General features: G+C 41.8%; 1 protein-coding gene, 1 non-coding gene and 3 pseudogenes across 2 annotated transcripts; 2 read left to right on the forward strand and 3 right to left on the reverse strand.

Moving 5' to 3' along the window:
• Nucleotides 1-1,025: 1,025 nt before the first annotated feature.
• On the forward strand, nt 1,026-71,564 carry LOC143715762 (complement C2). Its single transcript, XM_077207502.1, has 19 exons — nt 1,026-1,122; nt 5,070-5,297; nt 6,943-7,179; nt 8,578-8,763; nt 10,753-10,926; nt 11,623-11,721; nt 11,826-11,959; nt 30,009-30,147; nt 30,268-30,399; nt 32,788-32,892; nt 55,796-55,933; nt 56,098-56,201; nt 56,314-56,443; nt 56,885-57,032; nt 58,772-58,848; nt 58,999-59,090; nt 62,806-62,938; nt 63,093-63,142; nt 71,236-71,564. The coding sequence occupies exons 1-19, from the start codon at nt 1,056-1,058 to the stop codon at nt 71,392-71,394; spliced, it is 2,532 nt and encodes an 843-aa protein (XP_077063617.1). The 5' UTR covers nt 1,026-1,055; the 3' UTR covers nt 71,395-71,564.
• A 15,555-nt stretch (nt 71,565-87,119) lies between these two features.
• On the reverse strand, nt 87,120-87,238 carry LOC143716739 (5S ribosomal RNA). Its single transcript, XR_013196201.1, has one exon. It is a non-coding gene; the product is annotated as a 5S ribosomal RNA (ribosomal RNA).
• Nucleotides 87,239-87,298: 60 nt separating this feature from the next.
• LOC143716781 (5S ribosomal RNA) lies at nt 87,299-87,417 on the reverse strand (annotated as a pseudogene).
• A 61-nt stretch (nt 87,418-87,478) lies between these two features.
• Nucleotides 87,479-87,596, reverse strand: LOC143716782 (5S ribosomal RNA; annotated as a pseudogene).
• A 40,642-nt stretch (nt 87,597-128,238) lies between these two features.
• LOC143716467 (general transcription factor II-I repeat domain-containing protein 2 pseudogene) lies at nt 128,239-130,059 on the forward strand (annotated as a pseudogene).
• Nucleotides 130,060-144,179: the final 14,120 nt, after the last annotated feature.

The following is a 144,179-nucleotide window of genomic DNA, read 5'->3' on the forward strand; positions in this document are numbered from 1 at the left end:
GTACATATTATTATAGTATTGTTGTTTGTCTCTATTTAAATGAGAGAACATGGTGTTTAGCCTGTTTTGTCTTTTATGTATGTTGTTTCTTGTTTTTCTGTGTGGTGCAAGGGTGGCTCTGTGGGAGCACCCTAAATTTCGTTGTACCTCCACAGTGCAATGACAATAAAGGCTATTCTATTCTTCTATTCTATTCTAAACCTCTGTTAAATCTCAATAAGAACTTTAGGATGAAAGAAGTAAAGTATAGATTGCAATATTCTTGAGAGATATGTTAGTGTTTAATGTTCTGTTGGGATTTAAATGATTTCAGTATCGTCTGCTTTTTGCAAAATAATATAGCTGTAAAAAAATATTAATAAACATTTCTGTAAATGTTTTTTTTTTGCAATTTATTTAAATTAGGACACTTTAATTTTACAGTGTTTGTTTGGCAGCTGTAGTAGCCATTGACAGGTTTTGTAAGATATATATATATATTTTTTTTTTTTTTTTTTTTACAGGGTAGATAAGGCTCAGGTGTGGCTCAGTTTTGGGGTTTCTGGTTTACTTAAGGCTGATAATTGGTACCAACACTAAATCCTATTCAGGCCCAGTGCAGGGCCATTAAAGCGTTAATAATTGGCTGAGACTCCGGCCACTTATGGCCCATGCGTGGCCCATCCAGATCTGGGGGCTGTGCGGACCAGAACTGGGCCAGAAAAACATTGCTATGGGGAATCTGCTCAAATAGGGTTGTACTCTTTGTCCTGCTTCCCTCATTGTCTTTCTATGAACAAGAACATGGTCTATAAAAGTTGGCCAAATTTGATCTTTCACCATGAAATTGCTGTTTTGGAAAACCAGTTTGGAAACCATTTTTATTTCAGAAATTCTGTTCTTTAGGACAGAAATGACACCCTTCACCTTTAAGACTCACCGAAATTGATTACTTTATATAATTTACCAGAATTGGATTAAAATGTTAATGTTTAATCACTCCTCAAATACACGTTACAAAGGTTCATATTGGTATTTCACCCAAAGTGGACAGTTAAAAGAAGCCAGCACTGATCATGTCAGCTATGCACTACACTACTGCATATATCCTCACTTTTTTCTTGTACATCTCTGTATCTGAAGGTAAGTCCCCAATGATACCAATTTTCTCACAAAGTTTGAGAATGATAATGGGTTCATCCATGTTAGAAATATGAAGACGGTCTGTTTTTTTTATCATTATGTGGCTGTTATTATGCATTGCAGTTTTTCTCAGTCGCTTTGGTACATATTTATAAATCACCCTTAAGATTTGCAAACCAGTAAGTGCATTTCTCAAAACAATTGACCCTTTTTGTTTCCTTGTTCTTTCATTGTCAGAATTTGTAACCCTGTGTTGCGCTCTGTCTATATACGCTTGCCAAATTAAGCTTCATGAGAAGCAATTTTAGAGAACTGGTTTATCTAGCACTTTATATTTTCCTTCATTAGTTACATTAACCTCTGCAGTTCATCAATTCAGGACACATTTACAAAATAATTATAATATAAATGTATAGAACATACGCTTGACAGTTTGACAACTAGTTAAACCATTTTCCATTTAATGACTTATGCAAGGAACTAATTCCTAAATGTTTGGAGGTTTAAGCAGGGAACCATATACAGAGGTGGGTAGAGTATCCGAATACTGTAATCAAGTAAAAGTACAAGTACTTATAGAAATATTTATATAATTATTAATAGTTACTTGAGTAAGTGTAAAAAAAAAAGTATCCAATGAAAAAACTACTCAAGTAGCTAGTTACTATTAAAACAGAACCTACACTATAGACTGAACACGTAATACGCATGTGCATGACATTATCGTCTTTGGTGTTAACAGGGAGACCGTTTTCAAAAACTTGCACTTTGAAACCCGTTTTCAAAACTTTGTGTTTTCAGGCACCCAAAACGCTGTGTAAACAGCCCCTGAGACAGCATTTTTATTAATGAAAACAAACCTTTTTGAAAACGCTCTCCAAAGTGGATACATTTGAGAATGCTGTTTTCGCGTTGTAGTGTGGACTGTCAAAACGGAGGTATTTAAAAACAATGACGTATGTTCAGTCATGTGACGCATATTGTACCAATAGATATTCGTGTTTATACTGGTATTGTGCCTGTTATGTGCTATTCACTTTCACACCGTTGCTAAAACATGTTACTTTGCACACTCTTTCATATCACAGTCCTGCAAAGATGACAGAAAATGTACTCATATTGACTAAAACATGAGAGTAGTTGCGTTTTAGACCAAACATATGGTGACTGAGTGCGACCTGGGCATCAGTGAATGGTGAGATATTTAGTTAAATAAAATTATTTGGTTAATCAATTGTTTAAATAAACTTTATTTAATAATCAACAATCAAATAAAAGTTAGGCTGCACAAACATTTAAAATGTAAAACTACAGTTCTCTTACGAGAGTATCTCTCGTACTGCGTAATATCTTACGCTATGGGGAAAACATCTTTTCCACGAGATATTGAAGCCAAAAATTATCCTTAATTTTGAATTAATGTAAAACGCTGTGCAGCAGCATGCAGACATAGGCAAGACGGCTTGCGCGCCTATTGGCTGCCCTGCAGCAACAGCAGCAGCCTATCGAGAGTGGCCCTGCGTGACATATCCAATGGGGGCATTTCGCGCCCACTTCGTCACGTCCCGCCAGAAAGGGCGTGGTCTCGCCCTATAAATATAGCTCGATTAGGCTGGTACAACTGATTTTCATCTCTTCAGCGAAGCATCACGCATCGCTGGATCCGGAGTGAGAAGCCACGCCGTCTGAGGAAAAGCACACAGCGGGACGAGCCTTGAGTCTGAAGTCGCTGGCATCGCCGCCTTTAGCCGCCGTACCTGCTACGCTTTCCGGCGTTATATCTTTTTCAAGTGTGTGTGTGTGTGTTCGCCGCTGCAACACACATTTTTTCACTGTCTCTCTCTCTCTCCTAAAAGAGCTGCGTCTTTTTCAAGATGCATAGATCCTGCGGCTCGTGCCGAGCCACACTCAGTGAAGAGGATCGCCATGTCATCTGCGTTTCCTGCCTGGGTGAGGATCATGCGGCTCTCGCTCCTGTAGACGGCGGATGCCCTCACTGTGAGCTACTGCCGATGGTGACTCTGAGGACTCGCCTGGCATCATTCTCAGAGCCTGCACTTCAGCCCGCTGTAGCGCCGCGCCATAAGAAGCGCCGTGCCCAGCGCGGCCCCGAGCCTTCTCCTGCCCGCCAAAGCTCGCCGGTTCGCACGCCAGCTTCGCCGGCATCGCTCGAGTCCCTCCCCGACGGACAGCGGCCGCCGTCCGCCGCCGCTTCCGCCATTGAGGTCGAAGAAACAGCCGAGGCCTGTTCTATCCTGGCGTCAGCTAGTGAGGATTGGGCGAGCTCTGTGGACCTCCCCTCTGCTATCCGCGAGCCTTCTGGGAAACGAGCCGGCATTAAATCGGAGCTGATGCGTCTGCTCTCTCAAGCCGTCGACAACCTCGGCCTCAACTGGGAGGCGCCCACGCAGCCTGCGCGCAACCGACTGGACGCATGCTTCCTCAAGAAGGACCACGCGCCGTCACAATCCAGGCCCGCACCTTTTCTTCCTGAGCTTCACGAAGAAGTCGCGAGGTCCTGGGGCGCCCCCCTCTCGGCCAGGGTGCGTACCTCTGTATCCGCTGCATTCTCCACTGTGGACGGTGCGAAAGACATTTCTCTTCCCCCAGTGGAAGCAGCGGTAGCTTCCCATCTCTGCCCGCCGTCTGCTGGACGGCGAGCGCAGACAGCGCTACCATCTAAAGCCTGCCGAGTGACGTCAGCCATGCATGGGGCAATGCCGGGCAAGCCGCGTCAGCACTACACACGATGGCCATCTTGCAGATCTTCCAGGCCGACCTTCTCCGAAAAATGGACGAGGAAGGCGATGGGTCGATCAGCATTGCGGATTTGCGGAGCGCTACAGACCTGGCTCTACGCGCTACAAAATCAGCTGCACAGGCCATTGGGCGGAACATGGCCTCTCTCACCATGGCTGAGAGACATCTGTGGTTGACGCTGTCTGAAATGACTGAAGCAGAGTGCTCTGTATTCCTCAACGCGCCCATTTCGTCAGCTGGCCTCTTCGGATCTGCCGTCAAAGATTTCGCAACAGATTCCAAGAGGTTCAAAAGACATCGCAGGCGATGAAGCACTTCCTTCCGAAGCGCTCTAGTTCCGTAGCAGGTCGCTCTAAACAGCCGTCTGCCCGGAGCTCCCAGCCGCAACCTGCACCACCCGCCGCCACCGCTTCTCAACGCCACCAGGCCCGAGAACGGAGACCGCGCTCTCGCTCTGCTGGACGCCGCCCCCCTCAGCGCGGGCCCCGGCCAAGGATCGAAATCAAGCCCGAGGTCTCAAAGCCTTCCTAGCCTCTCTAGGAAAGCGACGGTGTTCAAATCCCGCTGCGGCCGAATTTTCACCGAAACGTTTCGCTCGTCCAGTTCCATGCAATGTGACTGTTCCAGCGTATTTAGCAGTCAACAAGCTGGTCCATTTGCCCGCTTGCCTGCACTCAAAAGCCGTTTTTATGGCTACCCAGATAAATCCAATAAAGAGTGTATTTCTCTGATCATAATACAGTTAATCTGTTATATGTGTATAAGTTATTGCTATGTAGAGAGAATGTTCAGGAAAGAAGTGTGCAATTTTAGATAAAAAATAAAAAGCTTTTCAGATCTGAGAATCTGTTAGAGAGAGAGCGAGTTAGAGAGATCAGTAAATGGTGAGAGCAGTAATAAAGAAGAATGGGTTAAAATAAAGATTTTTTAAAGATAAGGTGGAAGATTTGCCTGGATGGAAAAAAAATGAAGAGCAGCATGGCAGGGAATTAAATCTGTGGCAGGTATTGAGAGGAAAGATATCAAGAGGATTAAATTAGACGGTTTTAACTCAGATATGGATTTTGCTGATATATTTAATCATGAGTACAGGTATAATCATGATTTTAGTCAAAAAATGCCCTAATTTTCAGATCTAAAAGGATAAAATCTAAAGGTTAAAAATATTCAATATTTCTCTGTTTCAGTGCAATCAGGATATGACTATGATTATGACTTAGGGGAGAATGAGCCCAGAAACTGCACCAAATCTGAATCCATCATTGGAGGCACGGTGGAGTACTCAAATGGCGGTGTTGTGGGTAGTCGGCTAATTTATCACTGCAGCGATGGATTTGAACCTTATCCAATCAGCCAAAAAGTCTGCAGCTCTGATGGAGAATGGGAGCCAAAAGTATCCAGGGTCAAATGTGAAGGTAAACTTTAAAGAGTGATCATATTTATTTAGGATATCCCATACAAGTAAAGTATTGGATACCACCACAGACAGGAAAACTTTGAAAAAAATATATATTCTTCATTGTGGTGGAAATAATGCAACAACTATGGGTCTTTTATCATTAATAATCAGTGTTGGGAACGTTACTTTAAAAAAGTAATTAGTTATAGTTACTCACTACTTGGTCCAAAAAGTAACTGAGTTAGTAACTGAATTACTCTGTAATAAAAGTAACTCGTTACCAGGGAAAGTAACTATTTGCGTTACTGTTAAAAAAAAAGTTGCTATATGTCAAAGTTTTTTTTTTTTTTTGCAGTTTTCACAAGTCAGTTGAAATGAGTAGAACAGACAGGTGTTTGTACATAACTTTCGATATTTATTGCACGTCGACAGACAGCAAGAGGTTTATCCTGATCTTCAAGTATTATCTTTGTAAGATAAGTAAACACCATATAATGTGCATTTAACTATAGCAAATTAAATCAAACTCTCTCAACCTGAGACAACTGGTCAAATAAACAACCTGTAGGCTACTTCCAAGTGTTTTGTAAGTTCACAACAAAGTAAACTTTTAAACAACAAAAAAGTGTGTTTAGCTCTGTAGTCTTATTCTTTATTAAATAAATAAAACTCCCAATGTCAGACAACTGGTCTGGAATACATTCTGTACTTCAAGTATTTTCTTCAAAAGTAAAGAGTTAAATAATATTAAAGTGTGTTTGCAGTAACTGTAGCAACTTAAATCAAACTCTAACAATGCCATGCGTTGCCATTTAATTCGCTATTAAATAAGAGATCTAGCGCTAAAATGTGTTGTTTTTTAACTCAAGTCTTCACTCGGACGCGCGCTTCAATCCTATCGCCGTTGTGGAGACTCTCTATTCATTCCGGTGAAATCACAAAATAAAATGCACACAAACCTGTCCCTGTTTGATATATAGACTGTAACCACTGATGAACATATTGAGTTTTGATGAGAGAAAAAAAAAACTATACGAGTGGGGATTAGAAGCCGTAACCTCTGACACTCTTGGCAAAAGTTCTACCACTAGACCATTTAAGAACTCAAACAAAATTGGCGGATCGATGGATTTATTTACGGGTTGAGCAAAGAGGCTGCACAGTTTCACAAGTTTGTACCCAGCACTTCTCAAAATGCACTTCCGAATGCGTCTCCCCAGCACATTTCAAACCAAACTGACGCCTGTGGTAACGCACCGCATTTAACGTCCAGTAACGTTAACGCCGTTGTAACAACGGGAAAAGTAATTAGTTAGATTAGCCCGTTACTGAAAAAATAACTTTGTTACCTACCGCCATACTTTTAAACACCGTTATTCCAAACACTGTTAATAATCACTTAAATTCCTCAATTGCTGTGGCCAGAGTACAAGGAAAATTATCCTCATTTGTATGGTAAACCTGAAAGTAAAAATGAAACATGCTATCTACAGCATAATCAAGATGACATTGACAATGGTAAAGGGAACGATGCCATGACTATATTTTAGTTAATATAGTCATTAGACTTAGTCTACACTGTAAAAAGTTACTAAGTATACCTTAAAAGAAAAATTTAATTAAAAAAAATCCATTTGTCATTTTTGTCATGTGTATTTTAGAAACCAGTGATTATGGAGATTATGAGGAACCACAGAAGAACTGCTCTTTGAAAGTGTCCATAAAGGGAGGTAGTGTGGCCTACTCCAATGAGGGATTGGAGGGGAGCGTGCTGACCTATCACTGCAAGGCAGGACACTACCCTTTTCCAGCAACGCAAAGAGTCTGTGACAGAGATGGCCAATGGTCAGCCATGAGACTCCCAAATGGAAAGAGAACACTCAGTGCTGTGTGCAAAGGTACCTCCTTTCTATCTCCACAATGCCTTTTTACTCCATTGGTTATCATCCCTTTTAACATACTCTGCTGTTTAACCCTGAGTTAAAACAAATTTTCAGACTTTTATTATGTCATAACTATTTTCAAAACATTTAAACATTTTATTGGTTTACCGCTGATCTCTTGTGAACCCATGATATTAACTTTATTAATTTTTAAAATTTTATAAATTTGTAGATATTTTTAATGACACATTTGTATAATAAAAAATAAGAGTTTAATTAAATGCTAAGTTATTATAAACCAAGTTATTCATTAAACAAGTCTTATAATTGAACAAAATAACAAATTAAACAAGACACTTTATTTAATGGTATTAGATGATTTGTTAATTGCATTTAATAGATAATGATTTGATACAGTTGCATTTGGTTTACACTGTTTTGACCTGCAAGCATCATCAGTGTGTTTCGAAACAATGACATTTTGCGAGTTTCAAAAAACGTAATTGCTCCCATCACTACTTGAAGAATTGGGCAGACACTGCTTCTGAAGGATATAACATTTCAACAGATTTGTGCTTAGACATCAGCACTTGTCATACAAAACCTAACATTGTTTGAAGTCAAACTTTGTCAAATCAAAAGACCCATGCCACAATGCATGCTGGACGACATTGTTGAGTTTGGTACTATGCTGGTACCCAGCATGCACTGCTGCATGAATCTTTTGTTGACTGTCACCATGGCCAAGTTTTGATGTGTACGTGTGACAGTTAAAATTTCCCCATACAAAATCATTTTCAGAGACAATATTTGCTTATATTACTACAACACTATTGATTAACAAATTATTAATTTGATAGAATTAATAAAATTATTAATCAGATTAATACTCTTAATACTCTTCTTCTTTGCCACAGTGCAAACAAATGTGTTTGTTTAAACACTGTTGCAATGACTGGTATAATAATACTGTTCGCTACTGAATGACACACTGATCATCATATTTTAAATGTTTCAAACTAACTGTAACTGGAGTTAAACTTCTAATTCTAAACAACTTGTACATCCAAACTTGCTTTTAGTAAGTGTCATCTCATCACTAATGGCGAATCATCACTTGTAAAGTAAACATAAATGATTTGTTAACTGTCTGGATAATTCAACATTTAACACTACAAAGATCCTACACTGCTTTTAACACCTGTGGGTGTGACTCGTATTTATACCATTGGTGTACATTTAACACATCTGATTTTACTGTGCATAAATCCTGAAAACCTGATATTAATTCACACAAGGTAAAGTTTGAACAGTGTGAAACACCCAAAGATTAACAATTTTAAGTGTGAAAAGCCCTACAGTCTACTTGTTTGGCTTTCACTTTAACCACCCATGTTTCTGTCTCACTACTAGAGATTCTTTGCCCTGCTCAACTTCAGCTTGACAACGGGCAGTTCTGGCCAAGGAAACAGTGGTTCAAGTTTGGAGAAAAACAGACCTTTTCTTGCCATGAAGGATTTGATTTGATTGGATCTGCTGATCGGAACTGCACTCAGTGGGGTGGATGGACTGGTGCAACACCAGTGTGTGATGACCAGTGTAAGCATTTATATTCCTTTGTTTCCAAACAAATGCAGAACATACAAACAAAGTTATGATTTGTTTTCTCTTACTATCTTTTATAATATGCTACTCCCTCAATACTCTTAATTGAAACGTTATATTTACATGGTTCATCATTTTGCAAGATGGTCTACTAGAATAGTTTTAATTTAGTTAATGTAAAAAAAAAAAACGTTCTTAATTTTTTAAACTCCTCCTTGTCTTATAACTACGTTTGTTTGAGGAAGGACCAAAGTAGCTGCACGTTTAAATTATGCAAATGTGCTACATGGTGATGGAGATTCAGGGGTCGTTTATACAACAACGTTTCAACTAAAAACTGAAAACTTTTTATGCGTTTTGGCTGTTTATTTATACGACAATGGTGTTTTGGTAGCTTGAAAACCTACCGCGGGACACAACCCAACAGAGTGTGAAATAGAAAAATATATATATATATACATATAGTGAAATGAGTAATGCACACTCACATTTAGTCTAGAACTAGAATAACCATCATGTTTACACAAACACACAACGCCTCTGCACTTTGTCTCTACAAGAGAGCTGTCAGTCAAAACATGGGAAAACAAAGTAACTCAGATATTTTGTTATACATTTTAAAGGTAATGCGGTAACACTTTACGGTAAGGGTACATGAATTATCATGAATTCATGTATAAATTCATGCATTAATTCTGCATTCATTCATGCATTAATATCTCATGAATCATCAGGAACTAACACGAGTTCAACGTTTTTCATTCATGACTTCATGGATGAACAACGCCTTAATTAAAACATTAACTAAGATGAGCACATCATCATGAATTATGATTTATTACGCATGATCATTATGTTTTCTTTGTTCTTTGTCTAGGTCAGTGACCTAGTCACCACTTTAGTTGAGGGGCCACACACATGATGAAGTCATTGGTAGATAATGCTTAGTTAATGATGACTACTGTATTGGACAGACCCCAAAATAGACCAATCGCAACTCATAGCACAAATTCTGTTGACATTCAAATACAGTAGTCATCATTAACTAAGCATTATCTATCAATGACTTCATCATGTGTGTGGCCCCTCAACTAAAGTGGTGAATAGTCCTTTGAAACACTGATGAACAATGTGCTATTAATGGTGGCATAACTGTGAACAAAGAAAACATCATGATCATGTGTAATAAATCATAACTCATGATGATGTGCTCATCTTAGTTAATGTTTTAATTAAGGTGTTGTTCGTCCATGAAGTCATGAATGAAAAATGTTGAACTTGTGTTAGTTCCTGATGATTCATGAGATATTAATGCATGAATGAATGCAGAATTCATGCATGAATTTATGATAATTCATGTACCCTTACCTTAAAGTGTTACCGGTAATGCGTTACTTTACTAGTTATTTGAAAAAGTAATCTGATTACGTAACTCAACTTACTTGTAATGAGTTACCCCCCAACACTGTTAATAACAAAAAGTTTATCGGGAGCATTTATGTTGATGTGTAGGTTGTGGCTAGGTGACACGTAGGATAACTTGAAAGTATTTCATGGACGTACAGAAATAAAATCTGTTTATACTCTTATGCTGGCTTTTGCGGGTGGGAGGGGGACAAAACATGAGTATTGTGGGTGAAGGTCACATATATTTTTTGCGGGAGTTGGCGGAAGCGGGACAGAATCCTTCAGGAGCGGGATTGAAAATTTTGTTTCGTGCAGGTTTTTATTTCAAAGTGCATGTTTTTAATGAATTTCTGAAAACGTGACGTCATGCTCATGCGTGTTACGCGTTCAGTCTATAGGCGTGTAGCGTTTCTTTACAAAGTGACATCGCCAACTACTGGACTGGCATGCATAATAAATAAATTTAAATAGGTTTAATTTGTGATTTTTTTCATCATTATTGAACAATGCATCATTTACCAAAAAATGCATAGTATATAAATGATAAATATATGTATCATGTTTTTCTTATTCCAGCTGAGGACTGCAAAGACCCAGGGGCTCCTCCAGGGGCCTTACGTTCTGGGGAACGCTTCCGTATTGGAGACCGAGTGCAGTATCTGTGTCAGTTAGGTCTGGATTTGCTCGGCCCCTCTGAAAGGCAATGTTTGGATTCAAGGGAATGGAGTGGGGCAGAACCACGCTGCTATGGTCAGTCAAGGAAACAGAGGTTTATTTACACAGTGTAGTGGGACTGCGGTGTATTCCAGAAAGCAGGTTATATGACATACCCGGCGTAAGGGTAAGTAAGCAGATAACTCCAACTTTCGGTTCCAAAAACCCAAGTAACTTTCAGGGTATGAAAGTTGCCATAGCAACCTACTCTCTGAACATAACTTGCTCCGGAGCAGCTCATGATCAAGGGTTAGTTTACTTCAGAGGTGTTCAGGGTTAGTTTACTTCAGAGGTGTAGTTTACTTCAAATATATATATATATATAGCTATATAATTCTCATCTCAGACATCGTTGATCTGCATTAGGACTTTTTTATTTTTGCAACAGGATGTGATTAAAGTACATTAAACGAAAAGATTGAAAAATGATTGCACAACCCTCAAATAGGTGGCAATATGCACTAAGTATGTAAATCAGCATTTAACAAAAGAAGTAGTATGGTGTGCTTTTTCTTAGCATCCGTCTCCGCGGAGATTTGTCGATTCGGCGCTCTGTTGAGAATGTCTGGTGTGAAAGCGTTTTTAGAACCAGCATACCTCAAGTAAGCAAGGTTCGGTTTAATCAACCGAGAGTTCAGGGTATGTTTGACAGTAAGATAACCTTGCTTTCTGGAATACACCCCTGATTCAAAGTAAACATTCAATTCAATTCAATTCATTTTTTTTTTTTAGCCCAGTACTCATTTGATCAACCAGCTATCGTTGCTCAGGCCTTTGGAGGATCTCTGACTGCAGTTATGGATGTGTCACACCCTAACTTTAAAAAGAAAGGTGAAAAGAGAACATTTTGAAAACATAATTTTCTTGTACACAAGTAAGGCACATTATCCTTTACTATATGGCTGTTTACATTTTCTTTATTGCACAATCACTAGGGCAATATTTGGGTAGGACTGTCAGGGTTGAAGAAGGTCGGCTGAATGTCTTCATCCTTTTGGACACATCAGGAAGCATTTCAGAGGAGAATTTTCAGACAGCAAAAACTGCCATTGTTGAACTTGTCCGTAAGGTTTGTATTTTTATAACTTGGAAAAATTAAAAGGCAAAGCAAATTACAAAAATGTATTAAATATTTTTTTACAATTACAAAAAGCTGTCAATTAAACATGTTAATATACTTATTTAAAATAAAACGTTAAATTAGTGCATATTTACATTTATGAATAATCATCTAAACCATATTGTATGTTCCATACATAGCAAAAAAATAGCATGTACTGACTGAAATTCCAGCAAGCTGATTATCTAGATGTTGCAGTGATTGTTGGTTGGCACAGTGAATATAGTTCCCTTTCAGTCGATAACGTCGGACGTAGTCGACGTCGACTGAATTGGGATCACGCTAGGGAGCCTATCATCTTCGATTACTATTGAACGAGCCAATGGAATTTGGCGTGCGTGATTTGCATCACACACTCCGCCCCCGCGGCGCGGGTATAAATACGGAAGTGGATGCACGCACTAGTTGCCTTTCGCTTCGGAGCCGATCGTTTGATGTCTCTGAGAGTGCTGTTGTCTACAACGAGCGAGTGTGTCGGTGTTCTTCAGGAAGACTCTCCCAGTGCTGGTGTTCTACAGCGCGAGTGCAGCGGTGATCGCGAGCTTTGAGCTCTCAACTGCTGTTTTAACAGCAACAAATTTCTAAATGTTTGTGTGTGTTGATGGCTGGTTAGAGGGCGGAAAAGTGAGTGCTTCACTGTTTCAGTTCTCTGTTCAGTGTTGCCGCGGTCTTTCCCCTGTGTGCTCCGGCAGTGGTGACGGTCCTATTTTCTGAAAGAGCAACACGGGTACGTTTGCGTCTTTTTCAAGATGTCATTCCGCCTGTGCGTTTCTGGGTGCGGTCGTTCCCTGTCTCTCTCTGATGGTCACAACTGTTGTGTCACGTGTTTGGGCTTACAGCACGCTGAGACAGCTTTTGTGGACAGCTCTGGGAACTGTGGGAACATGACTGTCGCAGTGTTGAGGGCGAGACTCGCCTTCGTTCGCGGAGAGCGAGTCCCCATTACCATGCCCCACCCTCGGGTGCTGTGTGGGATGGGTGACCGGAGGATAGTGTTGGATGTCCCGCCCGGTAACCATTCCCTGTGGGCTCCTCACTCCTCCCTTCCACTGCAACCACTGGAGCCTCCTGTGTTGTCTGCTGGTCCATCTGTAATGGGTGGGCCAGCGGTTTCACTCGGGGCTCCCCTGGAGGACAGGACGCCGATTGCAGCATCGGAGGGTGAGCTGACTTCTAGAGATGATGACTCGGCTTCATTGTCTCCCTCCGGGAGTTCAATGTTGCCCGAGCCGGATCCAGAATTATCAGCTATGCTGAAACGGGCCGCCGAGGCTGCCGGGCTCGAGTGGAACCTCCACCGTGTCCCGTTCAGTCTCGGTTGGAATCTGGAGTTTGGTATCTTGGGGCGGGCCGCGCTGGTTCTCAGCTCGCCGCCCCAGTGCCTTTCTTTCCCGAAATGCATGGAGAGCTTATCAGGTGGTGAACAGCATCTTTCTCTGCCAGAAACTGCCTGAATAGCTTTTCCCCCTCATTACCCTTGATGGAGGCGGTGAAGGGTTGCGAGGTGTCCCTCCATTGGAGCGGTCTGTCGACACAGGTGCACCTGTGTCCGGCGGCCGCTGCCTTTTGGGGGGATCCTCGTCTCCCCCCTAAGGCCTGTGAGTTTTCGTCTGTTCCGACGGGCAGAGCTTACAAAGCCTGTGGGCAAGCCCCTTCCTCTTGCGTGCCATGGCGTTGCTGCAGGCTAGGACACCCATGGCATGCACGAGGGTAATCCAGACCGTGCGCTCATAGGTGAGCACCGCACTGCATCCGACCTCACCCTCCGGGGTACGGGTGTCGTAGCGTGCGTGATCGGTCTGGCGATGTCCACCTTGGTGGTCCAGTAGCGCCTTCGTTGGCTCAGCCTGGTTGGTATGGCGGATGCGGACAAGGTTCGGTTCCTGGTCTCCCCAATTTCCCAGGTTGGGCTGGTCGGCGACGCGGTGGAGAACTGCATCCAACAGTTCTCTGCCGCTCAAGCGCAGATGGAGGTCATCCGGCACATCCTGCCCCGGTGGCCAGCTGCTCCCGCCGCCGGTGGCAGCTCCTCCGCCTGCTCGTCGCCGTGGGCGTTCCCCGGCCGCCGCTCCTGCTGGCCCTCCGCAGCAGCCTCTACCCAGGCCTCAGCATGGAGCCGGCCGCAGTAGAGACGCCCAGCCCGCTCCAGGCGCTGCCAAGCCAGGTGGCAAGCGACAGCGAAAGCATTCCGGAGCGGGCCGCCCAGGAATGGATGAGATGCTTTGTGTGTGTGTTTGTGTGTGTGTCTGTTCCGCCGCTGGCTCCCTAAAAAAAAAAAAAAAAAAAGAAAAAGCGGAGCAAGCGATACCCACACTTCAAAGAGAGAGCAATTTCATCTGTTCCTGGGTCCCAAGAGGGCCAGTCTGGCGGGTGTGACCCTGTATAGCTTTACACCCCCCAGCTCCCCCTTGGTCGCCAGCAGGCAGCTTGGTGCGTTCGAGGACCTGGTCATCCGCCTTCTCACGCGCCCCCTGCCGCTTGTGGAGACAGGTAAGTGTTGCACAGCACACTAACACCACTCTCTCTACTTTGCTGCCCCACCTCAGGCTCGGCTACCCCGCTCAAGTCAGTGATAGTCATCACATTAGGTGTTGAGCAGACGTGCTCCTGAAAATTCAGTGATATTCATCACACCGAGTGTTGAGCAGTGCTCCTGACTTGTGCGTGCTTATCTTATCCTGCTGGCGAAGGATTTGATATAGCCGCTCCTCTAGCCGGTACGAAGGCCAGTTGTAAACTCGTTCTTCGTGCTACTAGGTGGTGGGTCGTGACCATCTTGGCCCAAGATTGGTCTGCAGCTCCGACCTGAAAGACATGTGCTTAAGAACAGATCTCTACCTTCCGCACCGCAGGCCATCCTGTGGGTTGCGTGTAAGGGTGGAGTATCAGTACAGTGTCCTTCCCTTCGAGTGCTCCAGAGCCCGTTGGGTCTTCAGGTCAACTGGAAGAGAGTAATCTCGCCCACGGGCTTAGTATCTCTTTTTCAGTTTTGGAGATGGACTCGGTCTAACACGTTTCTCCAATGAGAATGTGTTCAGCTGGTGTTTGAAGTGAGAAAGGGTCCCACTGGAAGAACTTTCAGAGGCTCCTGGGGTATATGGTAGTTGCAGCCATTGGCTTCCTCCATATGTGACCGCTTCAGCGCTAGCTTCATGATCGAGTCCCTAGGTGACCGTGGCAGAGCAGCTCACCCTGTGTGACTATAGTTCATCCCGGTCTGCTGCCAAACCCTCTTCAACAGAGGGGCCATGTACAAGGGCGTGTTCTAACAGGGGCCTGGGCGACCCCCGACTACACGGGCATTCGTGCCTCGAGTTGTTAGACATTGCGACCGCTGCTGTCACAACTCACCCGTCACCTCCTCCTTGGAGTCAGAAGCTTCTGAGGACGCTTTGTTCCACTCTTCCCGCTTTACTCAATCGTGCCGCCATCGAGCCTCACGACAGTTATAGCCAGGGCAAGTGGAGACTCCATACCCTGGGTCCAGCTGGGTCATGACCATTCCGGGGCCGCTCAGTTGCCCCCCCGGTTTCATCTTTCCGCCAGTGTTTGTGTAAACCGAGCGGACTACCCTTGGACAAACACTGGGTCTCAGCTGCCCCAGGGGCCCGCAGAAATGCGTTTAACCCCAGTGAGCCTTCTAAAAGTGACTGCGACTCATGGTCGCCTTGCGCCTGCTCAAGTCAGTGAAATCATCACACTTCATGTTGAGCAGAATTGCTCCTGAAACTCAGTGAAGTTCATCGCACTCAGGTGTTGAGCAGCAATGCTCCTGTAGCTCAGTGAGTTCATCACACTCAGGTGTTGAGCAGAAATGCTCCTGTAGCTCAGTGAATTCGTCACACGCAGTGCTGAGCAGGAATGCTCCTGGTGCTCAGTGAAGTTCTTCGCACTCAAGTGTTGAGCAGAAATGCTCCTGAAGCTCAGTGAGTTTATCACACTCAGGTGTTGAGCAGGAATGCTCCTGAAGCTCAGTGAACTTGTCACACTCAAGTGCTGAGCAGAAATGCTCCTGTCGCTCAGTGAAGTTCTTCGCACTCAAGTGTTGAGCAGAAATGCTCCTGAAGCTCGGTGAGTTTATCACACTCAGGTGTTGAGCAGGAATGCTCCTGAAGCTCAGTGAACTTGTCACACCCAAGTGCTGAGCAGAAAATGCTCCTGAAGCCCAGTGATCTTCACATGTTGTGTTGAGCAATGCTCCTGTCTTTTGCGCCCGTCGCTTGCACCTACGTGCCAAGTCAGGAGAGGAACAGGTCTTCATAGTTGCCCCTTATTGGCCCAACTAGACCTGGTTCCCATCAACAGCCTTCCTGACTTCCCCTGAAAACTCTTTCGGGGACGGGGCACGATGGCACACGCGTTCTTCCCCCGGAGATTCCGGGCGGTCTTACATCTGAACGCGGAGGTTCAGGTGGCTATCACAAGAACATGTGATAGTTACCATCACTTCTGCGAGCACCCCCTAGAATTGGGTAGCGTGCTTACGCCTTTAGAAGTGGAACCTAGTCGTTGAGTGCGTCTTCTCTCCAGAGGAGATCCTGAAAGCTTTCGATCACTTCAGTGCTCTCTTTCCTGCAAAATGGGTTGCAGTAGGCTGTTTTCCTTCACCCTCAAAATGATGTTGCCTCGGTGTCTAAACGACGCTCATCGTGTTGCAGAAGTATGCAGAAGCACGTTCTGATCGTCAGGTTCCTGAGGAGCAAGGTCTTGTAAATCCTTGTGTCCCTCTTTATCCTCTTGGGCCTTGTCCCTGGTGCGACTGCACTGCAGAGACCGCCCCTGAGCCACTGCAGGCAGTGAGTTAAAAAATCTGTTATATCAGTTCTCCTGCTCGCGTGGTCTCTACTAGAGGGTAGGGACTTGCTCGCTTTCGGTCAACGTATTGTGCCTGGAGTCTGGGCCGGCTAACTCTCACAAGCTGAGACCCCGGCTCGGATTGTGCCCAAGGTTCCTACCTCTCCCGTAATAGGAGCAGGTGGTGAGCCTGCAAGCGCTGCCCTGGAGGAGGCAGATCCAGCCCTGGCTTCTCTGTCTGTTCGCTTGGACGTGTACAGAATGCAAGTCATAGACCTCAGACCAGCTCTACAAATATCTGTTGGAATTCAGCAGAGAGGGAAGGCCGTTTCCATGCAAAGTTGCACTTAGTGCTTGCCTTCATTTCGGTGAAAATCCGAGATGCAACATGTCCACTTAGGTGTTGAGCTCCTCTATGATGAGTGTAAAGTGCTCCGCCTGGGCGTTGACGATATGCTTTGTAAGGGGTGTACAGTTAAAGACCCAGAACCAGATATGAAGAATGAAGACCCAGAGTCAGAATTATAAAAAATTAAAGAAAATATTTACTGAAGATAGTTTGCAGTTTCATCAGCAGAAGTCAGCTTCAATACTCGCATAGGAGTTCGTAGGCCGCCCCGCTTACAGTTACAAAGATCACAGCAGTTATACGATTTCCAAGGTCTAAGCTACGTCATTGCTTACAGGATGAATGATTCTCATTGGCTATGAAATAGATAAACACAGTAATTTTCCACACATATACAGATAGACTGAAGCATATCTCCATCGATTATGCAGCTGAAGTTAGGCACGTCATGACCTTCCAGGTCGCAGATTTGGGTTGCTGGGCGCCAGCATGTCCAGAACAACAACTCAGTCAATGTCCAATAATGCCAGTGGTTCCTTAACCTGTAACCAAGAAGACTAACACACACACCGACACACAGCTTTTCCAAGGTTGGATTTGGCCAGGCTCTCACTATAAACAGGAGAGTCCTCTCAAAACATCAAGATAATGCGTTCTTTCTCTCAAAGATAGCTAAACTTTAGTCTAACTGGAAAGAAAGGCTTTAACAAAGAAATGGTCCCTTAAACTATTGGCTTCAACGACCCCTATATGTTTAAACACATTGAAGACCTTTCTCAAACACAAAACAAGTCCCTATTTCATTTCTGGAAGCTGGGTTAAACAAGCAAGCACTGCATTCAGATATCAAATACAGACATTAAAGAATACATGAAAAGAACATTTCAGTAATCACAATGGTAACTTATATAAATAAAGTAAAATCTCCAGAGAAGTCATTCAACTCATTTGATATTTAGAAGGAAAAATATTGATTAATACCTTAATTATAATCAATCATTACATATACATTGAAGCAGCAGTGGATTCCAATCCACCCCCTTCAGTCCCCCGTTTTAGACCAATGTGGAGTCCTAAACACCACATCTGGTCTATCCATAAAGAGGCTGCTTCAAAATGTTAGGTTTCTGACCCATGCTCCTCTGTCAGGTTAATTTTTATAAAACAAACAATATCTTTTTCCTTCAACGACTTAATATCAACAACATATCCCACATACTACAATATTGATCTCCAGAACCTTTGGACATAGCTGTCTTTCCATGTCTTACACAGCTATTATTCATCTTGGCTAATTTGGTTTCATCATCAAATTAACTGATACAATACAAGTACATATTTAATCATAAATACCAGGATATATGCACTAGTTTTTATAATTTCCAATTCCTTTTATTATAAACAAAGTTGGATGGTTAATCCATTATTTTCACTACCCCTTTTATAGACCCTTTAGGTTCAAAACACAATGGTTGTCTAACTAAAAATAAACAACAAACAAATAAAATATTAATAATTAAGGCCCATAATAATCGATGTAAGCACTTTAAGTCTTTACTGAAATCATCCTTCAGTTTACAGTCACATAGCATGTACCATTTTAATTGTATAACATCTTATACCCTTTTTTGTTTGTTTCAAAAATAGAAATAAAATAAAACAAATTCACATCATCATTTCAGTCATTATTTTACCACTAAAATATAGGATCGTTCCCCATTCTGCTTAATAAAGCTTTTGTTCATTCCTTATCCATATATCACTTAATCCCTGTCAATCATACAATGTCTTATTGTTTTTATTTTGAAACTCACTTTTCCATACCATTTAAACTTAATTTGACTTCCATAAATTCTATCAGAAATTGTATTTTCATAACATACATTTTTTTTCTACTATATTTCTTCCATCTTGCCCTACATGCCAGTTCCTTCTGCATCCGAGTCTCTCACCACTGTCAGCCTAGTGACACTTAAAGTTCCCTCGTTAGGGAAATCATGGTATTTTATTAATTCTTCAATACTCTTGTTTTCTTATCATTAACTTCAACTTTATTTTCATTATAACTACTTCTCACAGTATTTGTCTCAGTTCCACTTATCTGTACAGTTTTACAGAAACCAAAATATTATGTTACTCAGATCCCAGCCCACAGCCATATAGCTGCTTTCTCTTTTTACCTTTATTAAATTGTAGTTTTCTTAGACATCTAATTTCATACATACATTTAATGGATTGGGAAATAAAACCTTTTCTTTTTAGAAGTTATATTCACTCCTCCTTTGTTCGCCCTCCGGCCTTTCAATAAAAATGAGGGAGCTCACTCTGGATTATTTGGATAGTGACAGAGCTGGAGAACCACTCCAATTAAAGCTCGTCCCATGTTCTGCATTGTCTTTTCATCAGATTGACTCAAAACTATTAGCTTCCTTAAAACTTGTCATTTGCCTTAACCCATCTGTAATGATAAAACCCTCATTCCAGAGGTTAATGACACAATATACACACTATTCAGACGCAGTATTCGTACCCCAAACTAACACATACAAGACATAGAGTGCAGTCACCATCACACACACACATATTAGACACATATTTTAACTGTTCATCTTCAATGTTCGCTTTTCATTATATCATCTCTAAAAAGATTTAAATTTTAAGTAAGATTTTAAACTTCACATTTTACTGTAGCTTTTACCTAATTTTACATGGTTTCTTAACTAGTTTCAAAGCATGCCTGTTCATTATTCATTAGAATTTAACAAGGTCAGCTGGGTTGTTTTGTTTCATTTTCATTATTTTGCTTCAGCTTGCTCTAGCAGGCCGATGACAGAAAGACAGACACAGTTACCATCCCTTCCTCCACTCAAGCAGTCTCTCTCACTATAAATAAATTTCTAAGACTGTAACTTATATAAAATGTAATATTAAATTCGTTACAATAATCTTTGACCATTCACCTTTGTTATCCAGACTTTTCTTAAATCAAAAGCTGTCTTCATCTTTAGCCACCACCATGTCTAACGACCTTCAAGAGTTAAAACTATGTTATAGACATATTAGTTCAAAATCAACTCTTCTATACATTTTACTTGCCCATATGGCAACCAACATCATGTCCCTCATATAATTAAGTTTTGTTACTGTCTCCGCAGCAAATAATGGCAATCACCTCATGGAATCAGCTGGCTTTTGAAAGTCCACTCCCGTTAATCATTTATCTTTAATTTTCTTCTCTTCAGGGTGTCGTCCCCTGGCATAGTTGCAGACACTTGTCACAATGAAAAACAAGCCATACAATCAATGCGGTTTCTGGTGAGTGGTATAGAGGAACTCACATTTCTGGGTCAGACTGCCGTAACTTCTCACAGCCCATCTCACCTCTCAATGCTCTGCTGACCCCGGTGGCCTCCAGTAATCAGCGCTCAACTCTCATACCTTTCTCACAAATAACACCTGCATCCGGAGGTGCCCAATGTTCGTGACCCCCTGCGTTAGGCTGTCCCCTGGCCAGGAAGATCATCCCGTCATTGAGTAGCCACTCGTACACACGTACACACTGGTGACCGCTCTTTCCCAATACAATCAGTTTTCTTCAACAGAACTCAGCTGTTTTCTGGAGCTTAGGAAAGGCACGTTCAAGAGTCACCAGAGCCATTCCGATTGCCTAATAGTGTTCACAGGGAGACAGGTTAAAAACAACAGTATTTAATCACTTAAATCCATTAACTATCTTAAAAGCAGCAACTTGGCTACTTAGACTATACTCAGTGAATTTAGATCACAACCGTACATTCAGTGTACTTCATCTGTAGCCGGAGCCATCGGTCCTGAATGGTGGAGACTAAAATGAGACAAAGTTGTTACTGGTCCTAAAATACGCTAATCAAAATGTCACCTCTATCGTTTAAGGTCTGTATTATTATTTTAAAGACTTCTTTAAAGTCATTCAGTTTTACATTTAAAACATTTTTAACATTTAAATACAAATTGCCCTCTGAATGGCAATGATTTCTTTTAACATCTCTGTGTCTATGGTTTTCAACTGAAACACTGTGCTTTACTATCAATAACTTATTTTCACTTATGACACAGGCTCAGATAACAGCTTTTAGCTGACATTGAATGAGAGAGAGACTCTGAGGCATTCAGGACTGGTACACTGCATTGTCATAAAACTTTTAACATCAGACTTTATCTACCATATTTTAACTCTAGCCCAGCTTAAGGCATCTTTGCCAGAAATTACATGTGTTTTCAAATAAACATAGTTTTACAGTTGTCTTTTGCCCACGTCAGGGAATCTAGACATTACAAATTTCCACTCAGATTGAGTCTCTGTCGCACTGGCTGTTTCAGCCACAGCACACATCAGATTTAGATAAGCGAACTGTTTCATTACAGCCAATAGCCGACTTATCTTTTGAAAGCAAAACATCAGCTTCTAGCTCTTTCATGGTCAACTTTTCAAGCTGTTTGTTTAATCAAATGCCTTTCAACACATTTTACATTTAGCAACTGTTAATTCAGTAGCCTACTACTTCTGCTTATTTGTTCTTACATAAAAATAATTATTCTAGTTCTCAATAACGTTTCATATTTCTCAATCTCAATTTTAATTGTCAAGTTCTCAACCATAGTTTAATATTTTACTTTAGTTTTCTCTTGGAGTTTATCAATCTCCAATTAGGATTCACACTATAAGTTTGACGAGGCAAGCACTCTCTGCTTGTGATACTTTTGCAGTTATTGTAAATCATCTGTGAGATTAGTCTCTCTATATCATCTAAAACCTTTTTAAAATGTTTAATTACAACACAATCATCCTTTTAGTTACTTTGATATATTTTGCAACTCACATCTGTTGGAGTCATTCATTTTACATCAACCTGTATTCATCAATTCACTTATAAAAATTACTATTATAGAAATTACTATTATAGATATTTTCTTCAAAAGGATTCACTTTAAGACTTCAATCTTTTGACCTTTTTATCTCTTATTTCTCAGACGAAAAATGTCACTGTCGTCATTTAAACACTGATCTACTTTCAAACCAATATTATTACCAAAAATGTGTTGTCATTTTATCACATTTTAAACACCTTCTCGGTGGGCATTTACAGTTACGTATTAAATGGTCCTGATGACCACCATTAAAACACTCTCGGCTCCAACTTACTGCACACCCTTGAAGCAGTGTGTGTCCCAAACAGGAATGCAAACCGAGTTGATAAGCAGTTCTCTGTATTCTTTTACAGTCCACCAGTGGCTGATTTAATCATAATAGCCCAATCATAAACTTCATCATTATTATTGGCAGAACATTAATTTTCATAAGCTGCAAAATATTCTAAGTTGTTTTCACAAAGTGTCTGTTTAACTTTAGTCACTCTTGTCCAAGGAAATGATCTTCGACCCATAATTTAATATACTTGCTTTTTGTAATCATCGTAAGCAATACAAGGCTAAACATTTTAATTTTTCAGTTTCTTTGTTTGTTTGTAGCCAGTCAAGTTGTTGTTTAAATTTCCAAACAGAAGCAAAACTTATCAAGACAACCATTTACTTAATAATTTCTGCAAATTTCTCTGAAGTGAGGGCTTCAGAGCACAGCTGCTTACAGCGTTCGCTCTTTTCTGTCTCACTATTAGTTTCAGGACTGTTCAGGTTACTGATCAAGTTACTCAGTTTGTCTGCCATATCTTAATAACAGTTCAAACTCACCTGAAGTCATTGCAGAAATGGAGGCGGCGATCTTTGAACAACACAGCTTGGCTTCTCCGTGATGAAACTGCAGAGTATACTCCAAAATCACAGTTACATATACTGGTCCATGCCAATTTGGGTCACAACTGTTTTTTTTTTTTTTTTTTTTTTTCTCTCGGGATCGTTCCTGATGCATCCCTGGCAAACAACCCTATTTTTGTTAGTATCACTAACTGCCTGATTCACTAAATTCGGGGATCCCCTATCTGAGATGGAAGAGATTGAGCAGGTTTACGGTGCCACTGGACCTCCCGTCCAGGGACGTACTCTGCTGGGGTGGTGCTACACCATTAATGCCCAGCGGGGCACCCACAGAGCACGCTTCGCTTGCGCTGTCTGCTGCCGTTACCCTTAACGACGCTCTCAGCGACTTCTTATCCTCTCAGCAGTACAACTTACTCCTTCACTCGCCTCATCGGAGTGAAGGCTACTTACTCCTTCACTCGCCTCATCGGAGTGAAGGCTCTCCCGCTCTCCTTCAAAATCTCTTCCAGTCAGACAGCCCTAACAATTAATAAAAGCTTACTACCTTGTGTGTTGATTTGCCAGAGATGTCACCACGGAATGATTGCCCGCCGCATCCTCCACCAAACTGTAAGGGGTGTACAGTTAAAGACCCAGAACCAGATATGAAGAATGAAGACCCAGAGTCAGAATTATAAAAAATTAAAGAAAATATTTACTGAAGATAGTTTGCAGTTTCATCAGCAGAAGTCAGCTTCAATACTCGCACAGGAGTTCGTAGGCCGCCCCGCTTACAGTTACAAAGATCACAGCAGTTATACGATTTCCAAGGTCTAAGCTACGTCATTGCTTACAGGATGAATGATTCTCATTGGCTATGAAATAGATAAACACAGTAATTTTCCACACATATACAGATAGACTGAAGCATATCTCCATCGATTATGCAGCTGAAGTTAGGCACGTCATGACCTTCCAGGTCGCAGATTTGGGTTGCTGGGCGCCAGCATGTCCAGAACAACAACTCAGTCAATGTCCAATAATGCCAGTGGTTCCTTAACCTGTAACCAAGAAGACTAACACACACACCGACACACAGCTTTTCCAAGGTTGGATTTGGCCAGGCTCTCACTATAAACAGGAGAGTCCTCTCAAAACATCAAGATAATGCGTTCTTTCTCTCAAAGATAGCTAAACTTTAGTCTAACTGGAAAGAAAGGCTTTAACAAAGAAATGGTCCCTTAAACAATTGGCTTCAATGACCCCTATATGTTTAAACACATTGAAGACCTTTCTCAAACACAAAACAAGTCCCTATTTCATTTCTGGAAGCTGGGTTAAATAAGCAAGCACTGCATTCAGATATCAAATACAGACATTAAAGAATACATGAAAAGAACATTTCAGTAATCACAATGGTAACTTATATAAATAAAGTAAAATCTCCAGAGAAGTCATTCAACTCATTTGATATTTAGAAGGAAAAATATTGATTAATACCTTAATTATAAACAATCATTACATATACATTGAAGCAGCAGTGGATTCCAATCCACCCCTTCACTTTGCTAAACAGATTCTAGAGTTGGGGGCTGGACGACACCTAGTTGAACCGCTGCTTCCCATGGGCTCCCTTCTCATGAAGCCAGTTTCACCGTGAGCCCGGTTCAAGTGTCGGCTTGCTGCGCCATTCCCCTCCTATGGACTGGATACGTGCGCCTTTCTACTCCAGTTGAGTTCCCTTAAAATTGAACCCTGTTGAGTTCCTCAGCACCCCTCCGACGTCGGACTTGCGGAACGTCTGGTGTTAGGCCTACCACTCGTAAGCAGTGTGGAACCTGTGTTAGGCTGGGTCCATATGTTGCGGTCCCTTCGGCGACCCCATATGTGTATTCTTCCACGATACGGCTCCCTGCGGTGAGCCCGTGTCTTCCCTCGGCAGAGACTCTCTGCCGTCACTGTCCGGTGTGTCTCCCCCCGTCTTAGGCTGGAGCCACCCCAGTGTCATTCCATATGTTAGACTGCCCGGTTTCCGCCCAGTTCATATGTGTATTTTCCACGTTACCTCCCTCTGGGTTGGACGTGGCTTCCGCAGCGTCCCTTCCTACCCAATGTACGGGGAACGCTTTCCCAGTGGTCCTGTAGGAACAGCAGTGACTTCCCTGGCCTAACCCCTGTCCTTCCCCGCCTTAAATTTGCGGGGGCATCAGGAGGCTTTGGTTTAGGCACTGGAAGGTGGCAGCGTTAGCGGCGTGTTCAAAGGGTGATCCCAATTCAGTCGACGTCGACTACGTCCGACGTTATCGACTGAAAGGGAACGTCCTGGTTGCGTATGCAACCCACCGTTCCCTGAAGGAGGGAACGGAGGACGTAGTCCCCTTGCCACTACCGCTGGACCACCGCTGACCCCGGGTTACTCTCGGCTCCTCAGCCATTCCATTGGCTCGTTCAATAGTAATCGAAGATGATAGGCTCCCTAGCGTGATCCCAATTCAGTCGACGTCGACTACGTCCTCCGTTCCCTCCTTCAGGGAACGGTGGGTTGCATGCGCAACCAGGACGTTATCAATGAATGGGATGTATTTTATTAAAACGTAAATTTATAAGATTACCCCAATAAATAGACAAGAATACATCAGGTGTCCTCCATGATTCCTATTCTTTCAGACAACAAAGCATATGAATGCAACGGGAAAAACCCATTTATTGTCACCACTCAACAGACTGGTTTGTATGGTACGGAAGCCCTGAAACGCAAGGTGAGAAAAAAAAAGGAAAACTTATCTCGTTATTTCGACTTAAGTCGTTATTTCAACAGCATATCTCGTTATTACGACATAATATCTCAATATTTCTACATAATAAGTCGTTATTACGACATAATATCTCGTTATTTCAACATAAATATCTCGTTATTTCGACATAAATATCTCGTTATTTCGACATAATAAGGGTACATTCTAATATTAATTTAACTATTATTGTTGTTGTTGCACTGCATTCGTTGAATTCTGAATTTTACACACATAATTGAAAGCAATTTGTTTGTGGATAGTAGTCTAAAACATATCTGCAACATTTATCAAGTTCACGGATAATTGTGCGTGCATTTATTAATCAATACTGACAACAAAACTAGCACAAAACTATGTGTAATTGCTAAATAAGTTAATTTCCATTAATATGCAACGTTTTAGAAAAGTATAAATTAGTAGAATATCCAGAGTTATGAAAACATTAGGTCAACATAACTACAATGCGTTCTTTAATTCCCGGTCTTATTCTGCCCTCTAGTGCCATTTCAAAATGAATACAAACCTTAACATAACGGACAGTGTTCAGACCAAACACAGTAAATAATCATACTAATAAAGTATATGTACAACAAAATCTGATGAGCTCAGAATATAAACTCAACGCGTTTAATTACACATTAAGCAAATTGCCGAATACACTCAAATGAGATCGACTCAGACGTCAATAAATGGACGCGCAAATTATTATCACTAATACAAAATAAAACAAATGTATTTTATACATAAAAATGTCTCTATTTGTACAAATTGCTGCACATTCGTTGAATTCTGAATTTTGCACACATAATTGAAAGCAATTTGTTCGTGGATAGTAGCCTAAAACATATCTGCAACATTTATCAAGGTCACGGATAATTGTGCTTGCATTTATTAATCAAAATGATACTAAAATCATAATAAAGTATACTACAAAAATCAGATAAGTCCAGAATATGAAAGCAAAGCGTTTAATTTGACGTTAAGCATTTTCCTCCCATAGAAACGCTAAATGTAAGAATGTACCCTTATTATGTCGAAATAACGAGATATTTATGTCGAAATAACGAGATATTTATGTTGAAATAACGAGATATTATGTCGTAATAACGACTTATTATGTCGAAATAACGAGATATTTATGTCGAAATAACCAGATATTTATGTTGAAATAACGAGATATGTCGTAATAACGACTTATTATGTCGAAATAACGAGATATTATGTCATAATAACGACTTATTATGTCGAAATAACAAGATATTATGTCGAAATAACGAGATACTATGTCGAAATAACGAGATATGTCGTAGTAACGACTTAAGTCGAAATAACAAAATATTATGCCGTAATAACAAGATATTATGTCGAAATAACGACTTATTAAGTCGAAATAACGAGATAAGTTTTCCTTTTTTTTCTCACCTTGCGGTTCAGGGCTTCCGTAGTATGGTTGTAGTTGTGGTTTTCTATAAAATAAACAGTAACATGAATATACATTATAATAATGATAAATTTCAACAATTAAACAAATGAGCAATAATTCAGCACAATTAAATAAGATTAATGATTAAACATGAACATTATTAGAAAAAACAGAGCAAATGTAAGGTAGGCTGTAACTTCTATATTATATGCAACGCACAGCTGTAATCTGACACCTTGTTGCGAAGCTTGTATGGCGCTGCTCTGTATGGGTTATGAGAGCGAATGCTCTCATGCAAATTGTTTAAACCAATTCTCCCATTAAATATAGAAAAAATAGCGATCACGTGGTCAAGGTTTCTGGATGCTGATTGGCTCAAAATACAGAGGGAGAGATTTTAGGTTAGAGTGACAGCAAACTATATCCTTTTTTACATAATTGGTAAAATTTTGGTTTGAGATCTCTTACACAGAACAACCTGCCTTTAGCCGTGGTGAGAACAGCTAAATGCCTACATGCATATGCACACAGACCACGAGATCAAAAATAGTGCAGATGGGATGCAGTGGTGTGTCCTTTGTGAATGGCCCAAAAGTCTAGATGGCAAAAAAGTGAAAGATGACTCAATAGCAAGATTGCTTGCTAGGCTTGTGATTAGGCTCAGGTGTTCAATAAATGTGAATTCAATAATATGCTGTTAAAATATATTGTATATAGTTCTTTAAGATGTGTTTTGTCAGTCTTTTTGTGCATCTCCTGTATAGAGGCTGAATGCACAGACGGTCCTCGCTAAACTGACTGATGCCTGGATTATAACTTAATTCTCATCAAGTATTAGAGAGGAGATTGAGGTTTATGTAATTTCTTGGAAAGCTAAGATAAGTCTGCCTATTGGTATCGTCAAATTGAGATTTCCCGTCTACTGTGTTCTCTCAGCTTGGCCGTCCATAATAACCAATCACATTTCGATGATGCAGAAGATACAAGCCTATGGGCTCATCACCACCACTGTAATAGATTCAGAAGTATCAAGAAACTATGAAAAAGTGTATATATAAATATAACAAAATAAATACAACATGGAGGACCATAGACTAAAGGTTGTAAAACAATTAACCTCAATCAGAAGTTAACACAAAACAGCTGAGAAAATTGCATTAACTATAGAACCTGGTTCATTTTACCCGAGTTTCGATTTTGCAGTCTGAAGATGTGATGATATAAAAACAACAGTGTAGCTAATACTGAGTTGTCCTCACAGGCTGTCCGCAAAACATCTCTGGTTGCTTACATAACCTCACTTCCCTGAAATTAGGAAATGAATGAGACAGTGCATCAGTAGCTGATGCTGTGGGAAACACCTTTTATATTACTGAAGGTTCATTGTACTTAGCTCTTTCACAGCCGTTGATGGATTTTTCAGTCATTTATGACACAACACTTCCCCGCCATTGATAGAATTTTCCAGCAATCCATGTTTTTGCTATTATATTTTGGGGGGCGCTATCACAAATCTTCTGAATGATTACAGAATGTCATGATCAAATCACAGGAGAAGTAGCAGAAACGTGATAGAAGATTGTTTACGCTCATGTAACATAACTCGATCATTAAACATCCAACAGCATACAAATAAACTGCCTAATTTTACAGAATGAAAAGTAAGCCTTTGACAAAAAAAAAATTGTCCAAAATGTTGCTTTTTTATGAAACATACCCAACATTTATGTTGATTTAAAAAAAAGAATCCATGAAGCTAGATTATTATTAATATTATTTTTATTTTATTATTTTTTAAGCAGAGGCTCTGTTCTTTCCTTGGATATATTGTATGTTCAGATATTCATACAACAAAATATTCTGGAGGCCATGAAAGATTTGTAAAAAATATAAAAAATGCTGGAACTGGCTGGCAACAAAAAAACAAACAAAAAAAACTAAATATTATTAAATAACTCAATAACGGATCTTTTTAATCTGAACTTGAACTAAATGAGTGCAGCAGTGTTCTAGTTTCCAGCATGCCTAGTGTCAAACTGTATAAGGAAAATACATTTTAAAATGAAGTGTTATTGTATGTGTTTTTGCACAAAATGAAAATAGGGAGAAATGTGTTAACGTTTAATCTTCTATTATGTTGAGATTTAAATGGGTTTCTGTTGTTGCAGTTTTGAAGGTTACCATTGTGGCGAACAGTAGAGCCTGTGGTTAGGTTATGATGGACTGCGAAATTTGATTAATATGTAAGTCTATGATATACATCATGTTGTTTACGTGCACATATGTAGTGATAGTCTCTTTGCTAGCTGTTTCAGTAATTTGCCTGATAATTTCCTCCCAATTGAGTTTTCTTCTATGAAGAAAAAGTTAGGTGTTTGGGTTTCTTTTACATCTAGATTTCTCTCTTTCATATACAGTATTGTTTATTATCAACTAAATAACAAGGAGAGCAGTCAGCAACACATAACTTGGCAAGAACAACAAAAGAGCTCTTGTCATAGAACTGCTCATGAAATCAATTTTACATAAAAAAAAACAACTGTTACAATATTATGATACTTTTTTGAAGGAAATGTTTACTAACTAGAGTGACAAAATGCACTGATTTTAATAAAACTGCATAACTGACAGTTGACACTCACATTTTTCATAGTGTGGGACGAGTGTTTGTAAATAATAGTGCATTCGTACAGATTGCAATTCACACTATAGGGATAATAGTCTAAGAGAAATAACTGCCGATTTGTAACTTGCACATTTGTTCTGCACGCTGCTAATTGAATAGGCCAGCTCTACATCACTGCTCCTCATACTTACGTATGTATATAAATAATTATTTAATTCCCCACCTCTAAATGTGTTTGAATCAAAATAAATTCTTGTGCAATTTTGTTCATCTTCCAGCTGGATAGCTATGAAGTCCACATGAAGTTTGAGATAATCTCATATGCCAGTGAGCCCAAAGAAATAGTGTCCATTACAAGCATCGAGAGTCAAGATGTGCATTATATCTTGAGGAAATTAGAGGAGTTTAGCGACAAAAGTATGTTCATTGTACAAATGTTTGTTTTTAAAATTTTGAGCCATGTTTTTACTACATCTTTATTGTAGCTTTCTAACTCCAGTTTCCAGTTTTTTGTAATTAATTTAAATTTCATTTCAGGCCATGGAAGTAAGAGAGGCACCAATCTGTATAGAGCCCTAGAAAGGGTGTACAGTCAGCTTGCTTTCCTCAGGGAGACCAAAAGAAATCAGTTCAATGAGACTCAGAACGTCATAATCATTGCAACTGATGGTAAGACTGAACAATATGAGAAGAAAAAGGCTAAAGGGTGGCTTTACTTTTGTGTCTGACCTACATTCACACACACACACACACACACACACACACACACACACACACACACACACACACACACACACACACACACACACACACACACACACACACACACACACACACACACACACACACACACGCGCACGCGGACACACACACACACACACATTCCTCATTTCAGAAAAATTACCATTTCATTCAAATGTAAGAAAGAAATTAAAGACATGTACGCCTCACAGGGAATAACAATCAATTTTATAATGGTCATTTTTCTAAAATGTGACATCCTCGATGTATGTGGCTGAAAAATTTGACCTCCAGAGGGCGCATCCTTTAAAATGAGACACAGCTGTAGGATATGCTGTAACCGCCATATGCAGAGCCAACAGCATCTGATGCAGAGGTGTATATCTGCCTTAAAAGGGGTGGTAAAACACAATTTCACTTTTCTAACTTTAGCTAGTGTGTAATGTTGCTGTTTGAGCATAAACAACATCTGCAAAGTTACAGCGCTCGAAGTTCAAAGCAAAGGGAGATATTTGCTTTTAAAGAAATCAATTTCTATGGACTACAGCAAACGGCCGGTAGGGACTACACAACATTCCTCCAGGGTTGCTGACATCACTAACCCCTAAACCCCTCCTCCGAGAATACGAAATAAGGGGGGCGAGGCCATTTTATATTGCGTTGGAGAAGAGTTGTGGTATACTAGGGTGTTGTTGCCGCAATGCCGTCGGAACGCTGTTATTTTCATCAGGATTGCAGGTCCACTTTGTTCAGCCTTCCTAGGGTCGCGGGAGTTAGGGATCAATGTTTAATTATTACCCAAATCTCGCTCTCTGTGCTGCACATTTTACGGAGGAAAGCTTCCACAATCTTGGCGAGTTCAATGCAGGATTCGCACAACGGCTTGTCCTGAAAGATGGAGCACATCCAACTTTAAGAACAGAAGCTGTTATTTACGGGCCACAACCTGTAAGCATGATTTATTTTTCGTTGATGTGTTTTCCTGTAATAGTTCGTATTGTTAATTGTACGTTGTAGCAAGGAAGTAAACAAATGACAACGCTCTTTGGCTCTGCAACGTTTGTTAAATGCTCATTCATACTTAACGTTATCCGACAAACACCTAACGTTACAAACTTTTTTTAAATCCTAACAGCGAACTTGGAATTAGTGTAAATTATTCTTTGATTAGAGCTTTTATGTATTGTTTATCTATATGCTTGTTTATCTACAGGCATGCTAAACATGGTTTGGGTTAACGTTAATAGTTCTGGCGTCAGATATTTGGCTACAATCGTTCTAAAAATACAAAAGTAATGGTGGCATAGTCAGAAACGATCACTATAGATCCGCAGTCTTTACTCAAAAAAATCCCTTTGAGGACTGTAGTATAATTTGTTAGACCGATTATATGAAATTCTTGTTAATGAAGCTTATTTTTTGAAATACTATAATTATTAGTACAATTAAATAACAGCGTATCTAAAAAGTAATGAGACAACAAAAAACAGACCTTTCTGAAACGTCGTTTAACAGCCGTTCTTGAACAGGTTCTGCTCGATCATCTTCACTGACGTTCTCTGGGTCCAATTCGGGATCAAATTGGTATGGTTTTATTGACGCCATGATTTATAATACACCAAAGCACAAACTACCGACAAAGGTAAGGGGTGTGACGTTTGTGGAAAACGTGCACTAGGCGGTTAGCGAATCACAACACACTGGGCCAGCTAACCAATCTGAGCCCATTGCGTATTTTTGACAGACTGGCTTCATAGAACCCGGAAACCATCAGACCGTTTTTACAAGCAGGGGAAGATTTGTGCAGAATAAAGGTAAAATATATGAAAAATAATTCAATTTTTTAAAAACGTAGCATGAACACATGTTACAGTGCACTCCACAAACACAATCAAGCCTTCGAAAAATGTGTTTTACCACCCCTTTAAAGCTGCACTGTGTCATTGTTGGCGGCATCTAGTGGTGAGGGAACATAAAAAAGGGGGATTTCCAAACATCTTTTGACTCCACTGACTTTTAATATATAAATACATTTTTCAAAATATCTCCTTATTTTGTTCCACAAATTATTCATAAAATATCATATTTTGTGTTGTGAGTAAATGACAACAGAATTTTCATTTTAAATAAACTATATGGCGTTACATATTTAACAACTGTACAAGCGCTCAATGTTACTAATTATAAGCTCATCATTATTGCAGATACTGTATGTTAAAAAAGTAATAGCCAGCATTTTAAGCTTAAAAATTGTGAATAATTTTAAAGGTAATTTAATGATGTACTAATTTTGCTTTTGTTTTTGTGTATATCCAGGCCACTCAAATATGGGACCCAACCCACAAACCATGTTAGCTAAGATCCGGAACTTATTGGGCTACAACCCCAGCAGTGTAGACCACACACAAGAGGAGCTTCTGGGTTCGTCTCATTAAAGTTTACAAGTCTTACCCTATCAGACTAATTTTGATATTAACCCTGTTTTTCCTCTCTCTCGTCATAATTGCATAATTTCAAATCATTATAACTGGACACATATCTTGTTGTCTGAGGAGGTGTGTATTTTTTAGTCCCACTCCCACAAAATTCTGTCCTGCTCCCATCCACTTCTCCTAAAGTATGTTAGAATTTGTACGCTCACACCTGCAAATTTCACATTTTTCCTGATCCCACTGTGATGCTTTGACCCGGATAACTCTTGTTAAATCTACGGAAGGAAAGAGCTTGAAGGTGAAAAGTCTGTATTCCACATGTTTAATGGCAGATACACAGGCAACGCGCTCCTCTCATACATGAGGGATTAACTCTTTCTTTGTGTTACAAATAAAAGTAAGAACACAATTATAGCAAGAAGGCAGAGCAAACTTATCATCTACAGTGTTTCTCATCACACAGTGACAGTCCATCTACATCATCAGCACAACATCGCACGTTATGAGTGAAGTGATCAGTCTCTTGAAGGGCCCACCGCACAATAATGTGATGCATGCAAATACATAGTTTTGGCCGTTACACCACCCAGAAAAAAAAAACATGTACAGGACACGGATATTCATTTTTGCTCCCGTAGGATTCTGTCTTACTCCAGTGCCATATGCTATTCTTTTTCAAAAACTCTGAGTTCATGAAAGAGACACTCATCCTGTGACATTGACACATTGGATATTTTAAACCCAAAATATAAAAATAGCACATAAAAGCTCAAAATTAACACGTTTTAACCTACAATTAAAATGTACTGATGCAAACATTGGTTTCTATGATCAAGGGCGTAGGTTTAGGGGGGGACGCTAGGTACTTGTCCCAATCAATATTTTGAGATGACAAATTTGTCCCCACCAATACTTAGCAAGCTCCTTTGAACTGCTATTTTGATATTTGCGCTGCATTTGGATCTTTGCGCTGCTATTTGGATCGATTCCAACGGCCAGGACGACGACAGTACAAGATACGCTGTAATTTGATTGTCGGCGGGGTATCTGACAATCAGGCTACTTTTTGTGCTTGTACTCACTGGCAGCGAGCGGGTCGGGTGGTGTGTGCCTGTGTGTGTGTGTGTGTGTGTGTGTGTGTGCGCGTGACGACGCCGACGGTAAGTTACCAGGGCTGTCTCTCTGCCTGCCATATTCAAAGGCCAGCGTAAAACATTTTAATATTCCGTTTTTTTGCACCTTTTTGTACTTTGTAGATCAGCTATGTCACCCAAGAAGAAGAAAGGGGACATACAAAGCTTTTTTCATAAAGCAGAGTGTAAGTAGGCAAAAATAACTAGTCACACAAATAACTAGCAGTTAGTAGTAGTGACTGACCAGGCTTTCAAATGCAGATTCTACTGTGGAAAAACTGGTGATCCTGATTACCCAGGATATTGTTACAGTTAAACCTAGCTTCTGCAATCTTTCAAGGTTAGGAGCATTAATTAGGGGTGTGCAGCACGGATAGCCTCATAGAAGTCGCGCTATCATGATAGAATGATAACTTATTTGCTGTATTTGTGAGTGTAGCCTACTTGCTAGACACATGTGCTGGAAAAATATGTTGGCAATGTTAAAAAGGCAAAAGTTGACACTGTTGGTTATTCAAATATAATGAATCATTATTTGATTGATAATATCCAAATAACAATATCTGGTAGGAGGGTTAAACTTGCTAGCCATAGGATATACCATTTTGTATGCAGGTAAAGACAGCATCAAACCACAACAGATTTACATTTATTCATTTAGCAGACACTTTTTATCCAAAGCGACTTACAATTGAGAACAATAGAAGCTGTAAACCTAGGATAACAATATGCAAGTTTTATGACCCTTCCCAGTTTAATCTAATGCACTTTTTTTTAAGAATAGAATGGGGGGAGGGGGGGATGATAATCCCCCCACAGCTATAATGTCACAGTTAGTATAATTGTCGTTTTTGACTTGCCTGAAAGGAAAACTGAAAGCTGTCAGAAGAGGGTTTTTTTTTTTAGCAAATAAACATTTCAGTCTCCTCCACTGACCAATTTGTAAGATGTAAATAAACATATGCCTGTTTGTAAGACATAAAACGTATTTAAACAGAGATATTATTATAAAAGTGCTCTGGTAAACATGCTGTGCATGTGTGGAAGCTATTTTTGAATCCGATTGAGCAGATAGTCATATTTGCATGCTAAGTTTTTGTTCTACTGATCTGATTATTTAAGGATTACACCAGCGAAAATTGAAATTTCATTCAGATCGATCTTAATCATATCAGTTGAGGTCTTTACATGAAGGCTTTTCAATCAGGCTGAGCAATCAATCTGGGGTGCATTTCCCATACAACAACATTACTCGCTGCTTTACCACTATAGTACGATGCATCGTTGAAGAAATCAACTAGCTACTAGGGTGGGGATCACATTATGAAATAAGTGTATTTCTGCAAAACACGTTGGATACAATTATTGGCACTCCTAGAATGTTTTTAATGAGTAAATATCTCTGAAATATATTCTCATTGATATTTAAATTTTTACAATACCAGGGTGGGTAGGAGCATGACATTGTCTAGCTATGACTTCTTGTTTCACATGAGTATAAATATGAGGAAACACAAAGGCCAAATTCCCTTAATCATCCATCACAATGAGTAAAACCAAAGTATATAGTTCTGATGTGCAGCAAATATTGTTGAGCTTCATGCAATATAAAGTGGCTGTTCAGTGGCTGATATAGAAAATTCCCATTTCCACCATCAGGGCATTTATTAAGAAGTTGTTACAAATCTATCAGGAACTGTGTGTCTATATCGTCCTCATGCGCGGTGAGGAGAAAAGTTTCCAAAGAGTGCCCAAAGACTCTCCAAAGATTACAGATGTGGAATTCCAGAGATTAGTTAAGTCTTGGGGTCAGAAATCCTAAAAAACTGATCAAACAACCCCTACATCACCACATGTTGTTTGGCAGGGTTTCAAGAAAAATCCTTCTCATCCAAAAATAAACTCCAGCATATTCAGTTTTCAGACACTACTGGAACTTCAAAAGTGACTAGATTCTATGGTCAGATGAAACTACACCGTAAATTTTTTTCGTAATTTTAACGGTAAAAAAGCAATAGAGAAGACATGTTAATTGCTTAACAGTATGTACCCTTACTATATACAGTGAAGAACTGTAATAGCTCTCACAGGACATTTCATGTCATTTTCACAGTAAAATACTGTTAAATGTACGGATTTTGGAACTACACTGGAAAAAAACCTTTCCGTTGCATTAACCGTACCTTACCGTAAAAAATACGGTAGCAATTTTTATGTTTTACATCAATGAACTAAAATCTGGCAGCAGTGGTTGCCAGTACTTTACTGTAAAATAATATGGTAGAAATATTTATGTTTTACGGGATGAACATCAGAAAGAAAATGTGATTAGGTGTTGTAGGCTATTTATTGATGATGACATAATCATCATGTAGTGGCCTGATTCACTAATCTCATAAAAAATATATTATCTTTCATTGTATGATAGTAATATATTTCATGTTTTTGAGTATAAGAGTTCTGTGACCCTACTGCCTTCTAGCCAGCAGTGACTAACAGATAATCTGAAGAACTTTAAAAACACATGTTGTATAAAAAGGTTTTGAACTACTGTACAATTTAGACCAACACAGACCTCAAGAATCAGCGTATGAATCTCAACAACGGTGACAATCAACAAAATAATCAGTTAAAACTCTGTACATCACAGATAATAACAAAAGAAAATACCAAAGCAATTCAGCATAATTTATTCATGCTGCAATGCATGCTGGGAGATATTGATGAGTTTTGATTGATGGCTCCCATCATGCACTGCACTTTTATCATCACCGTTCTTGAGATTCATATGCGGATTCCTGATGTTTGTGTGTGTCTGCAAAATACAGTAGTTCAAACTTTTTTTTTGCGCACAATGTCTTTAAAATTCTTCAGGTTATCACAACACTGATTGATCACATGCTGCAGAATCATAGGTCTATTACAATCGACAATGTAAAATCACCATATAAATTAAATAATGACTCATATAATCAAACATAAGTGTTACGGTCTGTTTCAAGTCTAGGGGCAGAAAAGGAAGGTAACAAAATTTGCAGGGAGAGAATGAAAGAACTCCCATCTGCAGGTCTCAGGACAAGCACAAATGTCAATGACACGAGTTTATAAAGTAAAAAGTTTTATTTTACATAATCAGTGGGGTATAAAAAAGGTAGATCTTCAGGAGAGGAAAAGGCCAAAACAACAAACAAAATGTGTTCTTTCTAAATGTTTTTAGAAATAACTTACCTAGCTTCAAAAATTAAATAAACCAAAAGACAAACACTTCTCTTACTCACTATATAACACAGGAGAAAACTGAATCTCAAATAAAATGGCATCCACCACCCTATAAATTATCTCAATAAAATAAATCAAACAGCATTTTAACTTAGAAGAAAACTTCAGTTAGATGTTAACGTCTCGGTTACGTATGTAACCCTCGTTCCCTGAGTACAGGGAACGGAGACGTGTCGTCGGGGGAGTTCCCTGACGAATTGGGATCACGCTAGGGAGACCAATTGCCTTCGAGTGAATTAAAACGAGCCAATGAAAATTGGCATGCAAGATTTGCATTCCGCAAGATTAAACATTGCGCAATGCTTTTCGCTGAGGAGCCGAACGGTGTCCAGTCCTCCGCGAAGGTACAGCAACATGGCGAAGGGACGACACGTCTCCGTTCCCTGTACTCAGGGAACGAGGGTTACATACGTAAGCGAGACGTTCCCTTTCGTCCTGGGAACTCCGACGTGTCGTTGGGGGAGTTCCCTGACGAATTGGGATCCCTAATAAAACGCCATGGTGCTGGCCCCTTCCAGCGCCTGGCAAAGCTACCCTGCAGCAGTTTCTTGAAACAAGTTGCGGGAGCTAGCACGGGAAACACACTGCTGTTCCGCAAGACCCGCACAGTGGATATTGGATAACACTGGGAAAGCGTTCCCTCAAGAGAGGAGGGAACGCTGCGGAAGCCCCAGCCTGACTGAGGAAGGCCAGGAATACACATATGTACTAGCCCGAAGGAATAGTGAAACATATGGTAGTCCCTGATAGTCCCAATCCAAGGGAAGTGGGAGCGTACTCAACAGGGACGACGAACGAGTCCGTCAAGGGGAAGACACGGCTGAACTGCACGTGGCATCATGGGTCACAATAGAAACCACTGGAGCACCCAGTCTACTAGCAGCTCCTTACTAGAGGAAGCAGACCTGGTGCCGGGCGGTCCGCCACGCCCAGCACCGGAGGGGTGAAGGAGGAACTCACGAGGCTCACCAACGTAGGGCGCCATATGGAGCAAAGAACGCACGTATCCGCTGTTTGAGGCGGAGTGGCGCAGCAAGCCGACACAACCTATTCCCTCGACCCACTGGCCGTAGCCAGAACTCGGGAGGAAACAGGTTCCACACGAAGGCTATAGAACCTAGCGAACGTGTTAGGTGTTGCCCAGCCCGCAGCTCTACAGATGTCTGTCAGCGAGGCGCCTTGAGCCAAAACTCAGGAAGCGGCAACACCTCTAGTGGAGTGAGCACGCAACCTGGGAGGACAAGGCTCACCCAGAGACTCATATGCTCGGGTGATAGCATCCACTAACCAGTGGGCTAATCTCTGCTTGGAGACGGCCTTCCCCTTCTGCTGGCCTCCATAACAGACAAAGAGCTGATCTGAGGTTCTGAAGCTTTGCGTTCTGTCAATATAAACCCGCAGGGCACGGACAGGACAGAGAAAAGCCAGGGCTGGGTCTGCCTCCTCCTGGGGCAGCGCTTGCAGGTTCACTACCTGGTCCACGAAGGGAGGGGTAGGAACCTTGGGCACATATCCGAGCCGGGGTCTCAACACAACGTGAGAAAGGCCCGGCCCAAACTCTAGGCACGATTCGTCGACCGAAAAAGCCTGCAGATCCCCGACCCTCTTGAAAGAGGCCAATGCCAACAGGAGCGCTGTCTTAATGGACAGGATATTATCTCTACCGTCAGCAAAGGCTCAAAGGGAGGACTTTGAAGAGCTCTAAGTACCAGAGCAAGGTCCCAAGAGGGTACAGAGTGCGAAACACGAGGTGGATTTAACCTCCTGGCACCCTTAAGGAATCTGTTGACCAGGTCGTGATTCCCTAGGAACTTACCTTCCACTGCATCATGATGCGCGGCTATTGCTGCGACATACACTTTGAGGGTGGAGGGGGACAACCTCCGCTCCAACCCATCCTGCAGGAAGGAAAGCACGACAGCGATCGGGCAAGTCCGGGGGTCCTCCTGACGGGAGGAACACCAATCGACGAACAGGTTCAACTTCAACGCATAGAGGCGCCACGTAGAGGGGGCTCTAGCGGAAGTGATGGTGTCTACCACTACCTGTGGTAGACCACCTAGAACCTCCGCGTCCCGTCCAGGGACCAGACATGGAGTTTCCAGAGGTCTGGACGCGGGTGCCATAGAGTGCCCCGTCTCTGAGAAAGAAGGTCCTTCCTCAAAGGAATCGGCCAGGGAGGGGCTGTCGCGAGGAGCATGAGTTCGGTGAACCAAGTTCTGGTGGGCCAATACGGCGCCACAAGAAGGACCTGCTCCTCGTCCTCCCAGACCTTGCACAGAGTCTGTGCAAGAAGGCTCACTGGGGGAACCCGGGGCCAGCTGTGAGCCAGGGCGTCCGTGCCGAGGGTCCCCTCGGACAGGGAGTAAAACCACTGGCAATGGGTCGTGTCTGGAGAGGCAAACAGGTCTACCTGTGCGACTCCGAAGACACTCCAAATCAGCTGGACCCACTGGGGAAACTGCATGCCCGTTGTACGTGGCCCCCCACCCGGTGGCAGAGGCATCTGTGATAACCACAGCATGCCTGGAAACCTGGACTAAGGGCACTCCGGCCCGTAGAAACACAGGATCCGACCACGGGGAGAAGGTTTGGCGGCAGTGGGGGGTCACTTTGACCCGGCACGTGCCGCTGTGCCACGCCCACCTCGGGACTCGATCGTGAAGCCAGCGCTGAAGCGGTCTCATATGTAACAGGCCAAGCGGCGTTACTGCGGCTGCCATATGCCCCAGGAGCCTCTGAAATTGTTTCAGTTGAACCGCTGTCCTGCCTCGAAAAGACCTGAGGCAGGTGAGCACTGACTGGACGCGTTCCTCTGTGAGGTGCGCAGTCCGGGCGACCGAGTCCAGCTCCATACCGAGATAAGAGATCCTCTGCACGGGGCAAAGTTTGCTCTTGTCCCAGTTGACCTGAAGCCCCAACCGGCTGAGGTGCCGAAGCACCATGTCCCTGTGATCGCACAATACATCTCGCGAGTGAGCTAAAATGAGCCAGTCGTCGAGGTAGTTGAGGATGCGAACGCCTTGTTCTCTCATGGGAACAATGGCCGCCTCCGCGACTTTCGTGAAGACGCGGGGTGACAGGGCCAGCCCGAAGGGTAGGACCTTGTACTGATACGCTCGACCGTCGAAAGCAAACCGAAGAAAAGGTCTGTGTCGAGGGAGAATCGAGACTTGAAAGTACGCGTTCTTCAGGTTGATCACTGCAAACCAATCCTGGGGACGGATGCACTCGAAAATGCGCTTCTGCGTAAGCATTTTGAACGGGAGTTTGTGCAGGGCCCGATTCAAAATACGCAGGTCCAGGATTGGCCGTAACCCACCGCCTTTCTTAGGTACAATGAAGTAGGGGCTGTAAAACCCAGACCTCATCTCGGCAGGAGGGACCGGCTCGATCGCGTCCTTTGCCAGCATTACATCAATTTCTTTCCTCAAGACCGGGGCGTCCACCGACCGCACACGGATGAAGTGGACGCCCCTGAACCTGGGAGGCCGGCGTGCAAACTGAATTGCATAGCCGAACCGGACGGTGCGGATGAGCCATCGGGACGGACCCGGAAGCGCAAGCCAGGCTTCCAGATAGCATCTCAATGAACCCACCCGAACCACCGGCGTACCCGCGGAGGGGCAGCGTGGTGGAAGACAGGGACCCGGCTCTGGTGGCGTTGTAGCGACCGAGAGTGGGGGTCTGGGTGCGCCTGACACCAACCTGCTTCCACGAGGGGCAGACGGCAGAGAAGGCTCGTGGGTGTTCTGCTGCGGACTGCCCGGTGGCGAGGGGAGGGGGAGAGACGAGGAACGAGGCCCTGACTCCTCGTATGCTGGTCTCTGCGCCTCCGGGCCGTCACTGCTATCTGCAAGCTGGGGAGAGGGGAACGGGAGTGGTGCAGCTCGGGGGCGGCACGCACTGCCATTCTGACCCTCTCGGACGGAGGAAACTGGTCTTATTATACTGCCAGTATCGACCGTGAGGGGAACGAGGGACGAGGCCCGGGGGCATCGAGTCCTGGTTTCCCCTCACCCAGCGAGAGACGAGAGTGACAAGGCCGTAGCCCTCACTGCCATCTGAGCGCTGGGGCCCGTGAACGACTCAAAGGAAGTGGACTGCTCAAACTTTGGGTACCGCTGATACAGCGGCGGAACAGAAAAGAAAAATTCTCCACCCGGCCCTCCCCCGGGGGAAGGAGTGGTGATGACACGCACTCCAAGAGAGCAGATCGTCACACACTCTGGGTTGCTCCTCTCAGGGTTGCTTCCCTTCGCTGGGGGAAACAAACTCTGAGCGGGCTGGTTTTGAGGCGCTTCTGGACCACCAGTGTGGACATCGTCTAACCGAGGGGTAGCGCTGCGACAAATCACGGTCAGTCACTAAGCACAGCTCAACCCCGAGTTAGAACTACGCACGTGCAGTGGTAGTGAGAGAGGGAAAACTTCTGCAGATTTAGGCATGTTTGGCTTGCCATATTGGCACCAAAATGCTTGCATACTACCAAACTTCTTCACACACATCCAGGCACTTTAGAACAGCCCAGGAAAGTGTGGCTGTTAAGTCTGAATCTTCAGCATGAGAACACACCATTATAGTAGGAACTCAGCATCATTTCAGAGTATAACAGCCCTCTCTCCGATGTAGCGATCGACATCTGTCCTCCCTGGGGCCCCGAATGAAATGCTAGGTCCCTCATGAGAAGGACCAGAATCCCATCCGAAAGCCTCGACGGCACACGGCACGCTGAGCGGCTCAAACCTTTACGAGAAAGGGGAGACAAACAACGTGCCGACGTGGTCATGCACTCCTGAGAGAACATGAACCACCCACGAACGCAGTCTCAACACACTGATTAGGCATGTGAAACAGTGATCGTGGCCGTCAACCAGGTATGCAAGATAGTGAACGTGGCCATCGCTTCGATGACACACGGCACGCTGGGCGCTCAAGCCTTCAGGCAGGGCGAACAACGTGCCGACGTGGTCATGCTCTCATAAGAAAGCATAAACCACCCACGAACACAGTCTCAGCATGTTTACGATGCGCTAGAGGAGTGAGTGGTTCGTGCTCACTGAAACCCTCAGATCACCAATGTTATTCGCCAAAGTAGCCCTCTTCTGGTGCACCAGAAGAGAAACTAGATCGGGAAATAAGCAAAGGGACTCACCTCATAGAGGCACGCGAGTCTTGATCTTGACCGCGCATCTTGAGCGCCGAATGACGCGCGCTGGGTTGCCGTAACAACCCGCGCGGTCAGCCGGCGCTCGACAGCACACGGCACGCTGAGCGGCTCAAGCCTTTACGAGAAAGGGGAGACGAACAACGTGCCGACGTGGTCATGCACTCCTGAGAGAACATGAACCACCCACGAACGTAGTCCCACACACTGATTAGGCATGTGAAACAATGAACGTGGCCGTCACATAAGGACAGGAAACGATCGCATCCAGAAACACACGAGTGAAACCTCATCCTGAAAAGGACGCGATCTTCACTCGTGTTGCTCTTTCAGGAAGAAAGTACTCTCTCTATCGTGCTGAAGCACACAGGGACCCAACGCGGCAACACAGCGGGTAAACTGCAAGCCCGCTGTGCGCACTCAACCGTTTACCAGCTGTGAAAACAGCTTTTGAATCAACAGCATATAGATGCAGCCGGCAGACAGGAAACCGCGCGGTCGCTGAAACGCCATCTCACCAACACAGAGAGATCCCCTCCCGAAACAGCAGACTCGTAGCCGTAAGAAAAATACAATCTTAAAGGATTGTATCCGCTGGTAGGCGGGTCGAGGAATGCAAATCTTGCATGCCAATTTTCATTGGCTCGTTTTAATTCACTCGAAGGCAATTGGTCTCCCTAGCGTGATCCCAATTCGTCAGGGAACTCCCCCGACGACACGTCGGAGTTCCCAGGACGAAAGGGAACTGCAAACACATAGTTACCACCAAGTCACATAGAAGTTAACACACAGCATACCTTCTTTTCATTCACTTAACACTATAACTGACACCACAAACACAATTAAATAAAGTGCTGGGACCATAAGTGTCACGATCCACACACAAATGAAACAGGTAGATCCAATAGCGGTATATTTATTGGGCAACTCCGTAATCATACATCCAGTCCAGGCAATAGGTCGTAATCCATAAGGCAATCCAAATACAAGAACACACAGGCAACATCGGGTATCAGAAGTGGCATGATAAACAACAAGGACTTCGTGACACATACTGAAACAGACAGGGTTATATACACAGGGAATCGACAATGATAATGGGGAATTGGCTGGGTGCAATGATCAGTGATAAGGAACAGCTGAGTGCAATGATGAGACAAAGGATTGTGGTAAATGTAGTTAATAAGTGAAGGACACCTGTGGGAAAGGAGGACATCTAGTGGACATCAGGGGAACACAAACCCAACACTGTGACATAACCCCCCCTCTACGGAGCGGCTACCAGACGCTCCACGAAAACAACAAAAAACACAACACAATACAAGAGGTTCAGGAGGGAGGTGGAACGGTGGAGGATCAGGGGGAGGGAAGGTGGGCCAGGTCCATGAAGGGAGACAGGAACAAGGGGTGAGGGTTTAACCGGGGACCAGGGCAAAACAAAAAAATCTATCGAGCATCCAGGGGGAAACACAAAGTCCATCGGGAGGCCAGGGCGAGACGCACAGTTCATCGGGAGACCAGGGCGGAGCAGACAGACCATCGGGCGGCCAGGGCGGAGAAGACAGTCCATCGGGCGGCCAGGGCGGAGAAGACAGTCCATCGGGCGGCCAGGGCGGAGAAGACAGTCCATCGGGCTGCCAGGGCGGAGAAGACAGTCCATCGGGCTGCCAGGGCAGAGAAGACAGTCCATCAGGCGGCCAGGGCGAAGCAGATGACCCCTCGGGCGGCCAGGGTGGTGAAGACCCCTCGGGCGGCCAGGGCGGTGAAGACCCCTCGGGCTCTGGAACAGCAGACACTAGCTCCGGCTCTGGAACAGCAGACATGGGCATGTCCAGGATCCGAACCAGACGCTCCAGATAGTCCAGATCCAAGAAGGCAGGCGGCACTGGCTCTGCCTCCGGCTCTGGAACAGGCATTGGCTCTGCCTCCGGCTCTGAAACTGGCAATGGCTCTGCCTCCGGCTCTGGAACTGGCAATGGTTCTGCCTCCGGCTCTGGAACCGGCAATGGTTCTGCCTCCGGCTCTGGAACGGCCATTGGCTCTGCCTCCGGCTCTGGAACGGCCATTGGCTCTGCCTCCGGCTCTGGAACAGCAGACACTGGTTCCGGCTCTGGAACAGCAGACACGGGCATGTCCAGGATCCGAGCCAGACGCTCCAGATAATCCAGGTCCAGGAAGGCGGACGGAACGTGAACAGTCCCTCGCTGGGCAGACGCGACGTGAACAGTCTCTCGCTGGGCAGACGCGACGTGAACAGTCTCTCGCTGGGCAGACGCGACGTGAACAGTCTCTAGCTGGGCAGACGCGACGTAAACAGTCTCTGACTTGACAGACGTGACGTGAACAATCTCTGACTGGGCAGACGGAACGTGAACAGTCTCTGACTGGGCAGACGGGACGTGAACAGTCTCTGACTGGGCAGACGGGACGTGAACAGTCTCTGACTGGGCAGACGGGACGTGAACATTATCTGACTGGGCAGACGGAACATGAACAGTCTCTGACTGGGCAGACGGGACGTGAACAGTCTCTGACTGGGCAGACGGAACGTGAACAGTCTCTGACTGGGCAAACGGGACGTGATACATCTCTCTATCACCTCCTCTACAGCGACCTCCACGGGTCCCGCGGAACTTTACCAACCGGGTCCCCTTAAACAACTCCCTTCTCTCCCGCTCGGTGGATGGGGAAGAGATGTATAAAATATATAATATTACAAATATAATCTGTAATTTAACAGTAACAAAACGGTAAAATGGTAAAATGATAAAATGGTCAAATGACTGTCAGCTCCCCAAAAAACTGTAAAACATCCTAAATTAAATAAACTGAAAAACACTGTTATTTTACAGGTATTCCTGAATAATCACGATCATATTCCTTCATTGTAAAAAAATCGTAAAAAAAGGGTCAAATGACTGGCAGCTGCGGCTGCCAAACAAAAACCATAAATTAAAGTAAAATATGCTAATTTAAATAAACCGAAAAAACACTGTTATTTCACAGGTATTTCCTGCATTATTATGATCAAATACCTTCATTGTAAAAAAAATCGTAAAAAAAAAAGGGTCAAATGACTGGCAGCTGCGGCTGCCATACAAAAACCATAAAATTAAAGTAAAATATGCTAATTTAAACAAAGTGTAAAAAACTTTAAAATAAATTTGATGTCACCATGATTGGGATCAGTGTCTGCTTTAGTTGGGCTCATGACCCTTGAGATTTAACTTTTGCTTTTCTCTGGCTGTTTTGACTGTGTAATTGACAGGGCCGGCGCTTAGCACACGCACATCACGCACTGCGCGTAGGGCACCAAGTGCTTGGGGGGGGGCACCAAAAAATCTGGGTCGTGAAAAATCATCACAATAGGCTACTAGTATAAATATCAAATAAAATGTCTAAAGCATGTTAATTTACAAAAGCAATACAAAAGTAATATAGGCCTAGACCAAATTAGTCGAGAAAAAGGTGAATCTCCTGTGCCAGTCTCCCTCTGGTGCCCCCCCTTCCCCACCTCCCAGTGGTCGTTAATGCCTCAATCAATGTCAAATTTGGCAGACACCGACCTCAGACATGGCCTCGAAAAGGCACCAAGAGTCGGGGGCGGAAAAAGGAAAAAGAAGAGACAGCGGGATGATACCTGTGCGTCGCTTGCAGGTAAGACAATGTTTTAAATAAAAATGTTAGTTTTGTAGCGCGGGCGTCCTTGCGTCGAGTATGCATGTCCAGGGGGGCGTCGCTAGTAGTGCAAATGATCCGTGGCAGGATTTTTTATCCCTTCATGTTGAATCTTTTATTTTAACGGGGGTCCGGGGGTTTCTCCCCCGGGAAATTTTGAAACTTGGGCTGTTTAAGATGCAGTTAGTTTGTTTGAGAAGAAAAGGAAGACCGCTTAGATACGTTTTTTCGTTGTTGTTCTATGCGAATAATGCGGTCATTTTCAAGAGGTTCATAGGCCAAGGCCAAAGGGCGACATCTGTTGGTGAAACTGCAATTAGGAAAAAAAAAAAACATGTCTACATGATATATGTGTGTGTACTGTGTATAATTATTTTGTATATATAAATACACACACATAGGCACGTATATATTTAAGAAATATTTGCATGTCTAAACGCGTTATATTAGCATATATATATATATATATATGTTAATATATATATATATATATATATATATATATATATATATATATATATGCTAATATAACGCGTTGAGACTAAAGAAATATGTGAATAAAAAAGAGCACAGCAAACTACAGTATAAATTGTTTTTTGCTGTAGTGCAGTACAAATAATAGGCGTACAAATGATTAACTTTAAAACATAAGTATATAAGAACCTGTAACAAACATGTGTCAAACAAACAAACAAATAGCAATGGAGCACCTCGTTTTGTTCGGCAAATTATGTGGGCTATTAAGTTAAACTCTGTGACACTTTAATAAAGTGCAACGTTAAAGTTATAACAGGGTTAAACCCTAAAACTAACAAAATACCTGAATTGAGGGCATGGTTGCTTCGCGTGGATATGTAACCTACTCTGGTTCATATAGAAGTCCTGAATCAGCAAAAGTGCAGTTTTACTACAGAGTGAAGCAAGTAACTAAACAAACGTAGAAGGAAACTCAGGTTGGTGGAAACATTTCGGTGCCCTCCACAAAAGCCCTTCCTCCTACAAGTATGCCCGCTTGTTGTCCCGCCGTGATTTATCCACGAGAGGCCATAGTTTGTTCCTCTTTTCTCTATCTGTCGGGGACAGATCCTCAGACAACTTTAAGTTGTTATTCCTGAGAAAAGGAGAGTCCTTCGCAGCCCGCCAAATGGCATCACGGTAGAGGCGCGCGCGGTAAACTGAAAGATGATCCCTCAAGGTTTGTCGTTGCTCCCTTGTTTACACCCAAGTCGATGTACAGAATTGACAGTGTATTGAAGTTTGTCCTTTGCTTCTGGTAAAAGCTGCTGACAGACCTGGATAACCCTCTCCCGAACATCCTCCCTCTCCTTTTTTAGGGATCCCATAGATTCTCAGATTCCAACGACGTGTGTATCCTTTGAGATGAGATAAACGTTGTTCATGCTCAGATGATTTCACCTCAATCTTCTTCACTTGTTTCTGTATAACACCGAGCTGGATTTTAACATCATTAACTTCGGCACATACAAACTCAACAGCTGTCTTCATGTCGGCTATCTTTTTGGGGTTTTCGTTAACGGTCTCTTTCATACTCGCGATCGCTCGTGCATTCTCCGCCACCATTCTTTCCAGGGCATCAGATCGACTATTAATTGGGAACGAGAGTTCTCTTTAGAGAGGTTCTCTCGTATTGCGTAAGTTAGCTTACGCTACGGGAAAGAATAATCTTTTCGAGATATTGAAGCCAAAAAATTATCCTTAATTTTTGAATCCATTGTCAACGCAGGGCAGCAGCTAGCAGACCTAGAGCAGGCAGTCAGTCAATTTCCTTTCTAGGAATAGAACTGGACTCTGTGGCCATGACGGCTCGTTTATTGACACAGCGCACGCGCCGTGTTCGACACCTAGCCGCGTCTTTCCAGAAGGGCAGCATCATCCCTCTGAAGACATTCCAGAGGATCCTGGGCTGTATGGCCTCAGCTGCAGCAGTGCTTCAGCTGGGCTTACTGCGCATGCGTCCGCTCCAACGCTGGCTCAATGCTCGTGTGTCTCGCCGAGCTTGGGCTGCTGGCTGCGAACAAATCAGAGTGACTCAGACCTGTCTTACGGCTCTGCAGCCCTGGTTAACAGCCGACTGGTATCAGCGGGGTGTGATAATGGGAGCGGTTTCGTACCGAAAGGTCATCTCGACAGATGCGTCCAACTCAGGTTGGGGTGCGATCCTCGAGGGCAGACCGGTCTTTGGCCCAAGTCTGGGCCAGCCGCCCTCTGTATGCCTTCCCTCCGATCTCTCTGCTACCGCAGGTAATCAAGAGAATCAGGGAAACGCGCCACTCGGTGCTCCTCATAGCCCCGCGCTGGGAGAATCAGATTTGGTTCCCGGAGCTGACACGGCTGTCACTAACAGCCCCCTGGCCGATTCTGGTGAGAACGGATCTCCTCTCGCCAGCTCGCGGCTCGATCTGGCATCCCCATCCAGAGCGCTGGTCTCTGCAAGCATAGGTGATCAACGGGTACCCACTGCCCTGCCAGAAGGAGTGATGAACGCGATCACGCAGTCTAGAGATCCCTCTACTAGAAAGCTTTACGCGTCTAAATGGTCTGTGGTCTCCAAATGGTGCACCGACAAAAACCTGGACCCACGGACGTGTGGGGTCTCGTGGCTGCTCAGTTTCCTACAAGAGCTGTTGGATAAGGGGAGGTCCCCATCCACAATCAAAGTCTATGTGGCGGCCGTTGCAGCGTACGCTGAGTCGACACGCGGACGGTCACTAGGAAAAAAACGAGCTTGTCATCCGCTTCCTTAGAGGAGCCAGAAGGATGAACCCTCCGCACCCCCCGTCGGTTCCTATGTGGGATCTTTCGTTGGTCCTCGAGGCCCTGAAAGCTTTCCCCTTTGAACCACTAGACTCCGTGGAGTTAAAGTACCTATCACTCAAAACCGTTTTTCTGACAGCCCTGTCATCAGTGAAAAGTGTGGGGGACTCATCCTCAAACCTAGACACGGCTATGTTCCTAAAGTGATTGGCACTCCCTTCAGTGCGCAGGTCATTTCTCTATCGGCTCTGCCTTCATCCGATAACGAGAGCGACATTCAGTCCAGTCAGGGCGCTGAGGGTTTACACTGCGCGTTCCGCCCCTTTCAGGCTCTCGGAGCAGCTTTTCGTTTCGTTTGGTGGGCGCACCAAGGGTCTCGCCGCCTTGAAACAAAGCCTATCCAGATGGATTGTGGACACTATAGCAGTCGCTTACGCTTCGACAGGTCTGCAATGCCCCCTGGGCATCAGGGCTCATTCCACCAGAGGCATGGCCTCATCGTGGGCATGGTCAAGCAGAATTTCTATTCACAACATATGTGTCGCGGAGGGCTGGGCCTCCCCGTCCACCTTTGTCAGGTTTTATAACCTAGAAGTTCCCGCTCTGCAGGCAAAACTTATGTCAGTTTAAGTGAGTGGTACGTTCTGTCCAGATATGTTTGTGTGCAGGCTACTCTCACGTATACTAGCTCTTCTGGTTGAGCTGCACTATTGGGTATATGCTATATGCTTATACAGTGCGGCGACGCCACTCTGTATTCCCTATGAGTGCTTATGTACAAGTGCTGACCCGCGTTGCTGGCCGCCTTATTTCCCACTTATCTGGGTTCCCCGGAAAACCCTGGGACACATTGTGGATGCTTGGCGCGCACGGCGTTGACAAAGGGTTCCCGTAGCGTAAGCTAACTTATGCAATACGAGAGTACCTCTCGTAAGAGAACGTACCGGTTACCTAACGTAACCCTCGGTTCTCTCTAGAAGAGGGAATGAGTATTGCGTAGCATGCCGTGCTCGCGCCACGAGCGTTTTCGCTTCAGTCGATGGAAACCAGAGAATCAGCCTACGAGCCCTGCTTATATACGCTAAGCCATGCCCATACTGGCGGGCTTTGAACCTGTGAAGGCGCGGGCACCCTTCACTGGAAGTGACGTCACGTCGGGCTCAGTGGTAGGCTGCTGCAGTTCCCACAGGGCAGCCTATGAGCACGCTAGACAGCCTGCTCTAGGTCTGCTAGCTGCTGCACTGCGTTGACAATGGATACAAAAATTAAGGATAATTTTTTGGCTTCAATATCTCGAAAAGATGAATCTTTCCCGTAGCGTAAGCTAACTTACACAATACTCGTTCCCTCTTCTAGAGAGAACCGAGGTTACGTTAGGTAACCGATACGTTCTTTGAGTTGTGAGAGGACATTAGCTGCATCAATGTTCTAAATCTTCCACTGTTTTATAACAGGAGACTTACATGACGTTTCGGGGAGAGGAGGGAAATCTACTTCAGCAGGCATAATATGGGCACAATCCATCTCTGACTCGAAGTAATCATGCAAATTGTCACTCAAAAGTTTGTTTGAAACTTGCTGTTTTGTCGGTGTAGCTTTAGCAGAATTAACTTTGGCTTGGCTCATGTTCTTGTTCTTTCTTTTTTCAGATTTTCCCATTTTCAATCATTATATTCGTAGAAACAATATCCTATGCACCAAAAGAAAGATAGACGGTCTTTCTTACCGCACAACAAATCGAATTATTAGTTTGAATTTGCGAAGCTCCTCAAAGCACGTATAGTAAGAGCGCCATCTTGGCAGCCTCCCGTGGTGTTTTCTATCATGCACCGTGCACGTTTGCAATGACGTAAGGTGACGCAATCGCACCAGAGTTCGATAGAATCAAGTTGAGTGTGAAACCAGACCAACATTGCGGGGGGCGCCGGGAACAATCGCGCTCGGCTTCGGACCGCAGCAAACGAGCCCAGTGTAAAAGCCCCCTAGTCTCTCTCTTGGGTTGAAATAAAATAAATCATCAACATCTAAACCTCTGTTAATTCTCAAACAGAACTATAGATGTATGACGGAAATAAAGTCAGTCTGGTTAGTAATAAGTGAAGCTGGTAATACTGTTTGTGGAGTTGTTTAATCCTCCTCTGCTGAGATCTTCAGAGATTTAATGTTTGTTATCTTCAGTTGATCTAAGGCTGTTGCTGAAGTCAGTTGTAGTTATTGTGTTTCTGCTCGTCGCTTCTCTTTTTTCTGTTCTTGTTGTTTCTCTAAATTGACATTGCCTAAATTCCCTTGCGTGACACTTCACATTTGATGTTATTGGTTTTAATGAATCATGTTCCTTCTTAGGTTTTGTTATTAGTTATGTACATTTGGGGTTTGTATTACATTATATATTGTTTAATGGATATTAATGGCATTTTTTTGGAGTCATGTGTGTATCAACATGATGGTGTTTTGTATTTGTGTGTCACACTCTGCACCTTCTTTATATTAACATGTGCCTCAGCTTGTGTCAAATGGTGATGAACTTTGAATCATCATGTGTTTTTTTTTTACAGCCTGCATTATTATGATGGTTATCAGTATAATATTAAGATATAAAGCAGATTTTAATACTCTAGTGAATGTGAATTATGACGTTTATCATTTAATGAAATATAAGGGTTGTCCTGTGGAAACTAAAGAGTTACTACTATATTCTTTTTGGTAAAGTACTGGGAACCACAGATGATGTTTTTTTTTCAGTTCAGTTCAGTTCATCTTTATTCATTTCCCGAAGGCAATTTGGTTGAAGCAAAACAGGCATACACATAAAAACACTGTCATACACATTCACAAATAAATACATTTACATAGAGTTTAAAAACTTTACAACTGATGGAACAAATGAATTTTTAAAACGATTCGTTTTACTAAGCGGCATTCTATACCTACTACCAGACTGAAGAAGATTGAACTCATGATACAGGGGGTGAGAAACTTCTGACAGAATGTTCTGTGCTTTACCCAAAGCCTGTCTCTGATATAACTGAGCCATGGTCATCTGCTTCATCCCCATTATTTTATTTCCTTGATTTACTATCCTCTCAATTTGATTTTTATTTTTCACACTCAGAGAATTGAACCAGCACAACAATGAATAGGATATACACGACTCAATATAGGATCTATAAAACATACACATCAGTGTTTTATCCACATTAAATGACCTTAATTTTCGCAAACAATGCAACCTTTGCTGTCCCTTCTTACACAAGGCATCAGTATTTGCGGAAAAAGTCAGTTTACTATCTAATACAGTACCCAAGTACTTGTACTGTTCAACACTCTGGATACCCTCTCCATTTATACTTATTTGCTTATCATCAATCAGTTTCCCTCTCAATCTAAAATCAATACTCATCTCTTTAGTCTTCGAGACATTGAGTTTTAAAAAAGCATTCTGACACCAAGCAGCAAAGTCATCGACCACGGGACCATGCATAGAATCCTCCTCACTCAATAAGCTAACAATTACAGAGTCATCAGCAAATTTTAAGATGTGCCTATTACTAAAACCACTCTTACAGTCATTAGTGTACAGAATAAATAATAAGGGAGAGAGGACGCATCCTTGAGGTGACCCAGTGGATGACACCAACCATTCAGAATAACAGTCGTTAACTTTGACTCTCTGTCTTCTCTGTACAAGAAAATCTAAAATCCAGCCTACCAAATAATAATCCAACTCAAATTCCTTAATGAGTTTATCAATTAAAATATGTGGCTGAATATTGTTAAAAGCCGATGAAAAATCAATAAAGAGTAATTTAACAAAAGTTTTCGGCTTCTCTAAATGTTGAAATACTAAATGTAAGAGAGTAGCAATAGCATCTTCTACACCTCTTTTATTTCTGTACGCAAATTGAAGAGGGTCTAGAAAACTCTCAGTCTTTTTCATTATTTCTCCCTTAACTAATTTTTCTAGGCTTTTCATCACTAAGGATGTAAGCGCCACAGGTCTAAAATCATCTACTAACTGTGCATTCTGCTTTTTTTGCAATGGGATGACAGTAGACTGCTTCCACCGTGCAGGTACTTTTTGTATTTGTAGGGACCAGACAAAAATTTTATAAAATATAGGTCCTAGCTGCTCAGCACATTTCTTAAGTAAACATCCTCCTATATTATCAGGCCCCATGGCCCTCCTAATTTTACATTGTTTAAAAACTGTTATTACGTCCCCTACATCAAAAGGGACACAACCAAACTCTCTATTTATCCAACACTTATTTCTTAAATCCTCAATTTCTGATTTAAAATCATACGTATCAAATCTCGTATAAAATGTATTAAATTCCTGTGATAAAGCTGCATCTGAACTGAATCCGTTTAAACTAATTGTATTATTTATTTTCCTCTTGTTCTGACCTGTGATTAAATGCATCCCCTCCCAGACAGAACCTAAATTCCCCTCTTTCAATTTTAACTCAAGATCTTCCTTATATACTGTTTTAGCCCTCTTTATTTCACACTTAATTTCTCTTTTTAGCATATAATGCTCAACGATATTTCCCTCTTTAAAAGCCCTATTTCTTTTTGACAGAAGAATCTTAATTGATTTTGTAACCCACGGTTTACTGTTTGGGAATTTCTTAAATGATTTCACAGGTATTAACATGTCCTCACAAAACGTCACGTACCTACAAATTTCATCTGTTACTTGATCAATGTCCGAGCCAGAGTCCATAAAAACAGTCCAATCTGTACAATCCAGACACCCTTTTAAACGTGAAGTCGCCTCTGCAGACCAGTCTTTCGTCTTAATAACCTGTGCCTTTTCCCGTTTCAGCACGGTTTTATATATAGGGACAAGTAAAATCATATTATGATCTGATGTTCCCAAAGGTGGTTTACCGAATGACTTGTAAGCTCCTTTAATTGACCCATAACACAAGTCCAGGATTGAATCCTTACGTGTTGGACAAGTTACATACTGATTAAAATGGCCCAGTGATTTCTTCAAAGAACACTTATTAAAATCTCCCAGAATGAAACAGGGTGCATCGGGAGATGCAGTTTGCAGTTCATAAACCACACGTTCAATCTCCCTTACCGCATTATCCTCATTTGCTCGGGGGTGGATGTAAACAACCGTGACGAACAACTGAAGAAACTCACGGGGCAAGTACACAGGTCTTAGTGCCACAGTCAATAACTCAATGTCTTTCGTGCACACTTTCCCCTTCACGTGCACCGATTTACACCATCTGTCTCTAATATACAGACATACCCCACCTCCTTGCGCTTTACCGGTTACCGTCTCATCCCGATCCATACGAACGGGCACTCCGAAATCGTCCAGTCGTAGGCTCGAATCCGAATCCCTCTCGGAGAGCCAAGTCTCCGTGAAACGCCATCACGCCAACATTCCTAAAGTCATGCTGGAATTTCACCATAGCTTGAAGCTCATCCGTCTTCTTCCGTAAAGACTGCACATTAGTTAACAAAATTGTAGGGAGAGGAATCTTAGAAAGAGTTTGGTTTTTCATTCTCTGACGAACACCTCCTTTCCGTCCTCTCTTCCGAATCTTAAATGTACAATCCTTTTGTCGAGAGCGATCTTGTTTATTTCCGACAGCAACATGTGAGAAACTTCCCAAATCAGGATAACCAAAACCCGCGGGTTGCTTCACACTGTTGGGCTTGTACCATTGTAATAGAAAGTCCCGGGAATATTGGATTCTTGCCAAATCCTGAGGTGATTTGAAAACACACAAGCTCAGGTCAGTAAATGTCAGTAAAACAATAATCCCCATTTTCTCCATTTAGCCTCCTCCTTTAGGCTACCAGTTCCGTAGGGTCTAGACAAAAATCCCGCATCCAACAGTGTTGGGGAAAAGAAAAAAAGTTATTGTTAAGACGCACAAAATCACGCGAAACAATTGACAAACACAACGAGCACACCGACACCTGTAGCTTCGAGTCGCCGCGTGCGCATGCCCCTCTTCATGTGTTTTTACCACACATTTAAGTCCTGCTGATGTTTTTTTGTTTTGTTTTTTGTCCAAAGTAAGGATTCTACCATATTTTTTTACGGTAAAATGCTGGCAACCAACCCTGACGTTTTTCTACGATAAATTTCACAGTTTTTTTTACATTGTATTTTTTTTTGCCCGTAAATTTAAGCCCCATAAAACATAAAAGGTTGCCACCATATTTTTTACGGTAAAATACTGGCAACCACAGCTGCCAGTTTTTTACAGTGTAAAAAAAGAGCTTTTTGGCAGCAAAGCCACCAGATGGGTTTGGTGAAAACGGGAATAAACAGTACCCCATGTCCACGGTTAAATATACTGCTGGATCTTTAATCTTGAGGGCCTATTTTTTGCTAGAGGTCCTAGACATTGGTCAATTATAGGTCGAAGAGATTCTTTATGGAGGAACAGTCTTTGATCTTTTGTCAGTTGTTCTCCGAGCTATAGGAGGAAACTCAGAGCTGTTATCTTGGCACAAGGATTTTATATAAAATAAAAAGGTTTATTGGCAACAATTAAAAATTGCCAAAAATGGAGAAAATCATTTACTTCATAGTGTGATTTCAATTATTTTCCTGCAATGAACGGTTAGATTTTTAAATGAAAGATTAAAAGGATAAACAATGCAGATTTAAATTTACAGCAATATTTGATCATATTCACCAGGGGTGCCAATAATTCTGACCACAACTGTAGGTAGTGTAAGCAAGCCAGTTCATCATACATTATTTACCTGTGGGTGTGTTTTGTGTAGCAGTGTGGTTGTGCAGGCCTTGATCCAAGGTTTCAAAAAAATACAGCCTTTTTTTCTTAGTTTTACCAGTTGTGTGCATTTATGTTTCATAGACGTGTATGTGTTTGCTGTCAGAGGAGAAGTTAACAAGAAAGATCTCACAAGCATTGCCTCTTCCAAGAGAGATGAGCTGCATTTTTTTGTTTTGAAGGACTATAAACATCTGGGATCTGTGTTCAACCGAATGATCAGTAAGTAATCAGATATCAGAGAACCTCTAGGATCCCCCAGTTGAAATCGTTGTCCATAGACTCTGTACAATGAATATGTTTATTTTCAGTTTTAATCTGAATATCAAAGCAGCTTAACTGATAATAGTGTCTTACTAATAATAGTGCCTTACTGTACAAATCAGGTGATTCTGCTGTGACTAAGTGTGGATTGGCACAAGAGCAAGATGACCAAGACGAGCAAGAGAAGACCACTTACACCAGACCCTGGCATGTCAATGTTCGCTGGGTTAGTAAATTTATATCAAGAGTTTAATGATTTAATAAAACTTGAGATAAAGACTTCTATAAAAGCACTGCTTTCAGATGGTAGATCATATTTTACTTTTTTTGTCATCCAGAGAGCTGAAAAATGCAAAGGGAGTCTAGTGACTAAGAGCATGGTATTGACAGCTGCACACTGCTTTATAAAGGTGAATACAGATGAATCTGTATCATTTGCCAGTGCTGATGACATAACAGTTCACCATGGTAAGAATTGTTGCTTTAGTCAACAATGTTATGGAATAATTCAAGGTGACTCATGCTACTCAGAGAGTATCTCTTATAACAGGGATCTCCAACCCTGCTCCTGGAGCTACTGTCCTGCAGACTTCAGTTCCAACCCTGTTCCAACACACATGCATGTAATTATCAAGTAACCCTGAACCACTTGATTAGCTGGTCCAGGTGTGTTTGATTGGGGTTGGAGCTAAAATCTGCAGGACAGTAGCTCTCCAGGAGCAGGGTTGGTGACCCCTGTCTTATAAAGTCCGCTAAAAATCAAAGCCAAATCGAAGAAAGTTAAAATAAAAAAATATATATATATAATTGGGAATTTATGTTGATTTTATCCTGTCATGCACAGACGCTAAACTACATTGATTATACTTTTTTATACAAACTATACTTTGCTTCAATTCTCTTACAAAGGTATTGGTGAAGTTAAAGCTATGGAGTTGATTCTTCATCCACTGTTTAATTTGAAAGGCCTTAAGGACAAAAATGTAAAGGAGTTTTATGATTACGACATTGCTCTGGTTAGGATGAGAGAAAACATTACGATATCTTTGAAGGCAAGGTAAGATTCAACTACCCATTCCTTGGATATATATTTAGATGCTTGCAAACCTATTCTGCAGTCAAAAAATGATGTATTGGCTTTACTAAACTTTTTTATGTAAAAAGGTTCCACCGGTTCCACATAACTGGGTTTCGTTAAACAAACATAATTTGTTCATGTAACTGCAACATCATGGAAGTCATTTTAAGCGGCCAAATTAAACTCTGAGCTGGGTGTTAAATGAACACTGGAGCAGTGTTACAGTTAATGAGATAATTAAGTGAATAATTGATTGATGATTGAGCATTATTGAAGACACCTGATGTTAACAAGCATAATCACTGAAGGAGAAAACCGGAATTTCAGGTCACCATTATGGTGATCAGTGTTTGTTTTAGTTGGGCTCTTGACCCCCACATTATTAACTTTATATTTTGTCTGGCTGCTGTATCTGAGTTACAATAGCCAGATAATCAAATAGAAAATGTGATCTGTAGATGTTGGTTGTGTTTTAACATAGTCATTATATCACAATCATTTGACCTGAATCACTGAACTCATACAGAAGCCAAATTCTGAGTTAAGTGTACCTTATGGATTATTGCAGCACTGCCATTGTAGAGCATACCTTTTTTTTCAGCTTTTTCAAAGAAATCTAAATGATAAATACAAAAACTTCTTCAAAAAATCTTTCAAAAAGACATTTGTATTCAGGCACACACAGACATCAATATTTAGCGTATGAATCTCAGCAATGGTGACAAACAGATCACCTCTGTACATAAGCTCATTATTTAATCATGCAGCAATGCATGATGGGAGCCATGAATGAGTTTTGATTGGTGGCATCCAGAATGCACTGCAACATGCTTTATAATTGTCACCATTGTTGAGATTCACAGGCTGATTATGTGATGTCTGTGTGTGCCTACATAAACTAAATATTTTTTAAGTTTCTTTTTTATTGATTTGATCATTTGGATTCCATTGGAAAGGCTAAAAATGGTATGCTCTACAACAGCAGTGCTGCTATAATCCTTAAGGTAAACTTAACTCAGAAATTGGTTTCTAAATGAGTTCAGTGATTCAGGTCAAATGATTGTGATATAATGCTTATGTTAAAACACAACCAATATCATCAGATCACCTTTTCTATTTGATCATCTGGCTGTTATAACTCATGTACAGCAGCCAAACATAATCTAAAGTTAATGATGTGAGGGTCAAGAGCCCAACTAAAACAAACACTCATCTCCATAATGGTGACATTAAATTCCGGTTTTCTCCTTCAGTGATTCTGCTTGTTAACATCAGGTATCTTCAATAATGCTCAATCATCACTCAATTATTCACTTAATTATCTCATTAACTTTAACACTGCTTCAGTATTCATTTAACACTCAGCTCAGAGTTTAATTGGGTCGCTTAAAATGACTTTCATGATGTTGAAGTTATTCGTTAAACAAAGTATGTTTGTTTAACGAAACCCAGTTATGTGGAACCGGTGGAACCTTTTTACATAAAAAAGTTTAGTAAAGCCAACACATCATTTTTTTGAGTGTTTTGTTTTTATCTTAAATGTTTGCTATAAGTAAATAAATAAGGCTTATAAACAGCTGTTGAGATGGTATTCTCAGTGAAACGGAGTAAAGACTTGGACCAAAAACAGTATTCCATATGTCATGGCTTAACAAGTAGACTGCCTTGGAGTTCTGTATGGCCAATTAATGCTTTACATCTTATAACTTTCTACACAGGCCCATTTGTTTACCTTGTACCAAATCATCAAACCGGGCTCTCAGAATGGATCTAGACTCTACGTGTGACGAGCACAGTGAGTATTTATAAAATTCAATTAATATATTTCTATGAAGATTTATAGTGAATAACATCAAAGTTCAAAACATACTCAAACTCATAATCCTTAGCTAAAAGATAAAAAAAAATATTATATGATGAAATGATTATTTGTGTGCATGACCAGAGAGATCTCTGCTCCACCTGGAAGAGACTCCGGCTCACTTCATCAGACAGGGAACTCGTCGATCAGACACCCACATTCATAGTGGTGCAAAAGTGAGTGCTGTCCTTACAAAATTACAACACTTTAATATGTGTTGTGCCTTTATTAGATAATAAATTGTATATGAGTCAGAAAACAACAGGGAGTTGTTCTCACTGGCCATTCAATAAGTATCGAAGCATTCAAATTGAGATCTGGTGACTTTGGGGGCCATTCGAGTTTAGTGAACTCATTTTCGTGTTCAAGAAACCAGTTTCCCTCACAACACAGCCTGAACCATTGATACAAGGCAGGATGAATCTATGCTTTCAAGTTGTTGCAGGAGACCCATCTAAATGTTGCAGGAGAAATTGAGACTAGCAGACCAGGCAACGTTTTTCCAATCTTCTATTCTTAGGTTTTATTGAGCTGATGTGAATTACAGCCTCAGTTTCCTGTTCTTGGTGTTAAGGGAAAATGTAACAAAGAGATGAGAGAGACCATGGGGAACTTCTCATGTCCAGCCCCAGCTCAAGAAAGAATATTGCCAACCAAAGGTAAAACTGAAGCGTAATTCATTAAAACAGGAAAAAAAGGGAATAAAAGCTTCAGGAGGGAGCAAGACCAAAATAATAAACAAAACTATCCTAACTAAATTTTAATCTTCTTAATTACCTATAACAAAAATAAAGTGAAAAGAAAAACAGCAAAACTTCAGGTGTCTACAATCAGCACCTGAAGAGAAAATAAAGCGGGAAAACACAAAAGCAACAATACACAAAAATACATAGCAATTAACCTTAACATATGCACAAGAGAAAAACAATATGTCCTTGGACGTAACATATGGGATGAAGATCCAGAGAGTTGCAAGGATCTCTGAGCGACTTCTTTGTCACTTTTGCGTTGTGACATGTTGCTCCATCATGCTGGAAAATGCACGGATCATCACCAAATTGCTCCTGAGTCATTGGGAGAAGTTTCTCTTGCCGGACCTTTTGATACCATTCTTTATTAAGCAGCATTTTTGGGCAGAATTGTGAGAGCGCCCACTCCCAGAGATGTGAGAGGACAGAACATGAATGGCCTCAGGATGTTTCGCTGTTGGAACGACACGGGACTCATGGTAGCGTTCACCTTTTCTTCTCCAGACAATCTATTTTCCTGATGTCCCAAATAGTGGGAAGTGAGCTTCATCTGAGAAAATAACTTTCTTGATGTTTGTCATGGAGAGAAGTGGCTTCTTTGCTGCTCTTCTTGACACCAGTCCATTATCCAGAAGACTTGGCCTCAATATGCTTAAAAATGCATCACAGCCACCTGCTGACAATACTGAACAAGCTCTGCACTGGTGGTGACACGATTCTGTAGCCATTTACTCATTCTGGACAGTCTGGGACATCCTGAAACATTCTTCACTACAGTCGAACCTCTCTCCTTGAAGTTCTCGATGATGCGGTAAATGGTTCTTTTAAGCGCAATGTCCTTTGCAGCAATTTTCTTGCATGTGAGGCAATGTTGATACAAAGTGATGATGGCTGCAAGTCTTTTTTTGGAGGCAACCATTGCTAACACAAGAACACAATGATTGGAAGCACTTCTTTCCTTCCTTTAATGCAATAAGTTTGCTCTGTTAATTCAATCGGAATGATAGAGTGATTCATTCACACTTTCTCATGAGCTATTGATATGATTAGTGAAATGATTTTAGATGCCAGGGCCAAAAAAACAACAACATATTTTGGGGTTTTTGTGATAAAGTGAAGCTTTTTGCTGTTATATAAAATGTATCTGATCCCTCTGCACAATGATCTAGAAGCAATGTGCATCCAGGCAGCAAACTTCATTTTGCAGGGATTTCTTTGCACAGAATTTGTCACTGCCTAATCTTCTGGCCACAGCTGTACATAGAGCAACAATTAAAACAGGAAGAACACATCTGTAATGTTCGGAATCCACTGAAGACGAAGATGAAGATATCAAAGTTTATTTAACAAGAACTTACAAAAGCCAACAATACAAAACAGCATGCAAGGCACAAAAATGTGCATTAACCACAAACAATAACCAACACTGCACATTGACATGAGCGGAACTTAAATACACAGAGGAATAAAGAGGACAACAGCTGAAGACGGTGAGTGGTGATTATGATTGCTGGCAGGTGCGAGTAATGGTGAAGGAGGTGCAGGTGTGGGCCAAGGAGGATGCTGGGAACTGTAGTGCAGACAGGGACTAACACACGACAGTGACGATGACAGTGACAGAGACATTAGGTGTGTTCGACATCTGATGTAACTGATCGGCGAGAGTTGCCGCGTGCAGGCGGAGAGGAGCTGCAAACGGAGACGTGAAGTCGGACACTTTCTGGTGCATACTTTACCACAGCTGAAGTGAATAAATGCAATATTTGCAAAATACACAGATGTTTCAGAGACATTTTCATTCAATACTTTATGTACTGCTTCATACAGCGTCTGTTTGAACAAGTATAAAGTTCAACATAAGCCTACAGCTACTATCAATGAAGTGGAATTAACGTTTTTTAATCAGTTTTATTTTGATAAACATGACACAATATAACATTGCGACTACATGAAAAGAGTGTTTACTGTTATAAAACACTGATTTGTGAGCTTTAGTGGAACTAAAGGTGTGAGAATAAACATGAAAAAAACGTGATCGTTGTCATGCGGTGAATCCGGCCAATCGTGGAACAGCTGTGTCGTCATCAGAGCTCGTGCAGCCGCTCTTGAGAAGCTGCGCTGGCTGAGTTCTCCGGCTTCTCTCGAATTGCTCTCGCGGTACTTTGATGGCATACGTCACAGTCACGTAGCGTCGGCGCTGTATCAAGTCAGACAAAATTTCTAACCGGCATGCACTGTTTCAAGTCAGCCACCGATCGATCTGCGCAGAGCTGCATGAAGTCGAACAAGCCTGATGACAGTGACGATGACCATTAGGTGGTGACTGTGACAACATCCTTTGTGAATAAACATGTAGGACTGAAGGACAGTAGGCGTGTTTCCGTTACAGATTTGCACAAAACTTTTGCGATTTTTTTCTAAATGTCTACAAAAAACTATTGCGAAATGACACCGTTTCCATTAAGCGATGTTATGCAACTAAAACGTATTTTTTTCCTCTCAAGATAAGTCATTCCAAAAATCATGCCGTCTGATATTGGTAGATTTACTATATCCCAGCCATTGCACTGGCCATTATTATTAATCGTATGTGTGTTATCCATGCTTTAATGGTAAGGAAAGACCCTTATACTAAGTGCGGCTGGTGTTTCTGGGTGTTTCTCCCTCATATCTGCTTCGAGGTCTTGATTGTGGCATTTCTTTGAGGTTTAGACTCCAGTATTCATGTAATTCTATTGTCTTTTATGAATTTAATAAAGAACTCTGTCTTTTATTCTATCCAAACATACCGCGTCATCTACGTCAGGTGACCTGTAAATGTGCAAAACTGTTTTCATTGCAGTTTTGCAAAATATTTATTTTTCAAATTGCCTGAAAAACCACCTCATGTGAGCGTAAAAACTTTTTTTCGATAAATGGGAGTTTTTGTGAAATTGATGTGTTTCGCAATGTGTTTCAATTTGCCCAATTTGAAGGGTAATGGAAACGCAGCTAGTGATAGACTTGTGTTCAATAAAATGGAAATAAAACAAACAATAATTCACTTGTAATGTGATTACTTGTGAACCATTTGATTAATTAATCAGCGCATCCTATAATTTAGTCGATTATGTATATCATAATATAAAACTTTCTTCCACAGAGAGGTGAATGCTTAAAGAAAGCAAGATCCACCTTCCCTGCAAACAGCAGCGCATCACTGTCAGAAGTGATCACAGACAGGTTCATGTGCACTGGAGGAACAGAGACCATCAGACATGAAATGACTTGCAAAGGTTTGATTTAAGAAATAAAATAAAATAAATTATATATATATATATATATATATATATATATATATATATATATATATATATATATATATATTCGTATATTCATATTCATATCTACACACTGAGATCTACACATAATGAGTGCAATTCTTTGCAGGGGATTCTGGAGGAGCTCTCTTTCTACGTAAGAGGATGCGATATTTTCAAGTGAGTGCTTTGTAGTTTATTTTCAAATTTCTTTCATCTTGATAAAGAGAGAGCCCCCGAGGTGGAAGTTAAAGTGCACAGCAAAAAACTAAAATAATTATTTATTTATTTTTGTCCTAATAATACTTTTACTTGAGTCAAAACAATGTAAGATAATATTACGTGTTTTTAAAGAATATGTCTTGATATCACTGGCAAATAATAAGACATTTCTAGGATGACTTTCCACTTCATATTCCAATACTTCCAATATGCATATTGCAATATACACAATATTTATCACCAGGATAAGTGAATTGGTTCCCAACCCTGCTCCTGGAGGACCCCCAACATGGCACGTTTCTTTGGCTCTCTAATCAAACACACCTGATTCAACTCATCAGCTCATTATCACATTGGTTAATGAGCTGATGAGTTGAATCAGGTGTGTTTGATTAGGGAGACAAAGAAAACGTGCAGTGTTGGGGGTACTCCAGGAGCAGGGTTGGGAACCACTGAATTAGAGAGATCCGTGTCCATAAGTGTGAATATGTACAGTAGTGGCAAAAAGTGATGTCTGGAGCAGATATTTGTTTTTAATGACCCTAAAAGTTTGTTTAAACCATCAAAATATGAGGAAAATATAATTTTTTTTAAAATATGATGGAGCAAAAAAATGCATAGCAAAAACAAAAAAGCTCATGGGGAAAAGCTTACACTGACTACAACATAGAAATTATAAACGCATGCAAAAACATATTAATAATTGATTTTGTATGACAGCCTCATTTTGAATAAGTACTTACTGTGTACTAGTACTAAAGTACTAAAAAAGTATGTTCTATATAGTATGAATGTGTATAGTATGAATGTAATCCAAATGACTACATCCGCTATGTTGTCATTACAATGTGTTGCGTCGTTTTACTGCCACTCATAAATCTCCTGTGGCCTCAATCTAACTGAAAGTAGTCATCATCTTCAGGAGGGTCAATCGGGACTGACGACCCTTCGGGTGGCCATGGCGGAGAGGACCCTTCGGGTGGCCATGGCAGAGAAGACCCTTCGGGTGGCCATGGCAGAGAAGACCCTTCGGGTGGCCATGACAGAGAAGACCCTTCGGGTGGCCATGGCAGAGAAGACCCTTTGGGTGGCCTTGGCGGAGAAGACCCTTCGGGTGGCCATGGCGGAGAAGACCCTTCGGGTGGCCATGGCAGAGAAGACGCTTCGGGTGGCCATGACAAGGAAGACCCTTCGGGTGGCCATGGCGGAGAAGACCCTTCGGGTGGCCATGGCGGAGAAGACCCTTCGGCGGAGAAGACCCTTCGGGTGGCCTTGGCGGATCGGCCTTCGTGGCCTTTCCATGGGAGCCCGGTCTGGTCACTAAGGCCGAGGACGTATAGCCCCTTCCCAAAATTTTCTTGGGCGGAGCTATAGGTTTAGGCTCAGGGAATGGTTCAGGGATAGGCTCAGGGACAGGCTTTGAGGCAGGCACAACGTCAACGGTCTCTGGCCAGCAGGCGCGACGTGAACCGTCTCTGGCTGCTGTTCCTGATCCTGATCGATTGCTCCTGTCTGCCTAGCTGTCTGCTGTGTTTTGTTTGCTTCGAGGCTGTAAGCTCCGTCTAAGCCTCGTATTAGCATTGTATTTCTTTCTGTTTTGAACCATCATTTACTACCATTTCTAGTTGTTTATACTACTAAATACAGCTTAGACAACATCTCAGATTAACCTGACATCGCTAGCTTCCGTTATTGTTAGCACAACACGCTAGTAACTCGCTAGACTGTTAACGCGCCACCCGTGCGCTCAGTTATTTATTTGTTTTTCTCTCGCGCGCCCACGCCTCTGAGTTCATAAAAAGCCCAGGTGAGTAAGAGTCAGTCAACAAACACGGTGAGTAATGTCTTGTCCTGTTATTGTCACCTGCACTTCATGTTACATGTTTAGTATAGCCTTCCCCGTCGGCAATATAGGGTTTATATGTGATAAATGCAAGGAAACAGTCAGGCTGACAGAGAAGATTTCAGAATTAGAAACACGCATCCAAACTTTAATTGAGGATAGTAAGTGTGCTAGAGCTTTAGATTCTATTTTGGATGCGCCTAGCATAGTGAACTCTTTACATGATTCGGTTCCGGCTGAATTATTGCCTGTGCAGCCAGACAGATGGGTGACAGTGAGGGATCGCTCTAGTCGCGGATCAAAAAAACACTCTTCTGTTCCGATTACCACAAATCGATTTGCCCCACTCAGTTAAACACCCACTGAGAATTCTGTTGATTGTGCCCTGGTAATTGGCGATTCTATTACACGGAACGTGAAAATAGGGACACCAGCCAACATAGTCACATGTTTGCCGGGAGCCAGAGCGCCTGACATCAAAGCAAATTTAAAAGTGCTTGCTAATGCTAATCGTAAATTCTCTAAGATTGTTATTCACGTCGGTACTAATGATGTTCGACTCCACCAGTCAGAGATCACCAAAATTAATATTAAAGAGGTGTTTGAACTCGCAAGTAGGATGTCAGGCAATGTGATTGGCTCTGGCCCCCTTCCTGTTCGAAGGAGTGATGAGATAGTTAGCAGATTGTCATCACTCAATGGCTGGCTGTCTAAGTGGTGTCCGCAAAATAATATAGAATTCATAGACAATTGGAAAAGTTTTTGGGGCAAACCTGACCTGTTGAAAAGAGATGGTATTCATCTCTCCTGGGATGGTGCTGCTCTTCTCTCTAGTAATTTGGCTCATAGTCTTAGAGACAAAACATGACAATCTGGGGCTCAGGTCAGGAAGGAGACAAACTGGCTAAACCGACCGTCTGCTAGCGGCCTCGCTTCACCAAGGTCAGATAAATCCCATCACATAGAGCCTCTTTCAACTAGATATCATCATATAGAGACTGTGTCTGTTCCCCGAATTTGGAAATCCAAAAAACGTCCAAACCGATCTAAGGTTAAAAATGTAATTGATATTCAACAAATAAAAAATAGATATAATACAGATGAGCAAACGATAAAGCTTGGGTTGCTGAATATTCGATCCCTTACTTCAAAAGCGCTCATAGTTAATGATATGATTTCAGATTATAACCTAGATGTGCTGTGTATGACAGAAACCTGGCTAAAACCAGACGATTACATTACTTTAAATGAGTCCACCCCCCATGATTACTGTTATAAACATGAACCTCGCCTGAAAGGCAAAGGGGGAGGTGTTGCTGTAATTTATAGTAATATTTTCAAAACCACTAAAAAATCTAGTTTTAAATATACTTATTTTGAAGTGTTGGTGTTTCATGTAAAAATATATAATGTAAACGATAAATCAAGTTTGAGAATTCTGCTGGCAACTGTCTACAGGCCACCAGGGCACCATAAAGATTTTATCAAAGAATTTGCTGACTTTCTATCAGAATTAGTATTGACTGCAGATAAAGTCCTAATTGTTGGTGATTTTAACATTCATGTAGATAATGGAAAAGATGCAATGGGATTGGCATTTAAAGACATTCTTAACTCTATTGGAGTTAGACAACACGTGTCAGGACATACTCATTGTTGTAATCATACTCTAGATCTAATATTATCACATGGAATCAATGTTGATGCTGTTGAAATTCTGCAGCAGAGCAACGACATCTAAGATCATTATCTAATCTCATGTAAATTACATTTAGCCAAGGCTGCAAAGCCAACTCCGTGTTACAAGTATGTTAGAACTATCACTTCTGCCACTAAAGATTGCTTTATCAATAATCTTCCTAATCAGTTTCATCGTCTCAGCATCCTAGATAGCTTAGAAGAACTTGATATTGCAACAGAAACTTTTAACTCTCTCCTTTCCAGCACTTTAGACACAGTTGCTCCGTTGCGCTTAAAGAAGATTAAAGAAAATAGTCCAACGCCGTGGTACAACGAGCACACCCGGGCCCTTAAGAGAGCAGCCAGAAAAATGGAGCGCAACTGGAAGAAAACAAAACTAGAGGTATTTCAGGTTTCATGGAAGGAGAGCTCGATTGCTTACAGAGAGGCTTTAAAAGCTGCTAGATCTTCTTATTTTGCAACCCTATTAAAAGAAAATAAACATAATCCAAGGTATTTATTTGAAAAAGTGGCTACACTAATGAAAAAGAAAGCTTCAAGCCCAGAAGTTTCCAAGAAACACAGCAGTAATGACTTTATGAACTTCTTCACTTATAAGATTGATAATATTAGGGATAAAATTATAACTATGCAACCGTCTACTACAGCATCACATCAGGGAGTGCATTATAGTCTCCCAGAGGTAAAATTTGATTCATTTCTTGCCATAGGAGAGGAAGAATTTTGCAAACTCGTTAATTCATCTAAATCGACAACATGTATGTTAGAGCCTATACCGACTAAACTACTGAAAGAGATGCTTCCAGAAGTCATAGATCCTCTTCTTAACATCATTAATTCGTCTTTGTCTCTGGGATACGTACCAAAAACCTTTAAGCTGGCTATGATTAAACCGCTTGTTAAAAAAACGCAACTTGATCCTACAGAATTAGTCAATTACAGGCCGATCTCAAATCTACCTTTTCTGTCAAAGATACTAGAAAAGGCAGTATCCTCACAACTGTGTTCCTTTCTTGAAAGAAATGGTATCTGCGAGGATTTCCAGTCAGGATTTAGACCGCACCATAGCACTGAGACAGCTCTCATTAGAGTCACAAATGATTTGCTCTTATCATCTGATCGTGGTTGTATCTCTCTATTAGTGTTACTTGATCTTAGTGCTGCATTTGACACCATTGACCACAACATTCTCTTAAATAGACTAGAAAACTATGTTGGCATTAGTGGAATTGCATTAGCATGGTTTAAATCATATTTATCTGACCGCTATCAGTTTGTAGCAGTAAATGAAGAGATGTCTTATCAATCACAAGTTCAGTGTGGCGTACCACAAGGCTCAGTACTAGGACTGCTGCTGTTCACTCTGTACATGCTACCTTTAGGAGATTTCATTAGGAAACATGGAATTAGCTTTCACTGTTATGCTGATGATACTCAGCTCTATATTTCTTCCAAACCTAACGAAACTCACCAATTCATAAAATTATCGGAATGCATAGTTGATATCAAAAATTGGATGACTAGTAATTTCCTACTACTAAATTCTGAAAAAACAGAGATTCTAATTATTGGACAAAAAACTTCCACACGTAATAACCTAGAATACTGTTGAACACTTGATGGCTGCTCTGTTAAGTCTTCGTCGTCAGTTAGGAACCTGGGTGTGCTCTTTGATACCAATCTTTCATTTGAAAGTCATGTGTCTAGTGTCTGTAAAACCGCATTTTTCCATCTTAAAAATATATCTAAATTACGTCATATGCTCTCATTGACAAATGCGGAACAACTTGTTCATGCGTTCATGACATCAAGGCTAGATTATTGTAATGCTCTACTGGGTGGTTGCCCTGCACGCTTAATAAACAAACTACAGCTAGTTCAAAACGCAGCCGCTAGAGTTCTTACCAGAACCAGGAAGTACGACCATATTTGCCCGGTTCTGTCAACACTGCATTGGCTCCCTATTAAACATTGTATACATTTAAAATATTGCTGATTACTTACAAAGCACTAAATGGTTTAGCTCCCCAGTACTTGAGCGAGCTCTTAACGCATTATAGTCCTTCACGTCTATTGCGATCTCAAAACTCCGGCCTAATACCTAGAATATCTAAATCGACTGCTGGCGGTAGATCCTTTTCCTATTTAGCACCAAAACTTTGGAACAATCTTCCTAACATTGTCCGGGAAGCAGACACAGTCTGTCAGTTCAAAGCTAGACTAAAAACACATCTCTTTGACCTAGCATTCACATAACACTCTATAGACTTCTATAATTCAATATTAGGCTGCGTAGATTAGGTCAGCCGGAACTGGGAACACTTCCCTTAAATCCTGATGTACTCGTTACATCATAAGAAGAATGGCATCTACGCTAATTTTAGTGTCTTTGTTTATCCCGAGGTTTTCCCGCAGCCTGCCGGATCCAGGCCATTTCCAGATCTGACGAAGGACTTTCGCCTGGACCTGATGACAATGCAGTGCTGAAGTGCCAACTAGCCTCTCCCTATGGAGGATCCCTATACCACTCTAAAGATAAAGCGTTGCGGAATTTTTCGGTTCGCGTACCTATCCAAAGTGATAAGATAAAATAAAATTCTCCATCAAAATTTATAGACAAGACAAGTAGTTTGTTTAGGCATGGTTTGTAAGGAATTACAAACCTGCGCACATATATTCAAACGCAGATAACTATAGAATCAATTCTTAATGCGCATGTGAACGCCATCAGCGTCTATCACAGGTTCACGTTTAAAGTCTGTTTAGAGAGAACGGTGTGGTCTTAGCGGCCCCTAATTTAATAACAAATGATCATTTAGACGGAAGTGAATCAATCAAAACTAACTTTAGCTGGAAAAAACATTTTTCAAGAACCACTATAAAACCAAACCAATCTCTGTTACCTTAAATTATATGTTTATCTCTGTAAAGCTGCTTTGAAACAATCTACATTGTTAAAAGCGCTATATAAATGAGGATGACTTGACTTGACTTGGCGCGGCAGACGCGACGTGAACGGTCTCTGGTGCGGCAGGCGTGAAGCGAAGCTCAGGCTCGGCAGACATGAAGTGAAGGAACTCAGGATGGAATGAGACTCTGAACATGCGGTCTCGGCGGGACGAAACCCAGGACGAAGACAGGAGGTGTGGTGAGGAAGGCTGGTGATGGTGGTTGAGTGGAGATGTCATCTTCAGCCTCACCCACAGTGATGGCTGATCCACTCAACAACAGCACACGATCCAGGTATTGAGTGAAAGTACCCGGGATCACTGATGCTTGCTGGTGCAGCTGATCGTCCAGTCCGTACCAGAAGACAGTTTTTAAGACATCATCTGCCCAGCTTACCCCATGAGAAAGCTCCAGGAACTCGGCAACATATTCGTCGATCTGGCGGCCCTCCTGGAAGCAGGTCACCAGTCGAGTGACGGTATCTGAAGAGGAGAGGAGAACGACTATATTACGTTTTAGGTTGGTTGTTCTGTAACGGTTGCTCTGTCGATGAAGGCACGAAGAGGAAGATGAAATGTTTCCAAGATACTTTAATAATCCACAAGGTAATACAGACCTCTAGTGCAGACACAACTAAACATATACAATAACTGACACTAAACTGAAGACAGGCAGGAACTAAATACACAGGTGATGACGAGACAGTGACAGACAGCTAAGAAAGAACATTAGTATCCAAGCTGATTGATGACGATGGTCGCTGGCAGGTGCAGGTAATGGTTGAGTGAATTGATTATATATTATTTCACGAGTTCACCCTTACATCAATTAAACAGAGTAAAGATTATGCATATTTGGCGTGCTGTCCGGGGGGAGTGCTCAGAGAGAATTTTTGCCCGAACCCAGAGTACTCCCCCCGTTGTAAGTGTATTAAGGACTAGAAGTGAGGAGATGGGGTGGTGAAGGGATGTTGTTAAACTGTCAATGAACGGAGGTAAGTATGCTGTGTATATATACACCTCTTGACCTGTTGATTGAGTTGATTAGCAGAGTGTGCTCCACTCGTGTCTAATTAAGTTTGATTATCTGAGTGTGCTCCACGTGTGTTTAATTAGGTTTAATTATCTGAACATGCTCCTCCCGAACTTTGTTAATAAAACATAATTTAGAATAAATACAAATGTAATTTTCATCTTTTAGTTTGTCGAGATTTAAAGTGTAGTTTTTGAAGAGTCAGCATGTACGTGCTCTATTACGTAAGAACAAGTCTATGATTGAATCTGGAAATAAAGCAAAACAACTAAGAAAAAGTCCTCAGATGGAGTATTCATAATTTATAGCAAAATATCTAGAATTAATTTGATCTCAAAGGTATTCATTAAAATAAGTTATTACTGAACAACAAATTTGCGACAATACGGTTGCGGGACTAGCTAGTTGATTTCTTCAATGATGTATCGATAAGTGAAGCAGCGAGTTACATTATTGTTTAGGAAAAACACCCCAGAGCAAAACTCATGACTTCTCAAATCATTTGACTTTTGTTAATCTCCCACAGGTGGCAGTCATTAGCTGGGGTACTAAGAAGACATGTGACTCAAAGACAGCTGTCAGAGATAACCGGCCTCTAGACGCCCGGGACTTCCACATCAGTGTGTTCTCAGTGATGCCCTGGCTCAAGCAGCACCTTTACAAGGAGCTGGAATTTCGTCCTTAGCATAGCGGGGCCGACTGAAACACAGGAATGCATAAGAAACTATGCAGATTTGACAGATTCCTGAATGTTTTCAGAGTGCATGGTCGATGAGTGAGCTGGGATTACAGACATGCTTTTGTCAACTGATTTTATCGGTTCAAGATAATAAACAAAAACAGATTATTATCTCATTTATGATGACATTTTTTTATAATTCAATTGGAAGATTGTTTGTATTAGGTAATTGGTTGACAGGAGACAATACTAATCTAATGTTCTGTCAGGACCATTATCAAAGATTGACATTTAGCATAGAGTTTAGGTTGGTCATATAGATCGGTTCTAGGCAAGAACCCCCTGTCCATTAATGCAGTGCAGAATGGATAAGAGCAGGGATAAAAAAAAAAAAAACCTGTTAAACAGAACCCAAACAACAAAATGTATTACAGATATCATTAGTGCTATTGATGACAATAATGTAATGGTATTAAGATATGTCATAGGACAGGTACTGACTGTGGACAAGAGGAAGAGCTGGGGAATGGTGGAGGGTAATAGCTCCTGAGCAACACAATGAAGGCGCTGAAGAATAACTGAAAAACTTAAATGGAAACGCTGTGATAGGCGTTGTGTTCCTACAAATGTATTAAACTGACTTTAGGCCAAGTTCAGTACAGCATAGAACCACATTACTCTTATTTTTTCTTTAGTGTACAGTATGCATACAAGTGTGTATGTACTGTAAGTGCAAAATTCAACAGAATGCACTGTACTGCAGGCTTGTGCACAATTCAGAATTGAATTGAGAATGACTCCTGAATTCCAATTCAATTCTTGAATTTGAATTGAATTTGAATTGATGTCAAAAACAGGATCTAGAATTACAATTCGAATTTGAATTAAAGGAAAAATAAAGAAAACAAATTCTAAGAAATTCATATAGATATTTTAAGTGAAGTGTTTAACAATGAAGCTTTACAGTATATGTCAGATATGATTGCATTACATATTCTATAAATGATATTAGTTTGAAGTACTTGTACAGATTACATTAACAGGAAATATTTTAACCCAGCAATGAATGTTAAAAGCTCTAATCACAGAACAAATTGTTAAATTTGATTTATTGTAATTTTAATTTTGTGGAACATGAAAGATGTTCTCCTGGGCGGAGGAATATTGTCTTCTGCGTGTAATGTTTTGCTAGAACAGGCGGCAACTTATTGGTCATACTACGCTTGCTTTCCAATGCTAAAGCCAAACATTGCAATACTTGGTCATGGCGCCAAGTAAACCGACCTTGACCTTACATCCTGTCAAAATGTGCCTTAATGTGGCAGGTGATGAACACAAAGGACAAGAGGGGTCCTCTCCTACCCAGAGGTTTAGGTTCTGCGGTGATGGGAGAACATTATATGTTGACCTAATAAGTAACTTATAACAGTAAGCAATTACATTTCCAAAGTAACCTTCGCCTTCGCTTCGCTTTCGGGGGCAAAGCGTACCAATATCGGTTCTTCCGTTCGGCCTAGCTCTCTCCCCACGCACATTTACCAAATGTATGGATGCAGCTCTAGCACCGCTGAGGCTCCAGGGCATCAGGGTGCTCAATTATATCGACGACTGGCTGATTCTGGCCCAGTCACAAGAACTGGCGGTTCGGCATTGAGATGCCGTCCTCGCCCACATTCAAAGCCTGGGGTTGAGACTCAACACGAAAAAGAGCGTGTTGACACCAGCCCAGAGAACCACGTTCCTGGGAGTCGTGTGGGACTCGGTCACGATGCGGGCACGATTGTCTCCTGCACGAATCGAGTCTATTCTGGCCACAGTGTCCAGGATAAAGCTAGGCCAAGCCATTACTGTGAAACATTTTCAAAGAGTGTTGGGGCTCATGGCAGCAGCGTCCAACATTATTCCATTTGGCCTGCTGCACATGAGGGCCCTCCAGTGGTGGTTGAAAACCAAGGGGTTCTCCCCGAGGGGGGACCCGTTCCGCCTGATCAGGATTACGCGCAGATGCCTTCATTCCCTACACTCTCAGAAAAAAAGGTACGAAAGCTGTCACTGGGGCTGTACCTTTTCAAAAGGTACACTTTAGTACCTAAAGGGTGCATATTGGTACCTTAATGGTACATATTAGCACCTGAAATCAGAGGTGGGTAATCCAGGGGTCAGAAAGTAAAAGTCCTGCCATAGTTTATTCCACCCATGAACTCAGTCAGCTGATTTCACTAATTAGTTATATCTCCTGTCTGAATTAGCAAATCCAGGTCAAGTGATTGGAACAAAATACTAAGGAGGACTTTTACTTTCTGAACCTGGACTTTACACCTCTGCATAGCAATGCCACATGTCAGCCAAGAGCAAAGAAATAAACCAGAACTGGACCTTATCGTAGCCAATAATAAACAACTCCACAAACAGCATTACCAGCTTCACTTATTACTAACCAGACTGACTTTATTTCTGTCAGACGTCTACACAAGTTTTTATTGAGAATTAACAGAGGTTTAACTCTGTTTTTCATTTGAAGTCACCATATCAGTGATTCGTGTTTCCATTAGTTGGGCTCTTAACTCTTATTGTATATTTTGTTTTTTTTTGGCTGCTGTGACAGTGTGTTTGTCAAACACATTTGGAGCAGCAAAGAAAGCAAAAGTGAAATGAGATCAGGTGATGATGGTTACCTGTTGATGGTTTTATAATCTTCATGAAACAGACTGATTCAGTGAGATATTTTAATCTAACAATGATATTTTTCACATAAAATACCTTGTGTTACTGCAGCATGAGATCTAGCAATAATATAACAATAAGTTAGAAGACCTTAACGAACATGAGCACAAAAAAGTCAGTTTATAATGACACACACAGACATAAACAATCAGTGTATAAATCTCAACAATGGTGACAATCAAAAGTACTATGCTGCAATGCGTGCTGGATACCACCATAGTACAAAACTCCCAGCATGCATTGCAACATGAATAAATTATGCTGAATTGTCCTATAATTTAGTTTGATTCTAAATATTTGCTATTATTTTTTTCTGTTGTTTTTGTTGTGAATTAGTAGCTTTTCAGTGATGTTCTGAATTAATCTGTTTATCTAAATATTTGTGACTGTCACCATTGTTGAGATTCATGTGCTGATTGTTGATATCTGTGTGTTTCAGCGTAAGCCAAATTTTTTTGAATTCATTTTTGGTAAAATGTCTAAACTGACTGTTACATTGCTGGACCTCTTGCTGCAGTAATACAGGGTTTATGATGTGATTATATTAGTGGAACAAGATAATTGTTAGATTATAAAAATCTCAGTAAATCAGTCTACTTCATGATGATTATTAAACCATCACTAGGTAACCATCATCACCTGATCTTATTTCACTTTAGCGTCCTTTGCTGTTGCAGATGTGTTTAACAAACACACTGTCACAGCAGCCAAAAAAGACAAAATATATAATAAGAGTTAAGAGCCCAACTAATGGAAACACTAATCACTGTTATGGTGACTTCAAATGAAACAGAGTTAAACCTCTGTTAATTCTCAATAAAACTTCTGTAGAAGTCTGACAGAAATAAAGTCAATCCGGTTAGTAATAAGGGAAGCTGGTAATGCTGTTTGTGTAGTTGTTTAATCCTCCTCTGCTGAGACCTTCACAGATTTAATGTCTTCTTTTCTCTTCCATTTGATTTCATCTAAGGCTGTAGCTGAAATTACTCCATATTTAATATACACATATGTTTTGGCTACGATAAGGTCCAGTTCTGGTTTATTTCTTTGCTCTTGGCTGACATGTGGCATTGCTATGCAGAGGTGTAAAGTGTTGAAGAAAGTAAAGTAGTATTAGTATTTTATTCCAATCACCTGGATTTGCTAATTCATTCAGGAGATGGAACTAATTAGTGAAATCAGCTGATAGGTGGAATAAACATATGGCAGGACTTTTACTTTCTGACCCCTGGATTACCCACCTCTGATTTCAGGTGCTAATATGTACCATTAAGGTACCAATACGCACCCTTTAGGTACTAAAATGTACCTTTTGAAAAGGTACAGCCCCAGTGACAGCTTCCGTACCTTTTTTTCTGAGAGTGTATCTATGTGGAAAAAAGCTTGGTTTCTGTCCCAAGGTCCAGTGTTGGGAGCGTCATGTCGCCGGAAAACCGTTTCGACAGACGCCTCCCTCACGGGCTGGGGCGCGGTCATGGACGGCCTCTTTACGACAGGCATATGGCAGGACCATCATTCCTCCTGGCACATAAACTGCCTGGAGATGTTGGCGGTACTCCGAGCTCTGAGGAGCTTCCTGCTGGGCCTCAAAGGTCATCATGTCCTTGTGAGGTCAGACAATATGTCGGTTGTGGCCTTTATAAACCATCAGGGGGTCTGAGGTCTCGCCCTCTATGCAGACTGGCGCATCAGATCCTCCTGTGGTCCCAGGGGAAGCTCTTATCTCTAAGAGCAACATACATCCCAGGGAGTCAAAATGAGGGAGCAGACATCCTGTCGAGACAGGGGCTGAGGCCAGGGGAATGGAGACTCCACCCTGAGGTGGTGGAGTCAATATCTCAGAGGTTCGGCCCAGTGGAAGTGGACCTATTCGCGTCTCGAGAGACGACCCACTGTCCACTGTGGTTTTCCCTCACTCATCCAGCCCCGCTGGGGTTGGATGCCATGGTGCAGACGTGGCCGAGGCTGCATCTGTATGCATTTCCCCCGAACGCTCTGCTCCCGGGAGTTCTAGAGAGGGTCCGTCGCGACGGGATCAGTCTACTGCTGGTAGCCCCGTTGTGGCCGGCCCGAGTATGGTTCTCAGACATTGTATCGCTCCTAGACGGCCCTCCGTGGGAGATTCCTCTCAGGAGGGACCTGCTGTCACAAGCAGAGGGCTCAATGTTTCACCCTCGGCCCGAGTTATGGAAACTGTGGGTCTGGCCCCTGAGGGGGCACAGTACCTAGAGGCCGGCCTATCAGCTGGAGTAGTGGAGACCATACTCAGCTCCAGAGCTCCCTCCACGAGGAAATTGTACGGCTTAAAGTGGAATGTCTTTACCAACTGGTGTAGAGAGCGTGAGGTGGATCCAGTTAACTGCCCAGTGGCTTCAGTTCTGGAGTTCCTCCAAGATCGTTTTTCAGCTGGTCTTACCCCGTCCACACTCAAGGTGTACGTGGCTGCCATTGTGGCTTTCCACGCTGCACTGGGTGATGGACCTCTTGGGAGACAGCAGTTGGTCGTACGTTTCCTCCGTGGGGCCTGGAGGATGAGACCTGCGGCTCGTTCCAGGGTTCCCACATGGGACCTGGCAGTGGTTCTCGAAGGGCTGGCCGCGGCCCCCTTCGAACCATTGGAGTCGGCTGAGGCCAAGAACCTTTCCCTGAAGGTGGTTTTTCTGTTGGCCATTACTTCTCTGAGGAGGGTAGGAGATCTCCAGGCGCTCTCTATATCTAACGGGTGCCTGGAGTTTGCTCCAGGCGACATTAAAGCCATCCTACATCCCAGGCCGGGCTATTTGCCTAAGGTGGCATCCAATTCGGCACGGCCTACGGTTCTGCAGGCCTTTCATCCTCCACCTCACGTGACGGCACACGTCGCCTGTACGACTGTAACCCTTGTTCCCTGAGAAAGGGAACGAGGACTGCGTCCCTTCGCCACGCCTTCCCCTGCCTGGGAGCGCTTGCTTCATCACAGAAGCTGACATCTCATGTGAGCCGGCGTCCTTTATAGCTTCCGCTTGTATGCCGTCACACATTACGTCATGACGCAACACCAATCAGAGATTGGCTTAGTTTCATTCATACTTCAGAGGCGCTACGCTGAGGGGCGTTCCCCCAAAGTGTCAATCGACGCAGTCCTCGTTCCCTTTCTCAGGGAACAAGGGTTACAGTCGTAACCCGAGGACGATTTTTACACAAAATGAATTAAAAGAAAATGTTTAATTCTGAGATGAACAACACTTGTTGAATTCTACATGCAACGTAACAAGGTCCTGTGACTGTAGCATAACTAACACAGACAAATCACATAACAAATCACAGTGTCATCCAACACAATGAATTGAAAATGTATATGCTATCAGAACATACAGTAGAACAACAAGAAGGCTATACGGTCTTTTAAACCAGAAGGAATAACAGGATTGGTGAGATTGAAGGTGAAGTCAGCGGGACAATGGGGATTGGTGCCAGCCTCCGTCAACAGGAATCTAGACGATGTGGTGGCAAACTAAATCTATCACTGAATAAGAGACAAACATTTCCGATTGTCTTTGATGTTTATTTTCTTGCAAGAAAAGGCCAGCAGTCATATAGTCACACAGAGTGGCTGCAGAGTGTGACAGTGAAGGGAGGGCATCCTTCCTCTTTTATAGTCTTGACTCCCAGAATGTTATCTAGGCCAGGGGTTTTCAAATTGGGTGAATGTGAGCCTCCCCTTACAGTGGGTTAGGACAGCCAAGCCACAAGTCAACAAAACATGCATAACATGTGTAATGCAACGAGTAGCAATGTTTCGCCGATGTTATGTGGTTTGCCTGCCTTCGCTATACGTGACACGAAAAGATGCTTATGTCGCCTTCATGTTAATAGTGCCAAACAACTGTATTATGCCTTTTTGTGACTGCAAATCATCACGCTTACTCTCAAAATAGAGAGAGTAGTGGCTTGTTCACTAAATTTGTGTGCTTAGTTTCAAAGTGACGCCAAAGTTTGCTTGGTCTCATGCTATCATTTGCTAGCACCTCCTTGCAGAACACACACACACAAACACACACACACTGCGGCAGAGGTGCAGCCTCGGACCCCGACTACTCAGGATCATATTTCCTACGTTTTTTGATGGGATCGTGTCTCATCCCTTAATGCTGACTTTTGTTGAAAATTTAAACATTTATTAGGCTTCAAAAAATATAACAACTTTTAATTTGTTGTGGTGGTGATGGCGCAGTGGATAAGACACATGCCTTTGGTGTGAGAGACCTGGGTTCGAATCCACTGTGAGACACCAATGTGTCTCTGAGCAAGACACTTAACCCCTAGTTGCTCCAGAGGCGTGCGACCTCTGACATATATAGCAATTGTAAGTCGCTTTGGATAAAAGCGTCAGCTAAATGAATAAGTGTAAATGTAATTTAAGTTAACTTAAAACAATCCTCACTTAAACCCATAATAAATGTCATATTTACCTGTACCTTTCCTGTCCAACAGGTATGAAATATACAGAAATTGAATAAAGTTTTAAAATAGTTCGCACTGCATAAATTATAAATGAAATATAGATTAATCCTTATTAGAGCTACAAGCGTTCTTTAGTCAAGAGCAGGGAGTAATTTTCTCTGTTCCCTTTGTTCTTTGGTTAACTTTACGGACAGAGGGAATGAGTGCCGCTGTCACTTTAAGATCTGCCGCATCTCATTCTCTCACTAAAGGCCTCATTCAAACTTTTATGCGGTTTGGCCGTTCATTTAAATGACAAAAGTGGTTTGGTGGCCTGATAATGCAAACTTTGAAACAGATTTCAAAGTGCAAGTTTTTGAAAACGACAAAATACTGTTATCGTAGCTTGCATCTATATGTGTGACAAAACAACTCATATAAAATAAAGGAAATGCAGAATAAATCATATTACCTATATCACAACAATATAATAAAAATTTACACGTCATCTATTTAAAGAGGTGATAACATGCTGGCCTTCACTTGAACATGGACGATTCAGCACCTGACCCATTAACACTCACTCATGTACGATATAAACTTAAAGAAGAATAAAACGGTGTTATGAGATAATAATATTACAGCCAAATCATCTTAACAGCATAATAACACCAACAATCGAAACAGTGACAATGAACTGAGGGACCCAAGGAACTTAAATAATGGTACAAAAAAGGTTAATAAGGAGACACAGCTGAACTAAGAGGACTAATCATATCAGTAACCACGAAAACTCATAAATGGCAGGAATCTAGACAAAGCAAACACATGTGACTGAATAAAAACAAAACAAACTGAACGTGACTGTTACAGTACCTTTGCTGTGAATATAACACCAAACATAGAACATTTATTCACAAGACCAACGCGCTAATAATCCCCAAGAAACTGATAAAGGTAAACTGTAACACAATTGTGAACTTATATCACGCAATTCTGAGAAAAATTACCTTGTTATCCAGTGTGTAAACAACCCAGCCAGCACAGCCATGTGGGGCCCAAATGGGTTTGACCTGGGCTATCTAACTGGGACCCAGACAGTTTTGTCCTCAGTTTCCATGTAGGCCTCACATGGGTGTGCCCAGATGAAATAAACACTGCTCAGTGTGCACACTACAGGCTGTTATATGTAACACTGAATCAGTGTTGGAGTTAATGAGATAATTAAGTGATTGAATAATGATTGAGGATTATTTATGAACACCCGCTGTTAACAAGCAGAATCATTGAAGGAAAGAAAAACACAAGAATTACTTCCAGCCACATCTAGATGAAATCAACTGAAGATAAAATACATTAAATCTCTCAAGATCTGATTAAACAACTCCACAAACAGCATCACCAGCTTCATTTATAACTAACCAGACTGACTTTATTTTATTTCCGTTTTAATTAAATCAATAGTTGTATTTTAAAGTCACCATGATGGTGGTTAGTGTTTTCTTTAGTTGGACTCTTGACCCTTGACTATGTAAAATAAAATTGTCTCTGGCTGCTCTAATTGTTCGTAAAAATATATTATTAAAACCACATAATATATTAATCATAACCATCATAATCCTATATCCTTTACATCAAAGCGGACACGGAATAAGATCAGGAATTCATGTAATTACATGATGACATCATCATCACCAATAAACAGCCAACATCACCTGATCTCATTTTCTCATGCTTTTTTTAGCTACAATAACTGTGCTTTATAAACACACAATTATAGCAGCCAATGAAAATTTTATATTAAGGAGTCAAGGTCAAGACCACCATCATGGTGACTTTAAAATACAACTATTGATTTCATTAAATGGGAAATTAAATAAAGTAAATCTGGTTAGTTTTAAGTGAAAATGGTAATAAGTGTACAGCCATGCATTTCCCCTTGTTTGGTTTATTCCAACCAAAATTCAACGACTGCCCGGTGTTGGAGTTTGACGTCAAACAAACATTGGATTTAGACATCAACCCGACTTACATTTTCAACCAAAATACAACGTCTGACCGACGTTGTAGTCTATATCCTGTGCCTGCTGGGATATCACCCGTATAAAACTCACACATAACATCAGTGAGTTAAGCCACGACATGATGATTATATGCAATCAGCTTACAGCATCTGATTGCATTTTCTCTTGCTGTTCTTGCCATAACAAACATCATTATTCAATGTCTTAATTATCTCATTAACTCCAACACTGATTCAGTGTTACATTTAACAGCCTGTAGTGTGCACACTGAGCAGTGTTCATTTCATCTGGGCAAACCCATGTGAGGCCTACATGGAAACTGAGGACAAAACTGTCTGGGTCCCAGTTAGATAGCCCAGGTCAAACCCATTTGGGCCCCACATGGCTGTGCTGGCTTGGAAACGTGTCATGTGGCTTCATCTGAGGAGAGACCTGGAAATAGGAAGCTGCATTCCTTCTCTGGGTACATTCCCACTCCTGTTGAACCAAATGAGCTCAGTGCATGCAAATGTAATCGTGTCCGGGGTGCCCCCTGCAAAGAATAAGTCATCTGGTAACATTCATTCTGGCCAATTCAGAAGAAGAAATGCTGAAGAAAGAGATTAGGGGGTCGAAGAACGAGGTGTCTTGCTTGTCAGCTGTGGTGAAAGAACCAGTGACTCATGATCGTCCCATTACGCACAGTTCAGCTGCGACTGCAGAGAGCAAAATCCCAAACAGACCACTGAACAAGGCTAACATTTTCTGTTACAGATGAGCATCTGAAATGTGACTGTACAAAGGAAGGAGCCAACTGGCTGCTTGCGCTGCTTGTTCTGAAACTGCTGGCATTTGATTTCTGTTGGTTAATTATTATAACAAGCTGATTGCTTGTCTCTTTGTCTGTTAACTGTTTGTATTATTTTGTGAAGCGACCATGGTTTCTTTAAAGGCGCTATAAAAAATAAACATATTATTATTATTATTATTAACCCGGGACCTCACGATCCCAAAGCAAAAATCATACCCCTAGACCAATGCCATAAATTCAGTGAGGCTCACCTCAAAGACAGAACCCGATCTGGCGTTGAGATACTAAAGTGTAGTTGTTTGAGCATCAGAAACCACTTGAAGTCATATTACAGATCAAAGGCAAAGCTTGCCAGACAATCGCCAGTGGCCTAATGAATAAGGCATCAGCCTCCGGAGCTGAAGATTGTTGACTCAAGTCCCACCTGGGTCGTCTTTGATGGACTACATTTAAGTTGGCCGACGTCGAGTACTATGTGGGTATGGCCGTAAGCGAAAACTGCTGCCAAAATTGGGCTATTTAAAAGGTTAGACCATTAGTGAAGAAAACTTCACTAATTTTTACCTTCTCACAAATCTGTATTTTAAGTAGACGCGTTGCTACTTTTTATAAGAGCCGCGTCTGGATATTATTGGAGTTTAAATTGCATAAGCACTTAAGTGAGTCACTGGCCAACAGCTAGTTTCGATCTCTGACATTTGCGGATTATTCGAGGGTGCTGTGTTAATTGCTGGTCCGAGACAGCTGTCCTCACTCAGTAATTTGAGCACATTATATCTACAGGTCCTTCTCAAAAAATTAGCATATTGTGATAAAGTTAATTATTTTCCATAATGTAATGATAAAAATTAAACTTTCATATATTTTAGATTCATTGCACACCAACTGAAATATTTCAGGTCTTTTATTGTTTTAATACTGATGATTTTGGCATACAGCTCATGAAAACCCAAAATTCCTGTCTCAAAAAATTAGCATATCATGAAAAGGGTCTCTAAACAAGCTATTAACCTAATCATCTGAATCAACTAATTAATTATAAACACCTGCAAAAGATTCCTGAGGCTTTTAAAAACTCCCAGCCTGTTTCATTACTCAAAACCGCAATCATGGGTAAGACTGCCGACCTGACTGCTGTCCAGAAGGCCATCATTGACACCCTCAAGCAAGAGGGTATGACAGAAAGAAATTTCTGAACAAATAGGCTGTTCCCAGAGTGCTGTATCAAGGCACCTCAGTGGGAAGTCTGTGGGAAGGAAAAAGTGTGGCAAAAAACGCTGCACAACGAGAAGAGGTGACCGGACCCTGAGGAAGATTGTGGAGAAGGACCGATTCCAGACCTTGGGGGACCTGCGGAAGCAGTGGACTGAGTCTGGAGTAGAAACATCCAGAGCCACCGTGCACAGGCGTGTGCAGGAAATGGGCTACAGGTGCCGCATTCCCCAGGTCAAGCCACTTTTGAACCAGAAACAGCGGCAGAAGCGCCTGACCTGGGCTACAGAGAAGCAGCACTGGACTGTTGCTCAGTTTTGCATGTCATTCGGAAATCAAGGTGCCAGAGTCTGGAGGAAGACTGGGGAGAAGGAAATGCCAAAATGCCTGAAGTCCAGTGTCAAGTACCCACAGTCAGTGATGGTCTGGGGTGCCATGTCAGCCGCTGGTGTTAGTGCACTGTGTTTTATCAAGGGCAGGGCCAATGCAGCTAGCTATCAGGAGATTTTGGAGCACTTCATGCTTCCATCTCCTGAAAAGCTTTATGGAGATGAAGATTTCATTTTTCAGCACGACCTGGCACCTGCTCACAGTGCCAAAACCACTGGTAAATGGTTTACTGACCATGGTATTACTGTGCTCAATTGGCCTGCCAACTCTCCTGACCTGAACCCCATAGAGAATCTGTGGGATATTGTGAAGAGAAAGTTGAGAGACGCAAGACCCAACACTCTGGATGAGCTTAAGGCCGCTATCGAAGCATCCTGGGCCTCCATAACACCTCAGCAGTGCCACAGGCTGATTGCCTCCATGCCACGCCGCATTGAAGCAGTCATTTCTGCAAAAGGATTCCCGACCAAGTATTGACTATTGTGTGCATAACTGAACATAATTATTTGAAGGTTGACTTTTTTTTTTTGTATTAAAAACACTTCTTTTATTGGTCGGATGAAATATGCTAATTTTTTGAGACAGGAATTTTGGGTTTTCATGAGCTGTATGCCAAAATCATCAGTATTAAAACAATAAAACACCTGAAATATTTCAGTTGGTGTGCAATGAATCTAAAATATATGAAAGTTTAATTTTTATCATTACATTATGGAAAATAATGAACTTTATCACAATATGCTAATTTTTTGAGAAGGACCTGTATGTAGTGTGCGCAATGTCGCGGAAGCGGCAGCGGAAGCGTTTCAGCCTTCTCTTGTGAAGACCGACTCGGGTAAAGACCATCGACTCTACCTGTGCGACGAAACCAGCTAAGCACTTAAGTATCTTCTTCTCCCTTTCCTTTCCTACTTGTACTCTATTTCCCTTAATCAACATGTGCTTTCAATACATTCCAGTTGTCTCTCGACAACGCACTCTCATCACGCACAGAAGGCAGCGCAATACTGCTAATCTGCGTCCCGTTCTCTCATCCACACACACACATCTCTCTCTTTCTATGGGTCTATGGAATTGTCAGTCAGCAGTCAATAAAGCTGACTTCATTCCTGCCTTTGCATCTCTTTCAACTATTAATATCTTGGGCTTGACTGAGACCTGGATCCGTCCAGAAGACTCCGCAACCCCTGCTGCTCTCTCTAACAACTTCTCTTTCTCCCACACCCCTCGCCAGTCTGGTAGGGGTGGGGGGACTGGTATTCTCATTTCTAACAATTGGAAATACTCAACTCTCTCTTCTCTATGCAATAACAACTCATTTGAATATCATGCTATTACACTTACAACTCCCTTTAAGATCCAGATTGTAATCATTTATCGCCCCCCAGGTCAACTGGGAAGCTTTGTTGAGGAGCTGGATGTGCTGCTGCTTTCCCTGAGGACGGCACTCCACTTGTAGTCTTTGGCGATTTCAACATCCATCTAGAGAAGCCGTATGCTACATATTTCATCTCTCTCCTAGCCTCATTCGATCTCAAACGGCTCATCACCACAGGTACTCACAAGTCAGGCAACCAACTGGACCTGGTCTACACACGCAACTGCATCACTGACAACATTTTGGTGAAACTTCTCCATGTTTCAGATCATTTCCTCATTACTTTCAATCTACAACTCACTATCCACACTCCACCAACTCCCCTACCAGTTACCTTCAGACGAAACCTGCGCTCACTTTCTCCCTCCCGTCTTTCCTCTGCTGTGTCATCTTCTCTTCCCTCACCCTCACAATTCTCATCTCTAGATGTGAATACCGCAACGGATACTTTATGCTCCACTTTAACTTCTTCTTTAGACACTATCTGCCCTCTCTCCTCCAGGCCAGCACGCGCTACTCCCTCTAACCCCTGGTTATCCGAGGTTCTTCGTGAACACCGGACTAAACTCAGGGCAATGGAGAGAAAATGGCGCAAATCAAAAGATACATCTGACCTGAGTATGTACCAATCTCTGCTCTCTTCCTTTTCTGCTGATGTTCACACCGCAAAATCTTCATATTTCCACAACAAGATCAACACCGCCTCTAACACACGAACACTTTTCAAGACATTCAACTCTGTCCACCTCCACCACCACCCTCCTCCTCGCTAACTGCTGATGATTTTGCTAACTTCTTCACTAACAAAACAACAACCATTAGCAGTCAGTTCTCTCCTCCACACACACAGGAACCTAGGCCAACCTCTCCCACAGCCAATAACCTTCTCTCCTCCTTCTCTACACTAACCGAGGAAGAAGTATCTAAACTTCTCCTCTTCAGTCATCCTACCACCTGCCCTCTAGACCCCATCCCCTCACACCTTCTACAAGCCATCTCTCCCACACTTCTAACAGCACTCACACACATCATCAACTCATCCCTCCATACTGGCATTTTTCCTAAAGCATTTAAGCAGGCTCGGGTAACCCCACTACTTAAAAAACCAACATTAAACACATCACTTCTAGAGAATTACAGACCTGTCTCTCTCCTACCATTCATTGCAAAAACACTTGAACGAGTTGCTTTCAACCAAGTATCATCTTTCCTGTCTCTGAACAACCAGCTGGATGTTAACCAATCTGGCTTCAAGAAAGGGCATTCGACCGAGACCGCATTACTTTCAGTCACAGAAGCCCTGCGGATCGCTAAAGCTGCTTCCAAATCATCAGTTCTCATTCTCCTAGACCTGACTGCTGCCTTCGACACTGTGAATCATCAGATCCTTCTGTCCACCCTCTCATCACTGGGCATCACTGGAACTTCCCTCCACTGGTTTGAGTCCTATCTCACAGGTAGGTCATTACGGGTCGCATGGAGAGGCGAGATATCCAAAGCACATCGACTGACCACAGGGGTTCCCCTGGGGTCAGTCCTTGGACCGCTCCTCTTCTCCATTTACGCCACATCACTGGGACCCATCATACAGGCACATGGTTTCTCTTACCACTGCTATGCTGATGACACCCAGCTCTACCTCTCATTTCAACCAGACGATCCCACAGTAGCTGCACGTATCTCTAGCTGTCTGGCGGACATCTCGGCATGGATGAAGGAACATCACCTGCAGCTCAATCTGGCAAAGACTGAGCTTCTCGTCCTCCCTGCCAATCCGTCTCTACAGCACGACTTCACTATCCAGCTAGACTCATCCTCAATCACCCCATCAAGGTCAGTCAGAAATCTTGGAGTAATCTTTGATGACCAGCTAACCTTCACAGACCACATTTCAAAGACAGCTCGATCATGCAGGTTTGCGATGCACAACATCAGGAAGATCAGGCCTTTCCTAACTGAGCATGCAACACAACTTCTTGTCCAGGCCCTGGTTATTTCTAGGCATGATTACTGCAATGGTCTTCTAGCTGGTCTTCCATCATGTGCAACTAAACCCTTACAAATGATCCAGAATGCAGCTGCTCGTCTTGTCTTCAAAGAGCCCAAAAGAGCCCACGTCACTCCGCTGTTCATCTCCCTGCATTGGCTACCACTCGCTGCTCGAATCAAGTTCAAGGCGCTGACACTTGCTTACAGATTGTCCACCGGCTCAGCTCCCTCCTACTTTCACTCGCTCCTACGGGTCTATATCCCTACCAGAAGCCTCCGATCGGCCAAGGAGCGACGGCTCGTGGTGCCATCACAGCGAGGCACAAAATCACTGTCCAGAACATTCTCATTCACGGTTCCATGCTGGTGGAATGACCTACCCACCCTCGTCCGGAATGCAGAGTCCCTGATAGCATTCAAAAGACAACTGAAAACTCATCTCTTCCGTGAGCACTTAACATAGGAAAAAAAAAAAAAAAAATCTTCGCTTGTCTGGTTTATGCTACTCTGAGCAATGTTTGAACTTGGTATTCTGAGCACTTCTTGCGTTTTTTTTGCCTCTCCATGAAGACTCGCTTGGTTTAATCCTCAAATGTAAGTCGCTTTGGATAAAAGTGTCTGCTAAATGACTAAATGTAAATGTAAACTAAGAAGAACTTTTGAAAAACCTCAAACTCTTTCAGGTTTTCTGAAAAATCTCAGAGACTTTTTCAGGCTTTTTGAAGAAACTCAGGGACTCAAAAAAACTGCTGCCAAAATTGGGCTATTTAAAAGGTTAGACCATTAGTGAAGAAAACAAAAAAGCTTACAGCACCTGGTATTCCCAGGCAGTCTCCCATCCAAGTACTAACCAGGCCCGACCCTGCTTAGCTTCCGAGATCAGACGAGATCGGGCGTGACCAAGGTGGTATGGCCGTAAGTGAAAACTGCTGCCAAATTGGGCTATTTAAAAGGTTAGACCATTAGTGTAGAAAAGAAAAAAGCTTACAGCACCTGGTATTCCCAGGCGGTCTCCCATGCAAGTACTAACCAGGCCCGACCCTGTTTAGTTTCCGAGATTAGACGAGATCAGGCGTGACCAAAGTGGTATGGTCGTAAGCGAAAACTGCTGCCAAAATTGGGCTATTTAAAAGGTTAGACCATTAATGAAGAAAACAAAAAAGCTTACAGCACCTGGTATTCCCGGGCGGTCTCCCATCCAAGTGCTATCCAGGCCCGACCCTGGTTAGCTTATGAGATCAGACGAGATCGGCGTGACCAAGGTGGTATGGCCGTAAGCGAAAACTGCTGCCAAAATTGGGCTATTTAAAAGGTTAGACCATTAGTGAAGAAAACAAAAAAGCTTACAGCACCTGGTATTCCCAGGCGGTCTCCCATCCAAGCACTAACCAGGCCCGACCCTGCTTAGCTTCCGAGATCAGACGAGATCCGGCGTGCCTTTTATTTTATTTTATTTTTTTATTATGAAATTTCAATCAATAAAATACAATAAAAAAAAATACAATAAAAAATACATATTTTCTTCTACATACATCTCTACATCACATATCTTTCATTTACATACACATTTTTTTTTAAACTCCTCCACTTCAGGGCAGCTTCCACATTAAATCTTTTAAAATACAACAAACTTTTGGGGTAAAAACATCATAAAAAGCATGAACAATATTTTCACCTTTAAAATACAAATATAGTCTTTCCATATATAATTCAGTTTACCTTTTAAACACAGTCCAAACATCCAACACAATTTTTTCCTTTTGAGCCACAGTTCTTCTCTCCCATATTGCACTTTTCATTAACATTACACACAGATTTATAAAACTTTTGTTTTCACACTTCTTTTCCCAACCAAACATCACAACTCTATTCCATTCCATTCCATTTTCACCCCACTCCTCAGTCAACTCTTTAATTAAACATTTACATTTCTTTAAAAATTCCTCCAGTTCTTTACAATATAAAAACATATGTAAAATCCACTCTTCCTTTTCTTGGCATACTTTACACAAGGCGTTTTGTTCCATTCCTATTTTATTTAAAACAGCCTCAGTAAAAAACACTTTATGCCTTATAAAATATTCCAAACATCCCAATTTTGTTTCCACACATCTCCCCCCCATGTTTCTCCATATACACTCTTTTTTTAGATCTTTAAATTTCTGCACCCAGTATCCATTAACAATTGGTTCTTTAAAAACACCATCTCTAAAAAAACCATAAAGCATCTTCACCGTACATGTTTTAAAACCATAAAATTTTTCTCTCAACTTCACATACACTTCCTTTCCATTTGTCCCCTCTTCCATACTTTCAATCCTTTTTATCCAGTCTTTAGGTATTGCCTTTATGATTATTTTATATTTATTAATTGTAGTAAAGGTTCAGTGTTGGTGTGATGGAAGAAGACAGGGGTCGGCGTGACTGGGACTCGTACACTTTTATTTAGTTAAGAAACAGAAGAAATGCGCTGTGCGCACTCTAACATAAATCACGTTCACGTTCAAAATATCACTCTTTCCACTATATCAAATATCACTCTTTCCAATATCAAATATCACTCTTCAGCGTCCAGCTCACGTCTCGTGCAAGAGTACCCAGTCCTTCTCTCTCGCGCTCTCTTGCAGCAGCCAGCTTTTATGCGATCTCCCCACGCCAATTACTGCAATCAGAGACAGGTGTTCGTCATTTTGCACTTGACCTACTTACTCACCGCTCGGCTCCGTCGTTGCTCTCGCACTACAGACTTCGCTGAACCACGCCCCCCTCGCCACATACCCCCACCGCCCGACTCAGGCCGGGGAGCCGTCCGGCTGGCAGCCTCCCCCCTCTCCCCCCTCCTCCTGGAGAGGAAGTCAGCCACAACCATCTGTGCACCCGGCCTGTGGATCACCTTGAACTTAAAAGGCTGTAAGGCCAGATACCAACGGATGATCCGCGCGTTGGTATCCTTCATGCGGTGGAGCCACTGCAGGGGAGCGTGGTCCGAACAGAGGGTGAACTCTCGACCCAGGAGGTAGTAGCGGAGGGTGAGAACGGCCCACTTGATGGCTAAAGCTTCCTTTTCAATGGTGCTGTACATAGTCTCTCTCTTCGAGAGCTTCCGACTAATGTACAGCACCGGCCGTTCTTCACCCTCTATCTCCTGGGACAAAACTGCGCCCAGCCCCCTGTCCGACGCGTCAGTCTGTAGGGAAAAAGGGAGAGAAAAGTTAGGAGCCTGTAGGAGCGGTCCGCCACATAGAGCAGCCTTTATCTGGGTAAAGGCCTGCTGACACCGCTCCGTCCACTGGACAGTATCTGGTGCTTCCTTTTTAGTCAGATCAGTCAGCGGGCTAGCCAGGTCCGAATAATTAGGCACAAACCTCCTGTAATATCCAGCTAGCCCCAGGAACTGTCTAACCTCCTTTTTGGTCTTAGATCTTGGACAGGTCGCAACTGCTGCGGTTTTATCAATTTGGGGACGCACCTGTCCATGACCCAAGTGGAAGCCCAGATACCTAACTTCCACGCGCCCAATTGCACACTTCTTTGGGTTGGCGGTGAGCCCCGCCCCTCGCAGCGTCCTGAGGACAGCTCGCAAATGCTGCATATGCCGCTGCCAGTCGTTACTATAGATGATAATGTCATCCAAGTAAGCAGCAGCATATGCAGTATGCGGCTGGAGAATTCTGTCCATCAGGCGCTGGAAGGTCGCGGGAGCCCCGAACAAGCCGAAAGGAAGAGTAACAAATTGGTGTAATCCAAACGGCGTCGTGAAAGCAGTTTTTTCTTTAGATATTGGAGATAAGGGGATCTGCCAATACCCTTTTGTCAAATCCAGTGTCGAATAAAAACGAGCGGTACCGAGCCGATCAAGCAATTCGTCAACCCGCGGCATTGGATACGCATCGAATTTCGACACAGCATTCACCTTGCGATAATCCACACAGAACCGGACGGAGCCGTCGGTTTTAGGTACTAAAACTATCGGGCTTGCCCAGTCACTGTTGGATTCTTCTATTACCCCCATGTCCAGCATAGCTTCTAATTCATCCTGAACTACTTTCTTTTTATGTTCAGGTAAACGATACGGCCGGCTGCGTACTATTACGCCCGGTTCGGTCTCAACGTGGTGCTGAATGAGATTTGTCCGACCAGGTAGGGGCGAAAACACATCAGCAAACTCTGCTTGTAAATTACGTATGTCAGTGATCTGGGACGGTGAGAGGTGGTCTCCACCAAATGCCAGAGCGAGAGATTGGGATTTTGAGCTCGCTTCTGGACCGAGATCCTCCTCCCCACTTACCACTGTCGCCAGCATCACTGACTCCGCCTCATTCCATTTTTTAAGGAGGTTAAGGTGGTAAATTTGATGTGCCCCGTCCCTATCTGATCGGACAACCTCATAGTCGAGGTCCCCGACTCGCCGTGTGACCACAAACGGCCCTTGCCACTTCGCGAGTAATTTAGAGCTGGATGTGGGAAGCAATACAAGGACTTTATCTCCCGGTACAAATTTGCGTAGTCTAGTCCCCCTGTTGTACAGCCGACTTTGCTTGTCCTGAGCCTGTAACAAATTCTCCATAGAGAGCCGCCCCAAAGTGTGGAGTTTTGTTCTCAGGTCCAAGACATACTGAATTTCGTTTTTGCTATTCGAAGGTCCGTCCTCCCAAGCTTCTCTAAGCACGTCCAGCACCCCGCGGGGCTGACGCCCATAGAGAAGCTCGAAGGGGGAAAACCCCGTGGAGGCTTGGGGGACCTCGCGTACAGCGAACAAGAGGGGTTCTAGCCACTTATCCCAATTTTTAGCGTCTTCCCGTACGAACTTACGAATCATGGATTTTAACGTGCGGTTAAAACGTTCCACCAAGCCGTCTGTTTGTGGGTGATAGACGCTGGTGCGAATCGATTTAATGCCCAATAATTCGTACAGTTCGCGAATAGTGCGTGACATAAACGCCGTGCCTTGATCGGTGAGAATCTCTTTCGGGATTCCTACCCGGGAGATTAATTGAAACAGTGCGCTCGCCACGCTTTTAGCGGAAATATTGCGAAGCGGCACTGCTTCTGGGTATCGCGTTGCATAATCCACCAGGACTAATGCAAAGCGATGCCCCCGTGCAGATCGTTCTAATGGCCCGATGAGGTCCATTCCAATTCTTTCGAAGGGGACCTCCATTAAGGGAAGAGGGCACAAAGGTGCTTTTGGGTTGGCCGTTGGATTCACCAACTGACATTCACGACAAGACGCGCGCCACTTGCGCACGTTCTCGTGAATGCCCGGCCAGAAAAATCGGGTCATTAAACGATTTAGTGTAGCTGCCTGCCCTAAATGACCAGCCATCGGATTACAGTGAGCCGCCTGGAAAAGCATTTCCCGACGGCTCTTTGGAACTAATAACTGAGTTGTATCTTGCTTTGACTGGGTGTCTTGGGTCACCCGATACAACTTATCTTTTATGATAGCAAAATAAGGATATGAGGGCGGTCGGTCGGGGTGGAGGGGCTGCCCGTCGATCGTACGGACCTGGTCAAACGCATTTTTAAGCGTCTCATCTCGGGACTGTTCCAGAGGAAAGTCATCACGCTCTGAAAGAATCCTTCTTTCAACCGCGTTCCGAACCTCTGGGACAGATACCGAGGGCCCCGGCACAGCCTCTCCAACCTGAGCGACCGCTCCCCTCTCCTGCTTCCTTTTTGTCCCAGAAGCACCCGCACACAAATAACCCAATAGTGTTTTAAACCCCGGCCAATTGGTCCCCAAAATTAACGGGTGCCGGAGGTGTTGGCTAACGGCCACCTCCACACTATGCTTTTGGCCCCGAAATTGGATAATGACTGGCATTAAAGGGTAATCCATCACCTCCCCGTGCACACACCGAACCCTAACCGTGCGGCTCTTATCAATGCCTCTGGTTGTATCAGATTTTGATGGATGGAGGTTTGGTTACAGCCTGAATCCACCAAAGCCTGATAGGTACCCCCCTTAATACTCACTGGTATTTGGTACAACCCAGCTTGATCGGGGGCAGCCTGCGGTGTGTCAGGGACCCTGACCAGTGTCCCCACCTCCATTACGGGGCACCGATCGATAAAATGTCCAGGGTCCCCGCAACGCCAACAGGCCGGCCCAGTCCTTCCCGCCGCCCCAATGACGGGAAGTGGGTCAAGCGATTGGCGTGGGGAGAGCGGGGGTGCAGGAGGCGCAGTGGCGGAGGCTGTTCCCCTGGACGGCGTTCTGGGTGCGGGAACAGGCTCAGCCGTAGGTCCGGTCCTCCAGCGGGGCGCTGGCCTGGGCAGGAATCCTCCACGGGACCTGGGTAGAGGGACAGGGCGAGAAGAGAGAGAGAGAGAGAGAGAAGCTGCTGGAAGGGGTTCGCCGACCCCTGGGCACGCCACCATCTGGTCCTCCGCCAACTGGATGGCCTGGTTCAGCGACGTCGGGCGGTGGCACTGGACCCACTGCGCGGTCTTCCGGGGGAGCCGCGCGACGAATTGCTCCAGTACCACGTGGTCTATAATTCCCTCGACGTCGCGTCCGTCGGCCATCAACCACTTGCGGCACGCGTCCCGGAGCTGCTGCGCAAAGGCGAAGGGTCGGCCGGATTCCCCGAGCTCCAGTGACCGGAACCGCTGTCTGCTCTGCTCCGGGGTCCGGCCAACCCGCTGCAGAATGGCGCGCTTGAGGTCTTCATAGACCAGGAGGTTCTGGACTGGCAGCTGTTGTGCGGCGATCTGGGCTTCTCCGGCCAGCAGCGGGATCAGCCGCATCGGCCAGTCCGTGGACGGCCAGCCCCAGGCCTCGGCCGACCTCTCGAACAGCTCAAGGAAGGCTTCGGGATCGTCTCCTGGACCCATTTTGTGGAGGTGCATGGGCTGGGCCGAGGCTGGAGCTGGCAATGATGGTGTGGCCCGAACCTCCTGGTCCATCCAGCTCCGGAACTGCTCACGGTCCTCCTGCTGGGCCCGGAGGAGTGTCTCGAACCGACGCTCCTGGTGCTCCTCCATGGCCAGCAGGGCCCGATGTTGTTGCTGGTGGAGTCCCGCGAGCGCGTGGATGATGTCCGCAAGTGGGGACGGGGGCTGTGTGGCGGCGGCCTCTTCTTCCATCCCGGGTTTCGGCACCAGTGTAGTAAAGGTTCAGTGTTGGTGTGATGGAAGAAGACAGGGGTCGGCGTGACTGGGACTCGTACACTTTTATTTAGTTAAGAAACAGAAGAAATGCGCTGTGCGCGCTCTAACATAAATCACGTTCACGTTCAAAATATCACTCTTTCCACTATATCAAATATCACTCTTTCCAATATCAAATATCACTCTTCAGCGTCCAGCTCACGTCTCGTGCACGAGTACCCAGTCCTTCTCTCTCGCGCTCTCTTGCAGCAGCCAGCTTTTATGCGATCTCCCCACGCCAATTACTGCAATCAGAGACAGGTGTTCGTCATTTTGCACTTGACCTACTTACTCACCGCTCGGCTCCGTCGTTGCTCTCGCACTACAGACTTCGCTGAACCACGCCCCCCTCGCCACATTAATTATCTCTTGTCTGCTAAAATCCTCCTTTGCCCCCTCCATTACGTCCACAATATACTGCACTGGTAAAAATCCATCTTTAAATTCATATACAACATCTCTTACTCTTGTGATTCCCAGCTCCCACCATTTCTTAAAAAATATCTCCTTTCCTTGATTTAAAATGCCATTGTTTAAGAATAAAGGCTGATTTAAAATGTTCTCTCTACCTCTTAGATTAAAATGTACATTAGTTAAAAATGTACCCCAGGCGCTCATCAATTCTTTATAAAAATATGGCAACTCCTCTGTCATCCATTTCTTTACTCTCATCCACAGTACATTATCTCCATGTGTAAAATTCCCACATTTACTTAAAAAATATTCCATCGTCTTTTTCCATGCTGATTTTTTTTGTCTTCATTCAAGTACTTTTGTATTATTTTTACTCTTAAACTATTCTTTCTTTGTTCAAAATCCATTAAGCCCAAACCTCCCTTCCCCACTTCTCCTATTAATGTGTTGTACGCAATTCTTGCTGGCTTTCCTTCCCATAAATAATCTAAAAAACATTTTCCAGCCTTTTTTCTGCCCACAATGGCATGGATGACACATATAAAACATACCATAATTTAGAAACCATTAAAACATTCAGAATTAAAACCTTCCCTTTCAAAGTTAAAGTTCTCAGTTTCCAAAAGTTCATCCTCCTTTCAATACCCCCTAATAATTCCCCCCACATTGTTTCTCCTACCTTCTTTTCATCTATTCCCATTAAAACCCCTAAAATCTCCATTTCTTTTGTTTCCTTAAAAGCAAAACTATTTGTTAAATCTTCTGCCCCTCCAAATCTCATATACACTGTTTTTTCTGCATTTACTTTTGCTCCTGATCCCTTACAAAACATGTCTACGATTCTCATTGCTTTTTTAACACTCTCTAGATCCTTTACTATCACTGTCGTATCATCCGCATATTGAAATATTTTGTTTTCTTCTCCCTCGACACCTATTCCATCAATTCCCTCTTCTTGTTTTATGGCCAAGCCTAGTGGTTCAGAAACTAACGAATATAAAAGAGCTGAAAGTGGACATCCTTGCCTTATGGATCTAGTAACTTAAAAACACTGTGTTAAAAAGCATTACATTTAATTTTTGTTATTGCTCCTTTCTATAAAATTCTTATCCATTTAATAAAATTCCCTCCAAAATGTTATGTTCTACTCTGTCAAACGCTTTCTCAAAATCCAAACTAATTATGTACCCTTTTTTGTTCTTTTCATGCATGTATCTTATTGTATCTTTTATACTTAATGTTGTGTCTGCTATGTCTCTTCCTTTCGCTCTGTACGCTTGGTTGGTTTTAATTATACTCTGCATTACTTCCTTCAATCTGTTGGCTAAAATTTTCGATAAAATCTTTAAGTCGGTATTCAACATCGTAATTGGTCTGTAGTTCTTCAAATCTATCTTCTCTCCTTTTCGCTTGTATATCAATTTCATTAAACCCATTCCCATTCTTTCATTCAGTTCTTCTTTCTTAAAAATATCTACATATACTTCTTTTAAAATGCTAGTTAAAAAATCTTTTAAAACTATATAAAATTCACTCCCCAAACCATCTATACCCGGACTTTTCTTTTTGTTTAATTCACTTATTGCTCTTTTTATCTCTTCGTCTCTTATCTCTTCATCACACTCTTTTTTGTCTAGTTCTCCAACGGTTGTTTTTATTTGTTTCAGTAACTCCAGTTCCCTTTCGTAGTCACTCCGAGTTACGTCGGATGACGACGAATGGGGGTTTCGCTTAGAACACCTATCGACTTCGAGTATTACAAAACGAGCCAATGGCGATGAAATGCCATGGGTCTGCGGAATTTGCATAGCGTATCTCCGCCCCACCGCGTGGGTATAAAGGAGGACGCCGGCAACATGCAGGTATGTTTTCGCTTCGGAGCCAAGAATATTTCTTCACTCCACAATCATCTCTGACTTCGCTCTACGAGACGAGCTTCTCTCTCCGGTGTTGGTGTGACGGCGATCTGCAGTGAGCTCACAGTGCCTGCTGATCTGTGCAGTGATCTGCCAGTGTGTGTGTGTCTCCCTGTGCGCTTCAACATCGCGGAGTTTTTTTCTCCTCTCATAAAAGAGCGCGTCATATATAGGTCGAGACTCGGTGAACTCGCAAGAGTGAGAGTCCCCTCATCCACTACCCGATCTTCGGCTGGTGGACAGGGTGACCTGAGGGTGTTGGTCTGGAACAAGGCGCCGACTCTGTGTCCACGCCCCAGCCCCCCCTCTTTAAGGACGGTGCCCGCTAGCGAACTGATGATTCCACGAGTCTATCCTCAGGTGGCCCGTGTGTTTTCATTTGAAGCTAGAGAGGATGATGCTGTGTCTGTAGCAGCATCACTAGGTGGGCTTGATTCTTCTGGAAATGACAACTCTTCACAGCTCCCACCCTCTGGTGTGCATACGGCTGTGCCTGAGTCTGATCCAGAGATGATGGCCATGCTTTCCCGGGACGATTGGTTTTTGGGTGAGGCCGCCGACGCGTCCACGGCAAACCCCAATATCTTTCCTCCCGGACGTGCATGATGAGTTCACGGGTTCTCTCGTTGGTCTCATCCGCCTTTCCTCCCCTCAGGGGCCGCTGCCCATGGGTACACTGGGGTTCCCCCGGTTGAACGCTCTGTTGCCATGCTACTGTGTCCTCAGAGTGCTTCCCGGCGCAATCCTAAGCACCCGTCCAAAGCCTGTAGTTCTTTTCGCCACAGTAATCTGTGGCGAAATCCTATAGTGCCACAGGACAGGCAGCTGCCTCACTGCATCCCATGACCGTTCTGCTGGTCCACCTGACCCAGACGCTCATGGACATGCAGGAGGGCGGGACTGACCCGAGAGTCTTCAGTGAGCTGCGCGCCGCCACTGACCTTGCTCTCCGAGCGACGAAAGTGGCCGTACGCTCTCGGAGTCAGGTGATGTTCACCAGTTTGGGGCTGACCAGTCTGATGTGCACGATGTCGGGCGGACCCGTCTGCTCGACACCCCCATCTCCCAGGTCGGCCTCTTCGGCGGTGCGGTTGAGTGCTTATGCCCAACAGTTCTCAACCGCCCGTGAGCAGATTGAGGTTTTTCTGCCCGACGGCCCCGCCGTCCGCTCAGATCCCTCAGTCTGCCCACCGCCGAAGGCTCCCTCCCACGGTTCCAGCCCCCCCCGTTCACCCGGGCCTGGCTCTGGAAGACCGTAGGGGGATGCCACAGCCCTCTCCAGCCCCGCACCCCGCTAAACGCCGGGTTAAGCAGCACTTTTGAGATGGGCTGCTCAGAGATGAGACTCAGTTCTTTCCAGGAGTTGGTAGCAGGGCCACTCCTTTCCCCGGTGGAGGGCTGGGGAAGAATCCTTATTCAGAAAGAACTGACTCTCTCCTCTCTGAGCATACAGAGTTCTCGGACGACACAGAGCGCCGCCCACAAGCCGTGCTCTCCTCATCCCCCTCTGCCCCAGAGGTGGTTGACACGGCGTGCCGTCCACGGACCGTTTCGCCCCTGTCCCCCTCAGTCGCCAGACCCCTGACAGAGCAGGCCCCCGTGGAACGCTGGTCCTTCCCTGGCCTCCTCTGTCAGGGTGCGGTTATGACCTTGCCCCCACGCCGGACCGCTATGCCGTCCTCGTCTGGGCTGGTCATTCCGCTTCGCTGCACCACCGGGGAGACGTCTGTGGTTCTTCACTCCGCTGGCACAGTTGGGAGCCTGCACTAGAGATTCCTTATCTGTTCCGCTGGGTCGTGCGAACCATCGGCTCGGCTATGCGATTCAGTTCGCACGGTCTCCTCCCTGTTTCACGGGAGTCCGCTCCACTTTGGTCGGTGGCTATGCCCCTATCATGAGAGCGGAGGTTGCTCCCTACTGGCGAAGGGTGCGATTGAGACTGTCCCTCCAGCCGAGATGAGGTCCGGGTTTACAGCCCCTACCTCATTGTCCCGGAGAAGTCTGGTGGGTTACGGCCAATCCTGGACCTATGCATCTGAACCGCTCCCTTCACAGGCTGCCGTTCAAGATGCTCCTGGCCAAACGCATTTCTGGATGTGTGCGGCCACAGGATTGGTTTGCAGCGATCGACCTGAAGGACGCCTACTCTTATGTCTCCGTTCTCCTTCGACTCAGATCGTACCTACGTTCTGCTGTCAGGGCGCGCGCATATCAGTACGCTGTTCTCCCATTCAGGTTAGCCCTGTCTCTGAAATTTGTTTCAGAGGCTCCTGGGGCATATGGCATCTGCAGCCGCAGCAACTCCGCTCGGATTGCTTCATATGAGACCGCTTCAGCTGTGGCTTCGCGATCGAGTCCCGAGGTGAGCATGGCATCATGGCACGCTCCGAGTTACAGTAACTCCGACCTGCCGTCCGACCTTCACCCCGTGGTGGAACCCCAGTTTTCTACGGGCCGGTGTTGCCCTAGAACGAGTTTCCAGGCATGTTGTTGTCTCCACAGATGCCTCTTCCACGGGCTGAGGCGCCATGTGCAACGGACATGCTGCCGCGGGCTCCTGGACAGGACCCCAGCGCCTTCTGCATGTCAATTGCCTCGAGTTGCTGGCAGTACGCCTTGCCCTGCACCGTTTTCGCACGTTGCTCAAGGGTCAACACGTACTAGTCGGTTCAGACAATACCGCGACTGTAGCGTACATCAACCGTCAGGGTGGTCTACGCTCCCGCCGTATGTCGCAACTAGCACGCCACCTCCTCTTATGGAGTCAGAAGCACCTGAGGTCCCTTCGTGCTATCTACATTCCGGGAGATCGGGACTTTGCAGCCGACGAGCTGTCACGGTTTCGGCCCATCTCCGGCGAATGGCGACTCCATCCCCAGTCGGTTCAGCTGATTTGGGACCAGTTCGGGGACGCACAGATAGATCTGTTTGCCTCTCACGACTCGACCCATTGCGCCCTGTTCTATTCCCTGACGAGGGCTCCCTCGGCACGGATGCACTGGCGCACACCTGGCCGCGGGGCCTACGCAAATATGCGTTTCCCCCAGTGAGCCTTCTCGCACAGACCTTGTGCAAGATCAAGGAGGACGAGGAGCAACTCATTCTGGTTGCGCCGTATTGGCCCACCCGGACCTGGTTCTCCGAACTGGTACTCCTCGTGACAGCACCTCCTTGGCCAATTCCTCTGAGGAAGGATCTCCTTTCTCAGAGACGGGGCACCCTTTGGCACCCTAGACCCGATCTCTGGAGGCTCCACGTGTGGCTCCTGGACGGGACGAGGCAGGTTTGAGTACCCTGCCACCAGCGGTGGCGGCTACCATCACTTCCGCTAGAGCATCGTCCACGAGACATGTCTATGCGTTGAAGTGGAACCTCTTCGTCAACTGGTGCTCTTCTCGTCGAGAAGACCCCAGGAGATGCTCGATCTCTGTTGTGCTTTCCTTCCTGCAAGATGGGTTGGAGCGAAGGCTGTCTCCCTCCACCCTGAAGGTGTATGTGGCCGCTATCGCCGCATATCACGAAGCAGTTCAAGGTAAGTCTCAGGGGAAGCACGACCTGATCGTCAGGTTCCTGAGAGGAGCGAGGAGACTGAATCCTCCTCGCCCTCCTCTCGTTCCCTCTTGGGACCTCTCAGTGGTCTTAAATGCCCTGCAGAGGGCTCCCTTTGAGCCTCTGCATTCAGTTGAGCTTAAGTTTCTGTCTATGAAGACAGCGCTCCTGGTTGCTTTGGCCTCTATCAAGAGGGTAGGGGACCTGCACGCATTCTCCATTGACGAAGCGTGCCTGGAATTCGGGCCCGGTTACTCTCACGTGATCCTGAGACCCCGGCCTGGATATGTGCCCAAGGTTCCCGCCACTCCCTTCCGGGACCAGGTGGTGAACCTGCAAGCGCTGCCCCGGGAGGAGGCAGACCCACCCTTGGCACTGCTCTGTCCAGTACGTGCTTACGTAGACAGAACGCAGTGTTTCAGGACCTCAGACCAGCTCTTTGTCTGTTATGGTGGGAGACTGAAGGGAAAGGCTCTCTCAAAGCAGAGGTTGTCTCACTGGATAGTGGACGCCATTGCTTTGGCTTACCAACAGCAAGGCCGACCGTGCCCCCTTGGTGTGACAGCCCACTCCACCCGGAGTGTGGCTTCCTCTTGGGCGCTAGCGCATGGCGCCTCGCTGGCAGACATTTGTAGGGCTGCAGGCTGGGCGACACCCAACACATTCGCCAGATTCTATAATCTCCGAGTGGATCCTGTGTCCTCTCGTGTACTCGCTTCAGTTAGCTAGTACTGGACCCGCTCAGGTGTCTTCGCTTGCTCGCCATACCACTCCACGGACTGGATACGTGCGATTATTCCTCAGGTGAGCCTTCCTCTCTGAAGCCCTAAGTTCCTCCAGCACTGTTGACGCTGGCGCCAGTGTCTATTGCCTGGGCGTCGGCTAGGTGCCTCCGTGTGCATGGTTCCTCCCTGAGTAACCCCCACATGTGTATTTCCACTGTAAGCCTCCTTGAGCATGTGTCTTTCCCTTGGCAAGCCACCTTGCCCTCCTGGAGTTGAAAGTTGCCACCCCTCGGGCTGGTCACTCCAGCGTTCCTCCATATGAAGCCCTCCGGCCATATGTGTTCTGAAGTCCTCCCTACGGGTAGGCATACTGCGGCATATCTCCTCTGAGATATGCTTCCCAGTGTACTTTGGTATTCCTGTGTAAAGTAGGACTCCTTCGTCCGTGCCAGTATCACGACAGGGGGCTCAGACTTTCGCAGGGCACTGGAAGACAGCTGTGAAGGTGGCGTGATTTCACGGGGACCCCCATTCGTCGTCATCCGACGTAACTCGGAGTGACTACGATAGGGAACGTCTCGGTTACGTATGTAACCCTCGTTCCCTGAGTAGGGAACGGAGACGTTACGTCTCCCTGCCACTTCCGCTGTACCGCTGGGCAGACGCCTGAGTTCAGTCTCGGCTCCTCAGCGAAGACATACCTGCATGTTGCCGGCGTCCTCCTTTATACCCACGCGGTGGGGCGGAGATACGCTATGCAAATTCCGCAGACCCATGGCATTTCATCGCCATTGGCTCGTTTTGTAATACTCGAAGTCGATAGGTGTTCTAAGCGAAACCCCCATTCGTCGTCATCCGACGTAACGTCTCCATTCCCTACTCAGGGAACGAGGGTTACATACGTAACCGAGACGTTTCTCTTCTTCTTTCACTTTCTCTGCACTAAACAAATTCTCACAGTATGCTTTTATTTCCTTTAGTATTTCCTCGTTTGTTTGTTTACACAACCACTCCATTATTTCCTCTAATTTCTTTTATCATTTTCGCTTTCCCTCTACTTTTTTCTAGATCGAAGAAAAACTTTGTACATTTTTCGCCCTCCACCGTATATTTTGCCTTACTTCTTAGTCTTGCTCCTTCATATTTCTCCTCTTCCATATCTTTCAAATTACCCTCTAATTCTTTTATTTTTTGTATATCTTTCCCATTCTCATTTAATTATTTTTTAAATTTTTCTCTTATTTCTCTCTCCGCATTTCTCTTACTTTTCTGTATTAACTTGCAGTACTTCATAGTAAATTTTTAAACTAAATATTTTGTATTTTCCCACCATATTCTTTTATCCTCAATATACATTTTGTTCTCCTTTTCAGTTTCAATAATCTCTTTAACATTTAAAATATAATCTTCATTCTTTAAAATCTCTGTGTTTAAAACCCATACTCCCAGCCCTCTTTTCACAGAACTTAGACTTGTTTCTTCGTATTTAATACTACTGATAAAATCCTCAACGTTCCTTGTACATAATATAAAATCAATTCTTGTTTTGCACATAAAATTCCCCACTAATTGTCTTCTTGAATATTCTCTCGTTTTTTCATTTCTTTCTCTCCATACATCGATCATATTATTTTCTTCCATTAATAGCTTCAACTCTTTTCTTCCTTTGTCACTTTTAAAAACCATTCCCTCACCCATTTCTAATTTGCTAAAAACAGTATTAAAATCACCCATCATTATAACTTCTTTATATTTCTTTAAGAATTCTCTTAAAACACTAAAAACTCTTTCTTATCATTCTCTTCTGTTGGCGCATGAACGTTAACCACAACTACTACTTTCCCCTCAAAATCCATTTCTACTTCCATACATTTCCCTTCTTTATCATTGTATATTGTTTTACCTTTTACACCTCTGTTTTCCTTTATTAAAACCGCTACACCTCTGCCCTGCCTATCATCCCCATTATTATATAAATCTCTCCGTTCCATCTTTTTCTTATTTCAGTCATAAAACCTTCTCTCCAGTTAGTCTCTTGTAATAAAATCACATCTTCATTCTTGAACATTTCTTTCATTTTCTCAAATTTTCTTACATCTGTAGCCGGTGAGGTAGCAATTAGTAAAGGGGCTTGGCCAGGTAGGTAGAGGGTTTTTAAGCAGGCACCTGTAAGGAGGCCTAGAGAGGGTTGCCCAGACATCATTGGATCTTTAAAAACCGCATGCACTTTAAACCACTGTACTGGCTAGGACTGAGTGGAGGAACCGGAAGTGCGGCGGATTGCAGACGGTCGACGTCGAAGAGTTCTGGCAGCGGTTAAAGGAACGTCAGGACAAATTAATAGATTCTAAAAGGACAAATCAGGAACGGTTCTTGAGTTGAAGTAGGTGGACATAATGGACGATTCATCCGATGATGGTAATCAAGATATGGAGTTCCAAGAAGTGCGATATAATAAAAGGAAAAAAGGAAGTAACATGGGTGATGAGTTTGAATGTACAAGTAAAATCAGGGATTCAGGGCAAAGGATGATGAGAAATAGTGAGGAAAAGGAAATAAAAGTAATGATCACATTTGTCAAACAAGCAGAGCAATACATGCATCCTGTTAAACTATCAAAAGCGATAGAAAAAGAAGTGGGATCAGTGAAAGGGGCAACATGTATGAGCAATGGAAGAGTCTTGATTAAGTGTAAGGATGAAAATCAGAAAGCAAAGATTCTAAAACTGAAAACACTAGCTGGTGGTAAAATAAGTTGTGCTGGAATAGATATGAAGAAACGTGGTGTTATTTCAGCAGTTCCTTTAAATGTAACTATGGAAGAAATAAAAGGAAACTTGATTGGAGGCAAAGTTGCTTTGGCTAGAAGATTGACGACGTGGAAAGATAATGAAAAGTGTGATAGTCTTTCTGTGCTGTTACACTTTGAAGACAGCAATCTACCAGTCAAGGTAAAGCTAGGTTTCATCAGTTATGTGGTACGGGAGTATGTACCCCCTCCTTTGCGTTGTTATAAATGTCAGCGCATAGGTCATACTGCTGCTGTTTGCAAAGGAAAAATGCGTTGTGCAAAATGTGGAGGGGAGCATGAATACGGGAAGTGTCAGGAAGGAGCTGAGATCAAGTGTTGCAACTGTGGGGGAGAACACAGCACTGCATATGCAGGATGTCCAGTGCAGCAACAGGCTCGTGAAATCCAAAAGGTCAAATCCACCCAGAATATAACATATGCAGAAGCAGCTCGTAGAGTGAAACATGTAGGCGATACAAGAATACATATTGGACCGGAACAAACCTCTCAGATTGACAAGTCAATGGAACAGCTGAACTTGATAAAGAATGACAACATTAACATGAACAAAACTGATTTTGTGGCTTTTATCTGTGCAGTGGTGAATGGCACTGGGCAGGTAGGAAGAAGATCTGATAAAATAAAAATTGTGGTAGATTGTGCAAACAAGTTCTTGAACTGCATCAGTATATCAGCAGAACAAGTTCACAAGATTCTACAGTCTAAAGAAGGGAGAACAGAAGGTGGAATAACAACAAATTATGATGCATCTCAATGTAATGATATATAACATTATCATGTCTTTCCTGTTGCTTCATTGGAATGCCAGAAGCCTAATCGCTAATGGACAGGAGTTTAAAAAGTATATTGCAGATATGAATAAATCTCCTGATATCATTTGTATACAAGAAACATGGTTATGCAAGTCATTAGACTTTAGGATGAATGGCTATGAGGTAATAAGGAAGGACAGGATTAATGGTAGAGGTGGGGGATGTGCAACATTCATAAAAGAAAATGTGATATATAGACAAAGAAATAATGAAGGTAATGCAGAGAGTATATGTATAGAAATAATTGGTACACAGGGGTTAATCAGAGTGTTAAATTTCTATAATCCATGTTCAGAATTAACGATAGATATCCTGAAAAGTGTCATGGGAGAAAAGGCGAATAAAATGATTATATGTGGTGATTTTAATGCTCACAATTGTATTTGGGGTAGCAGGAGTACAGATAAAAATGGAGAAATAATAGAAGAGTTCATGGAAGATAACTCTTTAGTATGTTGAAATGATGGCAATCCAACAAGAATAGACATAGCAAGTGGTAGAATGTCATGTCTGGATATCACAATAGTTTCAGCATCATTAGCTGGTAAATGTGTATGGTCAGTATCTAAAGATAATATAGGAAGTGATCATTTTCCAGTGACTTGTGTAATTCAAAATAAGATTCAACTACAAAAATGTAATTATTTAAGATGGATATATAAGAAAGCAGATTGGGGAAAACTTCAAATGTTATGTGAAGAACAATTAAAAAATCTCTCAGTAGAGGGTAGTGTTGATGACAGATATAATAAAGTAGTGAATGGCATTTATTTTGCAGCTTCTCAGTCTATCCCACTATCAAGTGGTATAAATACAAGAAAGAATGTGCCATGGTGGTCAGAGGAGTGCTCGGCAGCAATCAGAGACAGGAATAAAGCATTTCAGTTTTTAAAAAGAACACTCACACCAGAAGCAGTCATAGATTATCAAAGAAAAAGGGCTTATGTTAAAAAGATTATTAAAAGTAGAAAAAGGTCAGCATGGCAAAACTTTTGCGATACGATAGGGAGAGAAACTGAAATAAATGCAGTCTGGCGTATGATTAAAAAGATGAATGGAATTGACAGTTTTAAAAAAATACCTGTAATGGAGGAAAATGGGAAGGTAGCTATCACAGATAAAGACAAGGCTACTATGTTGGCTCAAACATTTGCTAAAGCTCATAGCATTGACAATTTAGATGATATATTTTTAACAAGACGTCAGCAAATTAAGAATATTTATGGAGATGTTTGCAAGAAAAAACAAGATTTTAATAATATTTTGGATGATGAGTTTAGTTATTTTGAATTAAAAACAGCAATTAATAACTCAAAGAGTACCACACCAGGAAAAGATTTGATAAGTTATAGAATATTAAAGAAATTATCACCAAAAGCATTAGAAATATTACTGGATTTATATAATTATATATGGAATGAGGGTATCCTTCCTAAACAATGGAAAACGGCAATTGTGTTCCCTCTTGCTAAACCTGGGAAAGATATAACAAAATCTAGTAATTATAGACCCATCGCTCTTACCTCTACACTATGTAAAGTAATGGAAAAAAGGATTGTGAGGCGAATGAATTACATTTTAGAGAAAAGAGAATTGTTATCAACATTTCAAAGTGGTTTTAGGAAAAGTAGGTCTACAGCAGATGCTTTAGTATTGTTTGAAAATGAAGTTAAAAAAGCTTTTGTAATGAAAGAGTACATGATTGCAGTCTTCTTTGATATAGAAAAGGCTTATGACACTTTATGGAGGGAAGGTTTGCTAATTAAACTGAATAAAATTGGAATAGGTGGCAAATTTTATAATTGGGTTTTAGATTTTTTATTTGAACGCACTTTTCAGGTGAAAATTGGGGAAGAATTATCAGCTCCTTATAACATTCTAAATGGAACTCCACAGGGTAGTGCAATTAGCCAGTTATTGTTTAATTTAATGATCAATGATGTTTTTGATAAAGTGAATAAACCAGGAATAGGATTGGCTCTTTATGCAGATGACGGAGCATTATGGAAGAGAGGCCGTAATATTAAAAATGTGGTTAAAGGTATACAGGAGTCAATTAAAGAAATGGAAGAATGGTCATTGGATTGGGGTCTAAAGTTTTCAGTCTCTAAAACACAATATATGCTATTCACAAAGAACAAGAGGAATGAACATATAGATCTGAAGTTATATGATCAAACATTGGAAAGAGTACCTGTTTTTAAATATCTTGGATTATGGTTTGATAAAAAATTAACATGGAAATGTCATATCAGTAAAATTGAGTCAAAGTGTAAAAAAATCTTAAATTGCATGCGTATGGTTGCTAGTCACAATTGGGGAGCTAGCCGTAGTGCATTGTTGTGCATGTATCAAGCATTGATTCGTTCTTGCTTTGATTATGGATGTATTGTATATGGATCGGCAACAAAGTCTTTACTGAAAAAATTAGATATAATTCAATCCAAAGCATTAAGAATATGTTGTGGAGCAGTTAAAACATCCCCTGTGGATGCAATTGGAGTAGAAATGGGAGAGATGCCTCTAGATATTAGAAGGGAAAAACTGGCAATTACATACTGGGTAAATCTTCAACAATCAACAAATAATAACCTTACTCGCAAATTATTGGAGGAGTGCTGGGAATACTCATATGATGAAGGACACAGTTTTGGATGGAAGAGCATGGGCTAAGGAATGTTGTATGGACAATAAGATCTTCTGTCCCAATATACCACTTACTGATACTCCACCATGGAAAGTCCCTGAACCGCTTGTAGATTTGAGTTTACTAAACAAGTCCAAAGAGGAGTACATTGGAAATGAGATTAATGCCTTTTTAAATAACACATTTTATTCAGTATTACAAATATTTATAGATGGTTCTAAGGAACCTATCAGTCAAAAGGTTGGATTAGGAGTATATATTCCACATTTTAAAAAACAGATTAGTTTGAGGTTGACTGATGAGATGTCCGTGTACACTGCAGAGTTAACAGCTATAATAATAGGACTACAGCGGGTTGAACAAGTCAGACCAAATAAAGTAGTAATATGTTCAGATTCTTCTTCAGCTTTAATAGTACATGCAAGATCAGACAGAGAAGATTTAATAATGGAAATATATTTATCATTATACAGACTGAAAGAGGCTGGAATAGTGGTGTATTTTTGTTGGGTACCAGCACATGTTGGGGTATCTGGTAATGAAGTTGCTGATAAACTAGCAAAAAAAGCACTAGACAAGAGGGAGGTGGATGTTAGAGTACCTATGGGGAAAAAGGAGGCAAAATCGATTTTAAAGAGGAAGTTAATGAATAAGTGGCAAATTAGATGGGATAGTAGTAGCAAAGGGAGATGGTGTCATAGTATCACACAGACAGTAGGGATGAAACATTGCCAGGGAGGAAATAGGAAAGAAGAGGTATTGCTGTCTAGGTTAAGACTGGGACATACAGGGTTAAACTCAACACTGGCAATTATGGGGTTACATGAGAATGGATTATGTGATGCATGTGGTGTATCTGAAAATGTATGTCATGTATTATTTATTTGTAGTAAGTATAATATTTTTCGGGATGTATTATTCAGTCATTTGAAAAATGGAGAGGATAGAATGAAGAATGAGGATATTCTAGGAAAAGGTTTAATAGACAGACAGATATATAGAGCATTAATTGCGTTTATATATGATTCAGGTTTGGGATTTAGAATATAATATGTGTGTAACGTTGAACCCGCCATGGGGGCTGAGTGTGGACGGAGGAGCTGAACACGCAGCGCCGAATGAAGCTCAATGAAACCTCTATTGCAGGTATGATAAATAATGATGATGTATGTGGGATGATATAGTTAGTAGTAGACAGGCAGACAGTTTTTAAAATTCAGACTTATCACCCAAGGTTAATTTGCCATCCAGCACAGTAGGTGGCGATAATGCTCCTTAGGAGTTAATCGCCATTAAACAACAAGAAGGAGGCCTAGAGAGGAGGTCCAATCTTTTGTGTGGAACTGTGCTGTTTGGTAGCCTTTCCTTGTGTGTTGGTGCACAGACGCGGTCTGGGTGAGCAGACACAAACATTGTGCTGTCCGGTGACATGTCCATGTTGGTTTGTGCATGAACGGTCTGGTGAGCAGACACAAACATGGTGGATTTGTAGGCCGTTGGTCATGCTCGTTCCTATCTTGGAAGTTGGTCCAGGATTGGTGGATGTTGCAGGTTTAGTTGATCGCTGTTCCTCGTGTGTTTGTTTTTTTTGTTTTGATTTCCCCGTTTAGCCAGTACCTGCAGGTGCGCTGTATGCCTCCAGCGCAATGAGTGTTTAGATGTTGTGAATCATACTGGCTAACGGGGTGTTTTCTTTTTTTCTTTTTCCTTGTTTGTATATCACTTCCCAGCCTCGTGTTGCTAGCCAACCCTTGCACTCTCTGTACTATACTGATGCTTTAAAACACATGAACTATATATTTGCATGAGACTTGAGGTTGTTGTGTTATTGTTTTTTTGGTTTGGTTTGAGTGTGCGGTATTTCTATTTAATATGATTTTGGGGTTGTTTGTGTAATGTACTTTGTTATTTTGAATTGTCCGGTGTGACAAAGTTGGGAGTGTATTGGGGTTTGTAGGGGGTTGGCTGGTTGGTAACATCCGTTGAGGGGAAATGAGTTTTTTGGTTCTACCATGTACTTTCTTTTGATTTAATGTATGTATTATTGTTTATTTATCAATAAATCCTTTTTTTGTCAGTACATTGAAGTTATTTCTTTTATCTCCCTTGTTGGAAGGAACGGTTGCCTCCTTGGTAACACATCTAAAAGTCCTCTGGCATTAAAAGTAACACAACTTAAAGCCATTAAAAGAAAAACAAATAAATACCTAAAAAACATTACTCTTCATCTTCTCCCTCCAGGTCCTTTAACACTTCCAACCTATTTTCTCTTTTATCTAAAACCTTTAAAATAGTAATTTTTCTTGCGATACCAATATTTGGTTTTACCTTTACTAGTCTTCTTCTTAATTGTCCTTTCCCCTCTCTGTCTTTGTCCATCGTTGTTTCTTCTTCACCTTCAGTCTCACTTTGATCCTTCTTTTCATGTCCATCTTTCTCCACGTCATCCAGGTAACTTATAAAACTGTCCGAAATGTCCATTACTGTCCATTGAGTGTCCTGCTCCATTGTTTGTTCTTTATCGTTCTCTTGTTGTCCTTCCTCTCTGATGCTCGCTGCTCCTTCCATTTCTTGTTGTAAGCTTTCTTCTGGTTGTCCTTCATCAGATTGCCGTTCCCCCTTGTTGTTTCCTTCATGCACCTGTCCGTCCACCCGATTTTCCCTACCTCCTTCCTCTTCCTCCATCCAACATTCACATTTATTTAAGATTTCTCTGCAATCCGGGCACCTGACAGCATTGCAATCCCGTGCAAAATGTCCCCTCTCCTCGCATTTGTAGCACTTGAACTCAGGGCAGTCTTTCAGTAAATGTTCTGGGCTCGTGCACAGCCGACAGGTTTTAACCTGGTGACTGTGCACCACCCTAAAATACTTTGGCCCTTCCGCTGTTTCCAGCTTTGTGCTGTACGGTAGCGATGCGACCTCTTTGGGGAACCTCACCTTTAGGAACCTTGTTCCGTCCACTATGTCAGTGCCCGGATAACATCTTCTTTTTATTTTCGAGATGGGAGTAACTCTCCATCATTCCAATTCATCTAAAATTTCATCATCATCAAGATAGACGGGCAGGTGCATGAAGGAGACAACATAGTCTCTGTTTTGCAGATTTTTCACTTCACATTTCACTCCTTTTATTACCAGTCCATCAGTCAGTTTGTCCATTTGGAGATATGGACTGCTTTGTGGTTGAGTGCAGAAGGGTGTTGGGGTCAGTGCAGGCACTCTGTACCACTTTTTCCATTGTCAGTTCATATTCCTTTCCTTGTCTTGGTCTCAGCGCTAAAATTTCCCCATGTCTACATAATTCCGTCACAGCTTTAATAATATCCTCCGCTTTTACCTCAATCACGTTTTCCACATTCACAATCACTGTAGCCTCTTTTAAATATTTCCTTTCGTTGATTTTCTCACTCACATCTCTGGTATTTCCATTTCTCACTCGTGGTCGATTTTCCAGTCCATTGTCGTTTGCCGTGCGTTTTTCTCCTGCCAGTCCATTGTTGTTTGCCTTGCGTGTTCCTCCTGCCAGTCCATTGTCGTTTGCCTTTCGTGTTCCTCCAGCCAGTCCATTGTCAATTACCGTGTGTGTTCCTCCAGCCAGTCCATTGTCAATTACCGTGTGTGTTCCTCCTGCCAGTCCATTGTCAATTACCGTGTGTGTTCCTCCTGCCAGTCCATTGTCAATTACCGTGTGTGTTCCTCCAGCCAATCCATTGTCAATTACCGTGTGCACTCAAAAAAATAATTCATTGGATGAACTCAATTAAGTTGTGGGCAGGATTTCCATCCAATAAATATTTGTAGCCCCAACTCAAACTGAGTACATCCATTCAACAGAATGTAAATTAGTTAACCTAACTCATTTGTATCAAATAGATGCAAAAGAATATAAATGAGTGACTTGATTAACTTATTTCTATCAAATACTTATTACTAACCAGACTGACTTTATTTCTGTCAGATGTCTACAAAAGTTTTATTGAAAATTTTTTATAACTATGTTTTCCATTTAAAGTTACCATAACAGTGATTAGTGTTTCCATTAGTTGGGCTCTTAACTCTTATTATATCTATTGTCTTTTTAGGCTGCTGTGACAGTGTGTTTGTTAAATACATTTGGAGCAGCAAAGTAAGCTAAAGTGAAATGAGATCAGCTGATGATGGTTACCTGTTGATGGTTTTATAATCATTATGAAACAGAATGATTTACTGAGGTTTTTATAATCTAACCATTATGTTTTCACGTTTTTTTTCACAACACATACCTTGTGTTACTGCAGCATGAGATCAAGGAATATTATAACACTAAGTTTGAAGACTTTAACGAACATGAGCACAAAAAGTCTGTTTCTGATGACACACACAGACATCAACAATCAGCGTATGAATCTCAACAATGGTGACAATCAAAAGTACTTTGCTGCAATGCATGCTGGGTACCGTCATAGTACAAAACTCCCAGCATGCATTGCAACATGAATAAATTATGCAGCTGAACTGTCCTATAATTTAGTTTGATTCTAAATATTTGCTTTTATTTTTTGCTGTTGTGTTTGTTGTGAATTAGTAGCTTTTCAGTGATGTTCTGAATTAATCTGTTTATCTAAATATTTGTGATTGTCACCATTGTTGAGATTCATACGCTGATTGTTGATGTCTGTGTGTGTCATCAGAAACTGATTTTTTGTGCTCATGTTCGTTAAAGTTTTCAAACTTATTGTTATAATAATGCTTGATCTCATGCTGCAGTAACAAGGTTTGTTGTGAAAAAAACATAATTGTTAGATTAAAATACCTCAGTGAATCAGTCTGGTTCATGATGATTATAAAACCATCAACCATCATCAGCTGATCTCATTTCACTTTAGCTTTCTTTGCTGCTCCAAATGTGTTTAACAAACACACTGTCACAACAGCAAAAAAAGACAATAGATGGAATCATTGATCACTGTTATGGTGACTTCAAATGGAAAACAGAGTTAAACCCCTGTTAATTCTCAATAAAACATTTGTAGACGCCTGACAGAAATAAAGTCATTCTGGTTAGTGATAAGTATTTGTTAAAAATAAGCTAGCCTCTCTCGTTTATATTCTTTTGCATCTATTTATTACAAATGAGTTAGGCTAACTGATTTACATTCTGTTGAATGGATGTACTCAGATTGAGTTGGGGCTACATATATTTATTGGATGGAAATCCTGCCCACAACTTAATTGAGTTCATCCAATGAATATTTTTTTTGAGTGGAGCTATTAATAATTTTTTAGTTAAACCAATTAAATATATTTACACATATGATCTTAAATAGATTTATTTAAATAAAGCAAATTAGATTTAAATGTGTCACCTCTAAGAAGGGCTTGAATCATTTTTTTGAGTGTGTGTTCCTCCAGCCAGTCCATTGTCAATTACCGTGTGTGTTCCTCCAGCCAGTCCATTGTCAATTACCGTGTGTGTTCCTCCAGCCAGTCCATTGTCAATTACCGTGTGTGTTCCTCCAGCCAGTCCATTGTCAATTACCGTGTGTGTTCCTCCTGCCAGTCCATTGTCAATTACCGTGCGTGTTCCTCCTGCCAGTCCATTGTCAATTACCGTGCGTGTTCCTCCTGCCAGTACATTGTCAATTACTGTGTGTGTTCCTCCTGCCAGTGCATTGTCAATTACCGTGCGTGTTCCTCCAACCAGTCCAGTGTCGTTTGCCGTTAATCCGTACATGCTTGAAAAAAAAGAAGAAAATAACCACCCTCCAGCCAGCTAAAAGCTGCTGTTAGGTGGTTTTAAAAAACAAAAAAAGCGGGGGGAAAAAAACTAAATAACAAAACTTGAAAAACAAACACAAATGGAAAAACAAAAATGGGGGAGAGCCTTCCTCTCCAACTGCAGCCAACTCACTTCCTGGATCGTACCAACTAGATCGGGCGTGACCATGGTGGTATGGCCGTAAGCGAAAACTGCTGCCAAAATTGGGCTATTTAAAAGCTTAGACCATTAGTGAAGAAAACAAAAAAGCTTACAGCACCTGGTATTCCCAGGCGGTCTCCCATCCCAGTACTAACCAGGCCCGACCCTGCTTAGCTTCCGAGATCATACGAGATCGGGCGTGACTTTTTTTCTTTCTTTTCTTTCTTTTTTTCTTTCATTTTTTTTTTCATTAAAAATTCTTAAAACAATACAGAACAAAGTGCACAAATACAGACAATTCTCATTAAAATCAACTTGATCTCAGAAATATTTGTTACAGATTTCCCCAACCAGATCTTAAGTTCTTTGCCTCCTTTATATGTCTAGTTCTAATTTATATTTCTTAAATATATTTCTCACTTCATTTGTGTACATTTTAAAAAACACTTCTTCTTTTCCCTCCACTCTCCAATAGTTATAGAGTGTTAACATATAGTCTTTCACCATATTATTTTATAGAATCCACACATCTATCGCAACATCTCTAATTTTAACTATATTCCTTCTTTTCCAAATAGCCTTTCTTGCAAGCATAAATAAAAGATTTATAACCTCTTTGTTCTTACACTTCTCCTCCAATCCTAACATCAAAATTATTTGCCAATCTCCCTCTTCTGTTTTTTCCCTTAGCTCATTTATCATATTCTTTAACATTTTTAATAAGGCACTTAATTTTTCACACAGTAAGAACAAATGCAGCAAACCTTCATCTTGTTTTTTACACACCTTACACAATGCATTTAGCTCTTTTTTCATTAAAACCAGTCTCATTTCTGAATAAATAACATTATGCCTAATAAAATAATCCAAGCTTTCCAATTCTGTGCTTATTAAAACCCCTCTCATATTTTTCCATATTTCTTTCTCACTCAAACCATTAAAATGTCTCAACCACATCTCATTTGAGTTCGGCTTTTTAAAAGCCTCTTCCATAAAAACATGATAAAACATTTTCATATTTCCCAATTTTAACTCCATTCTTTTACCTTGATTTATAAAAAAACATTTAAATTCTCCCTTCTTTCTTCTTTCCCCACTCTGTATTTCATTCAGCCACTCATTAGGTATTGCATTTTTCATCTCTTCATATTGTTTCTTTACACAACTTATATCATACTCTTCCTTTGCCTCCTCTAACTCATCAATGACCACTTGCATTGGTAAAAATCTGTCCCTTATTTCATACAGTATATCTCTTACTCTTGAAATACCAACCGCCCACCATTTTTTAAAAAACCTCTCCTTACCATTATTCACAATATTTTTATTAAAAAACAACGGTTGGTTTAAAATCTCTTCTCTCCCCTCTGGCTTAAAATCCACCTTAGAGAGGGAAAAAAACCCAAGCTTTTAAAACTTTCTTTTTTAAAACTAAAAATTCTGGTACTCCTTTAAACATCCACTCCTTCATTTTCATCCATAAAACACTATTCCCCAATTTCACCTCCCCACATTTGTTCAAAAAATATTTCATTGTTTCTTTCCATTCCCCCTTTTCCTCTTAATCTATATATTTTTTCACCACTTTGATCCTCATAATTTTCTTCTTTAGTTCTACATCAGCTAACCCCATCCCTCCTTTATCTGTCTGTCCAATCAAAGTGTTATATGCAACTCTTGGTTTTTTTTTCTCCCAAACGAATTCTGTCACGCATCTTTTCAATCTCATTTCCACCCATCTTGGTGTTGCACTAACAGTTAAAATATACCACATTTTAGATAACATTAATGCATTTACCACTAAAAGTTTCCCTTTCAAACTTAACATCCTTCCCCTCCAAAAAATTTATCTCCTCTCCATTTCTCCCACCATCATTTCAAACATTCTTTATCTTTCCCCCTTCTCATCTTTCCCTAAAGTCACCCCCAAAATGTTGTTTCTTTTACTTCCTCAAAATGTACAACCACAACCAAATTTGGTACCCTTCCAAACCTCATGTACACTGTCTTTTCTTCATTCACTCTTGCTCCTGTTCCTTTTCCATATCTCTCTACTTTTCTCATTACTTCCTTCACACTTTCTAAATCTTTTAAAAACAACGTTGTGTCATCTGCATACTGAAATATCCTTTTTTCTTCTTTGCCTTCTTCTATTCTAATACCTTTTATACATTTATCTTTTTTAATCATTAATCCTATAGGTTCTGCTACCAAAGTCTACAGCTGTGCAGAAAGTGGACATCCTTGCCTAATAGACCTGGTTATTCTAAAAGGTTCTCTTAAAAAGCCATTACACTTTACTCTTGTCATTACATTTTTATATAAAATCTTTATCCAATCATAAAAATATTTCCCAAACCCAAAATGTTCTAAAATTGAAAATAAAAACTCATGTTCTACCCTATCAAAAGTCTTTTCAAAATCTAAATTAACAACATATCCATCCTCCTGCGTTTCATTTAAATAACTTATTATGTCTCTTATACCACTGGTAATATCTGCAATATCTCTCCCTCTCACCCCATATGCTTGGTTAGTCATTATAACTGTTGGTAAAACATTTTTAAGTCTGTTTGCAAGAACCTTAGTATTTTCAAATCTGTATTTAACATTGTTATTGGCCTAAAATTACTTAAATAATTTTACTTCCTTTCCTTTTATAAATCAATTTCATCAATCCCATACTCATCCTCTGGTCAATTTCCCCTTTCTTAAAAATCTCCTGATATACTTGTAAAATTTCACTTATTCTCTTGTTGTAGAAATTTTAATAGTCATTGATCCCAAACAGGTATCATAAGAGAAAGAACCTATTCAATGTATAAAAGTATATGTGTGTACGTGCTTGTGCGTGACTTTTCAGGAACATATGGGACAGGACCTCTGACCTTAGGGACGGTCAGTTTTGGCCAGTTTATTTCAGTACCAGTTTGTGTCTTTAAGTAGCAGTAAGGACCTTATCTGGGTGGGTGAAAGGTACAGCGGGTGAGGAGGAACCTTGAAAACAGTATAAAGGCTGTCTCATATCTTCCTGTTGTGTGTCACTCTCTTGCACAGCGTAACTTCTGTGTACTAGACTGAACCTATTCTTGCAAGAATAAATAATAATCTTTTTATTAATTTGACTCTGAGTGTCTCTTACGCAGTGATGATGTTTAACAGAATTTTTGCCACAACAATTTGGTGTCAGAGTGGGATTCCTTGGAAGTGCCTTCTGGACCTGAGAGCGGACGGTGTTTGGCCACCTGGACTGAGCAGTTCCAGCTCTACCTCGTAAGCTTGAGAGAGAGGGGCCGACCGCTATCGGGTCCGGGAGGGGCTCCACTGGAATCAAAAGAAAGCGAACCCGTGGCAGCCAACATATCTCTGGTAAGAGACGTGTAAAATATTTTCTTTTGGGGAAAAGTATTTTGTTTCGGGTATGAAATGTGAGTGAACCATATTGGCTGAGGGCTGTTTCTGTGGTACGTAATCTGAGATTAATTGAGATCTATATATAGATCAAGAGGTTTCAAACAGATACGAGAGAAAATTATCTGAGATTAATTGAGGTCTGTGACAGATCAAGAGATTTCAAACAGATAGGTAACCTGAAAATTAGTTGTTCCACGACGGAGCAAATTGTTTTTAGGTACTGAGGCTAATTAGGGGGAACCAGAACAGTTTTGGTAAACCTTAATTAGGAGGGCACTAATAGTGCAACCCGACCGATTTGGGTTAAAAGGAAAAATCGGGTCTGTTGGGGACGCCTAACAGATCAGGAAAACGCGCGTTGAAGACAAATCCACAGAGAACAGAGAAGCAGCCAATTTGGGGAAGTCTCAAGGTAAGCATGCAAAATTTGATACACCGGTTTTTCTATCAAATGAGAAAATTATGGGGGAAAATTTATGTTTTAGATATTGGAAAAAGCTGAGAAAATACCATGATTTCCCCAGGGAGGGAACACTGAGCACAACTAGACTGAAAGTAGTGCGAGAATCAGTTGAACAGGGCAGTGAGAAACAAAAAGGTTGTTATGGCTGCATTCAACATGTGTGATTAGGCATATAAAAAAAAAGTTGAACTGCCAGGAGAAATAAAGTTCCCTTTCGTAGTCACTCCGAGTTACGTCGGATGACGACGAATGGGGGTTTCGCTTAGAATACCTATCGACTTCGAGTATTACAAAACGAGCCAATGGCGATGAAATGCCATGGGTCTGCGGAATTTGCATAGCGTATCTCCGCCCCACCGCGTGGGTATAAAGGAGGACGCCGGCAACATGCAGGTATGTTTTCGCTTCGGAGCCAAGAATATTTCTTCACTCCACAATCATCTCTGACACCGCTCTATGAGACGAGCTTCTCTCTCCGGTGTTGATGTGACGGCGATCTGCAGCGAGCTCACAGTGCCTGCTGATCTGTGCAGTGATCTGCCAGTGTGTGTGTGTCTCCCTGTGCGCTTCAACATCGCGGAGTTTTTTTCTCCTCTCATAAAAGAGCTCGCACGCGGCACGTCTTTTTAAAGACGGCTCGCCCGTGCATTTCTGGTTGCAGCGGACTGGTATCGGACTCTGATGGGCACGAGCACTGTCTAGTGTGTATGGGCTTTGATCATGCTTGAACAGCGCTCGTGGATGACTCATGTTCTCTCTGGGAACGTGATCATCGCGTCATATATAGGTAGAGACTCGGTGAACTCGCAAGAGTGAGAGTCCCCTCATCCACTACCCGATCTTCGGCTGGTGGACAGGGTGACCTGAGGGTGTTGGTCTGGAACAAGGCGCCGACTCTGTGTCCACGCCCCAGCCCCCCCTCTTTAATGACGGTGCCCGCTAGCGAACTGATGATTCCACGAGTTTACCCTCGGGTGGCCCGTGTGTTTTCATTTGAAGCTACAGAGGATGATGCTGTGTCTGTAGCAGCATCACTAGGTGGGCTTGATTCTTCTGGAAATGACGACTCTTCACAGCTGCCACCCTTTGGTGTGCATACGGCTGTGCCTGAGTCTGATCCGGAGATGATGGCCATGCTTTCCCGGGACGATTGGTTTTTGGGTGAGGCCGCCGACGCGTCCACGGCAAACCCCAATATCTTTCCTCCCGGACGTGCATGATGAGTTCACGGGTCCTCTCGTTGGTCTCATCCGCCTTTCCTCCCCTCAGGGGCCGCTGCCCATGGGTACACTGGGGTTCCCCCGGTTGAACGCTCTGTTGCCATGCTACTGTGTCCTCAGAGTGCTTCCCGGCGCAATCCTAAGCACCCGTCCAAGCCTGTAGTTCTTTTCGTCACAGTAATCTGTGGCGAAATCCTATAGTGCCTCAGGACAGGCAGCTGCCTCACTGCATCCCATGACCGTTCTGCTGGTCTACCTGACGCAGACGCTCATGGACATGCAGGAGGGCGGGACTGACCCGAGGCTCTTCAGTGAGCTGCGCGCCGCCACTGACCTTGCTCTCCGAGCGACGAAAGTGGCCGTACGCTCTCGGAGTCAGGTGATGTTCACCAGTTTGGGGCTGACCGGTCTGATGTGCAAGATGTCGGGCGGACCCGTCTGCTCGACACCCCCATCTCCCAGGTCGGCCTCTTCGGCGGTGCGGTTGAGTGCTTCTGCCCACAGTTCTCAACCGCCCATGAGCAGATTGAGGTTATTCTGCCCGACGGCCCCGCCGTCCGCTCAGATCCCTCAGTCTGCCCACCGCCGAAGGCTCCCTCCCACGGTTCCAACCCCGCCCGTTCACCCGGGCCTGGCTCTGGAAGACCGTAGGGGGATGCCACAGCCCTCTCCAGCCCCGCCCCCCGCTAAACGCCGGGTTAAGCGGCACTTTTGAGATGGGCTGCTCAGAGATGAGACTCAGTTCTTTCCAGGAGTTGGTAGCAGGGCCACTCCTTTCCCCGGTGGAGGGCTGGGGAAGAATCCTTATTCAGGAAGAACTGAGTCTCTCCTCTCTGAGCATACAGAGTTCTCGGACGACACAGAGCGCCGCCCACAAGCCGTGCTCTCCTCTTCCCCCTCTGCCCCAGAGGTGGTTGACACGGCGTGCCGTCCACGGACCGTTTCGCCCCTGTCCCCCTCTGTCGCCAGACCCCTGACAGAGCAGGCCCCCGTGGAACGCTGGTCCTTCCCTGGCCTCCTCTGTCAGGGTGCGGTTATGACCTTGCCCCCACACCGGGCCGCTATGCCGCCCTCGTCTGGGCTGGTCATTTCCGCTTCGCTGCACCACCGGGGGGACGTCTGTGGTTCTCCACTCCACTGGCACAGTTGGGAGCCTGCACTAGAGCTCCCTATCTGTTCCGCTGGGTCGTGCGAACCATCGGCTCGGCTATGCGATTCAGTTCGCACGGTCTCCTCCCGGCTTCACGGGAGTCCGCTCCACTTTCGTCGGTGGCTATGCCCCTATCATGAGAGCGGAGGTTGCTCCCTACTGGCGAAGGGTGCGATTGAGACTGTTCCTCCAGCCGAGATGAGGTCCGGGTTAACAGTCCCTACCTCATTGTCCCGGAGAAGTCTGGTGGGTTACGGCCAATCCTGGACCTATGCATCTGAACCGCTCCCTTCTCAGGCTGCCGTTCAAGATGCTCCTGGCCAAACGCATTTCTGGATGTGTGCGGCCACAGGATTGGTTTGCAGCGATCGACCTGAAGGACGCCTACTCTTATGTCTCCGTTCTCCTTCGACTCAGACCGTGCCTACGTTCTGCTGTCAGGGCGCGCGCATGTCAGTACGCTGTTCTCCCATTCGGGCTAGCCCTGTCTCCTCGCCCCTTCACAAGGTTGTTGAGGCAGCCCTTGTTCCTCCATGGGAACACGGGGTTCGCATCCTGAACTATCTCGGTGACTGGCTGTCTTAAGCTCACTCCTGAGACCAGGTTTGTGAATACAGGGACCCAGTGCTCCGGCACCTAGCTCGTCTGGGCCTTCGGGTCAACTGGGAAAGGAGTAAACTTTGCCCCGTGAAGGGGAGCTCTTTTCTCGGCATGGACTTGGTCGCCTTCTCCACTCAGCCATTAAACAAGAGTGCGGTCCCACTGAAATTGTTTCAGAGGCTCCTGGGGCATATGGCATCTGCAGCTGCGGCAACGCCGCTCGGATTGCTTCATATGAGACCCTTTCAGCTGTGGCTTCGCGATCGAGTCCCGAGGTGGGCATGGCATCATGGCACGCTCCGAGTTACAGTAACTCCGACCTGTCGTCAGACCTTCACCCCGTGGTGGAACCTCAGTTTCTACGGGCCGGTGTTCCCCTAGAACGAGTTTCCAGGCATGTTGTTGTCTCCACAGATGCCTCTTCCACGGGCTGAGGCGCCATGTGCAACGGACATGCTGCCGCGGGCTCCTGGACAGGACCCCAGCGCCTTCTGCTTGTCAATTGCCTCGAGTTGCTGGCAGTACGCCTTGCCCTGCACCGTTTCCTCACGTTGCTCAGGGGTCAACACGTACTAGTCCGTTCAGACAATACCGCGACTGTAGCGTACATCAACCGTCAGGGTGGTCTACGCTCCCGCCGTATGTCGCAACTCGCACGCCACCTCCTCTTATGGAGTCAGAAGCACCTGAGGTCCCTTCGTGCTATCTACATTCCGGGAGATCGGAACTTTGCAGCCGACGAGCTGTCACGGTTTCGGCCCATCTCCGGCGTATGGAGACTCCATGCCCAGTCGCTTCAGCTGATTTGGGACCAGTTCGGGGACGCACAGATAGATCTGTTTGCCTCTCACGACTCGACCCATTGCGCCCTGAGTAGTTATTAGCCTACACCTTGTGTCAAAATGATTTATGACCCTATGATTGACAGGTGGGCGTGGCTTTCCTGTGATCTTCCCCCGCCCCTTCCGGTTCCTCCCCTTCCTGTCCCGCCCCTTCCGGTTCCTCCCCTTCCTGTTACCTTTGACCTAGTTTCCGCCCCTTCCGGTTACACTTTCTGTCAAAATGATGGATGGTTACCTTTGACCTAGTTCCGCCCCTTCCTGTTACCTTTGACCTAGTTTCCGCCCCTTCCGGTTACACTTTCTGTCAAAATGATGGATGGTTACCTTTGACCTAGTTCCGCCCCTTGCGGTTACAGCTTCTGTCAAAATGATGGATGTGTGACAGTTAGTTTGATTGTTTGATCAAGAAAAGGGAGGTATTGGCCTTGTTAACATAAGCTTTGATGTTACAGTTACAAAGTGATGTGACAGTTAGTTTGAGATGTGATTGTTTGAAGTTGGTGTTTTGGTCACCGCATCCCTGAGCTTTATCAAGGGGAGCTGTGAAAGTGATAAGAAAAAAATGTACAACTATTCACTGGACCAAGCATTATGTTCATTTAAATAAAATGGTGAAAGTTTATCTGTTCTGTAAAAAAGAATATAAAATAAAATCTCACACAAAAAGTTGAAATAAATGTACAACTATTCACTGAACCAAGCATTTCAGTTTAAATAAAATGGAGCCACCAAAATAAAAAATGTACAACTATTCACTGAACCAAGCATTTCAGTTTAAATAAAATGGTGAAAGTTTATCTGTTCTTTAAAAGAATATAAAATAAAACCTCACACAAAAAGTTTAAATAAAATGGAGTCACAAAAATATTCCAAACAGTTAAAAATGTATTAGAGAGTTGAAGAAAAACATACAGCTTATGTAAAACCTCACACAAAAAGTTTAAATAAAATGGAGCCACAAAAGTATTGCAAACAATCCAATGTATGAATGATCTGACTCTGTCTCAAAAACATAGGGAGCACGCGCGTCTATGTGTGTGTGTGTGTGTGTGTGTGTGTGTGTGTGTGTGTGTGTGTGTGTGTGTGTGTGTGTCAAAGCAGGAATTTCCCCCCCTCCGCATTGCTGAGGACCTTGAAAGTTTATCTCACACAGAAGTTGAAAAAGCATTATGTTCATTTAAATGAAATGATTATAAAATTTACATTTAGTCATTCACAAATATTTGACACTGACTCAAGTTGAAAAACCATGCTGTTCAATTAAAAGTATATAAATTAAACAAAAATAAAATCATCTTACTGTTTCACCATGGTTGAAAAAAACCCACAAGTGTTTCCCCTAAAGTCTTTTCACTCTGTCACACCAGCGTGTGGCTGGCCTGGTATCTGTTTTTGTGACACGTTCCTGAGCCCATTGAAAAGCATTGTGTTCCTTTAAAAGTGTATAAATTAAAATATATCATATATAAAATAAATAGTTTACTAATTGTTGTTCATTTAAAATCTTACTAAATTACTGAAGTTGAAAATCATGCCGTTCATTAAAAAATCTTACTAAATTAATGAAGTTGAAAAGCATTCTGTTCATTTAAAATAAATATTTTACAAATTTACTGTAGCAGTTATGTTAGATTTAGATAAAAATAAAATCATCTTACATTTTCACCAGGGTTGAAGTAGCTCCTATCACATAGATGTCCATATTGACCATTTAAAGTTGAAAAGAACTATTTCTCTCTTTCTCTCTCTCTCACACCAGCGTTTGACAGTCAGAGGGGTTGTGTTCAGTGATCAGAATGAGACTGTGAATGTTTGCTAAATTTATTTAATAGTGTATAAGCATTAAAAGTTTGAAATAGTTTCAAACTTATTCAATGAATTCATAAAAAAACAATTATGCTATATCGATGGTCTCTGGGGAAAACTTGACTATATTTTTTTATTTATCAGGGTGCATGTAAAGAACTTTGAAATTTGCGGCTCTCACAAGTTATCTCACACATTGTGTGAAATGTTTAATAATTCCTCAAGTAGTATCTGTGAGAAAATCCCCACATAGGCCTATCTGTAGTGAGAGAGCAACAATGAAGACTTTTAGAATCTGTGATGCCTCAGGCCGAGCCCCATTGATAGCCTGCTTATAAGCTCCTTCGGATCACCAGCACATCTTCAGAGAAATACGTTACTTTACAATAATGTTAGCTTCAGGATATAGGGTGACAGAGCAGATGAGCCTCTGTGCATCATGTAATGTTAGTCTGCTAACGCCTTTCCAGAGCCAAAGTTTTGTTCGTACTAAATTTATTTCAAAGCATAATCGTAAAAGTTTAAATATGATCTTTTAAAAATGAAAAGATTGTTTAAATGAAATCTTTACATCTTTACAATCTTTTTTTTTAACGGTGACCCAAAGTATAATTGTTATTAATATAACCATAATGATTTTTGTACTGTAACAGCATATTCTACCCCGTACACCTAAACACGACCATCACAGAAAACTGCATTTTTACATGGTTTTTTACATACTGTTTTGCACTCTCACACACTAAGTTGGTTCCATAAACTCAAATAAAGTATATAACTCAATGTATAATGACAAAATGTATTCAAACAATTTAACCTTAGTTTTAGCTAAATAATATATATAAAAATTATATATATATATATACAAATATAAAATATAAAAACTCCTTACATTTTCATAGAACTGAAGAAGTAGTAGAAACTAACAATAAAAAAACAAATAGTTTAAGATGTCATAAACAAAAACCCTCCCAGATCCTTCAGGGATAAACTACAGGGTGAGATGAAGCTTCACACCCTCACAGAGACGAGAGGAGTGACAGGGGTCACAATGATGAGCCTCTGGGGTCACAATGCCCCCAGCAGATGCAAAGTTAGTCTGCTTTCCACTGTTTTATTCATATTAAACTTGTTTAATTAAAAGCATAATCTTAAAATTTTAAATGAGATCTTTTCAAATTAAAAGACCGTTTAAATCAAATCTGTAAAGTTTTATTAAAATCGTATCTTCTATTTATCTTCTACTTCTGTATGATATAAATGAATTTCATAAATTTAACCTAAGGTATTATTTTTTTACTAAACATCGTTTGTTCAAAAAATAAAATACATTTTTTTTATAAATCAAGAATTGTGCTTTGGCGTCTTAGATCTTATTTCAAACTGTATTTTTGTCCATGCGACATGAAACATGTTGTCACAATGTTTTTGTTGTTTTAAAAGAAATCCCAGGACTCTACATTGCTCTTATTTAGATTAAATTGTATCATTTAGAAAATCACCACACATGTTCAGAGACGCGATGTGCCTCTGTGGTCCATGAGTAATAAGTAAAGTTTGTCTTGAGCGAATATTTAATTTTACTCGTCTTAATTCAAAGCATGATCTTACTTTTTCTACGGTAGCTATGATCTATTGTACGTATAAGATCATTTTTACTTTTCTTGTATCTCCCAAACTATCCTTATTCATTGTGGAAACACACAGGGTGAACCCCTTTACTGAGAGTATACTATCAGTTATCTACTCAAAATATATGTAGAATTTTAAAATGTTAGCCTTTGTTGATGCGACAGGCCACATGAACAGACTTTGGAGAGAGCTGATGATACTATAGCGGGAAGCATGCCCCTTTGACCTCCTCCATTTTTGGAGGCTTTTTGTTAAATACCCTATAGCTTAGTCCTTAATGGTACGCTGTGTAGAAATTTCCCCATCTAGCGGTGATATTGTATTTTGCATTCAAACGCATAGTGCTCTCTAGCGCTTCGCTTTTTCAAATGCGTATTGCAACTACGGTAACCGCTATGTGCCAAGAAGCTACGCCCTGTCATCCAATTGCACTTCATCGAGTTTAACTATACACGTTTTACCGTTATGTTGCCTATATAATGAATTACACAACCACGGAATGAAAAAGCTTGTAATTTAGACCATAACACTGACTTAACTGTCGAGGAGAAAGCAGGACTTCGGTGTCCCTTTCAAAGTCTTTTCTCCTTCATTAGCTCTATCCACCTGGGAAAAGCCACCCCCATATTTACCCTCGTTTTAAATTTGCCGGTCGCGTTTCCTTTTAGATTAAAATTTTAAGCTTTATCATGGCTACGAGGATTGCATTATGAAGTGCCGTGCAATCTTTCAAGCGCCTCTCACTGACCGCTTCAGTGGTTTCAGTCAGCCGGCTCTGAACGAAAAGGTTGGCTAGTTGAGCTAGGCTAGTGCTTTTTGTCCCTCTCTGCTATTATAGTTTTTCAAGATGGCGGAACGACATGGAGGCCTCCATGGACTTACCCGTACCATGTAAATAAAAATAAGAAATTCTTTGCTTACGAGGATAAGTCAGTTCGTTGGCAAAGTTAATTTTACACCAACGAGAAAATATTTATGAATAAAGACATTGATTTTAGCTAATACAATACTTTATAAAAAAACTACCATAAGTTTAATTTCAGATGTGTAAATTACGAAAGTCAATTTTTTAACCGAGTGAATCTACGCATGAGAGATCTTCATAAGTCATAACTTCAAACCAAAATATTAAAAACCAAAGATTAAGCTAAATGACACTAGGTTCCAGCGTACCTAAAAAGTTAAAAAGTTAAAATCATGCATACGTGTTGTGTTCTGACACAAGGCCATTAGCTGATTCTTTTTGTTTTATAAATTTACTTTACTGATTTCTACAAATATCAGCCTGATAATATGTACTTAATACACGATGAAACAAGATAATCATGCTACCAATTACGTCTGACACAATGTTTTTAAGAAAAGTAGAGTTTTAAAATGCAACTAAACCAGATGATTTTTCTTTTGACAAACCTACAGAAATGCATGTCGATTACTAAGTTTCAGGCATAGTGCAAACATGCAATGTTCGAGCAAGTGTAATCTTTGCGAGGTCTCACCCACAAACGCAAAACTTTGTGTTGGGAAAATATTATGGAAGTAATTTTCAAACCGTAATTATATTACATTTATATTTTATTACTATTATGGTTTCATGTTGATTTAAAGTATTTGTTATTAATTAATACCTTTATTTTTATCTAACAATTCAATATCCAGCTCAAAATTTTGTTCAAAAATTGATCTCTGATCCCAAATAATTAGATAATGTAATGCTCACAAGCCACAGATATTCTCCTGCATAGTATGTGTGTAAATAGTAGTGCTTAAATCTTTGGCTGTATTTTGTCACCCTCATGCTGATCCATGCATAGCTTTTTACTAAAAGAAAATATTATGGAAGTCATTATCAAACTTGAATTAAACCATATTTTATTTATTAATATTAGGCTTTCGTGCTGATTTAAAGTTTTTTATTTGTTATTAACTAATACCTTTTTTTTTTTTACATCCACCACAAATTTTTTTTCAAAAATTGTTCTCTGACCCCAAATAAACAGATAATGGAATCTTCACAAGCTACAGTTAGATATTATTCTGCTTAGTATGTGTGTAAATAGTTGTGCTTAAATGTTTCGATGTATTTTTACACGCCAACATATTCTGTCACACCGTAGTGATGCAAAGTTCCACACTCTTGTAAAGACTATGGTCTAACTTTAAAACATAATCTTTATACATGAATTCAAAAGACCAAATCACTAAGAAAAGTACCGTTTAAAATAATAAATACACAAAAGTTCACAAATGATGGTTTTATTACTATTACTATTCAGATAGCAGACGACACTGGTTCACATTTTGAATGTGTGTCTGTTTTAGGTGAAGACTTTTCTTTGAGAGCCGTCGACATTCATTGTTTATAGGAATAAATGACCATTGATAATTTAAGTGTTTGTACTCTGAAGTATTTCTGTTTGAGAATGTTTGACTAAATTGCAACTTTCCCTCTATCTACGATGTGGAATCACACAAAGTATTAACGCAAAAAGTATGTGCATGCTGTTTTACACGTTACAACAGAATCACATATGACTATTGCACTGAGAGAGGCGTATTCATTAAGACTGTTAAACAAATCGGTTTAAACCTGCAGATAACATTGCACAAAGTAAATTCTAGTGATCAACTTTCTAAAAAGTAAATACAACATGAGCCATACAGAGAAGCCACTTGTGATCAGTTTTGTATATTTGTAATTGACATCATGTTTCTTTTTGTACAGTTTGCAAAAACTATAGTCTCCGAGCGTGGTCAAACATATAGGAATTTATGAAAAACATGAACAGATATTTCTACATGAGATATTTATTTTAGAACATCTTTCAGCTATGTCTACGAAACATCGACATGAAAGATGAGTATTGCTGTTTTTCTGTTACCTATAAAACTATTATACTTCAAACTCGTCTAACTACTGCCCATTTCACAGCACAGTCGGTTATTTTTTCTACGTGGCTAAACAACGGTTAAGCTAATGAATTACCGTTGAAAGGCGGGATGATTCATTTTTTATTCCGTCTACACCGATACTTTGACACAAGAGTTTTAGTCAGGGGGTCTTTTAGGCCTGATCCAGAAAACAGACATTGTGTTTTATGTCTTAATAATCGTTCTTCTTTTTATGAAAAGTAAGCAGTTTTTGGCCTCATCATCAAAAATGTTTAAACATATTGTAAATATCAATTGTTATATAAATTATATGTGAAACACGCTCAGTCGCATTAGAGTCGGATTCTTGTTTATATTGAAGTTTGTTATTGAACCGCTAGTGTTCTTAAATTCTTTACCACGGTTTCATTTTTAACAACACAATCCTAACACTTTTCGTATTTTGTACGATGTTTTCTTTACACTCTCACCCCATGGATATCGGTTTCCTACAGTTAGCTGTAATGTTGGTGAACTCTAGGCCTTCTCTTTTTCATATACGACAGTATTTGCATGAATTGGCTTGATTTAATAAAATGATGGTTTAAACCACATTATATTATTATACCATTTTTAAATTGCGCTTAAATGTATATTTTATATTTTAACCCTTTATGCAAATATAGAATAGGCCTACCGCACAAGGATCTCTGAAATATTTTTTTCGTGTAAAACATCTATGTAGATCTATGTTTTTAAAAATACAAAGACATCTTTCTACCAGCGACCCTCAAAATCTGGGCATACAACAAAACACAGTGCATCCGTGTAGCTACGATGATTGATCAGAAAATTACTTTTGTCGCTTTGTTTGAAGAAACACTTTAATCAGCTGGTGCTTGATAACTATTAAACAACCCTCAATTCGGTAATGATGCGATATTGATATCGCGTTTTAATTTAAACTCAATGCGCTAAAGGTCTATAACTGAACTTTAACGTCTTAATATTTGGTAAAAGTTAACTTAAAGCCTTACTTTCTAAACGCTTTTTACGGAACTTGTTGCGAACATTCACTCAGCCATATGTTTAAAAAATATATATATTGGTGTAATTAATAGAATTCCTGAAAACAACCGATCCGAAACCTCTTATCACTTAGTCGAACTCCATTATCCTTTAAGACTGCGTCTTTTAAACGTTTTTAACCGCCTAAAGACTCAGGGTTAGACGGTCTATAATAAGCTTTTTCAAAAGCTCCGACATGTTCTCGTTTCGACCTCTGTAAAAGAAATAACACACACACATATGCATAGTGGTTCAACCTTTTTATTAAAATGACACATCTAATATTACAATCAGTAAAAACAGGATAGATAATGACTACATGTTATAAGTAATATAATAAAAGAATTAATAAAATAAATAATGGTCGTACAAAACTCTAAATGATATAATGACATTAGAGGCTAGTGAAAAAAGGGGTAACAATAACATCATTGATAGTCTAACCAGTAGATGAAATTTCTGCAATCCATCATGTTACGATCTATGATGTAATTGACAAACATTTCGATAACTCTGGACGTGTCATCCTCGTCATTGTCTTTTAGTTTTGGTATCATTAGCTTACATACATCGGCCACATACGTACACATACAGAGTACATCGGGGATTTCTAACTCACAGCTGCATTCAAGCATCATAACCAGAGCATCTTTTACAACACATATGTCAGAGTCAAGGCCCGCGGGCCACATCCGGCCCGCGAGAAGGTTTTTTACGGCCCCTGGGATGATCTTGATTTATTATTAGAACCGGCCCGCAGACCGCAGCAAGCCGGCAGCCCGCAGATCTTTTACACGCACCAATACTACATTTCCCACAATGCAACGGTGACGCACCGAGCAGTAGGCTGCTTCATTTCAATATTTATTGGCACAGCAGTCGTCAGCATCACAGTAAAATTAACTTTCAGATACCCATCAAAAATGGCAAAACGGAAGGTGGACACTGAGAACCGGGGGTTTCAAACAAGGTGGGAGTCGGAGTATATGTTCACGGAGGTAGCTGGAAAACCTGTGTGTCTTCTGTGTGGAGAAAGTGTGGCGGTACTGAAAGAGTATAATCTGAGACGACATTATGAAACGAAACACGCGGACAAAAACAAGAATATGGACATGGAACAAAGGCTACAAAAGGCAGAGGAATTAAAACGAGGCCTCAAATCTCGACAGGCTCTGTTCAAAAAAGCCAAATCACAAGGCCAGGCTGCTGTCAAGGCCAGTTTTATTTTGGCAGAAGAGATCGCTAAATCAGCCCGGCCATTTACGGAGGGGGATTTCATCAAAAACTGCATGATTAAAGTTTGTGACGAAGTTTGCCCAGAAAAAAGGCAACTCTTTTTAAATGTGAGTCTGAGCAGAAACACCATTGCCGAGAGAGTAGACCAGTTGTCCATCAATCTAAAAGAGCAGCTTGTGAAAAAGGGAAAAGATTTCATTGCATATTCTTTGGCTGTGGATGAGAGCACCGACATTTCTGACATTGCCCAGTTGTCAATTTTCATCCGCGGAGTGGACTCCAGCCTAAGCGTGACAGAGGAGTTTTTGGCTTTACGTCCTATGCATGGCACAACTACGGGGCATGATTTGTATGAAGAGGTGTCAAGATGTGTAAATGAGATGGAGCTGCCTTGGGAAAAACTCGTGGGTTTGACAACCGACGGAGCACCTGCGATGTGTGGACACAGGAGCGGACTGGTGGCGAAGATACGGGAAAAGATGCAAGAGGAAAACGCGACAGGTGAGCTGACAGCTTATCATTGTATCATACACCAGGAAGCGTTGTGCGGTAAAGCCTTGAAAATGGAGCATGTAATGAGCATCATCACGCGCACAGTTAACTTTATCAGAGCCAAAGGTTTGAATCACCGCCAGTTCAAGGCATTTCTGACGGAGTTAGAGACGGAGCATGGTGATTTGCCTTATCACACAGAGGTGCGATGGCTAAGCCAGGGAAAGGTGCTTCAAAGATGTTTCGAGCTTCGTGAGGAGATTTGTCTGTTCTTGGACAGCAAAGGGAAAGACACAACACAACTCCGAGACGAAATTTTTCTGTGTGAAATGGCTTTTCTGTGTGACATTACGAGTCATCTGAATGCAATGAACTTGCAGCTGCAGGGTCGGGATCGTGTCATCTCTGATGTGTACAGTACAGTGAAGGCATTTAAAACCAAACTGACTCTGTGGGAGACGCAGATGCGGAAAGAAAATTTGAGCTACTTTCCCAGCTGCCAGACCATGAAAGAGAAGCTCTCTACCAGTGCGTTCCCGAGCGCACAGTTGGCTGATAAAATAGGTATGCTTGCCGCTGACTTTCGACGCCGATTTGCTGACTTTGAAGCACAAAAAAGCAGGTTGGAACTGCTCGGTAACCCATTTGCTGTTGACGTGGAAAGCTTACCACCAAACCTCCAAATGGAGTTGATTGACCTCCAATGCAATGATGCACTGAGGGCAAAATATGCGGCAGTGGGTGCTGCGGAGTTCGCCCGTTTCCTCCCCGACACAATGCCCCAGCTGCGCATCCAGGCTGCTCAAACGTTGTCTATGTTTGGCAGCACATACCTGTGTGAACAACTGTTTTCTTTGATGAACCTGAACAAAACATCACACAGAAGTCGACTTACTGCTGAACACCTCCACTCAATTCTGAGGATTTCCTCAGCTCAGAGCCTTACCCCGAACATTGATGAACTTGTGGAAAAGATGGGACACCACCAAGTATCACCCTCAACCTCAAACAAGTGAACATTACTGTGCAATCACATATTTAGAGTTTTTACTCAGTTCAAGTTTAAAAGTTAAAGTTTAATATTTGTTTTCACTGCATGTTACTTCTCCTTAAACAAAGTGTTGTTTTTGATTAATAGATTTCTGCACTTTATTTTATTGTATTTCAATCCAATTATATTTTAAAAATATTTCAGTTGAGTGGATGATAGAAAATTGCTATTATTGTTTTTTTCTTTGAAGTAAATTTAGCCCACTTTTGCTAAAATAGAAAATATAGGCTACTGATGGTGCCTTGAATACCGGTTTCTTTCATTTAATGTTCATGTTATGGGGATTTTTATATAAAGGAAATTTGTCTTTTGTGTCTGTTGAAAATTAAAGATTACTGACAGAGCCATAAGAAAATATTGCTTTATTTATCTGATCATATTGGAATATATTTGTTAGGTTTTCAGTAGGTTCAATTAGGTTCACTAGACTATATGCGTCATTTAAAAATTTTTCAATGAACATTCGAACAGTCCGGCCCTCGGCTTGTAGCTAAATTTTTTATTTGGCCCTCCGTCCATTTGACTTTGACACCCCTGTTTTACAAGTACAGACGGCGGCTCAATACCGTTGACACATATGTTTGATAATTCACCCCAAGAATCAGGCGTACCTCTTATCAATCTCATATGTTTCTTGAGATTTCTTACACGCTTGGTTTCAACATTAACGTCGTCATCATCATCATCATCATCATCCGATTCACTTGAATACTCGATGACTCTTTCCATTAATGAAATCAGCTGGGTTCTGTAATGTCCTTTAAACATGAATTCCATGTAACTCTTTCGGCTAAAGGCAGCAGCCATGCTGGTGGGGGTTTGGTCACTCTCCATTCACGATTGAGAAACCTCGCCAGAGGTCGACGACGTCGGAGACGATCTCCTTGCTGGATTTGTCCAAAAGCTCGTCTCTGATTTCTTGTAGTTTAGTACCGATGAATGGCTCGTCTTTTAATTCGCGCAGAATAGCCCCGAGTGTTCCTTGAATAGTCTCAGGCTGTGATTTTAACCCGCACCTGTTTAGGACAAATGCTATGATGAGTCGTAGAAGACTAGTTTGCGGTAGGTTCAAACAAACAGGAATGTCGAAGCAAGCTTTAGCAGGCCAACCAAATGTTTACCACGGTTCCTTCCAAATGTTCCTTCAACTTCTGATTAATGAGATGTAGCAGTAGACCCAACAGTCAGCGTTTTTACGATTTTGAATCCATTTGAAGCAACCGTCTGTAGCGTCGAAACCAGGTTTAGCAGCGTTACCACCACCCACACACAAACAGTTAGGAGAAACCGGCTTGCGTGCGATAACTGAGGCTGGGCTCTGTGTAGAGTTTATCAGGACAACTGATAGTGCTCACCCGCCCGTAGGAGGAGTTGTATAGGGGTGTCATCGTCATGACATCGTAAACTGTTACGTAGGATTAAAGCCTCATTGAATCATAAGTCATGGAGAAGTTATGCATATACCGCCAGAGAGAATTCTATTAATTACACCAAAATATATATTTTTTAAACATATGGCTGAGTGAATGTTCGCAACAAGTTCCGTAAAAAGCGTTTAGAAAGTAAGGCTTTAAGTTAACTTTTACCAAATATTAAGACGTTAAAGTTCAGTTATAGACCTTTAGCGCATTGAGTTTAAATTAAAACGCGATATCAATATCGCATCATTACCGAATTGAGGGTTGTTTAATAGTTATCAAGCACCAGCTGATTAAAGTGTTTCTTCAAACAAAGCGACAAAAGTAATTTTCTGATCAATCATCGTAGCTACACGGATGCACTGTGTTTTGTTGTATGCCCAGATTTTGAGGGTCGCTGGTAGAAAGATGTCTTTGTATTTTTAAAAACATAGATCTACATAGATGTTTTACACGAAAAAAATATTTCAGAGATCCTTGTGCGGTAGGCCTATTCTATATTTGCATAAAGGGTTAAAATATAAAATATACATTTAAGCGCAATTTAAAAATGGTATAATAATATAATGTGGTTTAAACCATCATTTTATTAAATCAAGCCAATTCATGCAAATACTGTCGTATATGAAAAAGAGAAGGCCTAGAGTTCACCAACATTACAGCTAACTGTAGGAAACCGATATCCATGGGGTGAGAGTGTAAAGAAAACATCGTACAAAATACGAAAAGTGTTAGGATTGTGTTGTTAAAAATGAAACCGTGGTAAAGAATTTAAGAACACTAGCGGTTCAATAACAAACTTCAATATAAACAAGAATCCGACTCTAATGCGACTGAGCGTGTTTCACATATAATTTATATAACAATTGATATTTACAATATGTTTAAACATTTTTGATGATGAGGCCAAAAACTGCTTACTTTTCATAAAAAGAAGAACGATTATTAAGACATAAAACACAATGTCTGTTTTCTGGATCAGGCCTAAAAGACCCCCTGACTAAAACTCTTGTGTCAAAGTATCGGTGTAGACGGAATAAAAAATGAATCATCCCGCCTTTCAACGGTAATTCATTAGCTTAACCGTTGTTTAGCCACGTAGAAAAAATAACCGACTGTGCTGTGAAATGGGCAGTAGTTAGACGAGTTTGAAGTATAATAGTTTTATAGGTAACAGAAAAACAGCAATACTCATCTTTCATGTCGATGTTTCGTAGACATAGCTGAAAGATGTTCTAAAATAAATATCTCATGTAGAAATATCTGTTCATGTTTTTCATAAATTCCTATATGTTTGACCACGCTCGGAGACTATAGTTTTTGCAAACTGTACAAAAAGAAACATGATGTCAATTACAAATATACAAAACTGATCACAAGTGGCTTCTCTGTATGGCTCATGTTGTATTTACTTTTTAGAAAGTTGATCACTAGAATTTACTTTGTGCAATGTTATCTGCAGGTTTAAACCGATTTGTTTAACAGTCTTAATGAATACGCCTCTCTCAGTGCAATAGTCATATGTGATTCTGTTGTAACGTGTAAAACAGCATGCACATACTTTTTGCGTTAATACTTTGTGTGATTCCACATCGTAGATAGAGGGAAAGTTGCAATTTAGTCAAACATTCTCAAACAGAAATACTTCAGAGTACAAACACTTAAATTATCAATGGTCATTTATTCCTATAAACAATGAATGTCGACGGCTCTCAAAGAAAAGTCTTCACCTAAAACAGACACACATTCAAAATGTGAACCAGTGTCGTCTGCTATCTGAATAGTAATAGTAATAAAACCATCATTTGTGAACTTTTGTGTATTTATTATTTTAAACGGTACTTTTCTTAGTGATTTGGTCTTTTGAATTCATGTATAAAGATTATGTTTTAAAGTTAGACCATAGTCTTTACAAGAGTGTGGAACTTTGCATCACTACGGTGTGACAGAATATGTTGGCGTGTAAAAATACATCGAAACATTTAAGCACAACTATTTACACACATACTAAGCAGAATAATATCTAACTGTAGCTTGTGAAGATTCCATTATCTGTTTATTTGGGGTCAGAGAACAATTTTTGAAAAAAAATTTGTGGTGGATGTAAAAAAAAAAAAGGTATTAGTTAATAACAAATAAAAAACTTTAAATCAGCACGAAAGCCTAATATTAATAAATAAAATATGGTTTAATTCAAGTTTGATAATGACTTCCATAATATTTTCTTTTAGTAAAAAGCTATGCATGGATCAGCATGAGGGTGACAAAATACAGCCAAAGATTTAAGCACTACTATTTACACACATACTATGCAGGAGAATATCTGTGGCTTGTGAGCATTACATTATCTAATTATTTGGGATCAGAGATCAATTTTTGAACAAAATTTTGAGCTGGATATTGAATTGTTAGATAAAAATAAAGGTATTAATTAATAACAAATACTTTAAATCAACATGAAACCATAATAGTAATAAAATATAAATGTAATATAATTACGGTTTGAAAATTACTTCCATAATATTTTCCCAACACAAAGTTTTGCGTTTGTGGGTGAGACCTCGCAAAGATTACACTTGCTCGAACATTGCATGTTTGCACTATGCCTGAAACTTAGTAATCGACATGCATTTCTGTAGGTTTGTCAAAAGAAAAATCATCTGGTTTAGTTGCATTTTAAAACTCTACTTTTCTTAAAAACATTGTGTCAGACGTAATTGGTAGCATGATTATCTTGTTTCATCGTGTATTAAGTACATATTATCAGGCTGATATTTGTAGAAATCAGTAAAGTAAATTTATAAAACAAAAAGAATCAGCTAATGGCCTTGTGTCAGAACACAACACGTATGCATGATTTTAACTTTTTAACTTTTTAGGTACGCTGGAACCTAGTGTCATTTAGCTTAATCTTTGGTTTTTAATATTTTGGTTTGAAGTTATGACTTATGAAGATCTCTCATGCGTAGATTCACTCGGTTAAAAAATTGACTTTCGTAATTTACACATCTGAAATTAAACTTATGGTAGTTTTTTTATAAAGTATTGTATTAGCTAAAATCAATGTCTTTATTCATAAATATTTTCTCGTTGGTGTAAAATTAACTTTGCCAACGAACTGACTTATCCTCGTAAGCAAAGAATTTCTTATTTTTATTTACATGGTACGGGTAAGTCCATGGAGGCCTCCATGTCGTTCCGCCATCTTGAAAAACTATAATAGCAGAGAGGGACAAAAAGCACTAGCCTAGCTCAACTAGCCAACCTTTTCGTTCAGAGCCGGCTGACTGAAACCACTGAAGCGGTCAGTGAGAGGCGCTTGAAAGATTGCACGGCACTTCATAATGCAATCCTCGTAGCCATGATAAAGCTTAAAATTTTAATCTAAAAGGAAACGCGACCGGCAAATTTAAAACGAGGGTAAATATGGGGGTGGCTTTTCCCAGGTGGATAGAGCTAATGAAGGAGAAAAGACTTTGAAAGGGACACCGAAGTCCTGCTTTCTCCTCGACAGTTAAGTCAGTGTTATGGTCTAAATTACAAGCTTTTTCATTCCGTGGTTGTGTAATTCATTATATAGGCAACATAACGGTAAAACGTGTATAGTTAAACTCGATGAAGTGCAATTGGATGACAGGGCGTAGCTTCTTGGCACATAGCGGTTACCGTAGTTGCAATACGCATTTGAAAAAGCGAAGCGCTAGAGAGCACTATGCGTTTGAATGCAAAATACAATATCACCGCTAGATGGGGAAATTTCTACACAGCGTACCATTAAGGACTAAGCTATAGGGTATTTAACAAAAAGCCTCCAAAAATGGAGGAGGTCAAAGGGGCATGCTTCCCGCTATAGTATCATCAGCTCTCTCCAAAGTCTGTTCATGTGGCCTGTCGCATCAACAAAGGCTAACATTTTAAAATTCTACATATATTTTGAGTAGATAACTGATAGTATACTCTCAGTAAAGGGGTTCACCCTGTGTGTTTCCACAATGAATAAGGATAGTTTGGGAGATACAAGAAAAGTAAAAATGATCTTATACGTACAATAGATCATAGCTACCGTAGAAAAAGTAAGATCATGCTTTGAATTAAGACGAGTAAAATTAAATATTCGCTCAAGACAAACTTTACTTATTACTCATGGACCACAGAGGCACATCGCGTCTCTGAACATGTGTGGTGATTTTCTAAATGATACAATTTAATCTAAATAAGAGCAATGTAGAGTCCTGGGATTTCTTTTAAAACAACAAAAACATTGTGACAACATGTTTCATGTCGCATGGACAAAAATACAGTTTGAAATAAGATCTAAGACGCCAAAGCACAATTCTTGATTTATAAAAAAAATGTATTTTATTTTTTGAACAAACGATGTTTAGTAAAAAAATAATACCTTAGGTTAAATTTATGAAATTCATTTATATCATACAGAAGTAGAAGATAAATAGAAGATACGATTTTAATAAAACTTTACAGATTTGATTTAAACGGTCTTTTAATTTGAAAAGATCTCATTTAAAATTTTAAGATTATGCTTTTAATTAAACAAGTTTAATATGAATAAAACAGTGGAAAGCAGACTAACTTTGCATCTGCTGGGGGCATTGTGACCCCAGAGGCTCATCATTGTGACCCCTGTCACTCCTCTCGTCTCTGTGAGGGTGTGAAGCTTCATCTCACCCTGTAGTTTATCCCTGAAGGATCTGGGAGGGTTTTTGTTTATGACATCTTAAACTATTTGTTTTTTTATTGTTAGTTTCTACTACTTCTTCAGTTCTATGAAAATGTAAGGAGTTTTTATATTTTATATTTGTATATATATATATATAATTTTTATATATATTATTTAGCTAAAACTAAGGTTAAATTGTTTGAATACATTTTGTCATTATACATTGAGTTATATACTTTATTTGAGTTTATGGAACCAACTTAGTGTGTGAGAGTGCAAAACAGTATGTAAAAAACCATGTAAAAATGCAGTTTTCTGTGATGGTCGTGTTTAGGTGTACGGGGTAGAATATGCTGTTACAGTACAAAAATCATTATGGTTATATTAATAACAATTATACTTTGGGTCACCGTTAAAAAAAAAGATTGTAAAGATGTAAAGATTTCATTTAAACAATCTTTTCATTTTTAAAAGATCATATTTAAACTTTTACGATTATGCTTTGAAATAAATTTAGTACGAACAAAACTTTGGCTCTGGAAAGGCGTTAGCAGACTAACATTACATGATGCACAGAGGCTCATCTGCTCTGTCACCCTATATCCTGAAGCTAACATTATTGTAAAGTAACGTATTTCTCTGAAGATGTGCTGGTGATCCGAAGGAGCTTATAAGCAGGCTATCAATGGGGCTCGGCCTGAGGCATCACAGATTCTAAAAGTCTTCATTGTTGCTCTCTCACTACAGATAGGCCTATGTGGGGATTTTCTCACAGATACTACTTGAGGAATTATTAAACATTTCACACAATGTGTGAGATAACTTGTGAGAGCCGCAAATTTCAAAGTTCTTTACATGCACCCTGATAAATAAAAAAATATAGTCAAGTTTTCCCCAGAGACCATCGATATAGCATAATTGTTTTTTATGAATTCATTGAATAAGTTTGAAACTATTTCAAACTTTTAATGCTTATACACTATGAAATAAATTTAGCAAACATTCACAGTCTCATTCTGATCACTGAACACAGCCCTCTGACTGTCAAACGCTGGTGTGAGAGAGAGAGAAAGAGAGAAATACTCTGGGGTTCTTTTCAACTTTAAATGGTCAATATGGACATCTATGTGATAGGAGCTACTTCAACCCTGGTGAAAATGTAAGATGATTTTATTTTTATCTAAATCTAACATAACTGCTACAGTAAATTTGTAAAATATTTATTTTAAATGAACAGAATGCTTTTCAACTTCATTAATTTAGTAAGATTTTTTAATGAACGGCATGATTTTCAACTTCAGTAATTTAGTAAGATTTTAAATGAACAACAATTAGTAAACTATTTATTTTATATATGATATATTTTAATTTATACACTTTTAAAGGAACACAATGCTTTTCAATGGGCTCAGGAACGTGTCACAAAAACAGATACCAGGCCAGCCACACGCTGGTGTGACAGAGAGAAAAGACTTCAGGGGAAACACTTGTGGGTTTTTTTCAACCATGGTGAAACAGTAAGATGATTTTATTTTTGTTTAATTTATATACTTTTAATTGAACAGCATGGTTTTTCAACTTGAGTCAGTGTCAAATATTTGTGAATGACTAAATGTAAATTTTATAATCATTTCATTTAAATGAACATAATGCTTTTTCAACTTCTGTGTGAGATAAACTTTCAAGGTCCTCAGCAATGCGGAGGGGGGGAAATTCCTGCTTTGACACACACACACACACACACACACACACACACACACACACACACACACACACACACACACACACACACACACACACACACACACACACACACACACACACACACACACACATAGACGCGCGTGCTCCCTATGTTTTTGAGACAGAGTCAGATCATTCATACATTGGATTGTTTGCAATACTTTTGTGGCTCCATTTTATTTAAACTTTTTGTGTGAGGTTTTACATAAGCTGTATGTTTTTCTTCAACTCTCTAATAAATTTTTAACTGTTTGGAATATTTTTGTGACTCCATTTTATTTAAACTTTTTGTGTGAGGTTTTATTTTATATTCTTTTAAAGAACAGATAAACTTTCACCATTTTATTTAAACTGAAATGCTTGGTTCAGTGAATAGTTGTAAATTTTTTATTTTTGTGGCTCCATTTTATTTAAACTGAAATGCTTGGTTCAGTGAATAGTTGTACATTTATTTAAACTTTTTGTGTGAGATTTTATTTTATATTCTTTTTTACAGAACAGATAAACTTTCACCATTTTATTTAAATGAACATAATGCTTGGTCCAGTGAATAGTTGTACATTTTTTTCTTATCACTTTCACAGCTCCCCTTGATAAAGCTCAGGGATGCGGCGACCAAAACACCAACTTCAAACAATCACATCTCAAACTAACTGTCACATCACTTTGTAACTGTAACATCAAAGCTTATGTTAACAAGGCCAATACCTCCCTTTTCTTGATCAAACAATCAAACTAACTGTCACACATCCATCATTTTGACAGAAGCTGTAACCGCAAGGGGCGGAACTAGGTCAAAGCTAACCATCCATCATTTTGACAGAAAGTGTAACCGGAAGGGGCGGAAACTAGGTCAAAGGTAACAGGAAGGGGCGGAACTAGGTCAAAGGTAACAGGAAGGGGAGGAACCGGAAGGGGCGGGACAAGAAGGGGAGGAACCGGAAGGGGCGGGGGAAGATCAAAGGAAAGCCACGCCCACCTGTCAATCACAGGGTCATAAATCATTTTGACACAAGGTGTAGGCTAATAACTACTTTCCTGTCTTTCTTCATGTCTCTCTTCCTGTCTGTCTGCCTGTATTTCTTCTTGTCTTTCTTCCTGTCTGTCTGCCTGTATTTCTTCTTGTCTTTCTTCCTGTCTGTCTGTATTTCTTCTTGTCTCTCTTCCTGTCTGCCTGTCTCTCTTCCTTTCTGTCTGCCTGTCTCTCTGCCTGCCTGTCTTTCTTCCTCTCTGTCTGTCTTGTCTATCTTCCTGTCTGTCTTTCTTCCTGTCTGTCTCTTCCTGCCTGTCTTTCTTCCTGTCTGTCTGCCTTGACTACAGAGCAGAGTCAGCTTGTGTCTACTCACATACCTTCTACAGAGGTTTGTCAATATATTTGTCTCCTGAATCTTGTCTGTCTGTCTCTCTTCCTGTCTGTCTGCCTGTCTTTATTCCTGTCTGTCTGTCTGTCTGTCTGTCTTCTTGTCTGTTTCTCTTCCTGTCTGTCTGCCTGTATTTCTTCTTGTCTCTCTTCCCGTCTGTCTTCCTGTCTCTCTTCCTGTCTGCCTGTCTCTCTTCCTGTCTGTCTCTCTCTTCCTGTCTTTCTTCCTGTCTGCCTGTCTTTCTTCCTGTCTGTCTGCCTGTATTTCTTCTTGTCTCTCTTCCTGTCTGTCTGTCTCTCTTCCTGTCTGTCTATCTTTCTTCCACTCTCTCTTCCTGTCTGTCTGCCTGTCTTTCTTCCTGTCTGCTTGTCTCTCTTCCTGTCCGTCTCTCTTGCTGTCTGTCTCTCTGTCTGCCTGTCTTTCTTCCTGTCTGTCTGTCTTGTCTCTCTTCCTCTCTGTCTGTCTTTCTTCCTGTCTGTCTGCCTGTCTTTCTCCCTGTCTGTCTGTCTTTTCTCTCTTCCTGTCTGTCTGCCTGTCTGTCTGCCTGCCTAACTGCCTGCCTGTCTACTCACGTACCTTCTACAGAGGTTTGTCAATATATTTGTCCCCTGAATCTTGTCGATCTGTCTCTCTTCGTGTCTGTCTGTCTGTCTTGTCTCTCTTCCTGTCTGTCTGTCTCTAATTTATTGAACTCTAGCAATAATCTATTAAACATTACATTTTTTTTAAGTTTGTTCTCTGTGTTTTGTTTCTGTTTCTCAGTGTCTTCATCAGCCGTTAACTTTGACTACAGAGCAGAGTCAGCTTGTGTCTACTCGCGTACCTTCTACAGAGGTTTGTCAATATATTTGTCTCCTGAATCTTGTGTGTCTGTCTCTCTTTCTGTCTGTCTGCCTGTCTTTCTTCCTGTCTCTCTTCCTGTCTGTCTGCCCATCTTTCTTCCTGTCTCTCTTCCTGTCTCTCAGTTGGTGTTTTTGGCTATGGTTTCATTCTGTGTTTTAATTGTGTGTGATTTTGATTCAGGTAGTATAATTCAGAATTTGGCCGTCAGTTATCAGTATATTGTTCTGTTTAATGAAGGTTTCATTCTTCTGCAGGAAATAATACCTGGTTCCCAGAAGCAAGTCAAGAAGCCAGAAAGTGCCTGTCAGGGTAAGATGGTTTATCACATTATATTACATGGCACTCTGGAATACTCTGTTGAAGCGTTCAATATTACTTATAAATTAAAATATTAAGGTACCTAATAAATAACAAGATTTTATTTACAATTAAATAAAACAAATTGTATGTTCATGGTATGTTTTAACTGTCTTTGCTTTAAATCAATCAATATTTCATATGCAAAAGTTAACTCACTGCCAGCTAATAAACTTTAGTGATATTCAATTACTGCATTTCACATGCTAAGAAAATATGCTAAACATCACAATGCCGAACAACTTTAATGGTATTGAATTCAAAATATTGGTATTGGAACTTCTACCTACACTCAACCTATTCACAACTGATTTGTCTAAACATTTACATATTACTGAAATGTAATATTATATTTGCATAATGAACACATAATAAATTATTCATTTCAGAAATTGTTTCGTTTAGGTTGTAAGACACATCAGCTTGTCAAAGAGGAGATGTCATCTTTAAAAAAATGCTCAGTTTGTGATGGACCATTTTCCCCGCTGAAGTGGTGGGGGCTGAAATGTCAAGGTTAGTAGGGGTGTAAATATTAATCGATTCGCATCGATGCATCGATTATACAGCCGACGATTCAATGCATCGATGCGTCCGCAAGAGAATCGATTAATGTGTTTATTTTGCCGCCTGTCTATTTTCAGCATCCGCTCCGACATGTGCGTATAACCTACTCCTAAGCTGCGGGTGGCGCTAACCTCATTATTGTTGTACTTCACACGCGTTACTTACGTTTCACGTTCACACACATTGTTGAGTCTGACTTTATAGAACAATGGAACCATCACAGCGAGCTGGCAATGAAACTGAATTGTTACACACTCCAGTCGGCGTCAAGTCATGGGTGTGGAAGCATTTTGGCTTCAGGAAAACCGATGGAGGAGCAGTGGTAAGAGATGTTGCCGTTTGCAAAGAGAAAGGCTGTCAGTCTGAGATAAGATACTGTGGCAATACGTCAAATCTATCCGCACACCTGAAAAGGCGCCATGGCATTGATGATGGCGAGTCAGAGTGTAACGTTAAAGAAAGAACACAGGCTTCCACGCCCGCCAAATCACTGGCAACGTTTTTTGCTCCAAAGTTGTCGAGCACTTCAAAAAGAGCAAAAAACATCACCAAAGGCATTGCGTTTTTTATATGCAAAGACATGAGGCCCTATAGCGTCGTAGAGAACGAAGGCTTTAGATACCTGCTTGAAGTTCTTGAGCCGAGGTACAACATCCCCTCACGGCAACACTTTAGCGAGTCCTATATTCCGAACTTGTACACCAAAGTTTGTGATGAAGTTATTCAGGGTCTGATGAGTGCAGAGCGAGTAGCTATAACTTCAGATGGATGGACTTCATGCACAACGGAGTCCTATATCACTGTAACGTGTCATTTCATTGACAACAAATGGCAAATGAAAAACCACGTTTTACAGACTCGTGTTTTGGGAGACACTCATTCAGGAGTTAATATCGGGCAGGTTCTGAGAAGCGCGTGTGAAGAATGGGGTATATTGGACAAGGCACCGGCTCTCGTAACCGACAACGCTTCTAACATGATCAAAGCTGGTGAAGAGGCAGGCTTATCACCACATATAAAGTGCTTCGCGCACACGCTTAATCTGACAACACAAGATGGCCTGAAGATTGCTGCCACAGAACGGCTTTTAGGGCGCGTGAGGAGAATTGTGAGTTTTTTTCACCGCAGCGCAGTTGCGACCACTGTTTTGAAGGAGAAGCAAGGTTTGGTCGGGCTTCCACACCACAAGCTCAAAGCAGACGTGAAAACCCGATGGAATAGTTCTTTCGAGATGTTGGAGCGATTTCTTGAACAACAAGATGCGGTGATGGCAACACTTCTCGACAAGAAAGTCAGAAAAGGCTCGTGTGACGTGCACACACTCAGTGAAAGTGATCTCTTGGCTGCCGAACAAATGGTGAGTCTGCTAGCCCCGCTAAAGTCTGCTACCACTCTGATGTGCGAGGAGAAGCAACCCACTGTGTCCATCATCGCACCTCTCCGAATAAAGTTGTTGGCGCATTTCGAATATGTACCGGATGACTCCGCCTTAATCAAAGACATGAAACCACTCATGTCTGAAGATCTTAGAGGGCGATATGTGGACGAAGAACCATTCTTACTTCGAGCAGCTGCTTTGGACCCCCGATTTAAAAAGCTTCCTTTCCTGGGTGATGAGAGAAGAAACCAAACCTTTGAATATCTTGCGGAAGAAGCGGCACAGCTGAAGGAACAGAGGGTAGGTTGTTTCTCATCTTGGTTCATTTAGTTATGGATGGTGTTTAATTCAATTTAATAGTGATTACTATTAAATAGTAATAGTTAAAAAGTAGTTAAATAGTTAAATAGTAATACTGATGATGAACCCGTTGTTCCATTGAGTACTCTAGCTATTACTAATAATAACTTTGCCTTTATGTGTATGTGTTTGTCTGTGTTACAGTCAGAGGCCCAGCCTGAGGAAGCCCCAGAGGCCCAGCCTCCTCACTCTTCTCCTCACCAGATTTCTTTGGAGCTAAATGAGGTGTGTGATGCAGAAACCACTAAAGGTATGTATTCATACATTGTAGACATACTTGATATTTCTATATCTTTTTATCTATCTATCTATCTATCTATCTATCTATCTATCTATCTATCTATCTATCTATATATATATATATATATATATATATATGCTTTACATATAATTATATATATATATATATATATATATATGCTTTACATATAATTTATATATATATATATATATATATATATATATATATATATATATATATATATATATATATATATATATATATATAACACAACTATAATCAAGCCTTATTTTTTATTTCTGTGCCATTCTAGAATGCCCCCCCTTTCCAAGAAATCAAAGGTATTGGAGGACCTTTTTGGTGACTCCTTCTGCACTGAGGACCCAAGTGTCAGAGGCAAAACATCCAAAGAACAAGCCCATGATGAAGTTAGGAAGTACAGAGATGTTGCATCTTTGAGCCTAGATGGTAAGGTGTTAGACTGGTGGAGAGCTCACCAGGCTGAGTTTCCTCTCCTGGCAGACCTGGCCAAGACGTACTTATGCATTCCTGGTACAAGTGTACCATCAGAACGTGTACTTAGTACAGCAGGGGACATTGTGCGTTCAGAGCGTAGTGTATTGTCTTCTGAGCATGTGGACCAGTTGATTTTCTTGAAGAAGAATCTGTCAAAGTGCACCACTGAGAGTATTGAACTGTAGAGTCTCCTTGTTTTTTGGTTGTTTTGCCATTAATGGGCTTTAGGCTTATGTCCTAGACTTTTGTTACTTTTGATTCTTACTGCACTTAAACTGTTTTGAGTAACTGTTCTATTTGCAAGGCCCCTGCTATAGCTCAAGCCATGAGCCATGCTTCTAAATACCTCATTCTTCTAAAATACAAATGCATTTTTGTTATTTTGTAGTGAATGTGCTGTAGGCTTATGTCCTAGACTTTTGTTACTTTTTGTTATTATTGCACTTTAACTGATTTTGTGGAGTAACTGTTCTATTTGCAGTTCATCTACTGCAGAGGATGTGTGACCATTACCTCTAAATAAGATGCAAAACATGCAAAAAAAAAAAAAACGTTAAACTTTAGGCTGTAGAGGTCAGTCTTTGTTTGTTTGTTTTAACAGTGAATAGGCTAATTGGCCATAGTAG

This window comes from Siphateles boraxobius, unplaced genomic scaffold (assembly GCF_051911475.1).
Source record: "Siphateles boraxobius isolate OS27281-9 unplaced genomic scaffold, OSU_SipBor_1 6, whole genome shotgun sequence".
Taxonomy (NCBI): Eukaryota; Metazoa; Chordata; class Actinopteri; order Cypriniformes; family Leuciscidae; genus Siphateles; species Siphateles boraxobius.

What these genes read in the sequence shown, in the direction of transcription:
- LOC143715762 (XM_077207502.1), top strand. Translation starts at nt 1,056, where the DNA reads ATGTCAGCTATGCACTACACTACTGCATATATCCTCACTTTTTTCTTG. An exon ending in ACCAGTGTGTGATGACCAGT is followed by an intron (nt 8,764 to 10,752) that starts GTAAGCATTTAT and finishes TTCTTATTCCAG; the next exon opens with CTGAGGACTGCAAAGACCCA. An exon ending in CATAATCATTGCAACTGATG is followed by an intron (nt 30,400 to 32,787) that starts GTAAGACTGAAC and finishes GTGTATATCCAG; the next exon opens with GCCACTCAAATATGGGACCC.